We start from the raw sequence: 144,179 nt of genomic DNA on the forward strand, positions 1-144,179 counted from the left end.
CCTGTTCTTGATATATAACATCTTTGGTTTTAATGAGAAAATAAATAAACTATACACAGCGGATCTATGTATTTATTCACTAACATAAAGAATCACTGGACTACAAAATATTGTGTGATTATAGCAGATGTAAAGATGAAATCCCATTTCTGGACACACTCCTATCGCAGATTTTTTTTTTTTTTTTTATTGACCTGAGGGAGGGGTTCTGGCAGACTAATCACAGCGCTTGCGGTCCGCGTAGAATTAACGCGTTGTTACATTTTTGGAGATGCACGTCAGGGTACGTCATGGGCTACGCGTGCAAAACACTGCCTACGACGTAGCTACAGCGTACACTCGACGCAGAAGTATAAATATGGCTTTATATTACCCAGTACTTTCTAAGTACAATGTAAGTTCATGTCCTGTAAAATAAAGTGCAAACTGCAATACATATGATTGTTTCTGCATTTTTAAATGTGTCTTGTTAAAGGGGTACTTCACCGCTGGGAAGATGAATCTGTATTTAAACTGGGTCATTTATGTAGTAGAAATGTGAAATTATTTTTGAATTTGGTGCCTTCTAGACTGAGGTAGATGAAAGACAACAACTCCCAGAATGCACTTGCTTCGCTGCCCTACGAGGCCACTCCCAAGCCACGGCTACCGGTTCTAACGTTAGTTGACTAGAAACTAAAAAGATGCTGTTATATCATTAGTCTCCGTGACGAGCTAGTTCCTAAAATAACTTGAACAGTAGTGTATTTTCCATCCAAATGGTGCTAAGTTGCTTTGTACCGGGATGTACAGCCAAAAGGAGAAAAAGACAAGCAGTATGTTTTCATCATTTGCCGGTTAAAAATTTGGAGCGGTGCAAACAGTGGGGCTATCAACCACCCGAATTTTGGAGAGGACACTAATATGGAAAACCTTAAAATATGGAGGGTGTGCAGTCGCCATTTCAAGCAGGAAGACTACGAACCGAATGTGCTTGGAATGAAGAGAGCCACTCTGGAGGACACCGCAATTCCTTCGATATTCACCTTCCCAGATGACCAACAGCCTGGGCCATCTGGTACTAAACGCATTCGCCTAGAGGTAAGACTCTCGCTAATACTCGACTCGATTTCTGATCACACAGTAGCCTTTACATAGTGATATAGTTGTTAGCAGTAAAACAGCAAAGTAACGAGCAAATTTACTTGTCGTGTTATGCTAACGTTACCACGCATATGCGCTGAGGAACTCTCCACTCTTGTCAATTATCTGAACGTGCTCCTCCCGAGCTTTGTTGATGATAACATTATTTAACGTACAGATCCCACCCCCTGTGGGCGGGTTTAAAACATGCGGAACTAGCTCCTACTACTGGCTGTAGTCTCTAGCCTCTGGCCAAAAAAGCCTCCGATGACGCAAAATGACGATAATTTTGCGTCATCGGAGGATTTTTTTCCAGAAATAAAATGCATAATTCTCTCGTCTCAGGGGGACATGAGGGGGGAAAGTACGATAATTTGAATATACTCCCGAGTTTCTACTGATCCAAAGCTTAAAGGGATAGTTCACCCAAAAATGAAATTAGCCCATAATTTACTCTCACTCAAGTCATCCTAGGTGTACATTAAATTATTTTTTCAGACGAATAAAATCGGAGTTATATTACAAAAGTCCAGGCTAATCCAAGCATTAGAATTTGATTCGTAGTTGCTCTGTTTTTGAAGTCCATAAAAAGTGCATCTGTCCGTCATATAACTGCTCCACACGGCTCTGGGGTGTTAATAAAGGCCTTCTGAAGTGAATCGATGCGTTTGTGTGAGAAAAATATCCATATTTAAAACTTTATCAAGTAAACTTTGGCCCACCGCCTTCCATGGAAAAGTGTTGAATGTTGAAAGTGAAACTCTAAGATGCGTACGTGACGTCATGACGAGCCGACCTGGTCGCGTTAGTCTTTCGATCGACTGAGGCACTTTCAACACTTTTTCCATAAATTGAACAGGGAAGTCGGTCGGTCAGCCGAAAGTTTACTTGATAAAGTTTTAAATATGGATATTTTTCTTACACAAACACATTGATTCACTTCAGAAGGCCTTTATTAACACACCGGAGCCGCGTGGAGCAGTTATATGATGGGCAGATGCACTTTTTATGGACTTCAAAAACAGAGCAACTATGAATCCAATTCTAATGCTTGGATTAGCCTGGCCCTGGATTTTTGTAATATAACTCAGATTTTATTCGTCTGAAAGAAGAATGTCACATACACCTAGGATGACTTGAGGGAGAGTAAATGATGGGCTAATTTTCATTTTTGGGTGAATTATCCCTTTAATGCTAATCGCTGAAGTAACCCTTTAAGAGTAAAGGCTGGAATACTCTTCATGACTTTTAAAATATGAGCAGATTTTAAAACACGTGGCGTCATACAAATGTCACAGAGAAAAACTGGGCATCCCACAACTCACACAGAAACATTTGACAAATGAAAACAACGCGTGTTCTAAAATAAGCTTGAAATATAAAAAAATTCATATTGACAACAAATCGGAGCCCATCATACACTGGTTTTCAGGGAAATTTGACTCCATACTGTCAATCAGAGCAAAAGTCTGGGCAAAAGTAGTGTAGAGTATTCCTGCCTTAACAAATATTGAATATAACAGAAGGGTTGTTTTCATGTTGTGCAACAGTAAATCACATGACCAAGTGTCTTCACAGGAAACTGCTTAATGGGGTTGATGAACTAAACTAATTAGGGCATTATCAAATTGTAAAGTCTACTCAGGTGCTGTTACGTTCATGTGGTTAGAAGGGTGGGAATCTTGCAATGCAATCTAACTCGATAATTGAATTTAAAATCGTACAAAAAGGGACACAATATGGCAGAAGTTCTAGATGTTTTTGGTTGACGCAATATATCGTGGCATTGAGCTGTCAGGATATTTCTAGACGGCAGGACAATTGTGAAACATTTTCCAAAATGCAAGCTGTCAAGACAGTCCGAAGTTATCTGAAAGTTGTCACTTTGATTAAAGGTAGTACAACTGGCCAAAATCAAAAGCACTCTGTGATGTTTGATGTAGATAGGTGGGGAAAATGAGTAAATGGGAACTGCGTCACTGGAAACAATTGTCAATGAAACATCAACAGTGTTATTGAAAAGAGGAAGGAGTTTTGAGTGTGATCAAAGAAGCCATCTCATGTGACGATGCCTCTTCTCATCATCGTTCTGAAACTCTCCCATATGTGGCTGTATGACCTCATTCCAGATTTGCCGTTGACCGTGCGCAAAATCCATCCTTGCATTAGGGAAGGTGGTCAGATCCTGTCTGTTTTTCCTCTCCTCTTTTTCCAGGCCCTTACAACACTAAGCTGAGCTTAAAAGTCAGCTGACATGATCAAAGATACCAAGTCATATTCCAGCTAACGAGACCGGAGTGTTCCCGATGCATGGAGGAGACCTCCCAGAGGACGGGAACCTGCTCCGTGCACTCCGACATGGGAAAGGACCGACTTTTGTGGCTTGAGCCCCATTACCGTTCCCATAATTGCTTTTTCCATTGTCGTCGCCCACTGTTCCTCCTTTTGCCTTTATTGTACGCGTACAGCTAAGGGAAGCCTCTTGAATTCATCCCACTGAGATAGAGAGATCTTTTCTTTCGCCCCCCTTCCATAATGTACATTTGGAGGGTTCGTGTTGAGCGCGCTTCTGAAGACGTCAGAGTGCACTCAACGGCAGCGACATCTAGAAAGGAATGAGAACAACGGGGGTCCCTTTTATTTGGCTATGCACTTATCTTGGTCCGGATGGGCTCTTTGTTGAATTGCCTCTTCCACCTGACCGACAGAAAAACATCAGGCTGGAGTGGTGCCTATAGAAGGTTGTACTTAAGAGTTTCCACCTGGGCTGGAGGGAATGAAGAGAGCGAGAGTAGCCAACGTCAACATGCCCTTCAAGGGGGCCAAGCCCTGGGGCAGAGCAGCTGAGTTGGACGATGGAGTTTGAAAATGGGGATTAGAAGGGGAATGTGTTGGGCTAATCCACCATTATGCCGCGGCCCTCAGGTCTTTACTGACCTCAAAGAGTAGAAGGGCATTCTGCCGCCCGGAGAAAACCAGAATACTGTCTGAGCAATGCCTAAAGGTGCATCACATTTAGCAACCTGTAAAAAATGTCAATAATGTAGAGATGTGTGAAGCACTGCTCACACAGAAGTCACTTTCAAACCTATCGGCTTTCTTTTGCTTCTTTTTGAATTTGTTTGACCAACTTGAACATGAGTGAAATTTGCATGGGGAACTTTATCGCCCTTGCTTGAAACTCCCAATCATGCAAATTCTTATGCCCTGTCCCAAATAGCACACTTCATAGGTTGACCAGATTTCTAATGATGGAATAGAGTGGTGCAGGTATGACATCACTTTGTAGGCAGTTAGCATCAAACTGGTTTCTTCGACCAAAACCCAATAGGATTTTCCCATAGGCTATTGCAAAAAATAAGCTCTGTGATCAACAAAAGTTTATGATACATTTTGTCCATCAAGATAATTATCACAGATGAACACAACTGCCTCTGTCGTCCCATTTAGCCACTTGTTAAAAACGGCCTTTTTCAAGACACGTAACAGCTTTCTTATTTGTTTTTTAATACTGATGTATTTTATGTCGTAGAATAAAACGTGAAAGTGTCTTGAGCTTGTGTTTACCACATACCTTACTTCAGCCATTTAACCAAAATCCCATTCAAAAAGGCCATTGACTTTGAGACGAAGGAACCGCAAGTGCTAAAATGCTAACACACTTCTGTGTTTTGGCCTACAAAGTGATGTCATACCTGCACCACTCTATACGAGACGGGACGGACGGCCACACACCCCCGCCCCCCAGTTTTAACATGTTTACATTTATTTAACATCGTTTGTTGTTTGATTATATTAACTTTATTTATTTAATGATCTGCAAGGCTGGGGCTTTATTAATGCTGTTCATTGATTCGAGTAGATAATTTGACATTTGGGTATAAAGTGTTTTAATTCTATAATATATGGTGTAAAACCGTCTGAGTGCTGCCCTCTTAAGGTTGAACGGTGGCTACTGCAGTTGAATTTTCCTATTGGACGTTGTAGGTCATCGTGATGTATGATGGTTCTTCCAACGGCTCACTATCCGTGCCCCTGACACGAGCTCACCACACCCTCAGAAATGTTTTCCCCAATCACACGATGAGAACGGCATTACATGAAGTAGAAACATTATGAATGAAACTTACTTGACCCTTGCTTTAACATTGTAATGAAGAAAATGTGGTTAAATAATGCAGTTGTCAGCAGTGATGGGAATAACGGCGTTACAGATAAACGGCGTTACTAACGGAATTATTTGTTTCAGTAACGAGTAATCAAACGAATTACTGTTTCTCCCGTTACAACGCCGTTAGCGTTACTGAGGAAAAAAAATGCGGCGTTAGTCGCGTTACTATAATTGAGCTCACTGAAGCGCTTTTCATCCGAACAGGCTCTCTGTCAGTCGGACCTGCAACTTTTGTGTGTGTGCGCGCGCACTAGCCATGCGTGTTGGGGGTGGGTGCGGTGGTACACATAACTGATGATGATTGGTGGGTGGGAGACAAGGTTGAAGTTGATAGGTTGAGTTCACACCTATTTTTTTCACGGTCTTTGGTTCACAGACACACACACACACACACACACACACACACACACCAATGACGCACACGCATATGCACATTCAGCGATGGTCCAACGACTTCAAAGGTAGCGTTCGCAAATTGGAAGTATAAGCGCTACTTTTCCGTCGTTGAGGTGAAAGGTAAGAATATTTAAGTAACGTGCAACTTATGCCCAGGAAGAAAGAGTCTCTCCACGCCGGTGGCAAGTGATTCTGAAGCGCCTCACATCATCATATGCCACAAAATTAGTGGCTAAAAACCCAGGTGATAACGAGCTCCACTACCAAAGGAAAGTATAATACTGATAATATTTACACAATATTTACACTATAGTAGGCCTACTGATAATATTTACAATAATGCATTGAATTTGATAGGTGTCTCTCACATTGTCCCACAGTAACATTACAATAGTGTACATTAATGTACAATGTTTTATAATAATAATTTATTCTATTTAGTGTCCAATTCATTTAACATATCTAATATTGGGGGCATCCAAGTTATTTGACATATTTGAACATTTGGAGAGAAAAAAAAAAGTAACGCAGTAATTACTTTCCCTGGTAATTAGTTACTTTTATAATGATGTAACTCAGTTACTAACTCAGTTACTATTTGTAAGAAGTAACTAGTAACTATAACTAATTACTTTTTTTAAGTAACGTGCCCAACACTGGTTGTCAGTACACGTCAGGCTTTTTTTGCGATATGTACAGATAATTTTCATACATGCGAGGCACTTTCAAACCCTGACACGCAAGTGGTTGCCGTGGTAACGAACAACAATACCGTAACATGCTGGCCGTATATAGTCTGACTTTTATTTGAGGAAATCTGTTTATAATAGGCTATTAGGTTTGAACTTATTGGTCCTGCACTGCTTATTGATTCAGTTAATTTGAATGAAAATGCATTGTATGTATCTGATCTACTTTTAGTGGCATTCAGTGTAAGGATTTGACTGTTCATAGATTAGGTCAGTTCTCTTGCGCTGCTGCTTCGCTAGCATTGTCGGCATTGGGAGTTAACGAAGTTTGAGCCAGCGGCTCACATTGATGAGGCTCTCTCCCTGTGTCCACAGACAATTCACCCTCCTCCACTTCAGGTGAAGAGAATGACCGCTCTGTTGCAAAGCTACTGGCGTCACTCCAGTCATTCTCCTTCTTTGCAACTCACGAGTCAGACAGCTGTCAATCAATCCATCACCGCGGGTCTCAGGTGCACGCCCTCCGCTCAGTCCCGCCCTCGGTTCATCCCCTCTGTCTCCGCTGGGCTCTGCCCACTTTTCCAGCATTTTTCAAATATTGCCAGTGGGTGGAGTTAAGCGCTGAGCTGGGGTTTAGTTACCCTGAAATGATACAGACCGGTATTTTAGGCTGCTGTCACTTTAAGACTGAATGCTAGGATCTAATATACTGACATATCCAGTTTTCACCGAGCTGCATATGTTCACCATAACATCGTTGGCCATAATCGACTGTATTTACGTGATATACTCCATATCTGGCGCAAAGAGAACTGAATTCGGGATTGCGTGCTGTCTGTGAGAGGGCTTCTGGTGTGTGTCATTCATTGCAATACCACATTGTTATTATTTCACAACCTGCTGCGCAAACTCTTTTTGAAGATCCTCGTTAAATGTACGCTTCTTTGACACTAAAAATAGAGCTGAAATACAGGAGTGTCCCGGGAATAATCGGGATGTCTGGTTACCCTATTCATATGCACTTAAGGTTTTGTGGACTCACAATGGCTGGCGCATGCATGTGCCCATAGGTTAGGGTGTCCCGTTTGTAATTCATTTAAGGTTTCAGAAGGGTGTTAATGAGCGTCCCCTTTGCAGCTGATATCACCCTCGATGCACTGAGCAAGCTCTGCAGACTTCTACCCGACAGTCAAAGCGGCATTAAGGAAGGTGCAGACTTGGAGGAAGATTGCAAGGGCTTACACTGCATTCACACAAGCTTGGTGCTGACGTGACCGTCTTAGTGACAACAGCCAATCACATTACTTACAGCTTGGACTGCAACTAGAGCAGGGGTCTCAAACTCAATTTACCTGGGGGCCTGTGGAAGTAGACCCAGGGTCAGACTGGGCCGCATCAAGTATTCCACAAAAATCTTCTCAATCTTTATTATTAACAGTTCTTAAACATGAATATTTCTTCTGAACATGAACTGTTCCTCTGAATTAGAAACTTTCCTTCTGAACATGAATGGTTCTTCATGAAGGCTTCTCTTGCCTACTCTATTTTCTTTTAATATAGCCTATAGAAATTATGTAATGATGAATGATTTTAATTTTATTTAAAATAATAGACTAATTCAAAGCAAGGCCGTACCCAGGTCAAACAGAACAGTGAACGAAATTCTAGGTCTAATTCTAGTTGGGAAATAATCTATTTGGGACTATTTTGCAAACAATATTTGCGTCAAATATATTATTAGTCCCGAGATTCTTCACATGAGTGATTAAATACATAGATTTGCTACAGATATTTAAGTTCCCAGGTGGTTTAGTGGTAGAATTTTAGTAAACCGTCTCAAAGGTTCCGAGTTCTAATCCGCTCTCATATAGTTTTTCTTCTTAACTAAAATCAAAGATGTTCATCAATGATTGTATATTAAGAGCATGGACATGTTGCATTTTGTGTGTGTGCATTTTGTTTTTTGATTTCACCGGAAAGAATATAGTCTCTCCGATACGGCATGAAGCGATAGATTGACGCGCTCGTCTGTGTGTGTGTGTGTGTGTGTGTGTGAAGATTGTGCACGAACCCCGCCTACTTTGATTTGATTGGCCATCTGAGCGCTGTTAGACCACATTGGTTTCGACTGTCGGATCTCAAATTCTGTTCCTGTCAATCACGGGGTGTCAACCAATTATACTGCACGAGGAACGGCCGAGCTAACTCTCTCTCACACACACACACACACGAAGTGAGGCGGCAAGCACGGCACGCAACGACTCAACAAAAAGGTGCTTTTCAGAACAACGCGCGGGCCGCACTAACACTAAACTTTGATGTCAAGTAGGGGGCCACAAAATATCATCTCGTGGGCCACGAGTTTGAGACCCCTGCGCTAGAGTATTTGCATAGGCGATCTGATTGGCTGACGCCTGCATTGGCATTTGAAAAGTTTAAAATGTTACGTCAGTGACGCAACACAAAGGAAACCCACAATTCAGTTCGGCAACGTATGATGTCACCATAGACTGTAAAAAAAGATGGAAGACACTCCTTCACTATCTTCCATTGGAGAAAAGTGAAGCCGCCAATGTCCGAATATGGCGCTGAGATCTTACGCTGATTTGGGATCTGCGTCTGCGCAGTAGTAGTATCAAAACCCCGCCCACACTCCCGCAGTTTCTGTTAGTACAGTTTACCGCAGAACAACTCATGTCGGTGTGAAATAAACAGTTATGGAAGTGTAGAAATTAAAGCTAAAGCTCAAATCTCCTCTCGAAAATCCCGAAAAAAGTCAGTTGGTGCTCGGACTCAGAGAAGCTGTCAATCATGACGTCATATCCCCGTTTATAGCATCAAATAACTAACTAAAACCAGCATTATTTTAAAAAACGAACACTTGAACTTACATCAGCATGATAAAAACTATCTACAATGACAGAAGCCATCTCTGGAAAAAATTAATTTGAAGTGTAATTAGATTTTTTAGTTTTTCTCGCGTCCCATTAGAATACATGGATGGGGGCGGGGTTTATGAGCTATACTGGGACCATCCACCTGGGGGCGATCAAGGTGTTTTGGCTTCACTTTTCAGGACTCGTGTACGGCACGCTTGGATGTCACCCATTCAAAGTAAATGAAAAGCTTTAACATCAGGTGTGAATGCACCATTAGTTTTCCATTTGGGACAGGGCCTTAGTGGAATGAAGGGATTTTGCAGAGCAACAGTGAACGTGACAGCACCATAATTCAGTGATAGAATTTCATTTCTTCTTAATTTTTGTCTCTATCACAAGACAAGTGATGCTACAACCTTGCTTTGTCCTGTTGTATCAATGACAATACAACATCTTGATTTGACAGATCATCATCCAACAAAGACGACTCCTTCATGGAAATGTTAAGGTATTTTGACTGAAGTGGCAAGTTTTTGCATTACCTAAATTACCAAGTTTCCAAGCAAGGGCACCCGCATGATTCTCATCTCCTCCACTTCAATGAACTGCGTCTTGTGTTTTCAAAAGCAAAACAAGCGTTCTGTGTGAACTGACCTATAAATGCTAAATCTACCACAGCCACTGCTTTCACAGGCAGATGGACTATCATTGCTAAATCACCAAAGGTTATTACATTCTCATCAAATCTCTGGAAAAGCAACCATGGCAAAGGGAAAAGTCACCCTCAGTTTAAAAATGTGTATTGCTATACATGATTACTGACATCCTTCCTCTTATCGCAGGTCGCTTCCTCTCATATACCTGCCCCTCCTACCGTTTGAAGTCATCCCCTCCTCCAGCCAGTAAGGATGAGCTTCATGCTTCCCCCAAGCACAATCGCACTCACTTGGAGCCTGTCCCAGCCCGGCACCGGAATGATCCAAGTCTTAGGGGAAATAAGACGACAGTTCATAGCAGCAACAACTGAAGTCATCATTCAGGCATCCATCAAAATATACCAACAATGGCACCCTTTGTCTCTGTTTAGACAATATTTGGTTAGGATTTTAAGCAACTTGGTTAAAAAATATGAGAATACATTTATGTGGATTTATGGTTTTAGAGAATGTGAGCTGTCAAGGGTTTAGGCAAAAGTTTGGGGCCTTTGCAGTTGAGTATTTCAGCTGTTGTTAACTACAGAAGCCCTATAGGTCATCCATTATCTTTTTTTTCTGATTTGTTTTGTCATGATCTTGACTTAATTTTCTTGTGATTACTAAATAACAAATGTTGCGTTCTCGTTCCTGACTTGACTTGTCGACATAAGATTGTTCATTTGACCTTATCTATTGTTTTTTTCTTGTTCTGAAGATCACAAAACTATCATGTACTGCAGCATCATGCATGAGTGAAATGGTTTTTACTTGCCAATTAAAGCCACAATATGTAATTTTTCGCCGATAGAGGACGCTTATTCAAAACAAAGGCATAGCTTTTTTGTTTTTTCTGAGCTTTTATTAAGCTGCAGTCACCACTTCTTCTGCTTTTGTGTATGTGAGGTAACGCAGAGCTGTTTTATCATATTAGATACATTTGAGTGTGTTGAAAGTTATGTTATAATGCTACTCTGTGCGTTTGCGTGGCGGCATTCACACTGCAGTGAGCTTGATGGATATTAGTCATGGTAAAACATGGTACTCACAGTAAATCAAGAAAACCAGATTTAAACAATAAGACTAACTGTGTTGAGCTGTATAACAATGATTAGTTTTCTGTCCATGAATGTATCCAAACAGTTGCTCACCTGTCTAATAAAACACATAATATATTAAAGTAGCTTTGGTGTTTCCATGGTTACTACAAAATAAAACCAGAAATCGAGGGTAACGCGGGTGTGATGTCATTGATAGGCGACGCACAGACACGGTCTGTGTCCTGGTTAAAATTACTTATTTCTCTGGATTTAAACATTCTTGGAAACATTTGGGATAATGCAAGTACACAAGTCAACAACTTATACAACTGTTCTAGTGTTTTTTGGATATTTGAATAACAAAATCTTACATATTGTGCCTATGATTTGTGAGAAATAGCAAGTGGCGCACATTTTTTTTTCCCTTCTCAAGATTGCCAGAAAGCAACTTTATGTAAAGACCACAAGAAAACAATTTGGGAACACTTACTGCAAGACCTCTTTGGGCTTCCGTAGTTTTGGCCAAAATTATCAATGTTATTGGCACTGTTTGAATAGGAATAAATTGGAAGTATTATTTTCTTATTAGGTTTTAAAAAGGTGCTGCCCTTTTACAGAATTGTATAATATTTTCACATTTTCCATAAATTCAAGACTACAGCATTAGTGTGAATGCAAATTATAAAAAAAAAAACCACACACTTAGCAATATAAATGTATAATACCCCATCTATATTGAACATTCACATTCATATAGAATTTTACTTATGCCAATAACAGCCAAGTGTAAAGTTTGGTGGAGGGGGGATTATGGTGTGGGGTTGTTTTTCAGGGGTTGGGCTTGGTCCCTTTAGTTCCAGTGAAAGGAACTCTTAATGCTTCAGCACACCAAGACATTTTGGACAATTTCATGCTCCCAACTTTGTGGGAATGACACAATTTGTCGGTCCATAAAGACATGGATGAGCGAGTTTGGTGTGGAGGAACTTGACTGGCCTGCACAGAGTCCTGACCTCAACCTGATAGAACACCTTTGGGATGAATTAGAGCGGAGACTGAGAGCCAGGCCTTCTCGTCCAACTTCAGTGCCTGACCTCACAAATGTGCTTCTAGAAGAATGGTCAAAAATTCCCATAAACACACTCCTAAACCTTGTGGAAAGCCTTCCCAGAAGAGTTGAAGCGGTTATTTCTGCAAAGGGTGGGCCAACTCCATATTAAACCCTACGGATTAAGAATGGGATGACATTAAAGTTCATGTGCATGTAAAGACAGACGTCCCAAAACTTTTTGGCAATATGCTGTATTTTGAAGATAATTTGATGGACCCCATTGACTTCTATAGTATGAGGAAAAAAATACTATGGGAGTCAATGGGTCCCATCAATTGTTGAAGCAGAAGAGAAACTTGAGGGTGAGTATGATGACAGAACTATCCCTTTAAAGCTTCCCAGTGTTCAGAGTCGATGCATTGCAACTGATTACGGCTTTCAATAGAAATATTAGGAAAGTGATGTGATTATAATGAAACGGATCAAACTTTTGTCCTGTTGCTCAAGCTTCAAACATTGGCCGATTCCATGTCAGATCTGGTTAAGTCTGCTGTTTTTCATCTCCCGGCCACCTTTTCAAGCCGTAGAGTTGGAATTAATTTTGTCAGGACGTGTCCTGCTGCGTCTGGCTAAATCCTGCCCTGGGAGAGACGTGCTGAGTCTGTCTCCGGGGAAACAACCACTAATGGATACTTTCAACCTCTTCACTTTCTGCAGTTTCTTCTGTGAAGAGAAAACAAAAGAAACATGGCCTATTTAGTCTCAACTGACACTTCTTTCAAAGGCCACATCATTGACTTCTCAGAATTGGTTGTGTTTCTTTCACTTTTACTTCTCTCTTTACAGGAAGGAGCAATTGTCAGCAGATTACCGAATGAGCCCTGGTACTGCAGTGCCCTGTACCTCACCTTACAGTAAAAAAGTAAGATGCCAACATTGAACTAATCATATTTCCTGTGATTTCACCCACTGATATCGTTGTTTATTTGCACTTATGAGTCACTAATATAAATATGCAAATCAGGTAACTGCAACATATGCGCTTAACGTAATACTACACTCTAAAAAATGCTGAGTTAAAAATAACCCAAGTTGGGTTGCAATTGGGTTGTTTTAACCCAGCGGTTGGGTTAAATGTTTGCTTAAAACAACCAATTGCTGGGTTAGTCCATTTTCAACCCAACTTGGGTTATTTTTAACTCAGCATTTTTTAGAGTGTAGTGTTGCAGTTGTTTATTGTGCTAGGCGAATAGCGCTGACTTTTGTGTGTAAGGCACAATCATTAATAAGCCTGCAGAGAAACTTAAATATTTAATTTAAATGTAATGATGCAATTCTATTTCAGTTCATTTAGTGCTTGCTTAAGATTAATTGAAGGTGGTTATCGAATAGGGATAGAGAATGCAGAGTTACGTCACAATGTTTTCCCTCCGCGTTGCATTTCGGGAAGGCGCCGCCATATTGGCAGGATACGCTATCCGTTGTCATGGTTACTTAGACAGTGAGATCGAGAAACCAGCTTGAGATTTGCTTGCATTTATGCGATACGGTAGACTGGGTAAACCCAGCCTGATCTGCCGGCGATTTGATTTCGCCCTGCAGCTCAGTCTGGAAACCTGTGCATTAATTTCTACTGCGTCTGTTACACTTTTGCGGGAACCAATCACAGACTGGCTTACCCACCTGGTGCGCTATTGGTGGGTTTAACACGATGACGGATAGAGAAGCGATGGGTCGTTGCCCGTTGATCACGCCTCTTGTGGTCTGATTGGTTGAAGGACTATCCAATTGCGTACAGAGTCATTTAATTTATGCTCGTTTATCACGCCTCTTGTGCAGTAGAAAATACAGAGCAGACTCCCCAGACCAATGTTCAATATTAAATTGAGCTTGGTCTGGTGATAGCCAGGCAAGCAATATGGCACAGTTTCGTGGAAAGAAATTGAGAAAGAGGAAGCGAAAGGAACGGTGCTCTATCGAGAGAGACTAAATAACCCACACCATAACCGCCAAACAGCGTTGTTTAGAGAAATTGCTTGACATCAACAACATCGACCCGTACGTCCTGCAACTACACAATGGACGAAAAACCCAGAAGCGCTACCACCTCACACACACCCTGACAAATCAGTGCCTACACAATGCAAGAGTTCAGAAGCTTTAAAGGGTTAGTTCACCCAAAAAGAAAATTCTGTCATTATTGACTGACCCTCATGTCGTTCGACACCCGTAAGACCTCCGTTCATCTTCGGAACAGAAATGAAGATATTTTAGTTGAAATCCGATGGCTCTGAAAGGCCTCCATTGGCACAATGCACTTTACACTCTCAAGACCCATAAAAGGTACAAAAGACGTCATTACAAAGTCCATCTCACTACAGTGGTTCTACAATAACTTTATAAAGCGACGTGAATAGTTTTTGTGCGCAAAAAAAACTAAAGAACAACTTATATAGTGATGACCGATTTCAAAACACAGCATCATGAAGCTTCGAAGTCGAATCATGATTCGGATCGCGTGTCAAACCGCCAAACTGCTGAAATCACGTGACTTTGGCGATCCAAACCGCTGAATCGACTCACTGATTCATAACGCTTTGAAGCTTCATGATGCCTTGTTTTGAAATCGGTCATCACTATATAAGTCGTTATTTAGGGGGGGGTTTGCGCACAAAAACTATTCTCGTCGCTTCATAGAGTTATTGTAGAACCACTGTAGTGAGATGGACTTTGTAACGACGTCTTTAGTACCAATGGAGGCCTTTCTGAGCCATCGGATTTCAACTAAAATATCTTCATTTGTGTTCCGAAGATGAACGGAGGTCGAACGACATGAGGGTAAGTAATTAATGAGAGAATTTTCATTTTTGGGTGAACTAACCCTTTAAGTCATTAGAGGTCATACCATGACCTGTTACAAAACAAAAGTACATGCATTTCATCTAGAAGCTCCCATCACCAAACATACTAACCAGTCTATGACCCAGCAGTACCAGTCTAATCATACAGGGTTTCCTAAAGACCAATCAATCATTAAGACTGATCGGTCAGGCAACCCAGTGACTAATCAATGCTAAGAATATGTTGTTCTGTACATCCCTTTTAGTGAATAAGACGTTGTTAAGTGAATTCACCCCTCTGTATCCCATAAGGCTCAGGGGCGATTGCCATTATAAACGTCTCATACTCACATACTCCAAGACAAAAGAGCTTGTATATGAACACAACAGAACAAGTTTCATACCGCTTAGCACACACCACAGATTACTTCTGAGTGAAAAAGCGTAAATCCATGCAGTACTGTATTGTATGCCAGTCACAGTGTTAAGGCTTTGCATTTCTATTCTGTCCGAACAATAGCTAGCCACATACACCACAATCTCTGAAGCAGACAATGTGGTCTGTGTCTGCCAGAGTTTGTATGACACGGCGGGCAGCCCCACACAAAGACGGCATACAGCGGAGACACACGCCCGAGAACAGGACTGTAAATGCACTTGGGCCGCCATCAAACATGTCAGAATGCGAACACTTTCTCTACATAAGTCATGCATTTTAGCGTAAAGTGACATGCGTCACAGTTTGAACTGTCCAACAACAATGCTAATTGACCCCAGCCCTTATGCACACAAAGTCAAGATTCAAGATTCAAGATTCAAGAGTTTTATTTGTCACATACACAGTTATATACACAATATACAACTGGCAGTGAAATGTAAACAGGTCCGCTCCATGGACAGTGCAAATAACAGTTACAAGAAATTAAATAGAAATAGAATAAAATTAGAATAAAAAGTATTAACATAAGTAGAATTATAAATAAATCAAGTTAAGATAAAAATAGGAAATAAGATAAAAATAAAAATATAAAAAATATGTGGATATGATAAGTGAGATAAACTGTAGACTTAAAAATAAGTGGTTAACATAAAATATATAATATGTATATATAAAGAAGTATAATGTGCAAGGTTTATTACAGGTTGTTACGCAGTAACAATAGGGACGTAAAGTGCAGTGCAATTGCAGTATGTGGATGTTAATGTTAAAAGACTGGATGTTTATGTGTGTGCGGGGGTGAAGTGAGTCACGTGACTGAGTTCAGGAGTCTGATGGCCTGGGGGAAGAAACTCCTCCTGAGTCTTTCAGTCTTTGCCATCAGGCTACGGAAGCGTTTACCAGATGGCAGCAGGGTGAAGTGAGAGTTTGCAGGGTGATTAATGTCTCTGATGATTTTAGTAGCTCTACCTCTGCAGCGTTTGGTGTAGATGTCCTGCAGAGACGGGAGAGCTGAGCCTGAGATGCGCTCGGATAAGCGCACCACTCTTTGCAGGGCTTTGCAGTCGTGACTGGTGCTGTTCCCGTACCACGCTGTGATGCACTGAGTCAGGACACTTTCTATCGCCCCTCGATAGAAAGTTTTCAGGATGGCTGGTGAAACCCTGAATTTCCTCAGCTGGCGCAGGTGGTACAGTCTTTGCCTGGTGGTACAGTCTTTGCCTGGCAATGTCCTCATGTTAAGGTCAGATGGACACGTGTGGGGTGTGTAAATGACAAAAGAAAAGAGGCAAGACTACAGAAAGTGCTTTTAATGCCATTACCATGGAACTCTGAATTATTTTGCATTTGTTTTACATCTCATCAGCTCAAACAAAAGACAATGGATGTGTGGTAACAGTAAAGGTCTGCACCAAGCATCCGAACGCCTAGCAATCACAGTACTGTAAACTCCTAAGGTATGTAGAAACTAAACGTATTTCAAAACTTGAATGCATGAGAGTGTGTATGGCTTTTCGCCAATTTCATCTTCAGTCGCTGCCAATAAACGCTGTTACACAAGACTACCAACAATATCCTATGCGCAAGTGGTAATGCAATGTCTGTTATTTTTATTTCAGTTTTAGTTATTTTAATACATCAATATAAAGTAGATGAGTAATGTTTGATGTTTGACGTTGGCTTGAAAAGGCCAGGCCAGAAAGTTTGACAAAGTTTTAAAAGCTTGAAGTTTGAAAGTTTGAAGACGTTTAAATTAGTTTAGTTTTAGTTTTGAAGACAATAAAGTCTATCACAAAACCAGATTAGCATGTTGCTAGCATGATGTTACATGTTATTAGCATGATTTAACATGTTTTTAACATGATTTAGCATGTTCGCAAACATGTTGCTTGATTTAATACATTGTCAGCATGTTGTTAGCATGATTTTACATGTTGTTAACACGATTTAACATGTTCGCTAACATGTTGCTTGATTTAATACATTGTCAGCATGTTGTTAAATAAAGCATGTTGTTACATGATTTTACATGTTGCTAACATTTTTTACATGAATTAGTATGCTGCTAGCATTAAAAAACATGTTGCTAGCATGATTTAACATGTTATTAGCATGATTTAGCACATTGCTTGCATGATTTAACATATTGTCAACATGATTTAGCATGTTTGCTAACATGTTGCTTGATTTAATACATTTGCCAGCATGTTTTTAGCATGATTTAACATGTTATACACCAGCTCGGCTGATGAGGCTTGAAGATCTTCCTTGGGGGCGGAGCGAAGGCCCAGCATAACCCATGGAAGGCAGTCAACCCAGTTGTTGTCCGTAAGGCTAGCCCTGAGCGCAGCCTTCATGTCCCGATGAAACCGCTCGCAAAGTCCGTTACTCTGCCGGTTGTAGGCTGTGGTACGGTGGAGCTTCACCCCCAGAACCTTGGCGACCGCCGTCCAAAGCTCTGATGTGAACTGCGGACCCCGGTCCGAAGAGAGGTCGGACGGTGTGCCGAAACGGGCCACCCAAGCCATAATGAATGCCCGGGCTACTTCAGCTGATGTAATGGAGGACAGGGGAACCACCTCTGGCCACCTACTTGTCCTGTCCACCATAGTGAGGAGGTAAGTATAACCACGGGAGGGGGGAAGTGGGCCCACCAGGTCCACATTCACATGATCAAAACGTCTCTCTGGCACTTTGAAGGGTGCCAAAGGTGCCTTGGTATGACGAGTCACCTTTGCGCGCTGGCACGCCACACAGGCAGCAGCCCAGGCCCTAACGTCCCTCCGCAGGCCTGGCCAGACGAACTTGGCCCCCACCAGCTTGGTAGCTTGGTAAAAATCTTTCGCCTCCAGCCAGCAGGTACCATGGGGCGCGGTTGGCCAGTGGAGACATCGCAGAGGAGTGTAGCGTTGGCCGTGTCAAACGTCACATCCTTCATGAGCAGTGGGGCCGTCCTGTAGGCTTGTACCTCCGGGTCCGCAGACTGATTCTCAGCCATGGCTGCGTAATCGAGACCCAAGTGGACGGATCCAGTGCCTGCCCGGGAAAGGCAGTCAGCGACTAAATTATCTTTGCCGGCCACATGCTGAATGTCAGTGGTGTACTCGGAGATGGCAGAGATTGCGCTGCTGTCGACCAGACCATGGCTCTGAAGACTTGGCCATGGCGAACGTCAGCGGCTTGTGGTCAACGAAAGCCGTGAACCGCCGGCCCTCCAACAGAAAACGGAAATGACGGGTAGCGAGGAAAAGACCCAGGAGCTCCCTGTCAAAGGTGCTGTACTTCCTCTCATTGTCACGGAGCTTCCTGCTGAAAAGGCCAGCGGCTGCCAGGCTCCTCCTACCCACTGTTCACACACAGCTCCCACGGCATAATCAGAGGCGTCCGTGGTAAGAGCAACTGGGGCGGTCGGAGACGGGTGCGCCAGCAGAGCAGCGTTGGCCAGCGCGGTTTTGGCAGCCTCCAGGGCCCCATTCATCTCCGGGGACCAATCCAACACCTCCGCCGGTTTTCCACCCTGCAAGGCGTTGTACAAGGGTCGCATGAGTTGGGCCGCATGGGGGAGGAAACGGTTGTGGAAGTTTACCATGCCCAGAAACTCCTGCAGGGACTTCACGGTGCGTGGGAGTGGAAAACTGGCTAAGGCATCCACCTTGGCAGGGAGGGGGACAGCCCCCTGCGGGGTGACGTGGTGGCCGAGGAAAGTGATGGACGACCGGCCAAACTCGCACTTGGCCGGGTTAATGATGAGACCATGCTCACTGAGCCGGCCAAACTTTGGTCACCATGTGTAGGGGGGAAGCCCACGGGCTGTTGGAGCATCGCACAATGCCGAGGTGCTCCATGGTGGCGAACTCCTCCCTGGCGATCGTGAGCTTGGCAGAGTCGAGGCGCCGTGCATGTGCATAGACTGGGGGGCCCACTGTGGTAATGTAGTGCTCTACGCCATGCTTAGCCACCGCCGATGAGAACGTGGCCGTGGTGATGTCAGGGAACTCAGCCAGTAGGCGGTGATACCGGTCTCCAGTGGCAAGCGTGTTTGACAGACAAAGTGCCCCCGCCCCTCCAAGCGTGCAGGGGTATGAAGCAAAAGAAAGGGCGTCCATCAAGCGGCAGTTTGATGGTGGCAACTTGATGGTGGCAGCGTAGATCACGCCGATGTGGAGTGTTATAAGTGAGGAGACGGGAGACAGAGATGCGTCGAGTCAGCTTTACTCTCCACTTCAATAATTCACAAAACTGTACAGCGAGATGTAAACAACAGTCACACAACATTAACCCGGAAGCGCTTAACTAGAAACCCCGCTCCCTTAAAGGTACAGTCTCTGGGTGAATGTCTCTCTCAGTTTACTTATGGGTCACCACAATAGTACGGTTCAAAAACACTATAGTATTTACTAGAGTCATTTTACTATAATGTACTATAGTATTTTTTCACGTGGGGTAACATGTTGCTAGCATGATTTAACGCGTTGTTAGCATGATTTAGCACATTGCTAGCATGATTTAACGTGTTGTTAACATGATTTAGCATGTTTGCTAGCATGATGCTTGATTTAATACATTGCCAGCGTGTTGTTAGCATGATTTAACGTGTTGCTAACATTTTTTACATGAATTAGTATGTTGCTAGCATGAAGTAACATGTTGCTAGCATGGTTTAACGTGTTGCTAACATCTTTAAAAATAATTGTCAACATGCTTTTAGCTTTCACTTTCAAAACTGAATGTAAAAAAAAAATCAAAAGCGTCTCTTTTTTGGGGGGTTGGGGGGGTTATTACAGCTTAGACAACATATACTTACATGTTTATCACTTTTAGCAGTGGTTTATGAAACTTCAAAGGGTTTCCTGTAAAATGACACCAACATTTTGAATTTAGAGACCACTGTATGTGTGTATGGGAAGCTTTTCAATTTGGGTAGACCAAATCCAGGCGGAAATCCCCCAAAATGGGCCCAGAGCTAAAGAGGCTAAAGTGAAATTGGACCTTGTTTTTGTTGATTATTTGGTTTTAGAACACTCTTGGTTAATGTTAGAATATATAAAACTCAAGGGGTAATTGATGCTGTGCTTAAATATTCTTTTCACCCAGAGTAACGGCCCTTCGAGTAACATTTTCACTGTAAGAGTCATTGTCTCCATCAGTCCCTGGCATTCTGCTCATGGCTAGTTCTGCCCACTCCTCAGCAGTGGGAGGTACACAAGAGGAACTGTTTGTACCGCTAACAAGGGGAGGTAAAGGGACATAAGGGGACTCATTGCAGCTGCCACAGGTCACCTTTCACATTCACCTCCACTATTCAACTGCCAGCACGCTCCAGGTGGACTATTCAATGCCTCTTTGCAAGCTGTGGCCTAATATGTTAGAGCAAACCACATTAGAATGAATTGAAACAGTTGCACTTATGCTGTAAAACTTTGTGCAGTGTGCATTATATAAAAACGTAGGTTTACCCGTAGCTGGTTTAAGACGTTTGGTCAAGCTGGTCTTGTCTTCCAGCTAGAGAAGTGATCAAACCAGCCTGCTAAACCAGCTATATGACCAGTCCAGCTAAGACCCATTTTAGCATTTGTTTAGCGTGGATGATTTAGAGGCAAATGACTGTGGTGATCTGCAAGAACATGGTGTAAAAGCTTATCATTTCCTCAAGAGATTGTGAGTGAACCACCAAAACAATGGGGTTTGGTTTGCTAGCCAATTCCTTACCACAACCTAACTATATTGTTTACTGGTTAGCAGGAAAATGCTAAGCATGCTAAATAGCCTTTTCTAAATATGTGCAAAACAAGTATGTAATATCCTAGAAAGATTTGTTAAGCTATATGAGCCATGATTTAAAGGTGAACTATGTAAGATATTTGCAGTAAAATATCCAGAAACCACTAGGCCAGTGTTATATATTTTGTTCAGTTGAGTACTTAGAATATCCCAAATGTTTCCAACTATTTGTAAATCGTGAGAAATTGCTATTTTAACCAAGGAACCGGGACGTGTGAGCTATGCGTTTGAGGGATTGCTATTGCTATTTAGGTGGATATTTAAATATTTTTAATTGTTTTCTTCAAAGAAAACGGCTATACATTTGAAATGCTAAAAGGACATTTTGTTAACTTTGAAGAGATGACCTCAAAGCTACCAGACACTAAAGATATCACATAAATAATTGACTGACCACTCCAACTCCATGATCGACTCTCTCGATTCATATGGAAAAACCTTATTGGTAATATCGCTTATAGCTTTTTGTGATCTTGGTAGTTATTTTCCTCAGTTGTTCTGCAGTAGGTGTCAATATTATGGGTACAATGGGGCTAAAAGGCACCTTTAATTTCATTCTCCTCTAAACCACTAGATGGCACACAAACTTGCCTCGGCACTTTTCAAAACATCCGCTTTTCAAGATGCTCGAGGAAATGTGTCTTTGACAAGAGGGTAATCGAGCACCCGGAAAGCGTACCTTCCATAGGGGCAGCCATTGCTAACCAAGCCATCACCTGCTGTTAGCATCCCATTGACTCCCATTCATTTTGGCGTCACTTTGACAGCGAATAACTTTACATCTGAGGCGTTTACAGACTGCATTTGACCACGACAATGTATAAAAGGTTCCATTACCATGTATCTTACACTATCGCCCCGTAGAAGCCGTTTTTGTAAAAATATGCTAACGATTGCGTCATAACCATGCGACTCTGTCGCGCAGTAGAGAAATTACCGTATAGACCCGTAGAGACAGGAGGAGATGCTTGCAGGCAATCTTTTACTGTCTATGAGGCAATTTATTAAAATAAATAAATACTATGCAAAATGACTAATTAATCAGAATACTTGCCAAAAGTTGCTCCTGCTCACGCTCTCCATTTCTGCAAGATTCTGTGATTCAGATTTCACTTTGCACAACTGCTAGAAGACTTACAACTGTCAGACAGGTTGCTCACGTCACATCTACGTCGTCAAGCTCAGTCTGAGGCTGCGCAGTACATCAGCCATCAGGAAGTGAGGGCTTCTATGGCCCTGTCCCAAATGGCACCCTAAACCCTCACGGTCTTCCTTTGAGTCCGCACTTTCACAATGTAATGCCGCTTTGACTCTCGGGAAGAAGTCCGCTGCGTAACCCGCACCAGTGCAAGGCACATCGAGGGCGCATATCGACCTCAAAGAGGGCGCTCGCGAGCTCCCTTCTGAGACCTAAAATGACAAATGGGACACCTTGCGGTCTCGTGGACTTAACGGACAACGGCCATTGTAAGTCTACAAGACCGAAAGTGCACATGAAGTGTGCCGTTTGGGACAGGGCCTAATTGACTTCCCTTTTCTGCGTTGAAGTCTATGGGGTCACTGTGTCCATTTCTTTTACTGTCTATGGTCTTTGACGCAATCGCGGGCAGCAGCGCAAAGCTGATTATGTGCTAATTTGAGCTAATTTTTGATGTTTTTGAAAATGTTGTAGATTTAAGTAGCAAATAAGAATCACTACAATTATTGAATAGGGGAGCGCGGGGCACAACCTAACGCGGGGTTAGTTGTAACACGCATGTTTTAATGCCAGAATGACGAAACTTAGTGTATTTACTAGTTGCCATATCAACAATATTTAGAGAAAAAATTGCAGCAAAATAAAAAAATCTCTGGAAGATATCACTGAACATGTATTTAACCATAGCAAAAGTAAATTTCTTACTTAAGTTTAGTTTTCATCTCTGTTTTTTGTGTTTATTTAAAATAAGACAAATCCGATATTATTTTAATCTTATATCTGTTATTTAACAGTTGAGATGTTCTTTAATGCTGATCTAACAGCAGAAGACATGACTGGTTAAATCCCAGTTGTGCAGATGAGGTGTGTGTTAACACTGCGTTACAATGAGCCCCTATTAGAACTACTCTATTATATTCTATACTTTTATGAATTCTTTTGAGAAACCATGAGAAAAGGGTGAATAATGTCTGAGAGTTGATGTTCAGAAATGATTAATTATTATTATGTTTTGAACTATGCTGTATAGCTGTATTTAGTGATGTGTTTGTAGTCAAACTCAAAAATGCTTATATTTTTAATGATAAAAAAAATGCCATTATTTTATTTTAAAAAGTTAATAATTGTATTTTGTCGACAAACTATTTGAATTTGTCTTGGATTTTTTATATTTTTTTATATCAGGGAATATTTTAAGCTGTCATTTGGTCATTTTGCAATGTACTCCACCTATGGGGCATGTTGTCACATTTCACTTCCATTCTTTCGGGGTAAATCAAGAAAAAAGTATACACTGTATTAATGAAACAAAACCACATAATTGTACTAGACATGTGTGCAATTAATGTGAGAAAAAATAAATACTCTGAACCCCAAGTGGATTTACACAAACTGAGAAAGTAAAAAAACGTTAGGTTGTGCCCCGCTCTCCCCTATATTTTGATACAACAGTTTTGTTCAAGGAAATGTAAACAACTGTTTTTCAATAACGGAAGAATATCTAAAAGTATGGTATTCGGGGTAAAATGAGCCACTATGTTGGGGCTAAAGGCACAATAATTAACATGATAATAAACAGCCGGCTGACTTTAACATTTGATGACATGCCATGGTTAGATTCAGATCATTAGGTACATATCATATATTAACTTGGGTTTCCACCTTAGAGATAATCACCATATTTATAAAATGATCATATAATAAAATAGAATTTATTGTTACGACTGTTAATCTATATTAAATTATTCTAATTATACTATATTACAAGGGATCTCCTTTAATGATTGTACTTTTTTAAATAATTGTTTCTAAAAAAATAAAAATATTAACATATTTTAATTACCGCATATTCATTGAACAAAAATGAATTCTTTTATTTGTCAAAATAAACAGAAAATAGTACAAACTTTGCTAAAGTGATTGTTTTGAACAAGTATTAACTTCGACATTATAAAAACCTATTATTTTAGCTAAAGAATTTGTATCAATACTGTGTGTCTTTTGCCCCATGCTGGTTTTTACCCCGTGTGTGGGGTAAAAGGCCCTCCTTTTAAACAAAATAAACCACTTTTATGATTTATTTTCACACAAAGTCTGTTGCTCCATAAATATTCAATACAAACATATATATTTTTTCAGCAATATGGGAGTAATGAAAAGCACATTTTTATAAAAGGGTGCCCCATTGTACCCTAACCCTATTAATATTATTAATGTACCGGTAGTCTTTGTTAGATATAATTTTTTTTTTGATGTCTGATAATGATGCAGTTAAGTCATTAGCCTGAAGATATTTGGGTGAGCGAGTAGTTGCCTTTCTTTACGTCCTGATATGTCTACGTCCGGATCGATTCACATGCAAAATCCAAATGGCACGATAACTGCATCCAGGGACTATTTTTTCAGTCAGTTAAAAGGAATCAGATGCTTCATTCTAATCTTTTTGCAGCAGTAAATGACTTTGTCAAGCAGATGGAAGAGGAGACTCTTTGTTAAAGAGTAAATGTAGGTGTCCTAAAGACAGCTTTGAATATAATGGCCAATGCACTTGTCCAGAAAATTGCTTTTGGGTGGACCAGGCATGCAGAAGAAAAAACAAAATACTTTAAATAGTCAAGAAAAGAGGGAACGAATAAGTATTGCGAAATAGCCTTTGTGCCATTTCAGGATTACTGTTTTATATAGAAATGCCTCAAACCAGTACAAACAGCCTTGTGTTGTTGAGGGAACAACGTACTGGGATAATCATTACGGGAAAAAACATGGAATGGTCCCTCAGTGCCACCTAGTGCATGCAGTGTTGGTGCATATTCAAAAAATCACTTTAATATCCCATGAAGAAAACTGAATTTATGGCTGGGTAATAGCTGAAATTGTGTGCTTTTTTGGGAGAGTTTTGCTTGGCAGATGATAAAACAGTTAACTGTGTAATTACATTAAAGAAGTAATCTGGGGAATATTTGTACCTGTCAACATCCAACATTGTGCCTGTGAGTTTTGCATAGTCAAACAATGTTTTGCACTGACATAATTTAAAAAAACATGTTGCTTTTATTCAGGAATTATTACGAGTGCAAAGTGGCAAATGTACTCTCTGAAAGCTGCCATACTCTTACGAGGAGTATGAAACATCACTGTATTTCGGTTCCTGAGACAAGGATAGATTTAAATACAATTCAGGCAAAACAGAAAATACAACACTCAACTTGATTGTCACCCACAAGTCCCCCACAATGCACGTTTTAGAAAAATGTACAAAAACAGATCCATCAGCACTGATTAAAAACCAGAGAATAAACTCATAACTCATCATTGTGTTTTTCAGCTGTCGAGTCTTTATGTTCTGTGATCTTTGGCTCTGTTTTCTCGTCATTTGCAGTATTTTTGTCTGTTTTCTTGCCTGGTGGTTTCTCTTTTTCATCTGACTTAACAGGTTTTGTCTTGTTGGCTGTTTTTGATTTCTTTTTTCCCGCTGTTGTGGTTTTTGTCTTGTCTGCCTTTTTGCTCTTTGTTTTGTCTGCTTTAGCTTTTGTTTGGGTTTCTATTTTGGTTGGCTTTTTTGATGCTTTGGCCTTTGGTTTTTCGCTTTTCTTGACCACTTTGCCGTCCGGTTTCTCGTCTTCAGTAGCTTTGCTGGGTTGTTCTGCAGGCGTGCTCGTCTTTACTGTGTCTTTCTCTGTCGTTTGAGCAGGAATTGTTCCGTCAGGTTCGGAGGGTTTCTCTTCACTGTCCGTTCCTGTTTTCTGGACGTCGGCTTCGACTGGGCCGGAAAGCTTTTTCAGAAGTTCTTCAGCCTGTAAACGCTCCTGTGGACCCAACAAAATGCTAGGTTAGAAAATAAAGAAACTTTTAACTTTAATTATGACCTGTTAGTTTTATTTATATACAGTGTATTCCGGTATATAAACTCAGGCCAAAGGGATTTATGTCTACGGTTAGCAGGTTAAGTCTTCTGCATTTCATTAAGCATTGTTTCACCTTCTTTAGTCTCTAAATTTGCGTTCTGCTTTGTATGATGTACAATAGTCAGTTTAAACTTAACTCTGTACCTTTTTCTGTTTTTTTTGTAGACTGCATTTTATTATGATGAGGAGGCTGTGATGTCAGATTAGCAATGCTAGAACTGATTTGGTTTTCGTGTGTACCACACATGTGTATATGTTTGTGTGTGCACACTGCACTACCGCACACACACACACACACACACACACACACACACACACACACACACATGTATATGTGTGTATATATATACACACACACACACACACACACACACACACACACATGTATATGTGTGTGTGTGTGTGTGTGTGTGTGTATATATATACTGTATATATATATATATATATATATATATATATATATATATATATATATATATATATATATATATATATATATATGTATATGTGTGTGTGTGTGCAGAATATATATATATTAAATACAAAATAAATGCAAATTAATCATGATTAAATCGCATCCAAAATAAAAGTTTGTTTTAATATATGTGTGTGTGTAATGTGTATAATTATTATGTATATATAAATACACACACATGCATGTATATTTAAGAAAAATATGTTATTATTAATTTATATATACATAATAATTATATACAGTACACACACATATATTATGTAAACACAATCTTTTATTTTGGATGCGATTAATCACAATTCATTTTTCCTCAGCACTAAAAAATACAAAATATAATTAACATATATTTTATTAAAATAAAATAAAAAAATATATATAGAATTTACTTAAATTTTTCATAGATATATTATTTATTATTTTTATATATAAAAATAATAAGTAAAAAAATACATATTTATATAAATATATACAATTAAATTTACATTTATTTTATAAATAATATACATGTACTTATATATGTACAGCATACTATAAAAGTGTAGTATGTTACATTTATAGTGGACCATATAAAATATATATGAGATTAAAATTGTATTTCAATTTGAGTCATTTTGTTATGCACTTTCATCACTTTTAATATTTCTATTTAGCTTTAATTTATTTTAGTTAAATTTTTCATCTGTTTTAGCGTTTTATTTTTCAATTAACAAAAATGATTTTAATAGTTTTGCAATATCAACACTGGAACAGACCCCATGTAATGTTTTTCTTTCCTGTTTTGGTCTACAGTATTTCCTATTTTTACTACTTTATTTTACCATTTACAAAAGTGCACTGAAAGTTATACTTGCCTTCTCATTGTGATGAGGATCCAGAGTGAACCGAAGCACTAGAGCACACCTCTGGCCTTTAGTTACTGCCGTGACTCCATGAAGGTTCTCCTGTCCGGCTCTGAATCCCACGACTCTACCACACTGAGGCTTCACCGCTGCCTGAAGAGATGAAGAGTGAAATAATATCTGTTTTAGAAAATCCATGCCACAACAGCAAAATTTATAGACATGTAGAGCATTTTGTAGAGCATGCTGCCATATAGATTGAGTCTACTAACTCTAAAATGACTCACTAATCATTGCTGGGGAAGCTACTTTGTCAGGCTATAATATACTCATAATACTTATAATAGAAAGTACATGAAACTTTTCATAAAGGAATAGTGATAAATAGCAGTATTTAATTTACTAAATGAACCACTTGAACAAAATGATTTGCTAAAATGAATCAGACTTCCCAATGCTATTTGAGTGGACCAGGATATTCCAATGTTTGATTAGAATTAGTATTAATATTATTAAAGTACTAATTTGAGTAGCTGAGCTAGTATCACGCTACTGAAAAATATAGATATGTTAGTAGTGTCACATCTTTTATGATGTGTTCACACTTGGCATGTTTGGTTTGATTAAAACGAACCCTGGTGTGATTGCTCGGTTAGTGCGAGAACGCTGAAAAGATGGGTCTCGATCCGCTTCCACATAAACTCGGTTCAAATTAAATATGAACGCAACGTTTTTATGTGTCATTTCATAGTCGTGATTGTCCATCATAGTTCGGTACAGGCGTCAGAAGCGCGTCTCCTCGCAGCAGATCTTGGTTTGTGTGTGACGGAAGGATTCCTGCTGCTGTTTGAGTCCTTTACACATTTTATAAGCTCTTGACGAGTTGTCATCTCCATCAGGTGTATGCACATAGAGAGAGCGCATTTAGCGCATTTTTTATCTTCAGTTTCAGTGTTAAAAATAAACAGTGTGAACGCTAAGCAAACCAGGATGTATTATGTTCATTTTTGGTTCGGACCAAAAGAACCAAGAGAAGCGAACTACGAACTAGTGTGAACACACCCTTTGTTACATACCCCTATACACAGCTCACTGGCTTAAATGAAAATTATGCAAAACATTTAGAAATCTTACGGAGACAGTTTTGCCGTCCGGCTCAGAGAAGATAAAATCTCCCCCTTCAAAGTCATCATTGAGGTACAAAATGGCACTACAAAGGAAAACAGAATATATCAGTGAAGACACTGTAAGCAAAATAACCATAATGCTTCACTAGTTCCTCAAGTGGCAAACCTGTAGCCTTGATCGTTGTATGCTGAAGGCTCTCTGATACACTCGTTGAGCTCGGAGACGAGCAGACAGTCTGTCTGGTCTTCCCGTTTCTCTGGATAGAAAGAGAGACAAACACGTGCTTGCTTAAAGGATTAGTTCACTATCAAATAAACTTTTGCTTATAATTTACTCACCCCCTTGTCATCCAAGATATCCATGTCTTTCTGTCTTCAGTCGAAAATTTCATCAGATTTTTGATGAAAAGATTTCAGGATATTTCTCCAAATAATGGAAGTCAATAGACCCCAAACGGTTCAAGGTCCAAATGAGAGGTTCAGTACAGCTTCAAAAGGGCTTTAAAGGGTAACTAAACCCTAAACCAACTTTTTTTAGTTAATGATCTGTAATACTGGGGCTTTATTAATGCTGTTCATTGATTCGAGTAAATGTTTTGACATTTGAGTATAAAGTGTTTTAATTCTATAAAATATGGTGTAAAACCGCCAAAGTGCTGCCCTCTTAAGGTTGAACGGTGGCTACTGCAGTTGAATTTTCCTATTGGACGTTGTGGTACATCGTGATGTATGATGGTTCTTCCAAAGGCTCACTATCCGCCCCTGGCACGAGCTCACCACGCCCTCAGAAATGTTTCCCCCTATCACATGATGAGAACGGCTTCACTCCAGTATGAACTGTCATATTACTGGAAGTAGAAACATTATGAATGAAACTGACTTGACACTTGTTTTAACATTGTATTGAAGAAAATACGGTTAAATAATGCAGTTGTCAGTACACGTCAGGCTTTTCTTGCGATATTATTGGCGCCCGTCATGTGTACAGATAATTTTCATACATGAGACGCGCTTTCAAACTCTGACACGCAAGTGGTTGCCGCGGACGCAGATAGATTAGGTCAGTTCTCTTGCGCTGCTGCTTCACTAGCATCGTCTGCATTGGGAGTTAACGCAGTTTGAGCGGCTCGCATTGATAAGGCTCTGGGTTTGTGTCTACAGACAATCCACCCTCCTCCACTTCAGGTGAAGGTAGGAGAATGACCGCTCTGTTGCAGAGCTGGCGTCACTCCAGTCATTCTCCATCTTTGCGACTCGCGAGTCTGACAGCTGTCAATCAATCCGTCACTGCGGGTCTCAGGTGCACGCCCTCCGCTCAGCCCCGCCCTCGGTTCGTCCCCTCTCTGTCTCCGCTGGGCTATGCCCACTTTTCCAGCATTTTTCAAAATTTGCCAGTGGGGGGAGTTACAGTCTGAGCAAGGGTCTAGTTACCCTTTAAACCACATCAAACGGTACCAGACGATCAATAAGGGTCTTATCTAGCGAAACGATCGCTCATTTTTTTTTTAATAAATAAAGTTTAAGTTTTATAAGCACAAATGCTCGCCTTGCTCTGTTCAGTGATGCGCGCTCGTGACGTCACGTTAAACGCAATTACGTTGAAAAGGTCACGCTAGACGCAGGCGCAAAGATGTTTGAATATGTGGATACGGAACTTTATTTATTAAAAAAAAAATTATAGATCATTTCGTCTGGTACCATTTGATGTGGTTTAAAGCCCTTTTGAAGCTGTACTGAACCTCTCATTTGGACCTTGAACCGTTTGGGGTCTATTGACTTCCATTATATGGAGAAATATCCTGAAATCTTTTCATCAAAAATCTTCATTTCTTTTCGACTGAAGACAGAAAGACATGGATATCTTGGATGACAAGGGGGTGAGTAAATTATAAGCAAAAGTTTATTTGAAAGTGAACTAATCCTTTAAGAACTAAATAGCTCTGTGTTCAAGATGCAAAAATAATGTATATCTTTCTTTAAAAGTCATTTTACCAATGGTGGCTCGGCAAACCAGGTTCGAGCTGGAGAAATAAAGGGGCGATTCCAGACCAAAGTTGGTTTCCAGAACCTTATGGACCTTCTCATTGAGATCGAAAAACAAATGAGCACTCTTCAATGGGAGCAGATCCTCCTGGACAAGGTATGAGAAAAAAAAATGAACTGATGAATTAAAATCAAATACAAACTCTGCATAATCTAAATCAGCTCTATACCTCAAGCTATTTTTTTAAATGACACTAATGTTCAAATTTAAAAGAAATTAATACATTTTTTATTCAGAGAGGATGCATTAAAGGGTTAGTGAAAATGAAAATTCTGTCATTAATTACACCCGTAAGACCTCCGTTCATCTTCGGAACACAAATGAAGATATTTTTGTTGAAAGCTGATGCTGAGAAAGGCTTCAGATAGGCCTCCATTGACATTCAGTACATTTACACTCACAAGACCCATAAAAGGCACTTAAAACGTCGTTACAAAGTCCATCTCACCACAGTGACTCTACAATAATTTTACGATGCGACGACAATAGTTTTTGTACGCAAAAAAAAATCAAAATAACACCTTTATCCAACTTGTTCTTATCTTCCGTGTGTGCCTCCACGACGCATGCGCGAGAATATGACGCAGATCCGGCGTTCGGACACATGACCCAGAAGCAATTTGTTTACAAGCAGAGGAAGACGCGCGTATCTAAGCTGTTGAGTTCTACATTGATCGTGCTTTAGGTCTCGGCGTAGTGCTCAAAATGGGGCTTAAGTGTGCATTTCATGGATTCCCGAACCCCGGCGCTACGTCATATTCTCACGCATGCGTCGTGGAGGCACACACGGAAGACAAGAAGAGGTTGAATAAAGTCGTTATTTAGATTTTTTTTTGCGCACAAAAACTATTGTCGTCGCATCGTAAAATTATTGTAGAGCCACTGTGGTGAGATGGACTTTGTAACGACGTTTTAAGTGCCTTTTATGGATCTTGGGAGTGTAAATGTACTGAATGCCAATGGAGGCCTATCTGAAGCCTTTCTCAGCCATCAGCTTTCAACTAAAATATCTTCATTTGTGTTCCGAATATGAACGGAGGTCTTACGGGTGTCGAACGACATGAAGGTGAGTAATTAATGACAGAATTTTCATTTTTGGGTGAACTAACCCTTTAAATTGAAGTGACAGTAAAGACTTTTATAAAGCAACAAACGATTTCAATTTTAAAAAAAATTATTCTATTGAACTTTTTATTCATCAAAGGATCCTGAAGAAAATGTTGTGCAGTTTCCACAAATTAAGCAGCACAATTGTTTTCCACATTGATAATTATCATATTATCAAATCATCATATTAGAATGATTTCTGAAGGATCATGTGACACTGAAGACTGAACTAATGATGCTGAACATTCAGCAACATTTTAAAATATATTGAATTAGAAAACAGCTCATTTGAATTGTAATAATATTTCACAATATTTCTGTTTTTACTGTATTTTGATCAAATAAATGCAGCCTTGTTGAGCATAACAAACTTGCTTTATAATTAATTAATAATTTGTTACATTTATATAGCGCTTTTCTAGGCACTCAAAGCGTTTTACATAGAAGGGGGGAATCTCCTCAACCACCACCAATGTGCAGCACCACCTGGATGATGCGACAGCAGCCATTTTGCGCCAGAACACCCACCACACACCAGTGTATTGGTGGAGAGGAGACTGAGTGATGAAGCCAATCAGTATATGGGGATGATTAGGAGGCCATGATGGACAGGGGCCAATGGGCAAATTTGGCCAGAATGCCGGGGTTACACCCCTACTCTTTATTCGAAGGACATGCTGGGATTTTTAATGACCACAGAGAGTCAGGACCTCGGTTTAACGTCCCATCCAAAGAACGGTGCTTGTTACAGTATAGTGTCCCCATCACTATACTGGGGTGTTTGGACCCACACAGACCACAGGATGAGCGCCCCCTGCTGGCCTCACTAACACCTCTACCAGCAGAAACCTAGTTTTCCCAGTTGGTCTCCCATCCAGGTACTGACCAGGCTCAGCCCTGCTTAGCTTCAGTGGGAAACCAGTCTTGGACTACAGGGTGATATGACTGCAGGCTTAATCGCATTTATTTATTTATTTATTTATCACAGAGTAAATATTATTTTCATGTAAATTCAAGATGATTTTTTAACTCTGTATGTCTCACCTGCAGAGCTTTGAGAACGCTGATGTCCTGAAACATCTCAGTCGCTGAATGAGGCGAGGGTGTTGCTTTAAAACCATCTTGAAGAGCTGCTGCCTGCAAGATTTCATTCAAGCAATATAAAAAGAGAGAAATATTTGGTTGATTGCAGTAAACAGACATTTTGGGAAATCACAAGAAAAGTGGAAACGTACACCGGCGAGCCGATGAAGTTCCTGACACTCATCAGACGTGGTTACGCCATCCAGGACGACTCGCTGTGAGCCGTTCAGAGCCGTGGATGTCATGGTTATCCTGATGTCATCAAACGGGAGTTTGTTGCCAGTTTCAGGAGGAGGTGCTGGTTTGATATCTGAAATAGCACCAGTTTTGCATCACTGAATTAAGATGTGCGTGGAGGATTTGGTCATGTGACTTGTTTATCCCTACATCTTACCGTCTTTTACTATGATGGGAAGGTCTGATGATTCTTTAGTCTTCTCTACCACGAGTGTCTCGATCTCTTTCATCAGGTTCCCAATCTCCTCTGTAATCCTTGCGGCTGTTTCCCTGTCCGCCCTGAGAGCACGAGAGGAAAACAACGTCAGGTCAGTTGAACTTTAATGCAACAGCAAAGATATTCTTACTTTCGTCTCAAATGTAGATTATTTTGAACTTTCTATTCGTCAAAGAATCCTGAATAAAATGTATCATGGTTTCCACAAAATTATTAAAGGGATAGTTCACCCAAAAATGAAAATGCTGTCATCATTTACTCACCCTCAAGTTGTTCCAAACCTGTATGAGTTTCTTTGTTCTGCTGAACACAAAATAAGATATTTAGAAGAATGTTTGTAACCAAGCAGATAGAGCAACCATTGACTACCATAGTAGGGGAAAAAATACTATGGTAGTCAATGGTTGCTCTATCTGCTTATTCTTCAAAATATATTATTTTGTGTTCAGCAGAACAAAGAAACTCATACAGGTTTGGAACAACTTGAGGGTGAGTAAATGATGACAGAATTTTCATTTTTGGGTGAACTATCCCTTTAAGCACAGCTGTTTTCAACAATGATAATAATGAGAAATGTTCCTTAAGCAGCAAATCAGCATATTAGAATGATTTCTGAAGGATCATGTGACACCGAAGACTTAAGTAATGTCATTTTGACCCAGAACCATGGGCGTAGATTACGCGGGGGACGGGGGGGACGTGTCCCCCGCACCTTTAATAAAACGTACATTCGTCCCCCGCACTTTACCGAGTCTCACCGGTCCAAGTCGACCCGCTCCATGGGGGATTCGAACCGGCGTCTAGTCGCACCGCTTTTACTGGCCTACGTCTGTTACACAAGCAAGTTTGTTTACGTAGAAGCCAATGTGAATAAATCTAGATATACATGATCTGTCATTTTATTCGTATCCAAAAACAAGGCGCTCTGAACACCATGGAGTGCTAACACTCTCGTGCAACACTCCAATTCATACTCGAAGCCGGAGGGCGCGCTCTCACAGAAAGTCCAAAACGGATTCGTAGAAGTAATCACGTTGCAAAGGCATTCACAGTGACAGCGCTGAACCAGCAGCTAAATAAAGAGAATTATGACTGATGAAACGCGACGACAAACACATGATTTCGACATCATATGGTTCATGTGTGTTTTTCAAGCCATCTAAAAGTATATAAATAATGCAGTGCTAACTGACATCCTTTTTAATGTTTAGTATCTTCTGCTCACCAAGGCTGCATTTATTATATAAAACAGCTGTTTACTATGTGAATATATAGGCTAGTAAACGTGTAATTTATTCCTGTGATCAAAGCTGAATTTTCAGCATCATTACACCAGTCTTCGGTGTCATATGATCCTTCAGAAATCCTTCTAATATGAGGATTTGCTGCTCAAGAAACATTTATTATTATTATAAATGTGTTGAAAACAAGTTGTCCTGTTTAAAAATGTTGTGGAAACCATGATGCATTTTATTTTTCAGGATTCTTTGATGAATAGAAAGTTAAATTAACTGCATTTATTTGCATTAAATAAAGCACTTAATCTTTATTTATATTATAAATGTCACTTGTGATCAATTTAATGCATGTTTAATTAATAAAAGTATTAATTTCTCTCTTTTTTAATCTTACCACAAAAGTTTGAATACTATCATGGTTTCCACAAAAATGAAGCAGCAGCACAACTGTTTTCATCATTGATAATAATCATGAATGTTTCTTGAGCAGCAAATCATCATATCAGAATGATTTCTGAAGGATCATGTGACACTGAAGACTGGAGTAATGATGCTGAAAATTCAGCTTTACATCACAGGAATAAATTACTTAATTTCTTTATATAATCACATAGATAACAGCTGCTTTACATTAGCATAATGTTTCACTGTATTAATTTTTTACTGCATTTTTTTATTAAATAAATGCAGCCTTGGTGAGCAGAAGTCTTCTTTCAAAAACATTGAACAATTGTAATTTTTTAACTTTAAACTGTCTTGTTCAGTGATATTTTTTTAACATTGCATACAATCCATGGGTACTTAATGCACAAGTGTTTGTAGTGCATAAACCAATCATATTGTTCAGCAGTGTATTTGATATCTTACTGAATTAAAAACAATAGATCAATTAAATCTGTCAATTAGACAGAAGTCAGAAAAAAACAGGTATTACACCTGACATTTCTGTCCCCTTCACTTATGAAAAGACGCCCCGCCCCTGCCAGAACTCATGTTCATCGGGGTGGTCCAAGACCCTAGAACTTTTGTCGTACTTGAACCACGAATACACACACAAAAAATTGACTAGATTCGAGGAGTGTGGCTGAAATTGAAAAAAGTAACAAATCCTTCCCTTGCGGGTCAATTTGACCCCCTTAGGAACGAATGGAATGCTTCAGTACACACAGAAAACCTAACAAATGCCCAAAATGCTAAAAGTGCTCAAACTTTACCAAAAAAAGATTGTATAATGTCTACTACATGTGTATCTGAATGCATACTGAAGAGAAATGTACGGTGGCCCAGTAGTGCACAACACAACGAAATTTAAAAGGCAAACATAAATTCAGAACACAACAAAATCTAAATCAAGCACAACACAACGGAAATGTTCCCGACCACTAGGGGGCACTCGGAGCACGGTAAGGTTAGTTTCTCTTGAAGCCAATACAGAAGTGACTTAAACTGCAATTAATTGACTGGCCACTAGAGACAGACTCCAGAAGGAGCAGAATCTCATTGAGCTCATGTTAAAATGCCCAACTTTACAGCAGAAAAAAAACATGTTTACAACCTGACACAAATTGTAGTTTTGGTCTGTACAGCTAATTGTTCCCTTCATGACAACTGTGAGGGGGGTGAATATTTGTATAACTCATTGGTTTACATTATATAACGCCTTAAAGTTCTGCATAATTGAGGGTGTGGCCACTTTGAGTGACAGGTGGATTGCCGTTTGTCTGCTGTCTGTTAGCCATCACGTCAACTCAGCTCCGCCCACGTCCCGCCTCTTTGCCCATTTTCTGTTATCCGGGAGTGACGCACTGCCAAGATGGCAACGGCCAGCTCAACCCTACTTTACGCTTCAAAACTGCTCTTCAGAATCCTATGGGCTACATCACGGACACTACGTCCATATTTTTTTACAGTCTATGGGTACCACGGCACATGATGCTTAAGGGAACGTCTGCCAATTCCACCATGTGGTTGAAACATATAATTTGTAATTATTATTACCAATACAATCAAGCTTTAAAATTTGAACATGTCTGTTTTTAAAGCTACACTATGTAACTTTTCCGTCCACTAGAGGTCGCCTGTTCAAAACAAAGGCATAGTTTGATGACGCCACGTTTGAGCGCAGAATCTTGGGACATGTGGTCTTCACCTCACAGCCGGTGGGAAAGAGTCAGGATAGGACTCGGGCAGAAATCATGTTCATGGATGCGATTATTAACGTTACTGTAGTCTGAAGCAGAGCAGGACCCAGTGTTGTGGAGCTGAGCAAGGCCGCAGGAGCGATTGAAGAGCGGGACTGTTATTATGGCATAGTCGCTGGCGGCACTTTTATTCTGACACGGTCGCCGCTGGCGCCACTTCCTCTTTTCCAGTCATGAGTATGAGGTAACGCAGCTCTGTTTATCGTATTCGATATATCCGAGTGTGTTGAAAAGGAAGTTATGACGTTCGCTCGGCGGCTGCCATGACACTTGTTCACACTGCAGTGAGAGTAAAGCGTTTCTGCTAAATAAAACCGGAAACCGAGGGTGACGCAGATATGACGCAATCGACGCAATCGATTGACGCAATCGACAGGCGACTCCCTCAACCGCATAGCTCACACGTCCCGGTTCCTTGGTTAAAATAGCAATTTCTCACGATTTACAAACAGTTGGAAACATCTGGGATATTCTAAGTACTCAACTGAAAAAAATATATAACACTGGCCTAGTGGTTTTTGGATATTTTACTGCAAAAATCTTACATAGTTCACCTTTAAATGCGAAAATTTGTTTAAAAAGTTAATTAATACAAATTATATGTTTCAACCACATGGTGGAATTGGCAGACGTTCCCTTAGGTATCATGCCCTGTAGTAGCGGGTCAAAGCATTCGCGAATATAAATATGCAGCTATAATGCATGTAGGTGGTTTTGAATTAATATTTCATGTCGATATACAATGGTTACATACTGTTAAAATTGGTATTGGTATCTTTGTGTTGTGGCTTTTGTGGCTTAATTTCGTTGTGTTGTGGCTTAATTTCGTTGTGTTGTGGCTTTTGTGGCTTAATTTCGTTGTGTTGTGGCTTTTGTGGCTTAATTTCGCTGTGTTGTGTCTGAATTTCATGTGTGGTGGCTTTTGTGGCTTAATTTCATGTGTGGTGGCTTTTGTGGCTTAATTTCGTTGTGTTGTGGCTTTTGTGGCTTAATTTCGTTGTGTTGTGGCTTTTGTGGCTTAATTTCGCTGTGTTGTGTCTGAATTTCATGTGTGGTGGCTTTTGTGGCTTAATTTCATGTGTGGTGGCTTTTGTGGCTTAATTTCATGTGTGGTGGCTTTTGTGGCTTAATTTCATGTGTGGTGGCTTTTGTGGCTTAATTTCGTTGTGTTGTGGCTTTTGTGGCTTAATTTCGCTGTGTTGTGGCTTTTGTGGCTTAAATTCGTTGTGTTGTGGCTTAATTTCGTTGTGTTGTGGCTTATGTTTGTGAACTTATGTTTGCTTTTTAAATTTCGTTGTGTTGTGCACTACTGGGCCACCATAGAAATGACATTAGGACCCAGCAGAACAGCTCATTTGCTCCATTTAGAGCTATAAGGCCATCTTGTGGCAAGAGTCATGAAATATCATGTTATATAATTATTTTTTCCGACAGAGACACCCAATGTAAGATATTTTGAGCTAAATTAAAAGGGCTATGCATGAAATTGTGAGTAGAAAGAATGTGAAGAATGTGCTTAAATTATTATTTATTTATTGATAAAATCTAGTAATTTAAAGGGAAAAAAATCTACAAAAGAATTGCATTAAAAAATTGACAAAAAAAAAATGTAAGTATAATTTTAGGGCTTCGGGTCATTTTGACCCTGGTGGGAAGGATTTGTTACAAAGTGCGAGGGAGGGATGAGGATTAAATAAATACATTCAAACAGCTATTTTAAATTGTAATAACATTTCAAAGATATATACTTACTTTTGTTTGTCTCTTAGTTTCTTTGGCATGACATCCTCAGGGGTCCATGTGTCCTGAGACGAAATGAGATCCAGATGTTATCATAACTTGTAACTGAACACAAATAAATGAGTACAGCATCGTGTGCATGTTAACACTTACTGGATCAACAAACGTTTTACCAAACATCTCATAGCCGAAGTAAAGGAGCTCTTTTTCCAGCAGAGACCGCTTAATATGCTGCTGAACAACCTGCAAAACACGATGATGTTTTGTTCAAAATGAGTGAAGTCTGCAAAAATTATGTTTTTATTAATCGACATGACAAATCGACATGCTGTCGATAAAAAAGGGATGCTTGTGCATCATTGCCTCGTGCAGACGATACCTCTCTGGCTGTAATGTTGACGGCTTTCTCGTCTCCCAGCATGGCGGAGTAGAACGCCAAGTTCTGAGCCATGACTGCATCCTCAGGGTGGAAGAGCAGGAATGTTTTGGCACACTCAATGGCTTCCTCGTATTTCTCACCTGAGAGAGAAAGCTTTAAAATTAACTCAAACATAAATAATACATGATGACATGATTACTCCAGTGCATCTAACTGCCATGCAAACGTTGGTGCACTTAAATATATATTCTAAAAACATTAATATTTATGCTAAATCTGTTATTTTTGCTATATATTGTTATAACTATTATATAGTATTTATTAATATTTGAATTAGCTTTTTTATTTTAATTTTAGTACTTTTGTTGTGCTTTTGTCATGATATTTTATTTTTATATTTATATATAACTTTAATAAATTTTTATTTAATTTTAGTCATTTTGGTTCAACTTCTTTATATTTTAGTTAGTTGCAAGATTTCTAATTTTCCATTATTTATTTATATTATTTCAGTTGCTGAAAACTATTTTTGGTAACACCAAAAATTAAAGCATTCATATATAATTATAAAAGTATTTTTAATGCCTTAAAAGGATAGTTCACCATTTCCTCATACTCAAGTTGTTCCAAATGTATTAAAAATACTTTCATTTTGAATTTAAATTTAAAATTATTATTTATTTATTATTTGTTGAAAAAATCTAGTAATTTAAAGGTAAATCAAATAAAACAACACAAAATCTTCAAAATAATTGCATTAAAATAGTTTTTAAATATTATTAAAATGAAATAAAATAAGCTATAAAAAAAGGGGTATAATTTTAGGGCTTCTGGTCATTTTGATCCGCAAGGGAAGGATTTGTTACAAAAAATGTTTTATAAGCATTTATATATAATTATAAAAGTATTTATAATGCCTTAAAGGGACAGTACACCCAAAAATTAAAATTCTGTCATCATTTACTCCAAATGGAAGTCAATGGGGTCCATCAACTGTTTGGTTACAAAATATCTCCTTCAGCAGGTTTGGAACAACATGAGGGTGAAGTAAATGATGAGAATTTAATTTTTTGGGTGCGCTATCCCTTTAATTATGCTTTGAAATGAATGATGCACTGTATGATCTCATGAACAATTGTAACCATAGTTATAATGCATTATAATACTTATCTATTAGTTGAACACATCTTTAAAAAGTATAATGCATTAAAACACCTGACAAACATCTAATTTCAGATGTAACAAGGAATCTGAAAATAAGGCTAGTAGGCTACAATTATTTATGAAAAGATATAATGCATTATAAAGGCTTTAAGTAATGTTACCCAATCTTTAATAGTTTTGCACTGGAATATGAATATGAATATGCTGAATAAGAGTGTATCGTACTGTTATAGTATGAGAACTGAAGGTAGTTGAAGTGCGAGGGGAGGAAGTCTTCAAACGGCTTCTCTCTTCCAGTGGTGGATGCCAGCTCCACGGCACAGTTCTGTTTACAGCTCAAAACGTGAAGGTAATGATCTGTGATCAAAGCCAATTTAGACATGAATGCTTCAAAAATCCACATTTATGAAACATTTAGTGTAACAGAAATTCATTCAAGGAAAATAAATCTCAAATAAGACATCAAACATCATGAGATTTCAAAATGACATCAATTATTCAATCAAAGAGAATCATCTCCAAGAGAAGCACAATCTGGTGTTCACCCAAAATCAGAAGCATCAGAGTGCCACATGCCTGTCATAGACTGAAAGAGGTCGGCGTTGTACTCCATGTAGTTGTAACCGTCATAGTCGAACGCTCCTTCACAGAGAACTCTGCATTCTTCATAAGCAGTGAAGTATTCTTCAACAGCCGCCTCAAAGTGCTCGATGGCTGGGGCAAAATATTCTGCACTGTAATGCATCTTTCCTTCTAAAAACTCAGCCTGAAAACAATTACAGTGACAGTCAGTTATACTCTAGCATTATAAACTATCCATCCATCCACCTACCTACCTGTCCATCCATCCATCCATCCATCCACCTATTCATCCATCCATTCACCTATCAATCCATTCACCTATCAATCCATCCATCCATCCATCCACCTACCTATTCATCCATCCATCCACTTACTTATTCAACCATCCATCCACCTACCTATTCATCCACCCATCTACCTATCCAGCCATCCATCCATCCACCTACCTATTCATCCATCCATCCATCCACCTACCTATTCATTCATCCATCCATCCACCTACTTATTCATCCATCCATCATCCACCCATCCACCCACCTACCTATTCATCCATCCATATATCTATCCACCAACCTATCCATCCATCCACCTACCTATTCATTAGGGGTGTAACGATTCGTTTTAACAACGATTCGATTCGTATCACGATTTGAGGTTTTCGATACGATTCAAGGACGATATTGGTTCATTTAGAACGATACGATCCGAAATGATTCAGTGGCTTGAAATCGATTCAGTAACTTTTTAGCCAAAAATTGTGTGACTGAAATAAATATCTGGATACTGGTCAGTGCAGGTGAAGTTTCCTAGATTCCTGTTGTTTCTTGTAAGGGAATCAGGTATCAAATAATTATGGATATAAACAAACAAGTAAACAACAATTAATGGAAAATGCATTCACATTTTATTTGAATAAAGTGCAACCAACAGTTTAGGTTGAATTAACAGGAAGTTAACCTTTTCTGCTCTCATTTTCAATATTCAATACATTTTCAATAAAAGCACAGTAAGTGCAACCAACATTTCAACAGTAGGTTAAACTGCTACTTCTGCTTTTGTTTTCCAACATAAAAATATTACAATATTAATATCAATAATAAAGTGCAACTAACTTCTCTTCAGGTTTAATTAATAGTAGGTTTACCTGCTACTTTTGCTGTTGTTTTTAACATTAAAATAATACAAATACAATATTAATATCAAAAATAAAGTGCAACCAACATTTCTTCAGGTTGAATAAACTGGCTGAACCTGCTACTACTCTCAGTTTAATAAACAAACAATATTTAACAAAAGATAAAACATAACTACTCTTCAATGACTCATCATCAACATGATCTGACCGCAGAACACTTCTCTGTGCGTTCACTATGTCGCCAGCAGTACTAAAAACTCGCTCTGCTGGCACACTGGTGCTAGGAATGCACAGGTAACATTTAGCCAGGGTTGAAAGTACAGGTGGCTCTTTCTCCTGGTGGCTTGATAATTTCTCGCTCGTTGGCTTCTCCTCTGCCATCCGCCATGCTATTGTTTTCTTAGCGCTGCTGCTGGTGCGTGGCGATGATGTCACAGATAGGCAGACTGAATCGAGTAACGTTTAACGCCTTTATCATTAAAAGTGCTAAGAAAAAACATCCATATAAAGTCTGACGTGCTTAAATCGATACAATCGATTGATTACCTTTTAAAACGATGTTAGATCGATATATGTTGTCCGGAAGGCCAAGTTGCCGAACACAGATTGATGTAGTTATATCATAGGAATATAAATCGATACATCGATGTAGTAGATTAATCGTTACACCCCTACTATTCATCCATCCATCCACCTACTTATTCATCCATCCATCCATCATCCACCCATCCACCTACCTATTCATCCATCCATATATCTATCCACCTACCTATTCATCCATCCACCTACCTATTCATCCATCCATATATCTATCCACCAACCTATCCATCCATCCACCTACCTATTCATCCATCCATCCATCCACCTACCTATTCATCCATCTATCCACCTACGTATTCATCCATCCATCCACCTATCCATCCATCCATCCATCCATTCACCTACCTATTCATCCATCCACCTACCTATTCATCCATCCACCTACCTATTCATCCATCCATCCACCTACTTATTCATCCATCCATCCACCTACCTATTCATCCATCCATCCATCCACCCACCTATCCATCCATCCACCTACCTATTCATCCATCCATCATCCACCCACCTACCTATCCATCCATATATCTATCCACCAACCTATCCATCCATCCATCCACCCATCTATCCACCTACCTATTCATCCATCTATCCACCTACCTATTCATCCATCTATCCACCTACCTATTCATTCCATGCATCCATCCATCATCATCCACCCATCTACCCACCTACCTATTCATCCATCCATCCATCCATCCATCCACCAACCTATTCATCCATCCATCCATCCACCTACCTACCTATTCATCCATCCATCCATCCATCCACCCACCAACCTATTCATCCATCCATCCACCTACCTACCTATTCATCCATCCATCCATCCATCCATCCATCCACCAACCTATTCATCCATCCATCCACCTACCTACCTATTCATCCATCCATCCACCTACCTATTCATCCATCCACCTACATATTCATTCATCCATCCATCCATCCGTACATCCAGATATATTCATATTAATAAACATTCCTTGTACCATGTGCGGTCTCTCCTCCAGGTCCTTGAAATCGGTCTCTTGCACCCCAGCCATCATCCTGTAGTACTCTAAATTCTGTTTCATCTCGGCATGTTCAGGATTTGCAATGAAAAATGTATTTGCTGCTGCCACTGCCTTGTCAAGCTTATTTATCTGTAGGTACAAAGAGAACAAAAAATATTCAGATATTGGTTAGAAAACACTCAAACTTTCCAAGTTATACTTTAGAGACAAAATTGGTCTTAGAATATAGGCAATCAAGCACGGCAAATAAAAATATTACAAATGTATATATATTTATATATTTATATATATGTATGAAAAAGATCATATCACCATAGATATTTAACTGTAAGTCTGAAGTCATCATTGTCTTTTCAGTTCAACAGCTCAATCTAATTGTTATGGTGATATGATTTTTTTAATGTAAAAACTATGCGTTTTCATATATACATATTAATAAAGTGTAATATATATATATGTATGAAGTACTTTTTGTTTGTCATGCTTAGCTATATTCTAGGAAGTATATAACTTGGAAAGCATGAATTTTAATGCAAAAACTATGCATTTTTACTCTGAGGCTCACAGGCCCGACTGTATATCTCATTCAAACAGTTTTAATAAGCAGTTGCATTTTAGAGCCTCTCATAGGAGTTCTGGAAGTATTTGAGACTGCAGGGCTCCACCTCAAGACGTGGCACAGAGTGCAATGAGTTGGGGGGGTTGGGAAAACGTGGATGAGCTTCTCAAACATTTAACCATTCAATGCTATCTGCGTTTTGCAGACAATTATGCACATCTGATGCACATTTATGCATTGATATGTATCTGATACACAGCTCGATGTCCTTTGTTTACAAAAAGCACGTCCAGTGAGATGCACTGATTGTGTCCCCATTCCTGTTTACTTTTTAAAAGCCTTTGCGTTTTTATAAAAAGTTATGTATGCATTTCATTCACTCTGGCCTCTTTTTGTTACCTTAAAGTACGCCACTTGCAGATAATTGTACGGCGTCCTCTTCTTGAACTCCTGCTCTATAGTTTCGCTAACTTTATGAAGTGTCGGCGGTCCCAGTTTCTCGCTTTCACATGCATTCACACAATCGGCCCGTTTGAGAATCGTCTGGAAAAACGCTAGATCCTCCACGGCCCCGGTTCCTGGGATCGGCACACCCAAACCGGGAAAAGAATCCCCGAAAGCGGTGTGATCCGCACAGGATAAGCGGCAGTGCGTCTGGATTTTACGCAGCGCTCCTTTATTCCGCAAAGCTCTTTCCATGTTCAGGATCACAGCCAGCCAGTCCTGCTTATAATACGCCTCCACCGCGTTGTCAAAAAGCAGATCGTATGGCTCAAATAATCCATTGATTTGGGTGTCAGACAAGGTGAAATGTACAGTGGAGAGGACTGAGACCAGGGACAGTGCGGTCCACATCTTGGAGACTGTAGGACTGTAGGCCTGTGAGGTAGAACTGTATTGGAGACTCTCCTAAAGTATTATGGAGAGGGTGGAGCTCCAGGACTGTGTGAAAGCCTATGTAAGAACCGAGACATTTAGGGCAACTGTGTGAATAATTATGGGTCTAGTCGCAGACTTGAGTGACAATTGAGGCATTTTGAACTAAGATTATAAAGTGTATACATAAACTGCGTGAATTGAGTTGGTGTATATACTTAAAAATGACAATTGAAGTTACTGGGGGGGAAAAGGTAATTAAAGGGATAGTTAAAAATGAAAATTAGCCCTTGGTTTACTCACCCTCAAGTCATCCTAGGTGTATATGACATTCTTCTTTCAGACGAGTACAATCTGAGTTATATTCAAAATATTCTGGCTCTTCCAAGCTTTATGGCCGTGAATGTCGGTTTCTGTTTTAAGTCCATAAAAGTGCATCTATCCATCATACAACTGCTTCACACGACTCCGGGAGAAGGTTCATAAAGGCCTTCTGAAGTGAAGCGATGCGTTTGTGTAAGAAAAATATCGGTAACACTTTACAATAAGGTTGTATTAGTTAACATTAGTTAATGCATTAGTTAACATGAACTAACCATGAACAACACCTCTGTTCAGCATTAGTTCATCTTTGTTAACGTTAGTTCATAAAAATCCAGATGTTCATGGTTTGTTCATGTCAGTTCACAGTACGTTTACTAATTTTAACAAGATTTTAATATTCATTAGTAAATGTTGAAATTAACATTAACATAGATAAATAAATGCTTTATAAGTGCAGTTCATTATTAGTTCATGTTAACTAATGATTAACCTTATTGTAAAGTGTTACCAAAATATCCATATTTAAAACTTGACGTTGGACGCAGGCTTCGCATAAGTTCTGGTGACGGACGTGGAAGCACAGAGGAAAGAGCAAAACAAAACTTGGTTCTCGTGAGAACTAGCACATTCTCACTGGAGTGTCCTACGTCATACGCTAGAACGCCAGTCTCTCGTGAAAGCGCGTACGACAGTTAGCGGAAGTTAGCGATTACAGTTTATAAAGTTTAAAATATGGATACTGTGGAGCTGTGGAGCAGTTATATGATGGATAGATGCACTTTTATGAACAAAACAGAAACAGACATTCACATAAATCTTGGAAGAGCCAGGACATTTTTTAATATAACTCTGATTGTATTCGTTTGAATAAAGAATGTCATATACACTGATGACTTGATGGGTGAGTAAATCATGGGCTTATTTTCATTTTTCGGTGAACTATCCCTTTAATTTCTTACTAATTACATCTTCAATAGTGTAATTAGATTACTGTACAAATTAGTCTCTCCAAAAAGTATTTAATTACTTATTACTAATTACTTACTAAATCCTATATCAACCTTGACTGACTCAAGGATAGACATGAAATGGCTCTTTTTAATTCATTCAAATAAATCATATAAAACTACATACATTATTCTTATTAACTGACCAAAGTATTACAAATGTGAGAAGGATACATTAAAACATGCATTTAAAGTTGGGATTTTGTAAAATAAAGTAACTCATTAAAAAACAGAAAAAAAGAGTAATTCCTTACATTGTCAAGGGAAAGTAATTAAATTACAGTAACTAATTACTTAGTAACTAGTTACACCAAACACTGCTTATCAGAGTTAATTAATTAATAATAATTAATAATAAAATAGCTAATTTGAAGCTAATCAAGCTAATTCTCATATGAATAGCCGACGTAATGCAATATTATTGATATTGTAAGCATACTTTGTCATTTTTAAGTTAAACTTTTAACAAATGTTACATTTCACGAAAATAGTGTATAGTCACAGACCACCTGGATTTTTAAAACCTCGATCATCAAAATTGGCACGTTTTTATTTTATAAACTTATTTTAAAGTTTTAATACAATTAAAATTGAACAGCCTTTATCTGGTAAAAAAAATTATAATGTAGTCAGGTTTTTTTTTTTGTTTTGTTGTTGTTGCAATGTATTGATTTTTATTGTTGTTGTGAGAAAACCATAGGCTACGACAATCAGCCTGAAATGGTTTAAATTAACTTTGTAAAAAATAAAATAAAAACAGCTTGCATAATTCAGATAACATGAGGGAAACGTCCAAACGTGTCAAAACAAATGATAAACTTGTACAGACTTGCAATTTTTGGTTTTATAATTTCAAAACTCAGATCTTTCATAACTGCAGAAAACTCACGTTACAACATTATCTTACAGTCTACGTAACACGAGACGCGAAGGCTGCCTCTGAACATGCATAATCGCTTTGTATTTGAATTATCGAAATAATATATAATAATGTGTCTTATAATATTCAAAATTATTATCATATAGACAGGTGCTATAGTTTAACCCCTCATTAAATATGTGTGGATTATTAGATGACAAAAATAGAGGTTTCTTTATACAGGCAACTATCACGGCTACTACTCGAGGCAACAAACACACAGTAGGACCCCAGAAACGCCTCCTCCTGCATGTTGGTATTGTGCCAGACTTTATTTGGTGACACCGGCGAGAAGTCTCGTGTTCATTTGCTGAGAGTTGAGGAATAGTTTATTACAGAATGGATAAAACTGTCAGTCTGCCACACCAACCAAACAAAACCACCACGGGTAAGACAAATGCTTTTAGTGTTCAATTCAGAAACTATAGGTTACAAGTCAAACTAGGTTGTTGTTTTGTCACACAGTGAATGATTTAATTGATTGAGTTAATCATTCCACCTCACCATATTGATTCTTATAAGTTGAAAACAGAGGTTGAATGTCTTTGCTTAAAAGTATTTTCATTGACAAACAAAATTGTTATAATTCGACAATTGTGTAATGTTGTCAAATGTCCCATTATTGGATCACTGTAAACACAACATAAATACTGTACATATGAGTCAGTGATACTAAGCTAACTTTATTTTCAGAAGTTAAAATTGTTTATTTCATTCACACAGGCTTTTTGGTAACATTTAACAATGTAGTCAATGTGGAATTTGGCAGGTAACAGTAAAATATTAATAAATAAAATCATAACATTTGCAGATTTTTTTTATAAATGGATTCCCCAAATGTATTGTGGAGAAGTATTTTTTTGTTGTAAATTTTTAAGATGTTAAACACCCCGAGTCTCAGCTCTGCACCAGAGGTGTTTGCTTTTACTCTTGAGAGCTTATCTAACCGGTTATATAATTCCCGTACAAAATTCACCATAATAGTTTCTTGTTTAAAGGCACAATATGTAAGATTTTTGGATGAAGGTATCCAAAAACCACTAGAACAATGTTATATATTTTGTTCACTTGTGTACTTACATTATCCCACATGTTTCCAAGAATGTTTTAATCCAGAGAAATAAGCGATTTTAACCAGGACACAGACTGCGCATCGCTACCCTCAATTTCCGGTTTAATTTTGTAGAAATCATGGAAACACCAAAGACGCTTTTATATATTATGTGTTTTATTAGACAGGTGTGCGACTGTTTGGATACATTCATTGTATGAATGTACAGTAGGCTTGCTGCGATAGTCGGTGTTGTTCATGCGAAACACCGGTTACATCACTTGCCCACTGAGGCACGGCCTCCACCGTCATTTAGATTTTTATAGTAATAAACTGATTTTGTTCAGGTGGAGAACAAAGACTACAATTAAAAACTGAACGTGTCTGTTTAATACAGTGTGAGCCGAACGAGAGTCGCAGCAAACGCAGCAGGAGTCAGATTTCATTCATCACAAGAGCTGACAGACAAGATGATCGCGGAAGATTTGGTTCAAAGTGAAATGTAAAAGCGCCTATTTACGTGATCATTGTACTGTTTTGTTGTTGTGTTTTTCATAAAAAATAATAGGCTAATGAAATCACGGTTCAAGCAACCGCTAATTCTAAACCTAAACTAAAATGAGCACAGCCGCACTCTCATTCATTCATTCACAGCCGCACAGTCATTCACGGTGCGTGTCCAGTTTTGCGTGTTTTCAGTTCATGCCTATGGAAGCTTAACTTTCATAGGAATTCATTGAGAACACTGGCTTTGCCCCGCACCGCTCAGTTATGAATGCCCGAGCCGCTGTGCGCATTTTACTCTCGTTTTAAAATGAGCGATTTGAAAAGACCCCGTCGGTGATACCGGTTTTATCGGTGTTGTCACACGTCGATTAACCAGTGGGAAAATTTCCTCACCGTCACATCCCTAAACGACAGAAAACTAATCATTGTTATACAGCTCAACACAGTCTTATTGTTTAAATCTGGTTTTCTTGATTTACCGTGAGTACCATGTTTTACCATGACTAATATGATCTAGCTCACTGCAGTGTGGACAAGTGTCTCATAGCAGCCGCAGAGCGAACGCACTATATGTTATAGTAGCATTATAACATAACTTTCAACACACTCAAATGTATCTAATATGATAAACAGCTCTGTGTTACCTAGGGTTGGGCATCGTTTTGATTTGAACGATTCTGATTCCGATTCCGATTCTTAGTTTCGATTACGGTTCTTTTCGATTCTCGATTCCGATTCTTTGAGGGGTGGAGTCACAACATGTCACAGGCTCATTTCACAGAGGAAAATTGTATTTTGATTCAATAATGAGTTTTAGTTTTGGGACTTTCTCCGCTGGCATTTTCACTTGCTTTGCTGCAAAGGTGAATGGAGTTTCACACCGAGTCCCGGTTTAACAATAGCATTAACAGCAGTCATATTAGGACTGCTACTAGCGTGGGCAATTTGCGTATATAGCTACATTTATCTACGAGGGGGAAAAATAATTTCAGTAACATTGTTGTTCACCACAATTCGCAATTTGGTCAAGGGCTTTGTTATTACACTACAATCACTTACCTGATTATGACGAGGTGGGATAATGCTAGTTCACCCTGAAATGAAAATAAAGCCATCTTTTACTCACCCAGCTGTTGTTCAAATGCGCGTGTTCCTGTGTGTGCGCACTCCAAGCCGCAGTAGCCTCGTGCAATATTGTCATGACAACCGGTACACAATATTCACTTAAGGAGGTTATATTATTAGTATTATTTCTTATCATATACGTTATAGAAAAGACGAGAATCACGTTTTTTTCTATTGAGCTTGATTTCTCAAAATGGTGCATGTGTGTGTGTGTGTGCTTATCCTGGGTGCAATAACAACAGTGCGAGTTATTATAGTAGGCATGAGCGCCGGCGGCTGCTGACGGCTTACAGTGTACACCGAGGAGCGCGCTCAGAGTAACGGCCGAGCTCAGTGTTTTGACTGAATAATACGGTTTCTTTCTCGCAAAACCTTATAGTGTGCCCCCTGAACACTTTCCATATGGCGCGCGTCTCCCTGTATCGTTGCGTGATACATTTGTTTATTTTTTGTAATGTTTTAGCTGATCGCCATTCACTGCCATAATAGGAAGGAGCGCGTGCAGGAACAGTATTTTAAATGTCATAGGACATAGGGCACTGGGACAACATCAGGGTAAGTAAAAGAAGGCTTTATTTTCATTTCAGGGTGAACTATCCCTTAAATAACGTTGGTTAGCGCAGGGTTGCCTGAGGAGGACAGACCTGCGCAGCATTTCAAACACGCTACACTCGTTAATTTATACACCACATATTTGTAGTGCATCCTCCCGTGCAAGAAATAAGTTTGTCATATGTGTTGCACTGTGCCGACCCAGGCTTTTTTTTTTTAAAGTGAAATAAAGCCACACTTTTGAGCGGCGCTTACCGTGCTCCATGTCTGCAACAGAACAAACGGGCGCGGCAAGCACTTCCGAAAACTTGCACATTTGGAACCGATGATCGGAATCGAAAACAACATTTCTAAACGATTCCAATGGCATCGTTATTTTTTAAACGGTTCCAAGTTGGAACCGGTTCTCGATGCCCAACCCTAGTGTTACCCCACATACACATGAGCGGAAGAAGCAGAAGCGCTCGTCTGCGGCAGAATAAAAGCTCTGCGAAATCAAGGCGTCATCAAGCGACTCCTTTGTTTTGTGTAAGCGACCTCTAGCGGCGAAAAATTACATATTGTGGCTTTAATTACTGTAGTATCTCAGATCAGATCAGTGCAGGAAGCTTTTAAAGTCTTTCTGGCATTTTAATTTTTTTTTATGGAAGTGGTGGCTACATACAGATATAATATAGTTATAGAAAGGGATAGTTAAAATGTTAAAGTTTTTTCATTTCCAAAAATGAAAAATTCTGTCATAATTTATTTACCCTCAAGTTATTCCAAACCTTGTATGAGTTTCTTTATTCTGTTGAACACAAAAGAAGATATTTTGAATAATGTTGGTAACCAGTCAGTTGACAGTAGCCATTGACTTTCACAGTAGGAAAAACATACCATAGAAGTCAATGTCTACCGTCAACTGACTGGTTACCAACATTATTCAAAATATCTTCTTTTGTGTTATACTCATACAGGTTTGTAACAACTTGTCTTGAGGGTAATTAAATAACAGAATTGACATTTTTGGGTGATTGACATCTCTTTATTGTCGCAACTATTATAGTTTTGCTAATATATGGTTACCATACTACAGGTTTTTAAGATTATCCTTTGGATTTTATGCATAATTTTTACTCTAGATGCAAAAACAGGATTTTATATGTGGATATTAATATGTTTCTATTACAGTAACTTTGGTGGAAACCATTAGTAACCCAAGTGGAATAATGCTGGTGAGTCCCTACCAGACCAACCGGGTTGGGGATCCCATGGATCTAGTTTGTCTGGCACAGCAAGTACAGAAGGTAAACAATGCTTTAGGTCACACTTCTGATATAAGTGTTTTTATCATATTTTAATGATATTTTTGTGTCTGTGTGTGGGGTTTTAGGGAGATGAATTTATCAGAGCCAATGCTTGCAACAAACTTACAGTCATTGCTGATCAGATAAGATACCTTCAGGAGCAAGCAAGAAAGGTGAGATTGAACTGTCAATCAAATTACCATTTTTATTATAAAGCAGTCTGATAAATGTCCCTGGAGTTGTATTGGGAACAGCACTGGAATATGTGTCTTTGTTTAAAGGGGTCATTAACTGGCTCTTTTTATTTTTTCATACTGTTGTCTGAGGTCAACTTATGACATTTGCGTGGTTTTTACATTCAAAAACATCATAATGAATAAGTAATAGGCTATTTTCTACCCTGGTTTTGAGCCTCTCATATGGAACGCTTTTTATGTGCGTGCCGCACTGAAGACTTGGAAGTAAACACCTACTGCTATGATTGGATAAGCTTCGCATATTTAATGAGCTTTGGCTCCCCCATGAGTACACATGGGGAATTGTTTTGAAAGCTTGTGGGAAAACGGCAACCGGAATTATTCGCCCACAGGGCTCGCAAAATATCTTTATCAAACAAAAACAATGATTTATCTCTCATTCACCCGCAATTAATTGGAATGTAATTTTTTATTACTTGTCCCGCCCGATCGGTGGATATAACAGCGAACCGTGCATCTATAACACACACACGCACAAGTCTCAGACAAATCAGCATGATCAAAACTTCTGCAATTGTATGTTTTCCTTCAAATATCAAGTCAAGAGAGTGAACAACGCACATCAAGAAAGGAATGTTATTTTACTATTTAAGATGGCTCATTGCGCAGGCCGGTGATATGTTTTGGTAGCCCGTCTGGAAAACACATAGCCCTGGGATGTTGGGCTTTGCAAGCCCTGGCCCACACATGTCTGAGTCTGATCACGAATCGCAGCACAATGAACCAACAACACCACAAATAAAGGATTCTCCAGCCTGTGACAGCGGGCTAAGTTATGTTCAGTTAGACATGTACACATACTCAATAGATATCAAACGATCTGTAACAATGCAATACGATTACATATAAAAATCATGCACTTAAGTGTGTTGCTTCATTCATTCATGTAATCTCATCCTGTCTGCAAATACAGTCTCTTGTTAACAAACGAATCCGTGGTGAAGGTACAAATGCGCAATGTTCCCTTTAATTTATTTTCTCGCTGAGCAAAACTTTTCTCTATTGGGCGGACATTTTGGTCACCTGAGCAAAAATATTCTTTATACCAGACCTGTACAGCATACGCAAAGTGTACCATAATGATTCAGGGTAAGACAAAAACACGATTTGGAAAATGGATTCATGTTGTACATTCTCTTCATATAATTTTTCTAAATCTTGAACACAAAAAAAGTTACGGACAGCAGCTTTAATGTGCCATTTCTATTTTATTTAACCCTTGATGTAACTTAGTGATATATTAAATCATTTCTTTTACAGCAGTTAATTCAGAAGTCACTAAATTAAGCACATTTTAATTCGACAGATTTTTTTTTTACAATGCTGTATTCTTTACCAAGAAATATTTACTTAAAAATCTCCACCAAAACAGTTAAATTCTTTATTATAATATAATATAATATAATATAATATAATATGAAAAAAATTAAGCAGTTACACTGAGATTGTTTTAAATGGCGACATGCAGCATTAAACCATCAAACTTATGTTTGTCTATTGCTTATGAATTTCCAAGATTTTCTATATCATTTCTATATATTTTTTTTTACTTTTTAATGGCAAGGATCCCTAAACAATCCCCTTGTGAGATCAATTCTTTATTAGGCTTACAATAAAATATAATTATAACAGCCTATAATATAATATACAAACTAATTGAAGTATTTAAACTGATATATTATACATATATATAAAAAACTGAAGTAATTAAATAGATCTAATAGCTAAATATGTTCAAGGTGAACTCTTATCTAAACATCCCTGAAACCCAAACCACACACACATCTATTTAAACTGACGTGTGTTACTGAGGTGTTTTGAGTTTGCACGCTACACTTGTGGTGGGTAAATGTGACTGTAAATGTCTGTTTTGTTACCGTGCTGTGTCCATCATCTGTTATTTCCACCACTTAAAGCGTTACTTCAGTGATTTCGCATTAGGCTTTGTATCAGTAGAAACCTGATAGTATATTCAAATTATTGTACTTTCCCCCTCATATCCCCCTGAGACGAGAGAATTATGCATTTTATTTCTGGAAAAATTCCTCCCGATGACGCAAATATCGTCATTTTGCATCATCTGAGGATTTTTTGGCCAGAGGCTAGAGACTACAGCCACTAGATGGAGCTGTTCCCCGTGTTATCAACCCGCCCATAGGGGAGTGATCTGAAAACGTGCCAGACTGGCGCTTAAAGTTACCTCCGCTCTGCTCAGCTCTTCTCTCGTGATGAATGAAATCTGACTCCTGCTGCGTCTGTGCCGTGACTTTTGTTCGGCTCACTCACACTTTATTGAAAAGACACGTTCAGTTTTTAATTGAAGTGTTTATTCTCTAACTGAACGAAATGATTGTATTACTATGAAGATCAAAACGACGGTGTACGGAGTGGCCTCGTAGGGCAGCGAAGCAAGTGCATTCTGGGAGTTGTTGTCTTTCATCCACATGAGACAAAAATACATTTTCTGTCTTTTCTCAATCTAGAAGGCACCAAATTCAAAAAATAATTTCACATTTCTACTGCATAAATGACCCAGTTTAAATACAAAGCTTAATGCTAAATCACTGAAGTTACCCTTTAATAAAGCCACTCTTCTTTAAAGCATGATGACGTCATGTCTTTGCGTTTCTAGTTGCCTCTCATAATGAGAATTGGACCGCAAACATGACTCGCGACATAATTCTCTCAATGAAACCTGTAAACCACATTCACCTGTTCTAACACTATAGCGATTCTAACTCTATAGCGTTTGAACAGAGCACTGCAATTATTTCTCATTTAAACTACGATCTAATGGATTTCTTCCCTCATTTTGCGTCTGCGCTGCGTGCATTCTTTCTGCGCGGTCCCGGCATCACAAGTGCGCGGCCGCGCACGCGCGCAGCTTAGAGGGAACATTGCACGTGAGCTGGATATTCATAAAAAATAAAGTTCATCCATGCATTCATAATATTTGAATCCAAATGAAGCTTATGCAGCATGTTTATTGCTCGGTAGCTCGATCCGTTTAGCTCCACGTAGGCCGATATTTTATTTATGTTACACTTCTTGCACGAGTCGGTGGGCGGGGCTACAGAATCAGGCGTTGTTCTTCTTCTGTTGAGGCGGTGTTTCACCACACTCTGACGTCACAGCTTGGCACATTCTGAGATCTCGCGTTTGCTGGGCCTGGTGTCAATAAAATTTTAAAGACGTGGCGCGGCGCTGAGCTTCACGTCCGGTGTGCGACCCCCTTAACTCTACCACTAACGTGTGATGTGAATGTGTGTCACGTTGTTCAGTATTGGGATGGAGGCAAATGATAGAATGTGTAGAAAAATAATTATTTAAATGCAAAATTGGTTCAATATTATATTGAGAATTGTGGCATCCCTAGTAAACAGTACAGTGCTTCAGTTTTGCATCAGAACGGCAGCTCACCATTGGCCGACGCATGCGTGTGATGCTGACGCAGGAACTGGCCAATGGTGAGCTGCCGTTCTGCTGTAGAACTCAGAAATTGCTGAATAAAGTTATTCATCTTAGTTTTTTGGGCATAAATAGTATTCTCGTCACTTCATAACATCAAGGTTGAACCACTGTAGTCACATGGACTATTTTAGTGATGTCTTTCCTAACTTTATGGGCCTTGAATGTGTTAAATAAATAGCTGTCTATGGAGAGGTCAGAGAGCTTAGGTCTTATGGGTTTGTAACGACATGAGGGTGAGGAATAAATGACAGAATTTTTTTTTTGGGTGAACTACTACTTCTATTATTAATTGCCATCAGGATGTGAAGAGTTTCAACCAGAATAACAAAGTGTTTATGAAAAAAAATTGCCTAACCTACCTTTATATAATAATCTGAATTGTGGCAAATAAATAATGAATAAAACAATCCATTCCTGTTTATACTTCAGGTTTTGGAAGATGCCAGGAAAGACGCTGAGCTTCACCACGCCGCCTGCAATGTTGTAAAGAAACCAGGAAACATGTATTATCTTTACATGCGTGAATCCGGACAGCGATACTTCTCGATTCTGTCTCCGCGGGTGAGTCGATTCCCACATTATGTGGGTCTTTTCAGTTGTTAAGAGTTATGGTGACAACTAGCAATGATAGTGAAACAAAATGTTTAGTATGCATTACTGTAATTCTACCATAACCTCGTAAATGAGGAATTCTGCTGTCAGTAAAGTAGAAAGATTTAACAAAAGTCACAAGAAAACAATAAATAATTGTGCTAAAGCAAAGTACAATATTTAAGAGCTAATTTAATATAATGTGGTTTCAAACTCTTACAGGAATGGGGTGCTAGTTGCCCTCACAAGTTCCTTGGCGGATACAAACTCCAACACGACATGTCTTGGACACCACAAGAGGAGGTTGAAAAGCGGGATGCTGAAATTGGCCTCATGGACAAACTGTTGAACAGACAAATTGCTCTACCAGCCTGCACAGAGCCCAACTTTGAGGGTATTCCACAGTGAAAGGGCACAGCTCACTCATGGACAGTCTTATCTGGTCATGGATCGCCAACTGGTCTTAAAACATACTAATTGTTTGTTAATATAAATTGAATTAAGATTCAGTTTTGCAGACTATATTGCCTTGTCATTATTGCTGAAGCTTTATGGTCAATTTTCTATTTTAAATGCTGCTTTCTCAAATGTATCTTAATTTAAGAACTGTATCTTTTTGCCTTTTGGTTTTCATTAAATCATTCAATTATTCTGTGCCTTGAATTGATTTTGTATAAAGCAGCAACAAAGCACTGCTTACTGTACAAGAAACAGCACGACATGTGTTTATATATGCTTTATTAAACACATTACTCAAGGATTTTATATACAAAAACAAATGGTGTTATATCAATTTAAAGAAGTTATAAAATAAACGTAATTTGTTAAAATCAACTGCAAAGCATCCGTTTAGCCATTCGTTACTGTTGTGCAACAATGATCCGTAATGTTTTGGAGGTAAGAGTTCACAAAGGGTAATAGCTCCCAGTTGTCCGTTGCAATGCTGACCTGAACTGCGTCCTCAGCCTGTGCAATCATCAAAAGGACATGGCACATTGGCGGAAGAAAGAACAAGACTTTCCATGATCTTTCGCTCTGCTCATCTGTAATCAAATAACCCTGAAAATGTGTCTTGATCAGATCAGCTAGACTTTCATCTCCAGTTTTGAAGCAGAACAGACTAATGGCAGATTTGTCAGGACTCCCAGAGGCCGCGGCCTCCCAGATGCGGTCGAACACTTCCTCTTTGCATGCACGTGATGTATTTAGCGGTAAAGGCAGAGGAAGGAATATCTCGGGGAATGAAACGCTCACGTCAGGTAGTTGGCTGTGCCAAGAGCGTCCATCTTGGGTGGTAAACATGGCACTGACGCTTAAAGTAGTGGGGTAGGGTTGGACAGGTTTGAGCTTTACGTTGACCTCAGGTGGCTTTCGGTCTCTGAACACGCATGGCACATGTATGTCACTTACCTTTGCATAGTTTGAATCTTTCAGCTCGAAATGCAGACAGATTGTAAAGACTCTATCGAATAACGAATCGGTTTCCTCTGCATGAGTCAGGTTGTACCTCAAAGTGACCTCCGACCCAAAGCCTGGCATCTGAAACTGTTCTTGATAAACCTCCAGCCATTTCTTAGTCTCTCCTGTTGCCTCCAATGACTCTGAAGAGCTTTGCGAGGATTTTTCTTGCACCTTGACGAGCCGCAAAACGTGCCGCTCGGTTTTGTGTACAGTCAGGTTACTGGCGATCCCCTCGTTCTCAGCCATAATGGCTGAATGCGACCGCTCTTTGGCACGTCCTCCATCAGGACCTTTGGCGAGAACGCCCATCAGCTTTTCCCATGAAAGGTTGGTTAGCAATGTGTAGTAGAAGCGAGCGTGATCCTTAATGTCCGTGTCCTCATAATGAACCGATATGTACTGCAGAAGATCAGCCAACTCGATAAACACTTGATCGATGGAAGGGTGCTCCAAAAGATTGCGGCAGACGGCAAGAACTGCGTTTCCAACCTGCCAGTTGCCTCTTTCACACAAGTTGGAGTTGATGAGAACATTGAGAAGAAGGTAAATGGTGTTCCTCTGGGTAATATGACCCTCTTTAGCCACTCTTTTTAAGACTTTCAAGTGCCAGCTCAAATTATGAATCGTCAACTGCAATGGAGGCATTTCCATGATGCGTTTCTGAAGCCCTCTCAACAACTTGACAGACCAGATGTGGTCATCCAGACGCTCCTGGATGCGATCCGCGAGGCCAATCAAATTTGGAGCTAGTCGGCTATGTCGGGAATACATGTTGCATAGTTTGTCGATCAGCTTCTCAGAGAGTTCCTCCATGCCGCTGAAGTGCATGAGAAAAATATACACAGCCCTGAAAGAGGTCACCACCACTTCTCTGCTACCATCGCTGTCTACGATTTTCAAAAGGGCCATTATGTGATCAAACAGGTAGTTGATCCCTTTGCCGTCTACGCCCTCGTCTGCTTCTACGTGCACCAGACAAAGAAGGTTTAGTCTGCAGAGCATAGTAGCACTATCGTTAAAAACCGTTGGAAGAAGAGAAGCTGCCAGACGTGGCGTAACCAGCACAGGTAAACTCTCTTCTCCGCTGCTGGATATGGGCCGGTTCTCGGGGAAGTGCAGAATGCAGTCCATGTAGAAGAGCTTCTCAGGAATCCCTAGGAGCGGATGCTGGGCGGTGCTCACAAGACGCTTTAGCAGGAAGTTCTCATCCTCAGCGGTGAAAAGGCTGTCTGTGAACGTGTCTTTCATGAAGAGTGTGGCATGCATGAGCTCGACTTCTGAGGTTCCGAAGAGTCGCAGAAGTTGCGATTTGAATAACGTTGGAGAAAGTCCCGGCACCATTGCGACGACTTCCACGAGCTCCCTGAGCAGGGCAGACTGGGAAATGGGCGTTAGCAGGTAAGACTCCTCCAAGAGGGAAGACATTATAGATTTGAGTTCCTTACAATCCAGTCCGGGTGGCAAACGTGGGACTTGGACCATCATGTTCATTGGCAAGAAGGTCAAGCCTAACGGATTACTTTTCCATGCAAACCCTTCATTTCCTCCTAAGACGCTTTTAAACTCTAGGTCAGTAACATCTTTTTGGTTCGTCAAGATGCGTATGGCGTTCTTCAGCACTAGTGAATACAGCACACAGTAGGACTGATGCAGAACTGTAGTTTCTTGCTGTTTTAGAAGATACAGGGCCTCCAACTTTTGAGAAAGAAGACCGGGGCTGCAGGTTTCCATTTCTCGAAGGCAGTCGCAGGCGGTGACCCTTATAGGCTGCTGGGAAAGTCCACATCTGTAGTCATTGGTGTCCTGAATTGTCTGAAATAGGAGGTCCAGCCAGTCTTCAGCAGTCTTTGTGTGGGCGGCCAAGCAGGATGTGCATATTATCACGTTGGTGATGGCCAGCATGATGTTGCACTTGAGGCTGATGGATTTCTGTGGCATGTGAGAGAAGACTGACAGCAGTTCGAGGGCCGTTTCTTCTCCCACAGAAGTAGAAGGGCAGAGAATGGTTGGATGCTCCAGTAGCACAGACGCAAGGAGTATCTTATAATAAAGAAGAGAAATAACAACATTAAGCAAAAGTAAGTAAATGATAGGGGAAATGCACAACATTTCAACAAAGCCATACTGAGAAATGTCGAATGAAGAAAATGTGATGGTAGCATGTTTGTTCATTTGCAAGAATAGTGATTTGAGCCTCTGGCTGATAAACAGACATTCACCATAATAGAACGTTCAACGTTTTGCATGAAATAATATTTATTATACATTTTACACCGATATAGTGGTTAATTTTTAGTGTTATCATTATCTGCCCGATAAGAAAATTTGGCAGATATATTAAAGCCGATAAATAATATATTATTATTTCCTTCAGCTGAGACACGTCAGATGCAAACTGTTTGCCATGATGGTTTTGAATTGCTTGAAATATGATTGAAATCATTTCAAAAAGGAAAATACGGTTCAGAGCAACATGTGCAGCTCAAGTCTAGGGTTGCCAACCATTCCGTATAATACCCGTATTTAAGGCATCAATGCAGTTTGTCCTGTATTCAGGCATACGCCCTAAATTGAGAATGAATCATTCTTTTGAGACAAATCATTGTTTGATTTGCGAACATAACCGTTCGTGGAAGGCTTTAAGACCCAGCAGAATCCTATGCCGGAGCCGGCTGGTCGCTCCCATCCCTTTTACTGTTCGCAGTTTGATTTCGGCAAATCAGTTTTGGAGGATGCAAACTACGTTTATTGTTTATTGTAACATTCAGCCATGCCAGAAAACATGCACTCTCCCTGAGGGAAAACGTGATCAAAAAGGGAAGTCGTCTTTCACTATTGTAAGTTAATTTTGTTAAATAGAGATTTTTTTTGTTTTTTTTTTAAGTAACTTGTAGCGTACTCTTAACCTCATTATTCAAACACAAAATGACCAATAAAGTCTCAAGCACCAAAAGCAATCCTCTGTTTTCTTTAATTGGAAAATTTGCATTTTCATTTATTCTTACATGGTTGCAACAACATTTGGTTACATTTTTTTAGTGCCATTGTTTTAAAAAAATGTTTTATTGGCTGCAATTTCAAAGACGTTCAGAAATTGTGCTTTTGAATTGTATGCCATCTTTGCATCTTCCTGACAAATTAAAAATCCCTTTTATCATTTTAATAGAGGTTGGTGATATTTAATATCCCTTGGTGTAGAAAATAAATATTAAATAATTTGTGCATGGAGCCACATCATATATATGGGACTGAACCATATATAGGGCCTTTAAAATTAAGGTTACAAAAGAAAAGTTTATTAAGAATGAGAATATAGAAGGATATTGAGATATATTTAAGAATTTTAGAGTTACAGGCACAATATGGGAAAAATAGTATTGATGGCACTCAGACAGGAATGTTCAATTGTGTTGATAGAAAAAAAAGAGATACATTGCTGGTTTCAACATTATTTGTTGTTCTGAAAATGTGTACCAATTTACTCACGGAGCCACACTAAGATCCCTATATGTCTGGAAATGATTGGGCTTTAAAAATTAAGAAACCAAAAGTAAAAAGTGTTTTAAGAATTAGAATCTATTAAGTTATCTTTAAATGAGTTACAGGCGTGCAACCTTTGATCAAAAAACACAAGTGCTTTTTCCCATTTTTGACCTGTCACCGTTTGCATAAGTCAATAAAGTGTAAAAATAAAATAATGATGCTGCCATCTTTCTAAAGTCATTTAACACCCCTGTGAAATTGAATATGGAATAAGTCAGTAAATATACATCCATCACATTTAATATTTTGTCTTTTTTTCTTCATTTATGTTTGTTTTTCTTCAGAAACAAAATCTTGGAAAACTTCAGAAATTTGGTTGATTTTGACACGGAATGACCCAAATGTGTTTGTCTGAGAACCTTTTATACACACACTTAACTGCAGATATTGAAATGACATACACTGTGTGGTACAGTACAAATATTTTGAGTGTCCCTTATTTTCCTATAAAGAACCACGATTGTCCCTTATTTTGTTTTCCATAAGTTGGCAACCCTACTCAAGGCTGTCATATAGGCTACATAAAATAATAATGAGAACATTATAATTGTGTGCTTGGGATATGGCTTTTATTTTTGTAATCAGGCTGTCAAAAATTATAGAAAAACCTGGATTTAGATTTATCGGCCAATATATCGGTAATCGGCTTTCAAATATAAAGAATTATCTGTTAACGGCCAAGATATTAGTGCATCCCTAGTCACTTTATTAAGAAACATTATGACAGAACATTAATATATTATACTATTTTTTTAAAATATATATTAATATGTTTAATTTTGAAATATACATGCACATATATGTGGTTGTCTGCTTGCTTTCATTACCTTGAGTTGATCATTGGCTTTATCATTCCGCAGTTCGTGTAGAAGTTCAGCCAAGAAACTCTCAGAAGTGGTGGTGGCCAAAAACTGAGATGGACTCAGTAGAAAGGCAGGTATTCTCTGATCCCAGAGATCCGCAATAGTCATTCTGGAGATAAACTGTGACTTAAGAGCAGAACAGAAGCATTTATGCTCATGGCAATGTACACAAACATTACAATAAAAAGTGCATTCTTTCAGTTTAACGACTCACCTATCAGATCACACTTTAAAAACATAAAAAAGCACTTCACTGTGTAACGTCCATCTATTGACGTCTCTGAAAATCATGTGTTCTCAAGCTGTCATATGATAAACCGGGTAGTGACAGGGTTCTGTATATTTTAAAATAAAAGCCAAATTAATAAATATCGCCAAATTATTAAATATTCCATAATAACTATGTCAGGTTGTTTTAATTATCTAATTGGATAGTAATTATATATACAAAATAAATAGCTTTTTGTTACATTTTCTATTAATTTTACACTCATATTATTTACGCTTACATGACTGAGATTAAACAGGGGACTTTTATTTTGACACGGTGAAGTGATCTTGTTTTTTGTTTGACCGCCATCGTGTGGTGTTTTAAGTATTTAGAGAAGTGGGTCAAAAAGCAACCTGAATTAGAAAATGTAATCAATAATTAGAAATAATGTCCTGATTTTTAAGATATCTTATCTTGAAAATTAGGAATTTTTTGCTGTCATTACATATTAACACTCATTTGCTCTCATTGCAAATTGTACATTTTAGGTAAAAATTACTGTATAGAGTAGAAAACATTGTATAGTACAGCATCAATATGTGCAAAACAATATAAGGATATATGTAATCTATAGATGGCAGCAGCATATAATGTATATGAAAAGAAATGTAGGCCATATTAGTGATTGATACTTAAATGTAAATTATTATATACACAGATTCAAAGGAAAATATATTCAAAGACATTATTTTACATGCCTATCTTATGTTGTATATCATTTTTTTTAATTAATAATAATTTTTATATGCATGTTTGTCACTATATGTTTTTGTGTAAAACAACTCGGCAGATAAATAAAGTATCTTTTCTCCCTCCTTTTTATTGAATATTAATTGAATCTTAAGTCAAATAATTTAAATAAAACGATGTGCATAGTTGGCATAATGTACATATAAAAAGGAAGTGATGCAACGTTACATATATTATGTTAGATTTGCATTTATTTGTATTGTGCAAGGGAAAAATATAATAAATAATAATATTTTATATACATGATTATCACTATATTTTGTGTGTTTAAAACAACTCGTAAATGACACATTCATTTGTTTCTTTCCCCTGTATGGATACAATCCACATTTATCTTTTTCCTTCCTTTTATATGAAATATTAATTAAATCTTAAGTCAAATAATTCAAATAAAACTATGTGCATAAGTGGTACACTGACTGAACATATAAAAAGGAAGTGATAAAACGTTACATACATTATGTTAGCGTTGCATTTATTTGTATCTTGCAAGGGAAAAAATATAATAAATAATAATATTTTATATACATGATTATCACTATATTTTGTGTGTGTAAAACAACTCGTAAATGACACATTCATTTGTTTCTTTCCCCTGTATGGATACAATCCACATTTATCTTTTTCCTTCCTTTTATATGAAATATTAATTAAATCTTAAGTCAAATAATTCTAATAAAACTATGTGCATAAGTGGTATACTGACTGAACATATAAAAAGGAAGTGATAAAACGTTACATATATTATGTTAGCGTTGCATTTATTTGTATCTTGCAAGGGAAAAAATATAATAAATAATAATATTTTATATACATGATTATCACTATATTTTGTGTGTGTAAAACAACTCGTAAATGACACATTCATTTGTTTCTTTCCCCTGTATGGATACAATACACATTTATCTTTTTCCCCTCCTTTATATGAAATATTAATTGAATCTTAAGTCAAATAATTCTAATAAAACTATGTGCATAAGTGGTATACTGACTGGACATATAAAAAGGAAGTGATAAAACGTTACATATATTATGTTAGCGTTGCATTTATTCGTATCTTGCAAGGGGAAAAAATATGATAAATAATAATAATATTTTATATACATGTTTATCACTATATTATGTGTGTAAAACAACTCGTAAATGACACATTCATTTGTTTCTTTCCCCTGTATGGATACAATACACATTTATCTTTTTTCCCTCTTTTATATGAAATATTAATTTAATCTTAAGTCAAATAATTAAAATAAAACCATGTGCATAAGTGGTATACTGACTGGACATATAAAAAGGAAGTGATAAAACGTTACATATATTATGTTAGCGTTGCATTTATTTGTATCTTGCCAGATTTTTTTTGTTTAATAAATAATAGTAATATTTTCTCCGTTCTAATGAAGTGTGGTCGAGAGTGACGCAGCGCGCGACTCGCCCCTGCTCTTCAGTTCTGGAAACCCCGAGCGCGCGGACCTGCCAACGCCCGGCGCAGAGAAACAAACAGAAAGGATACGGTGAGTGCCAATGACGCTCAAAATATTAACCATATTTAGCTTCCTTCAACCAATATTGGCGTTTGACCTAGTGGAATATCGAGTTATGAATATGTACAGTATGAATAGATAGATTTCGAAGGGGTATTTAACGAATTAAACGTGTTAAAAGGCACAGGAGGGCAGTTAGCACAGGCGGCTAAACGAGGTTGAGCAGAACCGGTCAGATTTTTACTATAGGCGGTTTTACAATCTTTATCGTGTTATTGAATAACATATTTAGTGTCTGTTTTAATATAATAATTAATTTTTATCATGTCAGTATTAAATATAAGGGATCTTTCTGGCTTTCAATCTGTCATCCGTTGCAGTCGCCTGTTGACGACGGATGGATGTCATAATTTATTTATGTTTTCATATTTGCGTGTTATTGCTTATTAATCGTAATTTATACAGATTGATTTATTCTGGTTGATATAAAGGATTTGTCCAGTGCATGTTTGCTCAGTTGACATTTTGTGTTTTGGTGGCCTTCAGTTGTACAGCATCATTGGAAATGGAAATATGCTGCATTTATCTATTTTTAATTATTCTGCATTGAATCTGAGTTTGTTTGTTTTAACATGTATGATATTGTCTGAATTGTAGTATTGAACTCAGCAACATTTTGCAAACTTCTCCGCCAGTCAAACTACACCAACCTCGATAGATAGATTGATATTAATAGTTTGAGTGGTTAATCAGATGTATGTTTCTGTTGAGGTTGAAGGTAACTTACTAGTTGACCATTGTTTCCTTAAGCCAAACATCATTTGTATCAGGGATGTCTCTCTCTAACACATGCATTATATAGTTCATGTGGTTTTTTTTTAGCATTAGTATTGACTTGTCTGCAGGTTCTGGGTCATGAAAACTAAAAGAGAAGCGCTCAGCATTAATGATGGATATTTGCATCCTCAGTACTGTTTTTGACTTATTTCTCCTTGTAGACTGAATGATGTGAAGTACCAAAGCATTACTCCCTCTCAGATTCATTTCTCATTTAGGGGAGGACACAGCATACATTTGACTTGTGTCAGTGTGTATTTTGCAACAAGTTCTCTTTCTCTTCTTGTCATTGAGGAAATGCTTTTCCTGCCACAAATGAATCGTTAAACTATCACAGGAAGAAGGCAGGACTTGAACGTGAAGAATGGACAAATCCAGCAGCTAGAACTGATCTAGCCTTGTGCTTTAAATTATGAAATTGATGATAATTCAAATACTTTTTAACTGGTATTCTCACTGTATTGGTTCAATTATGTTCTACTGATAAATGACACTGTGGTGCATTTAAAGTAACATAGTTTAATATGTAGTGTTGATCATTATTAGGGCTGCCCCCTAATAGTCAACAAACCGTTAGTTGACTAGAAGAGGCTTGGCCGACTTGAATTGTATTAGTCGGTTTGTCGCGCTCAAAAAAAAAACTCTACAGGAAGTGTCAAATTCACGCAGGCTTTGATGAGAGATTGTTAATGGCAGGAAATCCAATTCATCCACCTCAAATATGGCTTATCACTTGAAACATGCTAGTAATAGCAACTTTACAAGTCTGTTCGCACTAATGTTAGCCTAGATAAATGTGTGCTATTATTAGCCGCATGTCCAAGTGTTTGAGCGGAGGCGCTGCTGCGCAGAGTTGGGTACCCAAATTTCGGTACCTGAGAACGCATTGTTGACTAGTGTCTGTAAATATTAAACCGCAAAAAGACTATTTAAATACGAATCCTGCGTGACTCCGTGCGAATGAATGCCGTAGTTGCACGGTTTACCTCACACACACTCAGAATCGTGCGTGACAGACGCGTTTCCATCTCTGCCGTCTCATATGAGGACATGAACACACGAAGTCACTTTATGAGCATTTCACTGTTTCATTTGAGAAAAACTATCGTCATGTCATAAACACACACAAACTCAAAAGGTCTTCACAGCAACCCGTCAAAATAAAAGTTCAGCTAACTTGACAAATATATTCCTGTTGTACAGTAGAATTAGATACTCTCAATGTAATAATAATACTAACACTATTGTAATAACAATACATTACCATTTTTCTTCTTAATTTTAACCGTATAAAGCTCAGTTGTGCTGCACTTTGTTTGACAAAAAATTTAAGTTTAATTAAATTAAAAGACAAGTTAAATGAATGTCTTTTGTCTTCATTAGATTACCAGAAAACGCACAATACATAATTTGTGGGAAATCTTTTCATAGAAAAGAAATTAAAAAGAAAAAATTATAATATGGTTGTTTTTATGAATGATATTAAGTAGCTAGTGGCCTACTATTTACTAGTAAATATTACAGTATACAAACATCACAGACAATGGCAGACAGAGAGCAGGGCAGCTAATGTCAATAACACTTCTATAAACGACTTACAGGTTCTTTACAGTTATTGATGTAAACATCCCTAAAGTACTGTAAAAAGGTATGGAAAAAACGATACCGGTTAAAATGTGAACGGTACCCAACCCTACTACTTGCATTTAACTTAAAATACTGCATGATTTTTGGTCATACAGTTAAGAGTAATGCAAACTGTAAAGGGTCTACTTTTATCTCTGTAAACGCACAATAACAGCAAAACGTTGTGCTTTTGTAAAATAATGAAAACAATCAGGATGTGCTTTCTGCTGTCTCAGTCAACTTGTGCGTCACAAAAACGAAACTCAGTAGGCGTTTCTCAATGTCAAGGAAGGATCCTCGGAAGCCAGAATTCCAAGGATGCTACGTCATCGACGTCCGTCGAAGGACTGTTCCAATGTCGAGGATCCTCGGAATTTCAACCAAGGTCTGAGTCCTTCGTTCGAAAAATATGCCATATACAGGAAAGGATGCATACGAGTAGACTTCGCGCACTTAGCGCTCTCAAATCACCCACAATCCTATGCGCGCAGCTTTGCTATCTTGTTCAAAAAATACAAATTATCGGACGTTGGCAGAGTCGGAGCGTTAACGGGGCAATATGCTTTCAAGTTTAAGTATTTACGTTACCAAACATTTGTTATAACCGTAGTAAATATAAGTAAAGTTTAACTTGTAAATGCCAGTACAAATTACAACCGTATACAAATGACGTTATTGATGGCTAACGGACCTTTTCACTGACGTAATGAGGCTGACGCGCACTTGCTAGCCTGTTCCATTTACTTGTTCTCCGAATGCTTAAGAGGAGCCTCGCCTCGCCTCTGAAGGAAGTGACTTGGAAGGATCAGTCCTGCAGAGGAAGGATCCTTGACATTGAGAAACACCTAGTGTATACTTATACGTATATATCTATGGAAAGCATGATATGTCTACTTTTAAATGAATCAATTCAAGTGGAAACATTCTCAGAGTATGTAATCCACATCAGACGTTCATATAGGTGCTAGATGACGAGTCGGCATCGACTTAATCTCTGCAGCAGAAAACATTATCAATAAATTATTCAAATGTTCCAACAGTCTCCTGCTTTTTCACGACACACTCATCATTATTATTATTATGTGACAAGCTTTATGTATTTGAGCGCATGCATTTGAGCGCTGATTAGGCTATGTATTAAATATAAGCAATTAAAGGCTCATTATTATGATTTATGGCTTATTAATATAAACGTGCGTTTAGTCGACAAATCGCTTAAATTAACAATTAAGTCTTAAGTCGAGGGCAGCCCTAATCATTATTACTTGTGTATTTTACATGACTGCCATTCATTTTCAAGTGACAACTTTTTAGCTAAACAACTAGGCTGGATAGCAAAATGGCATGGCTCAAATATTATTGTTAAATTATTATTGCTAATAACTAGGACTGCACCAATGTATTGGGCGATAAACGGTATTGGTCGATTGTTTAAAAACAGCTGATGATCAGGGCCAATTATATCCTGTCAATCAAAAGGGGGTGGAAAAATGTGTTGAGACTGTAACTCAAGAAATGTGTGAAGAAATTGACTCTTGAATTTAGGGATGCTGAACGTTTTCAGCAGAGCTCCCAGCATTTTCAGATGGGTAAATCAGATTGGTTTTGGTTGACATGCAGCTTAACAGTTCAAGCCAAGGTTGCCGGGTCCGCGTTTTTTCCAAAACATTTTACCAAACATCTCCCATCCAATAATCGTGAAGAGCTTTGTGCTTTCATTTAGTCTCATCTTTCAAATTCCGTCCATTTTATCACAAAATTCAAACAAATGCTGTTTTGCTGCTCTTAAATGTGACACTGTAGTGCCACAGTTCAAGCGGCAGTGTGGAATGTGAACCTTTTCTTCCACTTTAATACAAATTATAGCACAAAAACATGCAAGGACATCAAAAGGGATGTTGAAGGATGCAGTACAACTAACTGTATCATGTCTCATGTAATCACTCAATCCGTGTTTCAACTGTGGAAGGATGTCAATGAAACAGCTTGTGAACAATGTCTCTTAACCTTGCATTTACCTCAGGAAAGTTATCCAATGTTCACATCTGTTAGTTAGCTATACGAAAAACACTACAGAGTAGCTTATTTACTGTTAAATATATATGTATGTTTGAATAAATTTGAGTAAGATGAGAGAACTACCTTGTATACAACATTATCAGGGTTTTTCCTGGGTCAAAAATGGTCTTCGGTGGTGGTTGACACACACACACACACACACACACACACACACACACACACACACACAGACACACACACACACACACACACACACACACACACACACACACACACACACACACACACACACACACCCTACCCACGTAATCTGCGAGCGCAATACTACTGACAATACACTTAAAAAATGCTAGTAATTTTGATCATCTTATTTTGATATATCATATTATGTATGATCTCTTACATCGATGTTTTTCTTTTGTTGAATTTAGGGATGCTGAACGTTTTCAGCAGAGCTCCCAGCATTTTCAGATGGGTAAATCAGATTGGTTTTGGTTGACGTGCAGCTTAACAGTTCAACAGTTCATCTTATTTTGATATATCATATTATGTATGATCTCTTACATCGATGTTTTTCTTTTGTTGCTCATTTTTTTACACTATTTACAGATATATTGGATACTATTGGTATATAATCATATCAATATTAAAAAGTAGCATTAAAAATGAACAAACAGCCTAATTTTTTGCCATATGCAATTTAATAAAAATTATCAGCGAGCTAATAACAACTTTGTTCTGGTTTCACCTCACTCCAGTCTAAATGATTGTAGGCTATTTATTTTACTACACATTGTCAACAGAAATAAGCTGAAATACTGTTGATAATTAAAAATAATTCTTACTATCCACTCTTGCTAAATTGGGTAAGCACACTTGTGTTCTCATTTCAGATGTGTTCTGAGTAAATTAATAAACTGATTCGTGAGTTCAGTGTTGGACAGTTCAGTTGTTCTAACCAGTCGTTAAAATGATTCGGTTCAAAGGAGTCATTAGGTCACGAATCGGACATTAGCAGACGCGTTGTGTGTGAATCCCGTCTGTTAGAACATCGTGAAAGATGTCAACACACAGAAAACACTTCATAACTGAATATAATTTGTTTCCTGTTTATTGAAAGTATGCTTTGTCAGCTGGTCAGAGAAGAGTCAACGTTTTTTGAGCGCAATTCACACCCAGCGGTAATTCTAGGAAAAAATTGTCAGAATGTGCCACGTGCAACATGGTTTCGGTCTTCCGACCTTTTGATTCGGATTAATATGTGAAATATGAGAGAGAGCTAACAGCTAACGCTGATCGTTCTCTCTGTCACTCAGTCACAAGCGCAGCATCTATTCTACATCATTCATCAATCAATAACTCATCAAATTAGGTTTTGGCGGGACACAATTTTCAATGCCGGAAAAACCCTGCGTTATTATATCTGAAAATAAATAGCAGTTAAATATAACAGTTGGACTCTTGTTAATTTTTCCTCTGATTTTATAGTAATGTACCAAATGAGAGGGGTTGCTCTATAGTTTACAGCATTAGTTGGGAGAGATTTTTTAAGAAAATCAAACTATCAGTATCGGCAGAAATCATTCCAAATTATCGGCTGAGAAATGTATTATCGGTGTGTATATATATTAGGGATGTAACGGTATATGTATTCGTACCGAACTGAACGGTTTCCGAGTGCAATCTTTAAAAGTTAACAGTCGGCTTGTTTTAAGCGCGGAACACACTTCAATCCGAGTTCCCACACGAACATAAGTATTCAGTCCATTTTATCACGAAATTCAAACGATAAATACCGTTTTGACGCTATGTGGCGTGACTGATTACAGTTGAAGCGGCTGCGCAATACTCACACGCGTGAACGCGATCATCTGTGAAGGCGATCGATCATCTCTTCCTAAAGAATAAACATGAATGAACATCTGAAGGTATGCTGAGGATACATTACAACTTACTGTCACGTATCATATGTGGTGTAATCGCTAAATCAGTGTTTCAACGGCGGAAAGACGTCAATATAACTGCTTGTAAACTAATGTCACATTTACCTCAGGCAGTCATTCAGTGTCCACAGAATTTTATTCACTAGAAAAATCAACTCTTCCACTAAATATATGCACTATATTAGCCTATATATTCATTATATTCTACTTAACCTGTTAGGGATGTCTTGATTATTTCATGCATGTTAAATAAACCTGTCATGAAAATGACAGACACTGTGTATAAATGATTATTTCAACAACGAATTGGAGAAAAAAATATTTTATAATTAGATTTAGAAGTTAATGCAAAAACTGCCTTATGTGAAGTTTACATGTTTGCACACAATGTGTTATTGGAGTGTTGATTATTAGACCTAAAAATAAATAGCAACTGAATTTAGGCTAATAGTTTGGGCTCTGTTGTTAACCTTTAATATTAATGTGCAAGTAAGGTCTCCCTATATAATTTACAGAAATATCTTCAATAAACTTTTAGTTCTAATTTAATTCATTCAATGACAGACACTTTTTTTCTTCTTCAGTAAACCACTGTTTAATAAAAAAAAAAAAAAAAATAAAAAAAAAATCTATTTTGTAAAACTGCTGTACCGAACCGTGACTTCAAAACCGAGGTATGTACCGAACCATCAGTTTTGTGTACCGTTACACCCCTAATATATATTATCTCTATTAATACGTATATATTAGTATGCAAGTGCGTTTCTATTGCAAAACAATTCAAAATTGCTTCTGTATTTCATTATAAGGCTGTTCATTAGACTTGTCAAAAATAGTGTGTAGTAGTATCATCCATAAAAAATAAATACAAATCGGTCATTCACTTATCTATACCCAGTAATTTTATGTGTGTATAGTCTTATAATAGTGCTTAGTAGTCAAATATTTTCCATCTTAAAAAATAAGGGTGAAAAGGGAAAAAAGAAGAATTAGAGGTGAGCTTGTTTCAAAGCATAGGCTTGTCCAAATGTACCCTGGTTTTAAAGAGTGGGGATTTACTGTCTGGGTATGCACATGGGTCTGGATTATATTGCTTTACAAAGTCTATCGCTCGAGGTGAGCTGAAGTTTGGCCTTAATACAGTTATTTCCAGTACAAAACTTGCCACTCGCATTTCTTTCGGTATGATTGCTCAGGATGTCGGCGGTATTTTAAAATAAATCGATGTATATTTACAGTTTTGAGCATGTGAGTTTTGTAGTTTAATCCATGGTAACTGTATGTAAACGCACTATAACTGCAATCTATGCACATTTTTGATAAGAATTTGTGTTGGACAGGTGACCGAACCATCAGATCCCTGTGCTTTGATTGTGGGTTTTCCACGGTAGATTGAGGTCAGGCCTTGCTTCCGCTGATTGCGGTGTGCGAGGGGAAGGAAACACAGCCGGGATGGGCTTCCATCTCCTCGTCCTGACCATCTGTGAGCTTGAAGGCTCGCCTGCTTACTGCTGCAGAGGCTTAGCTGCTGCTCAGGCGCAGCACAAACAGCAGGAAGTGCTTCTCTCAGTCTCACTCCAAAGGAAAGGGATATTGCCGTACTACTCTATTTTGCCCCAGTGTCTCCTCTCCACAGGCTCAGGGTCTGTGTTGTGTGAATAGTGGTTTAGCATACTGACCCGCTGTAAGCGATGTGCTAAGACCGATGACGTTATGCTCGAGTTTAAAGCTGCAGTGACCCACAATCAGAACAGGGGAGGGGCCGTCAGAGACGGGGAACAAACCCCATGTTTGTCTAAATACTAGGGATGAAACGGTATGGAAATTTAACATCACGATTACAGTGACCCAAATGATCACGGTTATCAATATTATCACGGTTTTGTTCAAAAAGAACTGATGCACACACTTAAAACATTTCAACAAGTTTTATATTTGAAATTCAACAAACAACAAATAACTAAAGCAGCTCTAAGCACTTTTTTAGCTAGATTCTGTGGGATTTCCTTCCTTAATGGCCGTCCTCAATAGCAACGCATAAATAATATGTTGCTAATATTATCTCTGTAAATATATTCTCAAGCAATACTCTCATCAGTGTTCAGCAATGATGCATTTAAATCTAGCATATTTTGTGTAAGAGCCCAAACAGTATCCTAGTGAAATAATGCATATCCATATTTCCATATGATTTGACAGTTTATTTTATTAAATATCAAAATGTGTGCATCATACCTGACACCTAAATGATCACTTTACAGTCAGTTTTATGACTGTCATTCTCTTTAAATGCTATTGAAGTTTGAAACATGTATAACGTTACCAATGTTGTGTTGTAACTTAAGAGACGGTCCCTAAATTCGCCAGCGTTATGCCAGTCATATCAGATGCGCTGTGGTTCTGCTGTGTTTTTTTAAAACCATTTTCGCTGCTGAAATAGAACAAAAACAGTCGACCACTGTATGATGAGTGAATCTCCTGCATACATTGCATGTTTATCTCTGCTTTGAGTGTAGATTTCTGAACAAAACTCTGGCTAGTCTGAACGCCTCTGATTATGAGACATTGCATTCATAAACTCTATTGAAACACGTGTGAGTGGTTATAATGCTCAACGCGGTTATAACAGATGGCTTTTGAGAAGACTATAATAAGTTCTACAGCCAGAGTGGCTAGTGTGCAGCCGAAATAACGTTACACCTGCAAATGGCGTTTGTGCATGTCAAGCCCTGATTATTATCCCTTAAATGTCGCCCTAGTCTTGTCTGAATTTGTTCGGTCGCTTCACGTTATAATTTGCCAGACGTAGTTTTGGTATTGAGGTCAAAGTCCTCTTGCCTTGCGTTCGTATTTTTGAAGTGTTTTCCCCATTACAGTGACTTTCTTCTAGCATGTTCTGCAGACAGGGTGACCATCTTAGATTAAGTTTCCCTCAGGACTTTTGTAAAAGCCAAAATATGACCCCACCTCAGATTTGGTCCTTTTAGAAGCTGAACAATCCCCAGAGTGCTGTCACTGCCATTTATTCTCATTCAAAAAACAGCGGTGCGCTGAGCCAGACTGACGCTGACTGGACAAGATTTACCGCGAGTTTTCACAATCGTGATAATCACACACGGTTTTAATGATAATACAATTTTATACGATATTACTAACCGTCACTAAATTTTATCGTGAAACCGGTAATCGTTTCATTCCTACTAAATACAGTTGAGCAAATTGAGGTTGGATTTAGTAATTTACACTTTAGTATGCAAGTAAAATAGGGCTACTTGAATGCAGTATTTACAGTTTGCAATAATCCAAGTTTAAAGATGATGCTGTCAAATTACGCTGTGTGTCTAGGGATGCACTGAAATGAAAATTCTTGGCCGAATAATAATAAAACACTGTTATTGTGTACCAAACGCGGTTTTTCTATTTTTTCATATTTATTTTGCCAATTTTTTCATCATTGCATAAATGTGCTTTTTTTTTTACTATTGTCTTGCTTTTTAAATAAATTTTACTTTATTTTTTTCTACAAAACTACAATTTAAAATATTTATTTAACACTAACCATTTTAGCATTCCAGCAGACATTATACAAACAAAGCACAATATAACTAAATAAATAAAAAAATATTTTTACTTGACCATCTCATCTTATCTTTGGCCTATTATGCCTACAGGTATCATAATCAAATCATAATCAAATGTTTGTTTGTTCATGAGAGGTTTTGCGAGCCTGTATAACTCGGCACTGAATAAAAACAATGGCGGTTTGAGCAGTGAGTCTGACTAACTTAAAACACACTGGCCATTGCGTACAAGAGATCAACAACTATGTCACCGCTGCAGAAACGCGTTGTAAATGGAGACATTTGACGTTCTACAGTAACAAATATGCACTGGAGCTAGGGATGGGCGATATGGACTTAAAAATGAATCCCGATATTTTCTAGTATTTATTGCGATAACGATATCAATGACGATAAATGTAGTATCATTCCCCATGTTTTTGGATACAAGTGAGAGCTGCATGCATTCTTGAGAGACTCGAGACTCAGAAAAACAAACAATGATCTAGTAAAACGTACCTGTCATCAAATAGGCTCCTATAATATAGTATATATACACATAATATATATATATATATATATATATATATATATATATATATATATATATATATATATTAATAATAATAATAATAATTATTATTATTATATATTTTTTTTAATGTAAAATTCCACACCAGCCTTTTCAGAAATGGAAAAGTTGCAGATATAATTGTCTTCTGTAGAAGTGCAGGTAATGTTTAAATAGTGCAACTGTGCTGAAAAACGTCACACAATACAAACAATAATAATTAAAGTTTTAAATGTAAACCGATTCTGTATTTATTCATACACTCATGGTGCAAACAGTGGTAAAAATAGCAGAAACAGCAAAAGTAATTATCCCCAAAATGTCTTCAGAATACAAAAAAGTTGAAAATAAAGATTTAATGATAGAACTTCAGTCAATCAATTTGAGTTAATAATACCACAAATTCTTCTACTGATAAAAATAAAATGGACTAAGGAATAATGAGCTTCTGGGTTCATGAATATTAATCACGTTGTCAGCAGTCATTCAAACTGATTTGCTGAAATCAAAACACAGTAATAGGTGCACGCCAGCCAATGAGATTCCCGTTTGTGCATTCGTTTCTTCCTGTTCATGAAAGGCTGAATAATTCCAAATAAACGCCATTATTTTACAGGAAAATACAACAAAGGATATTGTTTACATGTAGCTCATCAATTCTGTGTGGTATAAGACTCTGTCGCTCTCTCTTTGAGTGTGTGTGAAACACTGAGCGCTCTGTCGCGCGCCTCACACTAGTGTTTAATGTGCGTCAAATACACTGCGCATTCATTGAGTTGAACAGAAATAGTATGCTTTACCGATCGATTGAGAAAAAGCGAATATCTTAAGCGCTCAGTCCAATTGCTCAGCGAGTGAAAACACATCTGTATGGTTCAGATTGCCCTCAGGTAGCCCCTCGTAGGACACCAAGTGCTGCGGGGGGCACCACAAGAAAATTCTCTCTCCAACCCCAAAACATGACATTAAAGACCTTTTATGTTATTATGATAAGTTTAAATATATTTTTGGGCCGCCACAGACTAGTTAATGTAGCTATGGGAAGCGTGGTAGACAAAGTTGATGTTGTGGGCCACCACAAATAAATCAGTGTAGGGCAAACACTGGAAGTATGATGCACGGAATGAGCTGTTCTTGTTGAATATCATGTACTTTTACTGTCAATTAGATTTTCCCCCTTGCATTCATCGTATGTGAAGTGGTTCGAGACAACGTTGTACCGCCAGTCCTTGCTTCGGACTCGATTCCCTTGTTGTGGGCGTGGGAAGGGGCGTTTTTACTGCTTGATAAATGCAAGCAGCACGGCATAAAGCTTCATCATGTGCTCGTCATCTCCTATTTAAGACCCAATTGGATAAATATAAAGTCTGCTTCTTCCAAATGAGAAATCATTGGAGGATGGTTAGTATGTGCCAACAGTGGGAAACTGTATAGTTGTGCAGTTTGCACGTCAAACGATCAAATCTGATTTGAAGCTTGTAACACATAAACGTCACGTGTTACACATCAACCTGATCACTTTATTTAGTGTTCATGTAAACACTGTTCAGATTCGTCATTCAGAGTGACTTCATTCCGATTTAAACAAAAGGTGTCCGTGTAAATGTATCTATTGTTAAACAAAAGGGTGCGCAATTTTCAGTCTGCTAGTATAGCTTGGTAATATAAAAGCCACAATGCATTTAAGCAAAACTTCTTGGTTATTGCACAAACCATTTGCATGGATGCATGTAATGTGAGCCCATCACCAGTAACATGTCAGACTAATTAAAGAAAATGTATTACTGTGCAAATGTATCTGTCTGCGAGACATTGATTTGAATATGACATTCTGTCTTCTGCAGCAGAAAGCGGGGACTGATTAATTTCTCACATTTTGAGTTGATTGCAGCCAAGCCTGTCACAGTTTCTAATGTGGGTGTTTTATACTTGCAGACCAACAACACCTTTTAGTATCTAACAGCATGAGAGATTCAGAGAGAGTCATTCTTCCAGTCTGTTTGGGTAATATACTGACTCATTTAGTTGATGTGATCATAAAAAGGGATTTCTGCACCGCCGCCACTGCAAAATGTGTTATCATAATATGATTTATTACAAAAACAACTGTTGCATTTATGAATACACTTTGTCGTATGAACAACAGTAAGTGAGTCTGATGTTGATTTAGTAACCAGTGTGCTGGATTCATTGCAATTCAATGAAAGTACTGGCTCGTTTGGTCGTGATTCAGTCAACACTGCTTGCGCTGTTTGTTTTGTGGTGAAGGAAACACTGATTTAAATCATATGGTCAGTTCAGATCATACAGAATAGGAGGCTTAATCCCTGCTAAATGCATTTGACGCTGACTTCTAAAAGCTATAAATGTGGTAAAATCCAAGAAAGATTAGATAAAAAAAAAAGGTCTTGGCTGTTTCTATGGTGACCACATTCTATGATGTGAGCTTTTATTTATTTTTTTAATCTGCATTAAGCAATTCATGATTTAAAATATAGATACATGCTTATTGCTTACGGCCATCATTTATGGGTGATGTTTTCTGTTGCCTGTACAGGGGCATGATAGTAGTGGACATGGAGGTGTTGTGTAATGCTCGTGTGCTAATAGTGTCTCCATTTACACCTTTTGAACTTGAGAATGACAAACCATGACTGAATATAGTGCAACGTGTCTCATGTGAACGCTTTTGTCTTTCATTGCAGATCTTGAATGAGAACAGTGGACTTGTAAAAGCACAGCTATGCAGACGATCAAGTGCGTCGTTGTTGGTGATGGTGCAGTGGGTAAAACCTGTCTATTAATCTCCTATACAACTAATAAATTCCCCTCCGAATACGTACCAACGGTGAGTAGCAGTTCATTTCACATTCACTTACATAAAGTCAAATTATGCTGGATTTCAGTGGCTGCGTTTGTACATCTGTGTGAATGTACAATGGACACTTTCTTTGCTTGCTTACAGGTCTTTGATAACTATGCAGTTACGGTTATGATTGGTGGTGAGCCGTACACCCTTGGGCTGTTTGACACTGCAGGTACAGTACAAATAATCTCACACTGTCATTTATAGCCTTTTGATTAACATTAATTATCTGGCTTTTAGATTGTCTGTATGTGAGGGTGGAGCTCATAGGAAAAAAACATTCATGATCGTCATTGTTATAAAAATTCGACCTCGGGAGCTTTGGAGAATTCCACACATTCCTGTGGAGGGTGGTTGGGCTTGAAATGGCTTTTTTTGGGTATTGTGGGACCAGTCTTTTGCTGTGCTTGTGTTCAAATGCACCATTGGCCGCATGACTGAATGACGCCCGTCGGCTGCTCAGGATCACAACTGCATTCTTCGCTTTAATATTTCCTGTTATTTCCATCTCTCTGCAGGTCAGGAAGATTACGATAGATTACGACCCCTGAGCTACCCTCAGACAGATGTCTTCTTAGTCTGTTTCTCAGTTGTTTCACCTTCTTCGTTTGAAAACGTCAAAGAAAAGGTGAGCTTGAATCATTCAGACCAGACATTTTGTTGGTTGCATTGAAGGGCCGGACGATTAATCGAATAGTAATCAAAACCAAAATTCAGAACCTCTAACGTAATTTTTTCGACGTAATTTTCCAATGTTGTTTTTTTATTTTATTATCCTGTTGATACTTTCCCTTTAAAATCATACTAACGTGCGTTTAGTCACGTGACTCCGCCCCGTCCAGTCAGCATCATGGAAGCAACATTGAGGAGAACTCAACACAAGAGTCATCAGCACAATTATAGACATCCAAAGCGAGATCACTTTCGCTTGCATCCTCACGAAAGTTTGTCAATTGTATGCGTTTTAAGGCTTGCCAGTTTGAACATTCAAATTTTCAGACCACTAATGCGCTGATATATTGTGGCACACACAAACACTCATACATACCCCTTTTCCACCAAGGCAGTGCTAGAGCTAGTTCAGAGCCAGAGCTAGTCCCAGTTCATAGTTGGTTCGACTGAGGAGCCTTCTAAGAACCGTTTGCTTTTCCACGGGCTGAGAGCCACAACAGAGCCATGTCTTACGTCACTGTATACGTCTCCTCTTTCTCAGCAACGCTAGCTAGGCAGCGGCAGTGTTGCCAGGTCCGCAGTTTTGCCACGGGCAGTTTTTCATGTCCGCGGGTTGAGGCGACCCCAATTATGGGATATTTAGCCCCGGGAATGCGAATTTTAGTAGGCAACCATGCCAAAAAACAACACATATTTTACCCCCAAATGTGATTTTTACCGGGGAAGCCCCCCTGAAACGCGATTGGGCTTGTTTTGAGCAGCAATTGGGCGGGTTTTGTTGTGAACCTGGCAACCCTGGGCAAACACAAAAACGCACCAGGCTTGTTCGAGATGCATCGGCGCTGCGCAGACCGATCCACGTATGATATATACACATATAAAAAAAAACGCATGAGTGAATCAAAAGCATAAGGAGTCATATGCTCTCGCTGGACTCGTTATCATACAGCGATCGTTCTGCACAGCACCGCTGCGAACAAGCCTTCCATCAACAATGCAAACGTTGCATTACTATTGATTGACATGGCTTTACGATCCTACATCGGCATCAAAACACAACGAAAACACAGCGAATCCAACGCATTCATGCAGTTCGCCGTAATTTGTATAGACGGAGATTACAAACGATCAGCAGCTGTTAGCTCCATTAGCTGCTGTTTCAAAAATGGCGGATCTCAAGTTTGTGTTGGTCTTGTTGACCCCGCCCCCAGCGCCTGACGTAATCTGTTCTTACTTCTAGTCCTGTTCTAGCCCAGCAATGGTTTGGTGCTACTTAAGAACCACTTTTCCTGGCTCGGAGCTGGGGCTTTGGGTGTGGAAACACAAAGAACCGATTTGAAACAAGGTCTTGTTTCCGAACTAGCTCTAGCACTGCCTTGGTGGAAAAGAGGTAACAGACAGTAGCTCGCACATCACATGAACATCACGTGCACAGAGAAACATTCAGGAGCGCAGAAACTCATTGTCAAAGCTGTCCTGAGATTTATCACCTACAACCCACAGCTTCACAATTAATAGACGGTATAACTAATTCACACACGCAATCGCTCTCTCATTAATGCGTTTAAATAAATATACCTGCACTGTGCTAAATTATTTGTATCTGATTTAGAACGAGCGGAAATCTGTAAGAAATGTTACGACCCAAAGATAAAATAACTGCTGAAAGTGAGCCGTTATGTCGGAGCAATATGACATTTGTCATAGCTCTACACAAGGAGTCCCGGTTCAAGACTCGGGCTTTCTCAAGCCAACATCAAAGTTAGTTTCCTTCAGTTAGTTTAAAATTACAAAGATAAGAAATTCACTTTTTCCTTAGAAATGCACTCTTTAATAGTTGAGCATATTTACAGTACAAACCTTGTCAGTGAACTATGAGGGCAATTTGTGGTCATATCGCCCAGCCCTATTGCATTGTCTATTTTTTTTGTCTTGCAGTCTGTCTCTGCCAATAGTCCAAAATGATTGCTTGCAATTTTGTCGTTAAGTATTGAGTCAGGGCTATTTTCTATCTATCAGTTGAGTTAAGTGGATCTTCGAGACTATTGGTTTCAATGGTTCTACGATCTACTTAGGCTTTTGATAAATGCAGCCCTGGTACGAATATTAATCAATTACTAGATATAGACCTATTACACACGTTAATTAGAAAAAATGTGACCTGATCCTTTGTGCTTTGTCCTTCAGTGGGTACCTGAGATCACCCACCACTGTCCAAAGACCCCCTTCCTGCTGGTGGGGACGCAGATTGATCTGAGAGATGATCCTTCTACCATCGAGAAGCTTGCCAAGAACAAACAGAAACCCATCACTCCGGAGACGGCAGAGAAGCTGGCCCGCGATCTGAAGGCTGTCAAATATGTGGAGTGCTCTGCTCTGACACAGGTAAAGGGGTCTTGTATACGGCACACATCATGTGTTCATGAACGTATATCATCTACATTACAAACAGAAACTGCCTCTTTAGTTGGTCGTTTAACATACTAAAATATCCTCTGTTAGATTTCAGTGTCTAAAGAACAGTGTCTTTTCATTCTCATTGGTTTGAAGTTTACTGATGATATAGTGGTAGTATTTTACATTTGATTGTTGAATCAAAGCTTCCAGATGTATTTTGTATTTATATACAAGAAAGTGGAAGCTTTATAGCATTTGGTCAGAGGCTCAGAGACATTGGTGAATTTTTGTTTTTCCAAAAAGAGGATTAAGGATTGACCTTTGGTTTGGTTGGTGATCAGGGGTTAATCTGTCATTTGCAAGCTATTCTCTGCCTTTTGATGCATGCATGTTAGAATATAATTCAATATGCGATTCTTATCTGATGGGAATATTCATATTGATTAGTATTATTTTGTATCCATGTGGCCTTGTGTATGACAGCAGAAAATGTATGTTAGGTGGTTAAAGTTAATGCATTTTTCGTTCCCATTTAGTGTAACGTGGATTGAGTTTTGCACAAGGCCAATAATATATATTAAAGTATTAGTTCACTTTAAAAAGAAAATTTCCTGATATTTACTCACCCCCCAATCTCATCCAAGATGTTTGTGTCTTTAGTGGAAAAGAAATTCAGTTTTTTGAGAAAAACATTTCAGGATTTTTCTCCACATAATGGACTTCAATGGGAACCAACGGTTGAAGGTCCAAATCAATACAGTTTCAAAGGAAGTGCTTCAGAGGCTCTGCACGATCCCAGACGATGAATAGGGTCTTATCTAGCCAAACCATCGGTCATTTTCCAGAAAAAAACCCAAAAACATTTATATACTTTTAACGTAAATTGCTCATCTTGTGCTGCTCTGCGACATGCCACATGCCACGGATTGCACAATCACGTCGGAAAGGTCACACTAGACGTAGACAGAAGTACCGCCCCAAGCGAACTTGCGAAGACTAATACAAACGGCCTTTACAAAAAAAAACTCCAACTGCAAAATCGTCCGACATCGTTGTTTTACCTTTTTTTACTAAAGGATGTTTGTATTATGCTGCGTTCACACCAAACGCAAATAGAGCGCCAAAATTGCGTCTACCACGTCTAGTTTGACGCTTGAACATTTTGAATCCATTCGCGCGTCCACAGTGAATTGGATGCTCGTATAAATCGAGTGTTTGAAGCGAAATAGATGCACGCGCGTTCAAGGCGCTCCAGGAGAAATATGTAATAAAACACCACTCTTGCCTCTTTTCATTTTCATTAAAAAAATATATATTAAACATTAATAGCCACACAAATGTGGTCCAGGCAACTCTTACATTATCTTCACTGCATGTATATTTAAATATCCTTAAAAAATAAAGTTATGAAACTTAACTTTGCCTTTAGTCAAAACGATTTGGCAGACAACAAATTGTAGATTCATGACACCAAAGATCGGCTGTTAGATCCACACAAGACAAACCACTACAGGCCATCAGAGCCAGCGGCAGACGGCAGAAGGACTGGCCGAGGAAAGGCTGCTCTCGCCGGGGTTAATGAGCGCTGAGCGCCCGGTGATCGCCTGGAGCTCACAACTCCAAAAACACAAGATAATTTTTTTTAAATAGGCGCTCTCTTTATAAACAAACCACAGATTTGAGCTTCAAACAACTACATTCCCACCTGAAAAAGTCTTAAAACTACGTTTTGTGACACAATAGAAGTATTTTTAAATTATGCAGGGTTTCTCATCGCGTCACTTTACCACGTGACCGCAGCGAGCAGGCTCCTGATTGGTTAACGCGGCGGGAATTGACACCAAAGTTCAAATTTTTCAACTCGGGCATCAGATGCGATTTCGCTTAACGCGTGAATGCACAAAAAGCACCACTCGCGCAAGACGCTCAATTCGAGTCCAATTCGCGCGAACTGGAAGTGCGAATGAGGCGGAATCGCGTCGCGCGAGACGTGTCCATTGCGCTGCAGGACCTCCAGACAGGCGTCACCGCGCCTTTCCATTGACTTAACATGGAAATCACTTGCGCCAGACGCTCTATTCGCGTTCGGTGTGAACGCAGCATTAGGCTTCGCACAAGCGCTTTGTAAAGACGGGGGCGGTACTTCTGCCTATGTCTAGCGTGACCTATCTGACGTGATTGTGCAATCCGTGGTGTGTCGCAGAGCAGCCTTCAACATTTTGGACCTTAAACATTTTGGTTGCCATTGAAGTCCGTTGTGTGGAGAAAAATCCTGGAATATTTTCCTGAAAAAAATTAATTTCTTTTCGACTGAAGAAAGAAAGACATCTTGGATGGTATGGGGGTGTGTAAAATATCAGGGAACTAATCCTTTAAAGTAATTAGTATGATTTCATGTTGTCTTCTGTTTGGCAGGATTGTTTTTCTTTTTAGGAAACAGATTTATAGACTTAATAAATGTCTGCATGCAGTCGGTTTAGAAAAGGGCAATGGCGAAAACAATATTAAATGGAATTGGCATCCTACATTTTTGGAAGTTTTTTTAATCTGCTTTTTTGTTTTTCAATCTCCCACACCAATGCATCCATTTTCCATAATTGTTAGTGTCCTGCATGGCATCTGCACCTGTAGAATGACTTGGTTTCACTGCAACGTACTCTTCTACAAGCAGCTTCTCTTCCTCACTAGCTGCTGTGCTCTTTTGAAATGTGCTAGTTCCTCTTTTATATCTCACCTCTTCTTCTCTCTTTCTCCTCTGTTTTCTGTAACTGCTAACATTGGTGCTTTATTCTGTTTCCCTTCCCTTCTGTGTTCGTAGCGAGGTCTGAAGAATGTATTTGATGAAGCTATCCTAGCTGCCCTCGAACCTCCTGAAACGCAGCGAAAACGGAAGTGCTGTATATTTTAAAGCTCTCTTCTCTTTCTAACGCCCTACTCTTCCCCAGATGTTTGCTGCTTCCTTTAGTTACCTCTTGCTCCACAGAAAAGACAAGTATCCCAATCTCTTAAGTGACGTCATAAATATGTATCTTCTTTCAACAATACTAAAGGATTTGCTTTTGCTGTTTTCCTTTTCTACCTTTTGTTGTCCTTGGAGACTGCTAAAGTTAGACCCAGTTCTTGGGAGTGACATTTGTCTCCTTCCTACAGTTCTTTTTTTTTGTATTACTATTATAATTTGCACTTTCAGTTTCAAAATAAAAATGTGGAAGTTTACAATGAAGGGTTGCATATATAGTTTTTTTTGCTTAAAAAAACTGATATGTTGCTTTAAACATTGGATCTTTTGAAGTTCATAGTCTTTATTTGATTGTTACTGTTATTTAAGTGCAGACAAAGCTAAAATAATTCAGTACTTTGCTGCTCAGTTAATTTGCATTTCTAAGAATCATTCCTTTTGTCAGTGTATTTATTTTGTACTGCAACAATTGTATGATATAAAGTTAATTCTAATCTTATTGACGTATGGCTACGGTTTGCAGTTTGGTGCCATTCTTATCCATACAACGTCTTGAGAGTTTAAATGGCTTAATATAATCCTGTGAAATATGTGCCATTAATAAAGGACAGCTGCAATTGCCATTACTCAATGCGTCTCTCTCGTTAATTATGCATTAATGCTGTTTTAACGGTAAATGTGTCTTTAAACCAGAGTTGGGGGTTTTAAATGGCCATGGTCAACTTTGATGCCAATGTATATGTGACTGGCAGTTTAATTGCATCAATTTCTACTTAATGGATGCATATAGCACACTAGTAAACATTACCCACACTGTCTTTTTGCACAAAGCGTAATCCACATCTACCTTCCACCAGTTGTTTGCAGATAAATGCTTCTCACTATGGCTCACACAGTGTGGCCTTGTCACAGCCTTTATTTGAGACTAGACAATAACTTCTCAGACTTCTCTTCTGAGGACGTTTTTCTCGGACAATGTCATAGTTATTGTTTCCAAGCGCCCAGCACTTCCTCCTTGCCCCTAATCTGGGCATTTGCACAGAAAAGCGCATTGTACGTACTCTCCCTTGCTTTAGCTGTCACCTGACTTGTGGACAAACAAAAGTGATCTGAAATTTCACCAAAGTGTTGTTCTTGCTCTTTGCACCCAGATGAGGCCAGTCTTGTAACACTTCCACCCTGCAGGTTGCATTCTCTCCGATCATTTGTCTGTGTTTATTTCACCCAGAGGCTTGAGTTTCTGTTTGACCAGCCCTTCACCTCACCAACCCTTCAGTCTCTGAGCCTGTGTTTGCTTGCACTTCCACTTTCTTGTTTGACACCTTGCGTCTGAATGACTGCTCCGCATGGCTGATTCAGTTTATTTTCAGTTCACTGGGTCTGAACTTGGTTGCAGCTAAGATATAGAGATGTGTAAAGTTTTGGTTGGATGTGTAAAGCAAACCAAATTTAGCTTTAGGTAATTTTTAGGCCCTTATGGAAACGACCGGAGAATATTTGACACATCCCACATATTGAGTAGTTTGGCTGACGTTATAATGCTTTTAGGTACCAATTTGCTCAATTTGAAAATGCATTTTTACCATTTTAAAATCAATTTTAAAAATAAACCGAAAATGCACAAATTCTGTGGCCCTAAGTGATGACTTAGGAACTTCCTAATTGATTCTTTTGCTGACTTAGTTGCTTGGTTCCACTGTAAATATTACTTTATGGCACATTGAAATTTATTTTATGCTTCTTATCCATTATTTCTCTGATGCTATTTTGCGTTTTATGATGTCCGAAGTCATCCAATCATGTTGCGTCTGTGAAAGAACTGAGTTTGTTTCCAACCCACCCATTGATTTACTTTTCTTCTTTTTGTCTGCGTGTTGACCCATGTTGAGTGTCCATCTCTCCCTTGCTTTGTGTTCACAGAAAGGCCTAAAGAACGTATTTGATGAGGCGATTTTGGCAGCCCTGGAGCCCCCAGAGCCCAAGAAGAAGCGTAAATGTGTGCTGCTATGAGCGCCCTGTTTCCCATCTCCCCCTCCCTTCTTTGCTCTGCTAAGGCTGGTCCACAGCTTTACACTCTAAAAAGCAATGTGTAAAAGAAGTGAGTTTCAATATTTGCTCTGCAATAAAGATATAAAGAGTACCCACCATACACATGCACATAAACATATACACACACACATGAAAAACACACAACCCACATGCCCATTAATATAAAAACCTAGAGGGCCTTTTCTAGTTTTGATTCCAGGAGTCTTACTTCTGTACTTCATGGTGAGATTTAGAGATGCTGCCTTGGTTTGCCAGCTGAATTTTGACATTTTTTAAGTGGGTTCATGTAACGCATACAGTAGTAATGCTTCGCAGGCACTCTGTTGCTAAAGTCTTAAGTAGATTCAGGTTGTATCCGTTTCCATTGTGCCGTGCAAACATTTTGTGCAGCGTTCAAAATGGCGACTGAATCACTCTGACCTGATCCGAAACGTTCACTAGCCCAAGAAATGAAACTGTATAATTATTGTGTTTGGAGAATCCCTCTTCCACCCGTGAACAACATCACCTGAAGTGCTTAGAAATAGCTCCTTATTCTTTGCCAATATTCCCATTTAATAGGCATTCGAGACAAAAGCCCTGTAAATGGGTCAGTTGTTTTCCGTGGATAACTTTGACTCCTCATAAAAAGGAAATTGCTCCTTCTCAAGCAGGGAACTTTCTAACAGTGTTAGCAGAACAAGTGGCGTTGCTAGGGACCATGGAAGCGTTTTCCAGAACTTGTGATGCATGTGGGTAAGCCTCCAGGTTCCTTTGGATAGGTTAACATTAATAATAATGTAAGCTGACAAAAGTTGTTGTAGGCTCCAGTTGTTTTTATTTTACCAAATGATCTCCCGCCCCCCTCCTTTTTTTTATTTTTTTTGTTTTATCCTATTTGTTTTCCTCAAAGGTTCATTTCACTCCTTTTGTTCAGGGGCTGGATCCCAGCAATTCTCTGATCCACCTGCGTTTTTTTTTTTTTTTTAAGGAAGAAAGCAACAGTTTGAACATTTATGTGGTCATGCAAGATAACCACTCGTTAAACTCTCAACTGAACCAAGATTAATAGTGCAACGCGGGTGGATCAGAGTTGGTTTGATATCCGGTCTTTCCCCCCTCCCTAGTTATGTTCGTTTTGTTTTTGATTTGGTGGAAACCAAATGCTCTGTATGAAGTCTCTCCTTTGTACTGTATATGCATTCTTTTGAGAAAAAAAAATATTAAACTTATACCTTAATTGCCTTTATCATGTTCCAATCCCTTTCTTAAGGTGAACTCCGCTATGAATCTCTACCCAAAGAAACTTCTGTCCTAGAATGCCATTGTATTTTTCACTTGTTGAATAGCAATTTCTTCAGCCTCAGCGGTTGTTGGACTCAACAGGACTGTGTTGGTCAGTGGGATTTAACACTTTTCTGCCAGCAGGGTGTGCTGAATGACCAGATACAGCCTCTTTGTCAGGGATCTGTAGCAGTGAACGTTTACAGTCTTTGTATGTGAAAATGCATGCACGTAGGAAAAGGACTTTTTTTTGCACCCTAGAAGAGGAATGCATAACTTCCAAGATCCATTCAAATTTGCCTCATAATAGCAGTATTTAAGCTAGAATTATGTATTTCAGTATAACTTTTTAACCATTTTCATTTAAATTCTGTCATTTACTCGCCCTCATGCTATTCCAAACCCATAAGACTTTCGTTCATCTTCAGAACACAAATTCAAATCTTTTGGATGAAATCTGAGAGCTTTCTGTCCCTCCATTGACAGCTACGCAACTACCACTTTGATGCTTCAAAAAGTTCATAAAGAGATCGTAAAACTAATCCATATGAGCTGAGCGGTTTAGTCCAAATTTTCTGAAGACAATAGATCACTTTAGATGATGAACAGATTGAATTTAGGCTTTTATTCACATACAAACATTCATCAACTCACATCAGTTGTGGTAAACGGAAGCTCAAGCATGTTTACTTCATTCTTGTGTTACGCAGCACGTTTGAGCTTCAGCAAGAACCAATGAGGTTTGTTCTCGCGCGTCAATCTGGTTTGGTTGAAGCTTGTTTGTTCGCTGAGCAATGTTCAAATGTGAATAAAAGACTAAATTAAATCTGTTTATCATATTTTAAGTTTTACGATCTCTGTACACTGTAAAACGTAATAAGTTGACTTTACTTAGAAAAAGTGAGGAAACCGATTGCCTTAAAATTTTCAAGTAAAGCAGCCTATTATTTTTTTGTCGGCAAAACTTAACAAAATTTGTACAGAAAACTTGTTAATGAAGTATACTTAACTCAAAATTGTTAGTTATGTTAACTTGTTATTAGTGCTCACATTACTAGGAAAATATTAGGAAACCGATTGCCTTAATTCTCAAGTAAGCTGAACTTAAAAAAATAAGTGAAGACAAAAAGCAACAACTGAACTCCATTCAACACTTATTTATTACTTATCAATAGTCAAATAGTCTACTATTTGGATGAAAATGTGACACCGAGTACATCGAGTACTTAATTGGTTCACATTCACCCCAAATAATTGAATCTAGTAGATTGCACATTTTAGAGAATTACATTAATCGAAAGCAATGAAATCATGTTTAGAAGATAAACACAAATTTGTTGCGTAGATCACAAATAATATGATTAAGTAAATTGGACAACATGTGTGTTCCTGTTTTTTCAGTGTAGTTTATAATACTTCTCTATACTGTACTGATAACCAATTGTAATTTAAGAAGTGCAGGTTTGATTTTTGTCAGGGGAAATTCTTAACCTCATTGCTGAATAAGCATAAAAATTGCACTGATTGCATTTGGAGAAATCTGGGCTTTCTTTTCATGTTAATATATATTATTCGTACATTCATACAAAGTTTTGGATTAAATAGTCAGTAAATTCTCACTTTTTAGCAGAAACCTTATGAGTCGTCCACTCAAGATTTACAAATGAATTTAGGGTGGATGAGTTAACACATTCTTTGAGTGTTTTAGGTGATGGCTGTCAGCGTACACTTGTGTTAAACGGCATGAATTATGAAGTGTGGAATGTGGTGTTGGTGGGGGTGTCCACCTGCAGGACTTCACTCATTATCAGTGCAGGTTGGCCCTCCTGACAGCTGTGCCAGAACTGATGCAGATGATGATTGTTATGAAAACATCCCCAGCTGTGCTGCCGTCATCGGGTGAACCTCACGAGAAGCTGCCCAGGTCCTATTTCACTCCAGAAATCAAGGCGAAGAATTAAGGTTTCATTATTTCTACTACTACTATTATTTTATTTATTCAAAAAAAAATTAAGTCTACGGGGTCAGTTAAGGGTGTTTTTTTTTTTTGTGTGCATTTTCTAGTTTTCATTACCGTTATGGTGATGATGATGATAATAAATTCTCTATAATGTGAACAAAAAATGTACTAGTAATGTACATTACAGTATGTGTTGTACTGCCTTTGCTTGTTTTAGATCAAAAATCTGTCATTGTTTTTAATGACGGTTAAACCATCAAAATATGAGGACATGAACAAAACATTAAACTTGGTATTGATCTGACCAATTATTTGGCAAATTACAGCTGAAATGATTTACTATGCAAACAAAGAGAAAAAAGTACACATTGACTTCATAATCAGTTATGTTTTTTGCTGGCTCTTGTCTTTTTTTCATGTGTTCAAAATGTCTTCATATGACAGCCTGGACTAAAATCATGGCATGTTTTATTGGCTTTTATTTTATTGTAATTAGAAATTAAACGGTTCACTCCAAGCACAACAAGCAATATGCTTACAAAATCTTTAATCAGGGTTTCCACGGGTCTTAAAAAGTCTTCATTTGACTTACGATTTAAGGCCTTAAAATGGAGCAGAATATATTAAATTCAATAAATTAGGGCCCTATGATTTCTGCAATGCTGAAAATGAGTACAGGATCGCAGAATCCATTCATAAAAATGTAATTTTCTGTATACTGTAAAATGTCACTGAATTTGTCAACTTTTGGATGAATAAATCAGAAGTTTTCATTTAAAAAAAAAAACAGATTTTGGTAAAAATAAAATGTATTTCATAGGGCCCTACATTTAATTTTTTTGTTAAACGTTTAATAATTGTTGAATTGTATATTTCATGATTTCATTTAATTATACATGCTTTTTGACTAATACATTTTAATTTAACCATATAAAATGATTATTTATTTTATATATATATATATATATATATATATATATATATATATATATATATATATATATATATATATATATATATATATATATATATATATATATATATATATATATATATATATATATATATATATATATATATATAAATATAAATAAATATAAAATACCAATTTCTTAGGGCTCTAAATTAAATTAAAACAATTCCCTAAAACGAATTCCAAAATTACTTTTTCATTTGAATTAAGATTTTTAAATCTGAAAGCTGAATAAATAAGCTTTCCATTGATGTATGGTTTGTTAGGATAGGACAATATTTGGCGAGATAAAACTATTTAAAAATGTGAAAAACAGTTTAAATATTGAGTTGCATATTACTACTAATAACAAAGTTTTGAAAAATTAAGGTAGGAAATGTAGCCTACTTAATGTCTTCATGGAGCATAATCTTTACTTAATATTCTAATGATTTTTGGCATAAAAGAAAAATGGATAATTTTGACCCATACAATGTATTGCTGGCTATTGCCACAAATAAACCCGAGAGACTTATGACTTGTTTTGTGCCCCAGGGTCAAACATTTGTTCTTGTTTTAATCATTAAAATAACTTTCACAAGAATCTTTTATTTGCACTTCAAAACAAGACAAAACTACTGAAAAAGAACATGGCTTATTTTTGCAGTGTGATCAGAAGGTACAGTAAAAGTTATTTCCATATGCTAGTGTTTGGGAGCAGAGCCAGTCAATTATTTAAGCTATTTTATTGTAAAATGTAATGGAAATCTGTTGGAAATCATATTTTCAAACTTAATGTTGTTAATGCAACTCATTGTGCGTCTCCCTAGACATTTAAAGAACATATTACACTCAAAAAAGCAATTGGGTTGTTTTAACCCAGCGATTGGGTTGTTTTAAGCAAACATTTAACCTAACCGCTGGGTTAAAACAACCCATTCACTGAGTTAAAACAACCCAATTGCTGGGTTAGTCCATTTTCAATGCAACTTGGGTTGTTTTTATTTTTTTAGAGTGTATGTTTCCTTCAGTTTATTTTTTATTTTTTTTTATATATATATCCTTTATTTTACCAGGAAATAATCCCATTGAGATTCAAAATCTCTTTTTCAAGGGAGTCCTGGCCAAGACGGCAGAAAAATAAAATACATATACACACAAATAACCGAAAGAAGACATTTAACACTTTAACATCATCTCAACAAAATCACCAGCAGCACTCAATAACATCACATGTGCATTTAGTACTCAAATAGTCCTTTATCCTAGTTTTAAACTGTGTCATTGTCGGTAGATACTCAAATTTGAGCTGTTTCTGCAATGTATACCAGGAAAAAGGTGCAAAAACTTTAAAAGCACTTTCACCGAAAACAGTTCGCGTTCGTGGGATATCATACATGATTTGCCCATATGATCTAAGATTACAATTCCTCGCAGTGACTTTTGGAGTCAGAAGAGTACATAAGTAAGAAGGCAATTTACAAAGTATGGCCTTAAAAAGAAAAGTATACCAGTGCTCCAGCCTGCGATTGTGCAAAGATGGCCAACCCACACTCTCATACAAGCTACAGTGATGAGTACGGAAATTTGAATCAGTTACAAATCTCAGTGCTGCATGATATACTGAATCCAACATTTTCAAAGAAGATTGATTTGCATGCATGTATAAAATATCACCATAATCCAGCATTGTCAAAAATGTTGTTTGTATAAGTGTTTTTCTCGTACTAAAAGAGAAACAGCCTTTGTTTCTATAATAGAACCCCAACTTTACTCTAAGTTTTTTTGTTAAACACTCTATATGCTGTTTGAAAGACAAATTTTCTTCTAAAAGGAAACCAAGATATTTATATACTGATACTCGTTCAATTACTTTCTCATCTAGTGTAACAATTTGACAAGCATCTTCTATTTTCCTTGATTTATAAAAGTTTATTCCTTACATTTTCTTTAATTGGTCTTAAATTTACCTTCATAAACGCTGCAGAAACCCTAATCCATTTTTTTTTTATTAAAGTTTGAAGACATTACTTTTGTTTTGGCCACTACTGTGTATAACATTTACACACCTGGAGCCCCTTCAGTTACTTATTATGACGCCTATTCAAATTTTACAGGTCTATCCTTTCACCTTTTCTTTACTTGGTCTTTTGAGTTCTAGTCATCTCGTGTCTTTTAAGAAGGTAGATCGGTGTGTTTCTTGAGGGCAAGCGTTTGTACTCAGTGACTTGTACACGCGTTTCCTCAGAGGTGTGATTTGAGGATCGTTGTGATCCCATGCAGATCTACCCCATCCCTTCATGCTCTGCACTCGCAATTTCCAGGTGGACGATTCTGAAATGTTCAACTTTTATCTGAGAATAGGGGTGATTTGTCATCAGGGCAGGACTTAAACAGATTGTCCAAGCTGTCTAGTGCTCTTGGATCTCTCCTGTCCCAAATGCTGATTCTCATCCAAAGCAAACACTAGGTTTGACGTTGGTTTCATTGCTCTGCCATGCTCTTCTTGGAGAGCGCTGTGATGTCTCCCGCAGGATGGCATTTCTCTTCATCATGCTTGAAGGGCCAATTAGAGCCAAAGGCTAAACCTGGAAGGCCGCAAGAATCACGTAAGCCTCCAAAGACCCATAAATATTAGCGGTGGAGGTGACAAATGCATCTCCATGTCTTTCAGCGATGGTGTTGTCACTGAGGTGTCAAGCTTAAGTCCGCATGTCGAGCGATGAAGCCGCAGATAAGCCAGGAGAGGGCTGGGTTGAAGCCTCAGATGCGCCAGTCAAAGCCAAACACGTTTGGGATGTGTTGAAAGGTTAGGCCGTGGACTGCGACAGCTATGAGCGTTGAAATATTACCGAGTCTTAAATCATAACCCACATCCCCTGCTCCCGCCACCCTTTGGCCATCTGTAACGTGGCAACAAGCAGAGCTTAAACTCAAGTCTTGCACACATACCACGTCTGCACTGTAAGAAAACGCAGGCTTTCTTTATGTTGGATCGTCTTTGGGAACATGTTAGTCTCTCGCACTTTTTTCCCCCCTCGAAAAAGTGAAATGCAGCTAATATTGGTCTTTACTACTACTTTTTTGGTTTAGATGGTGAGATTTATATATGAATAAAATGAGCGTGTTTATTTTACTCAACTGCACTGCAACTGAAAAACAATAAATTTAAGATTTGAATGGGCAGCTAATAAATCTTTAAGTGTATTTAAAAACTGAATGCGTTTTAAACACACAACCAGGTTTATATATGTATTTATCAAGCAATATACTGTAAATACATATATTTTTGAGTGTGTGTTTCTCCACCGACTTCGGAAATGTCTTCATTTGTTAATGACGTCACAACATTTGCCAACTTTTATTTAATGAGTTACATTTAAAGGAACAATATGTAAGATTTTTGGTTGAAAATATCCAAAAACCACTAGAGCAATGTTATATATTTTGTGGACTTGTGTACTTGCGTTATCTCAAATGTTTCCAAGAATGTTTAAATTCAGAGAAATTAACAATTTTAACCAGGACACAGGTCCATGCATCGCCTATCAATGACATCATAACCCCGTTATCCTCGATTTCTGGAAATCATGGAAACACCAAAGACAGTTTAATATATGTGTTTTATTTGACAGGTGAGCAACTGTTTGGATACATTCATGGACAGAAACTAATCATTGTTATACACTCACCTAAAGGATTATTAGGAACACCTGTTCAATTTCTCATTAATGCAATTATCTAATCAACCAATCACATGGTAGTTGCTTCAATGCATTTAGGGGTGTGGTCCTGGTCAAGACAATCTCCTGAACTCCAAACTGAATGTCAGAATGGGAAAGAAAGGTGATTTAAGCAATTTTGAGCGTGGCATGGTTGTTGGTGCCAGACGGGCCGGTCTGAGTATTTCACAATCTGCTCAGTTACTGGGATTTTCACGCACAAACATTTCTAGGGTTTACAAAGAATGGTGTGAAAAGGGAAAAACATCCAGTATGCGGCAGTCCTTTGGGAGAAAATGCCTTGTTGATGCTAGAGGTCAGAGGAGAATGGGCCGACTGATTCAAGCTGATAGAAGAGCAACTTTGACTGAAATAACCACTCGTTACAACCGAGGTATGCAGCAAAGCATTTGTGAAGCCACAACACACACAACCTTGAGGCGGATGGGCTACAACAGCAGAAGACCCCACCGGGTACCACTCATCTCCACTACAAATAGGAAAAAGAGGCTACAATTTGCACAAGCTCACCAAAATTGGACAGTTGAAGACTGGAAAAATGTTACCTGGTCTGATGAGTCTCGATTTCTGTTGAGACATTCAGATGGTAGAGTCAGAATTTGGCGTAAACTGAATGAGAACATGGATCCATCATGCCTTGTTACCACTGTGCAGGCTGGTGGTGGTGGTGTAATGGTGTGGGGGATGTTTTCTTGGCACACTTTAGGCCCCTGAGTGCCAATTGGGCATCGTTTAAATGCCACGGCCTACCTGAGCATTGTTTCTGACCATGTCCATCCCTTTATGACCACCATGTACCCATCCTCTGATGGCTACTTCCAGCAGGATAATGCACCGTCACAAAGCTCGAATCATTTCAAATTGGTTTCTTGAACATGACAATGAGTTCACCGAACTAAAATGGCCCCAACAGTCACCAGATCTCAACCCAATAGAGCATCTTTGGGATGTGGTGGAACGGGAGCTTCGTGCCCTGGATGTGCATCCCACAAATCTCCATCAACTGCAAGATGCTATCCTATCAATATGGGCCAACATTTCTAAAGAATGCTTTCAGCACCTTGTTGAATCAATGCCACGTAGAATTAAGGCAGTTCTGAAGGCGAAAGGGGGTCAAACACAGTATTAGTATGTGTTCCTAATAATCCTTTAGGTGAGTGTAGGCATGTGCCAGTATCAAATTTTCATGTTGCGATTAATTGCTGAAGCTTTTATCACGGTATACGGTATTATCACGATATTGAAATAAGTTGCAAAAAAAGTGTTGTCATACTATAACAGGTTAAATCACTTTCTTATAACAAAAGAACCAAACATTTAAATACAATAAACCAATACACAAAAATTTATAAAGTAAACAAATATTTAAAACAGATTAAAGTGCAAAAGAATTATAAAGAACAATAGGTATGCTGAAATGTACATTTAACTAAGATTAATAAATGCTTTAGAAGTATTTTTCATTGTCAGTTTGTTAATGAAGGAACTAATGTTAAATACTGGAGCCTTGTAGAGTGTGTGATTAAACAACAGTCAGAACATATTCAAACAATATCTAGGGCATGTAATTTAGTCCAGATTAAAATATAAAATGCAAGTTTAAAAATGAATAGCCTTAAAGTCCCTGTAAAGTCAAAACTAAACATGTGTTCTGAATTTCTCACACCACAGATAAATGTGTTATTAACCACCCAGCCAAATTTGAATTATTAAAAAATCCGCCAAGTACATAAAATAGCTTATCAAAAACGTGAAAAAATGAGCAGCATTCTCTGCTCTCAAACGCTGGGGGTGTGTCCGCTGGCGGCGCCGAAACCACGCCCACTCGTGGGAAAGCTGGCGTAGCAAAACAAGACAACACTCACTGATCACGACCGTCTATGATCACGACGCACCAGATGTCGGCGGGACGGGAAGACTAAGGCCGGGGCAGGGGATAGTCGGTTCTGCAGCGGATTATCAGTGAACCCCAGTTGTCTCCGGTGAAAGTTTGTAAAACGATCAGGTGTATTGTCACTGCAGACTCAGAGGATGGCGTCGGTGGTTATCCTCAGCTCTCCATCAAGATGGCTGTTCACAAAATTAATCCACCTCTTCTTGATCATCGTGTTTGTTTTGTAAGTTGTAGACTATAGTAACTAACAGTACTGACAGTAACTCGCGATCGAGCGGGCAAACTAATGCGAATGTGCTCTAGTTATGATCGTGTTACGGGAGGAGCCAGACTCGGTGGCTCCAGTGCGTCATCAAGCCACCGTTTTAGCCCCGCCCAGAAAATCCTGAACACAGCAACGGTGAAAAACTGTTTAACGGTCTAACTTCTGAATTCAGTACTACATAGTTCACAGTCTTTTTAATTTGTTTCAGCAATACATTTCTAACATTTATAATATGTTTAGAAAAAAATCTCAGAATTGCCTTTACAGGGACTTTAAGTCTATTAGTATTATGTATTAGGTTATGTGATTACTGGGGAAACGGCTGCATTTCTGCTGTTCCGTCAGCGTCCTCTGCTGTCAAAGAATGAATGTGCACTTCAGCGTCTCCTCATTCTGCCATGTGCTCGGCTCATGCACGGTCTATTTACATCAGTGCACGTTCCTCTTTGATGTGTTTTTCATTTTAAACGGTTGATGGGTAAAGTATTCTTAAAATTCATTCTAAAAATCTGAATAATTCGTAATAAATAATTATTCACGGTATTTTGAAGTGCCCACGATAACAATATTGTGCATGTTCATTATTGCGGTATATCGTATTACCGTTTACCGGCACATGTCTAGTTGAGTGTATAGCTCAATACAGTCTTATTGTTTAAATCTGGTTTTCTTGATTTACCGTGAGTACCATGTTTTACCATGACTAACATGATCTAGCTCACTGCAGTGTGAACAAGTGTCTCATAGTAGCCGCTGAGTGAACGCACAGAGTAGCATTATAACATAACTTTCAACACACTCAAATGTATCTAATATGATAAACAGCACTGCGTTACCTCACATACACATGAGCGGAAGAAGCGGAAGCCGCGATTGTGACAGAATAAAAGCTCCGCTGCCCTTAAGCCATGTGTCGCACTCGTCTCTCATTAGCAATCGCTCCAGACCCTGCTTCATACTACAGTAACGTTAATCAATCTTTAATACATTAGCTCATCCATGAACATGATTTCTGCCCGAGTCCAGTCGGATTCTTTTCCACCAGCTGTAGAGGGGAAGACAACAACTCCCATGATTCTGTAAAAATTAGTTTTGAATAAGCGACCTTTAGCATATTGTGCCTTTTAATGTTAGTCAATAAAAATACAGTTGTTCGTGTAAGTTAGTTTTAGTTAATTTAATTAACCAAGATTAATACATGCTGTTGAAGTATCTTTCATTGTTATGGTGCGTTCAAGTCCTCCTGGGATGTTCGTATTTACGAGGTGAGAAGTCGTGTTTACGACATCATGTGCGTTCAAGTCTCTTTGGTCGGAGCATGATGGCAGTGTACCTTCTTTTAATGAATCTCACGAAAATACAGCAAGGTTTGTTAAGGGTTAGTTCATCCAAAAATGAAAATGTAATTTATTATTCACCCCCATGCCGTTCCACACCCGTAAGACCTTTGTTCATCTTTGGAACACAAATGAAGATATTTGTGTTGAAATCTGACGGCTCAATGAGGCCTGCATAGGGATCAAAGCAATTTATACTCTCAAGATCCATTAATGTACTAAAAACATATTTAAAACAGTCCATGTGTGTACAGTTGTTCAATATTAATATTATAAAGCGACGATGATATTTTTGGTGCGCCAAAAAAAACTAAATAACGACTTCTATAGGGATAACCGATTTTCAAAACACTGATTGATGAAGATTTGAAATGTTATGAATCAGTGGTTTGGAGCGGAAAAGTCACGTGATTTCAGCAGTTTGACACGCGATCCGAATCAGGATTCAACCTGCCGATTCATAACGGTTCGAATCTTCATGAATCAGTGTTTTGACAAATATCTTTAATTTGTGTTCAGAAGATGAACAGAGGTCTTATGGGTGTGAAACGGCATGAGGGTGAGTAATTAATTACATTATTTTTATTTTTGGGTGAACTGTCCCTTTAACTCTGCTTAAAGAACAAAGAATGTGCATCATGAGTTATAATATTTTACGTTTTTAATTGCTCTATGAAGATGTATATTAGGCTAATTGTTATATTACAATGCTAACTTACTTTGTTGTGAATGACAAAGCCTGACAGTGTCACTGCTAAATACCGGTTATATTCAACTACAGACGTTGCATCCATTGATTCCGCCATGTTTCCCACTGACACGCCCCCAACTCGTACAGATCAGGGCTTAAAGAAAATCCCGAACTTCCCACTGGTATGTACGACTTCGTGGTGGCGTTCATATGCTTTCAACTCGTAAATACGATGTTAACGACATGACTTGAACACACCATTAGCTCTCGTTATGTAGGTAATGTTAACAAATGGAGCCTTATTTGTAAAGTCTCCACAAGGAAGTATGTTTTGAGTGCAGAGAATCCAGCAGTGACTCCTCTAATCCCGCAGTTTAGTTTATTATGTCACGCCAGTTCTCTCGTGGTGTTCATATACATGTGTCGCGTCCATGGGCCGTCTCCTTCGGTCACCGCACGAATGAATAAGTACCCCTCAGGTGTGTTAGATTGTCCCATCTATCCATAAAGCCTTAGCTTATCTGTTGACAGCCTGTCCCGCCTGCCAAGCGGCTCAGCTCTCTGACCATGCTTCCATATCATGGATGCAGGACAACCATGTCCAAACTCGAGATACCAGCATGCAGTGCAGGTGTTTGGGAGATCTCAGTTGGTAAGACGGCATTGGCTGCGGTTGATGGATTAAGTGTAAGGCCTGTTTACAGCCATATCCTCTTTTTTATTTTGGTATTCGTGATCTCAGTCCCTACACCTGTGTCCGATCACATGGTCTGATATCTGGCCACATGGAAAGCACCTCCATGGATTTAGTAATTGCGTCAGCACTGAGATATGTGGATACAAATTTAGATTCCTAACTGGCAGGCAGAGAGGGGCTTGCATCGGGCTAGAAGGCCTTATAGATCACTACATGATGGATGAGCCAGTACTGAGGAATTCCCTATGGTTCATGCTAAAACAATACTTTGTATTGAGCCGCTTCCCAACTTGAACCTTAATGTCATCCATGCTGTTCACAACCATTAGTGTTTAACTCAAAATGGGGGTTGTTGAGTGTAAAGGTGCACTAATTGTTTTTTAGGGTGTTCACACCAAGTGGCAACCTCCCGCAGTTTCTCTTGAGGCCAATACGGAAGTGACTTAAACTGCAATTCATCGACCAGGGCTCCTGAAGGAGCAGAATCTCATTGAGCCCCATGTTAAAATGCCCAACTTTACAGCAGAAAAAAACATGTGTACAGTTTGCTATAAATTGTGATTTTGGTCTATACGGCTAATTTTGCTCTTCATGACAACTGAGAGGGGTACATTTTTCATAACTCATTCTTTACATTATATAAAGCCTTAAAGTTCTGCATAATTAAAGCGTTAGTTCACCCAAAAACGAAAATGTTATGTTTTTCTGCTTACCTCCAGGGCATCCAAGATGTAGGTGTCTTTGTTTCTTCAGTAGAACACAAATTAAATTTTTTTTTAACTCCAACCGTTGCAGTGTGCCAGTCGTATAATGCATGTGAATGGGGTCTAATTCTATTAGATTAAAAAAAACATGCACAGACAACTTCAAATTAAACCCTGCGGCTCGTGGGCGACACATTGATGTCTTAAGACACGAAACGATCTGTTTCTGCGAGAAACCGAACGATATTTATGCTATTATTTCACCTCATATCAGACGAATGTCATCAGCTCTTCAGACCGCCATAACTTCCTGTGAATAAGGTCAAAATACCGTCCGGGTCATAGATATATACATAGATGCCTCATTAGTGCCTGCGCGGATCTGTCGAATGAGGAATCTACGTATATATTAGGGCTGGGTAAAAGATATTGATTTCTCGAATTTAATCGATTCTCACTTTTACAAAACAATATCGATTCTTAAATCCCAAGAATCGTTTAGTCTATTTTATTTACAAAATTCAAAAACATAAATACCGTTGGCGCTGTGGTGTGAGATCGCTCTGCCGCAGCTCAGCTCAAGAGAAGCAGCAGCGCGGAGCAAACATGAACGGATCTTCTCTTCCGCCTTAATACCAGTAACAGCGCGAAATAAACACGAATGAGCTTCTGAAAGTGTGTTAAAAGATACAGGACAACTTACCGAAATCCGTATCACGTCACATAGAATCGCTCAATCAGTGTTTCAACCGCAGAAAGATGCAAGTAAAACGGCTTACAAGTAAACAATGTCACGTAACGTCACAGTTACCTCAGAAAAACCATATCCAGTGTCCATAAACTCGTTAGTCAGCTAGAAAAATTAACTCTAGAGACGAGCATTTTCCTAATTATATGCCCCACATTAAATAGGATATTCATTGTCAATGTTTGTCAATATTTAATAAATCTGGCAAGTTTTTATGACAGCCACCCTTTAAATGTTTATATTTCAAAAAAAATTATTGGAGTAGAATTATGACTATGTAATTGTAAAGTTAATATTATAACATTATTATATAAAAGAAAAAACATAATTTAGGGTAATTTAAGTGTTTGTATACAAATCAGTTAATTTTTACCTTCAATATTAGTAGGCTAATGTAGTATCAACTGACTCCCATAGTTTACAACATTAGTTCAGAAATTAATTTTCCTTGAGAAAATTTTCCATGTATTATACTTGATACATATCCAAAATAATCGATTTTGAATTGAATCGAAAATCGAATCGAAAGCTTGTGAATCGAAATCGAATCGAATTGTGAAATTTGTGTCAATACCCAGCCCTAGTATATATATCTATATATTTTGACCTATATATTTTGACGGTATTTTGACCTTACTCACAGGAAGTTATGGCGGTATGAAGAGCTTAATTTTGTCATTTCTATTAAAGATGGTGAAGAGCTGATATGAGGTGAAAAAATAGCATAAATACCGTTCGGTTTCTCGCAGAAACCGATCGTTTCGTGTCTTAAGACATCAATGTGTCGCCACGAGCCGCAGGGTTTAATTTGAAGTTGTCTGTGCATGTTTTTTTTACTCTAATAGAATTGGACCCCATTGACATGCATTATACGACTGACAGACTGCAACGGTTGGAGTTAAAAATCTTCATTTGTGTTCTACTGAAGAAACAAAGACACCTACATCTTGGATGCCCTGGGGGTAAGCAGAAAAACATAAATTTTTTGTTTTCCAGCCACGTCCCGCCTCTTTGCCCATTTTCATTTATCCTGGATTGCGAGCTGCAAAGATGGCAACTGCTGACTTTACGCTTAAAAAAAACTCTTCACAAACCTACGAGTGACATCACGGACACTATGTCCATATTTCTTTACAGTCTATGATGTGTAGTTGTAGTTTGGTTGGTCCAGATCAAAAATAAATAAATTTAGTTCTGCTCCGCTTGGCGTTCACATTGGTATTTTAACACCAAACCTAAAGGCATACGGATATGTTCACAGCCTGATTGGTTGGCTATTATTGCGTATATTTTGTGATGGAACTTACAAACGTCCAAAACAAGGCGGTGTCCTGGGAAAATGCGCTTGTATGTGCGTAGCCTACATATGATGATATTTTGACCAGCTGGGAAAATGTATAAAAGAGTCAAAACAGCGGCAGGAATCCCTCCGTCATACACAAACCAAGATCTGCTGCGTGGCAACATGGCATCATGACTTTGCGTAAACATACACGCCACTTTCTAAAGACAAATGGCGTGTTATCTGTACGCATTTTGAGCTATCCACATGTATGTCTACGCTGTGTGATTCCGCGTGAATGTAAATGGATTTATAAACATACTAAATTATGTTTTTTTGAAAATGTAAAAATGCAGAATGTTTCTTGTGATGGGTAGGTTTAGGGGCAGTGTGTGTGTGTGTGTATATGTGTGTGATGGGTTGGTGTAGGGGCAGTGTAGGGGGATAGAATGAAACGGCATTGGTAAACACGCTAAAAAGCGATTATGCGTATTGATAGCACGCCAAAATGGCATAGCGAATTGGCGTGTCATACATACGGCATTTCATGAGATCAGTCTGTGCGAGGAGATGCAGTTCTGACGCCTGTACCGAACTGTGATGGGCAACATCACGACTATGTCAAGAAAAAACGCATGCTAGAGCATTCTGTCCTTTTTATGGTCGCATCTTGTGACTTTGTCCTGTTTTTGGTTCATTTACATGTCTTTGGTCCGTGTTGCATTCATATATTATTCAAAACGTACCAGAGTTTGTTTTTAAGCGGTCAGAGACCCATCTTTTCAGCGTTCTCTGTCCGCTTGTTTGGCAGCGTTCACACTTATTCAGATGAACCGCACTAACAGAGCAATCACACCAGGGTTTGTTTTAATCGAACCAAACATGCCAAGTGTGAACACACCCTTAGTCTTAAATGCACGTGAAACCTGTCTGCATGGATGCAGTCTACATTTTTAGTTTCTTATGTCATAGTAAAGGTTCCCACAATATACTGCTCATAGTGAGGCTCATTATGGTCATATCATGAGTATTTGTAAAATCATTTTGGGGAGGATTTAAATTTTTCTGTTAGGTACTAATTGTTATTAATTTAAATTATATTAATGCTTGTGCTGTTGAAAATCCTTTACCCAATTTGGTGTTCCCAGCCTTTTAATCTGTAAATCTCTCATTATGCTATATTATTACCAAATATTGGATTCAATGGTTTTGTCAATGTGTTCTATTTTAAATTAGACCAGGTTTTGTATTTTTTTGGGGGAACTGATTGATCATATGCCTTGTTGATCTGTGCGTATGAACCTGTGTTTTAATTTTTTAATTTTATTGAGTGTATTTTTTCCCACTGCTAATTGAAAGAAAACAAATTGATCCAATATTTAGGGATTAATATAGCGTAACGAGATTTATAAGCGTGTACCTGGTCAAAAATGACTGTGTAAAAAGGTAAACAAAAAAATTATTAGCACAAACATTATCAGTTTTTTTGGGGGGGAAGATATAGTCTGTGTGAGTAAAGTCAGTAGTTTTAGGCGATAACATTAACTAGCATTTTTGTGGAAAAGAGCAAACAAAAGTGAAATTATAATAAATGAATATAGTGCTTTAGTTACTGCTTTGTGTCTATTTTATAGCTTGACTGGCCAACATTCTTCAAATCAACTATTTATTATTATTCCATTGAAGATAGTAAGTCATATGAGATTCAAGAGACATAAAGATGAGTAAATGAGTGTTTTAATTTTTGAATGAACTATTACTTTACATCCTCTGTAAACTACTTAGTTCTCAGGATCGTCTCTTCTAAAGGCAATTGATATTGTGTTTGTTACTTGGCACAAGTTGGAAGTAATGGGTGAGTTTACAGCACAACAGTGATAGAGAAAATGCAGTGTCAAATTAGATTTAAGAAAGATACATAAAATAAACTTTAGTGTGTAAGTTACTGCTAGGGTGAGCTGAGATGAACTGAGATGAGTATAGCCAATATGATTCCTGCTAAAATGTGAAAATGCACAAGGAATGCTAAGTGATTCTGCACCAGAATTTGGTATCTATAAGATGATGGCTTCATGAGGGCCCTGGGTCATTTCACAACCTGATGCTTTACAACAACAACAAAAAAAAGAGGGAGGAGGAGGAGGGAGGAGTATGGCAACTGTCATCACAAACAAGAAACATCTGTCTCATTTGTGTAACTTGTTTTCTTTTAATATGAGAAGTATGTTGGTAGAGATCTGTGAGTTTTGAGGAAGGCCTGGGTGGAGAGAGGAGCGCTTGTTTCACTCCTGGAATCATTCTTCCAGACCTTTGGTGAACTTATGCCTGTCTCTGCACACTCACCCCCACTCATGTCCTCCGAGTTTATGTACCGCAGTGTGAAATGTAAGTGGATAAATTAGCACTCAAGTCAAACTGTGAAGTTTGATTCTTAGCAGATGAGTTTGATTTTAATTTTGTAATTTCTATTAAAGATGGTAAATGTGGACAATATTTGAATTCCAAAGTTTGTTTATACACGTTTTGTAATAAGTAACATAATGTATTCAGATATACACTATATTGCCAAAAGTTTTGGGACACCTGCCTTTACATGCACATGAACTTTAATGTCATCCCATTCTCAATCTGTAGGGTTTAATATGGAGTTGGCCCACCCTTTGCAGCTATAACAGCTTCAACTCTTCTGGGAAGGCTTTCCACAAGGTTTAGGAGTGTGTTTATGGCCATTCTTCTAGAAGCGCATTTGTGAGGTCAGGCACTGATGTTGGACGAGAAGGCCTGGCTCTCAGTCTCCGCTCTAATTCATCCCAAAGGTGTTCTATCAGGTTGAGGTCAGGACTCTGTGCAGGCCAGTCAAGTTCCTCCACACCAAACTCGCTCATCCATGTCTTTATGGACCGACGCTTTGTGCACTGGTGCAGTCATGTTGGAACAGGAAGGGGCCGTCCCTAAACTGTTCCCACAAAGTTGGGGGGATGAAATTGTCCAAAATGTCTTGGTCTGCTGAAGCATTAAGAGTTCCTTTCACTGGAACTTAAGGGCCAAGCTCAACCCCTGAAAAACAACCCCCATACCATAATCCCCCCTCCACCAAACTTTACACATGGTAAAATGCAGTCAGGCAAATACCGTTCTCCTATTTATATATTTATTTATTTATATATTTATTTATTTTAATATTTTTTTAATAAAATGTTAATTATATTTTATTATATAATTTAACTTATTTTATTACTTTGTTATGTTCAGGTTTACATTTACTTTTATAAAAAATATAAAAGTAAATTCAATATATATATATATAATTATATTTTTGGGAAAATTAATTATATTTTATATTATTTTATATTTTATTATATATAAATATAAAAAACTTATTTTGTTATATATTTGTTTACTTTTATTTTTATGAAAAATTATAAAAGTAAATTCTATATATATTTTTTTATTATAAAATGTTAATTTTATTTTATTAAATATAAATATAATTTTTGTAACTTATTTTATTTTGTTATATTTGTTTACATTTATTTTTATGAAAAATTATAAAAGTAAATTCCATATGTATTTTTTTTATTATAAATATATACACATAAATATGATATACACACACACACACACACATATGAAAAATAAATATTAGTAAAATAAAAATATATTTAAATTATATATACAGTAAACTTATTTTGTTGTTTTATTTATAAGGGCCATACTGTATGAATGTTTGTATATATATATATAATAATTACTTCTTTTTTTTAATTAATGTACAAATACATATTTATGGCCACAAATGGCATATTTGCCATTGACTTTCATGGCTTGGCTAATCAAACAAATGTTCCTGTGATGACTTCAGAGCCTAAAGTCATATTAAAAGTAGCTGAAAGGCTAAAGCCCCTGATCTTTGAGTTCCTTTATTGAATTGTAGGTTGATAATTATGTTATGTCCCTGGAAAAGCCTTTCCAAATATTAAATTACTGTGTGGTATTTTCCATCAAAGAGGCGGTGACAGCGCCATTCTGTTGACGGGATTAGATTTCTCATAGTGAAATCTCCCTCAAGCACATTTTGCATCTATTCTCATACACACTGATTTTTTTCACATTCAGGCCCACATATTTGTCCCAAAATAGCCATAGGAGAAATCTCTCACCCCTCATAGAGATTGTCTTGTTTTAGGTGTTCAAAAAATCACCCTGAAACGTCCATGTCAGTAAAAGCATGTCTGCATGTTACAGTCAGAATTTCAAAACTATGCAGCAAAGAAGCGCAGTGTTTTCAGCCCCAATATCTCTACTTCCACAAACACAGGATGTGCTGGATATTATGAGGATTTCGCCATGATTTCTCCAGCCTGCGTCCAAAGAAATGCCCCCTGCTTTAATATCCCAGTACAATAAAAGACAAACCCTCCTCTCTTTAAACCACGTCTTCCTGTTCTTCAAAGCAGTTTATTAGTAACAGACATCGGTATGACCCAGGAATATGGAAGCAGACTTTAAAATGTGCATATGAAAGGACATGGTTGGATTGGTTTGTGCTACGTTCATGCGCACGCTCTCACGGTTTTCCAACAACTGAAAAAAGCCAGAGGTGGTTTGATGACATATGCGACGTCAATTAGAGGTAAAATGCATCGGCTCATTTGAAAAGAAACCGGAGGGTGTAATCTACCCGTCAGACAGTTGGGCCCTTGATAGGTGGTAACCTACAGCAAGGGTGGAGTGGAGTAGCCTGAACATTAGATGTGGCAGTCATGCTTTATTTACCATGTTTTCTATGTATTTAAAGGTGAAGTCCATTATTTCTGCGCCAAATGGACCCGCAATCCGGTTGTTTGAGTCGTGGCCTTACTGGGATGGACACAACAACATTCGCTCAGCCAATAGTGTGAGTTCTGGCTGGGAATATCTGTTTGTCTTAACAATGGAGGACTCACAGTTGATGAGAGTCTCTTTTTGATGCCCAGAAATATATCTATTTTTCATATTCATGCAGCAAAGTCAGTATTTCTGAATGCTTTACAGGTTCATTATATACAACAAATATTTCAGAGAATGCATTATTTTAATTTTATTAAATTATTGTATACTGTATATTATATACCGTTTGGGTCTGTCCGTTTTTTTTAGGGCTGTCAAAAGATTAATTGCGATTAATCGCATCCAAAATAAAAGTTTGTGTTTACATAATATATGTGTATGTACTCTGTTAATTATTATTTATATATAAATACACACACAAGCATGTATATATTTAAGAAAAAATATTATTTTTATATATAAAACATTTATATTTATATATATTATAGATTATATATTACAGTATATACATGCAAATATTTCTTAAATATATACATGAATGTGTGTGTATTTATATATAAATAATAATTAACAGAGTACACACACATATATTATGTAAACACAAACTTTTATTTTGGATGCGATTAATCGCGATTAATCTTTTGACAGCCCTAGTTTTTTTATATTAATATTTAATTACACTCTAAAAAATGCTGGGTTAAAAATAACCCAAGTTGGGTTGAAAATGGACTAACCCAGCAATTGGGTTGTTTTAAGCAAACATTTAACCCAACCGCTGGGTTAAAACAACCCAATTGCTGGGTTAGTCCATTTTCAACCCAACTTGGGTTATTTTTAACCCAGCATTTTTTAGAGTGTAGTTTACACATTAATCAAGAGTGACAGTAAATACATTTATAATGTAACAAACAATTTCTTTTTCAAATAAATGGCTGCTTTTGAACTTTATATTGATCAAAGAATCCTAAAAAAAAAATCTAGCATGGTTTCCACAAAAATAATAAGCAGCACAGCTGTTTTTTAACATTGAAAATATTAATCAGAAATGTTTCTTGAGCATTGAATCATCATATTAGAATGATTTCTGAAGGATCATGTGACCAAAGACTGGAATAATGATGCTGGAAAATTATATTTTAAAATGTTAAAGTTATTTAAAATTGTACAGTATTTTTGATCAAATAAAAGCAGTCTTGTTTCAAAAGCATAAATCTTACAGACCCCAACATTTTGAATGCTAGTGTATTCCATGATATAGTTTTTTTTTTTTGGTACTTAATGCAAGCTGTTGGGCAACAGCTCAGTAAAGTGGTTCTTATGAAAGTCATCTCTGGGGCCGCTTTGTTGCAGCACCAAACCACATTTATGCATGTCCAACAACCTTCATTCCTGTCATTATTCCATGAATAGTTTCTATAAATATTTATTGTTCTTGGCGTGATGGCATGACTGTGAGTTCAGCCTAGACCGTGTCACTGGGCAGCTGCCGGACTGGCACTGCCCTGATGCCTAAACCATTACATGGGTCTGTAAAGCAGAATAGAGAAGGAAGATGCCATTGGGAATGTTACTGAGAATCTCTGTCATAGTAGGTGTGGTTAACCTGGTGATTTCATAGAAGGTTCAAAAGAACAGCATGGTATTCTTTCCCAAGATTATAAATGTCTTTACTGTCACTGAATTTAATGTGTCCTTGATGAATAAAAGTATTCATTTCTTCTGTAGATTTTACAGTCCTGTTCTCCATGTACATTCGATGTACTTATTACAGTAATTAGAATAACTGGGTAATAACTAGGTATTAACCCTGAACCTACTCCTAAACCTAAACTTAACCCATGGAGTTATCTTATATTACCCTGTACTTTCTAAGGTAAGTGCATGTACTGTAAAATAAAGTGCAATTTGGATGATTTGAAAGAAATTAAGTATATTATTTTATAACAAATATTATCACTTGCATTAATTCCTGAATAAATTGTGTATTGTTTAAGCTGTATAGCTGTTGAAAACAAAATGTATGCAGTTGTTTTATGGTTTATGGCATTACCTTGTCATGGCAACAAAGTTCAATTGGATATGAATGAAGAAAAGGTTAGTAAACAATTTTTTTTTTCTCACACTTTGGCCTGGTTTCACAGACAGGGCTTAGATTAAGCCAGGATTAGGCATTAGTCCAATCAGGACATTTAAGAAGCTTTTATGAATGTAAATTAGAAAATTAAAAAAAACATCACTGATGTGCATCTTGAGACACTACAATAGCACTGACATATTTTTCATTCCTCCTGTAGTCATTCATTATGACATATTTAAATGAATTTTCCTGAGATTTTTTTTATTCCTGCTTAAAATATCTTGAATGTAACTTTACACCCTTGCTTCATTTAGTATATGTGAATCTATGAATATGCAAATGAGCCCCGTCTCCACTCACTCATACAGGCTCGTCTACAAGTCGATGTTTCAAAATGATAATGAGTTTTATGTATCATTCTCTACAGCGATGGACACATAATGATAATTAATATGATTAGCCTTTGGCTTGACTGTTATCAAACTGCTAATAATGTGTTGCTAATGTTACACAAACCATGTTTCCGTTCGCCATCTCAGTCTGCGTCTAAAAATCAGCATCCACGTCAGTGGAGAAGGGCATATAGTTTATCAGGACCCACTTTATATTAGGTGGCCTTAACTACTATATGTACTAACATTTAAATTCATAATTTGATAAAATGCACTTATTGTGTACATGTTTTTACATTGTACTTACATTTAAAAAATACCTCAATGTAATTACATCTGTAATTAATTTCTGTAATTACATTTATAATTACACTGTTGACACTTCCCTTACACCTAACCCTACCCTTAAACTTACCCACACCACCACACCTGTCCCTAAACTTACCCATACCACCACACCTGTCCCTAACTTTACCCTTAAACTTACCCATACCACCACACCTGTCTCTAACTTTACCCTTAAACTTACCCACACCACACCTGTCTCTAACTTTACCCTTAAACTTACCCACACCACCACACCTGTCTCTAACTTTACCCTTCAACTTACCCTCACCACCACACCTGTCCCTAACTTTACCCTTAAACTTACCCACACCACCACACCTGTCCCTAACTTTACCCTTAAACTTACCCACACTACCACACCTGTCTCTAACTTTACCCTTCAACTTACCCTCACCACCACACCTGTCCCTAACTTTACCCTTAATCTTACCCACACCACCACACCTGTCCCTAACTTTACCCTTAAACTTACCCACACTACCACACCTGTCTCTAACTTTACCCTTAAACTTACCCACACCACCACACCTGTCTCTAACTTTACCCTTCAACTTACCCACACCACCACACCTGTCCCTAACTTTACCCCTAATCTTACCCATACCACCACACCTGTCCCTAACTTTACCCCTAATCTTACCCACACCACCACACCTGTCTCTAACTTTACCCTTAAACTTACCCACACTACCACACCTGTCCCTAACTTTACCCTTAAACTTACCCACACCACCACACCTGTCTCTAACTTTACCCTTAAACTTACCCTCACGACCACACCTGTCCCTAACTTTACCCTTAAACTTACCCACACCACCACACCTGTCCCTAACTTTACCCTTAAACTTACCCTCACCACCACACCTGTCTCTAACTTTACCCTTAAACTTACCCATACCACCACACCTGTCCCAAACTTTACCCTTAAACTTACCCTCACCACCACACCTGTCCCAAACTTTACCCTTAAACTTACCCTCACCACTACACCTGTCCCTAACTTTACCCTTAAACTTACCCACACCACCACACCTGTCTCTAACTTTACCCTTAAACTTACCCACACCACCACACCTGTCTCTAACTTTACCCTTAAACTTACCCACACCACCACACCTGTCTCTAACTTTACCCTTAAACTTACCCTCACCACCACACCTGTCCCTAACTTTACCCTTAAACTTACCCACACCACCACACCTGTCTCTAACTTTACCCTTAAACTTACCCACACCACCACACCTGTCCCTAACTTTACCCTTAAACTTACCCTCACCACCACACCTGTCCCTAACTTTACCCTTAAACTTACCCACACCACCACACCTGTCCCTAACTTTACCCTTAAACTTACCCATACCACCACACCTGTCCCTAACTTTACCCTTAAACTTACCCACACCACCACACCTGTCCCTAACTTTACCCTTAAACTTACCCACACCACCACACCTGTCCCTAACTTTACCCTTTACACCTGTCTCTAACTAAAAAAATACTGAGCAAAGGTTTTGACTTATGAATTTGGTCTTAAAGCGTATTAAAAACACCACATATAGACTTTTGGGTGAAGCTAGTTAACTAAGGATAAGCAATAAGCACAAGCACAAGGATGTCAGTCTTTGACACAGCATATATTTCAATTTAACATACATTCATATGAAATATAGTCCTCTTCAGTGTATAAGTCTTTACAAACCTATGTTTCTTTTAAAAGCATACTGGATAGCAAGTTGTACTATAGAGAAGCTTGGAGTTATGGTATCGTACATAAATAATTCAGTCACTCTGTCTGACTAATGGAGCGGGGAATGCTGGGGGATGTGTTTATTTGTGATATGTGCGTCTGGAGAGGAAAAGTGCTAGAGTCATCGTGCACAGAATCCATGGTCCAAGCATCCCAAGCGGGTAAACAATTTATGTTTGTCAGTTTTTGCGCCAGATGCATGGTTACAGCTCATCACCAGTGATCTGTCTGCGTCACTAGCTACGACTTTTTAATTTTCAAAGCGCTCCTTTTGAACAGCTTGTTAACACTTTTAATGTTTCCACTCCGTCTTGTTCGGAGTTGGTTCGCATCCCTTCTAAAGCAGGGCTCACTTTAACACTCCGCTGTATACGCTATCGGCGAGTGATTCTTGAATTCAAGCAGCATCACAGGAACGAGTATGGAAAGTACATGTACGCCTGGACTGCATCTCAGCACGTAGTGTTCGGTTAGTCCATCTTTCAAGATGAAACCCTAAAGCAGCATTAATGATGACCTTTCTCCATATCCATGTGCCCCTGATCCCGCCGGGTCAATGTCTGTCGGTAACCCCGTTCCCAATCACATTAAAAATTCACTCTCTATTCGATTGCAATAAGTTAAAAAATATACATATATATATATATATATAAAAATAAGAGCAACCGCAATTACAAACAGAACGAGGAGAGAGAAAAATACTCTCAATTGGGCCGTCAGATATATAAGTCTCATGTATGACATGTTCCTCTATCGTTGCCTGGGAATGTCTCTGTCCTCCCTTGTGTGTATTTGCCTAGTTTCCCTGTGCATGTAGGGAAGTGCTGAGGGAACGTCCTGCCATCTGGATCACCGGCACGTGTGCATCTCCACCATCTTGCGACACTGTTTGCACTTGACGTAGCAGCACCAGTGGAACTTGCAGCTGCATCGGTCGACCACCTCCACCTCCTCCGTGTGGAATCCGCGACCGCAGCACATGAGCTCGCAGCCGTCGATGGCCTTCGAGGTCTTGTTGCAGAAGCGCCCCGCGGTTCCCAGGATGCCCGGCGTTCTGGGGTCGTGCTCACAGAAGTCTGGGCTCGGGTCCAGGTACACCAGATCCTCGTCTGTGTGCGGCTTGAACTGTGAGTTTCGTGGGACCAGGACCTTGGTGGTGCCCACTTTACGCAGCTCCACTTCTGTGGCGCCGTCGAATTTCTCCTTGATGACGTTGCCCACTTTGCGGAACGGTGGCATTGCTTTCCAGCAGGTCTTCACCTCGCAGGAGCCGGAAACGCCGTGGCACTTGCATTCCACTCGCATGTGGTTGAGAATCGCCTTCGAATGGTAAAAGAAATGTCATTAATGGGGTGGTTGCATGCGATTTCACTTTTTTAACTTTAGTTAGTGTGTAATGTTGCTGCTTGAGCATAAACAGTATCTGCAAAGTTACAGCGCTGAAAGTTCAATGCAAACGGAGATATTGTCTTTTAAAGTTATGGCAGTTTATTGCCTACAAAAACGGCCGGTTTGAACTACAACAAGCTTCTTCCCGGGTTGGTGACATCATAAACACCTGCTATTAACATAAACACTGCCCCCGCGAACACGCAACAAAGTGGGCGAGGCCACGTCGCAGTCATTACGAAAGAGAGAGAGCTGTTGCACAACTACAAACTACATATGGCCATCTAACCAATCTAAGACCATTGCTTTTTTCGGAGGGATGGGCTTCACAGAAGCAGGAAGCAAACGAGCCGTTCAAAGGACAGTGGAGACAGCGGTGTGGAATAAAGGTAAAATATACACTCTAAAAAAATGCTGGGTTAAAAATAACTCAGGTTGGGTTGAAAATGGACTAACCCAGCAATTGGGTTGTTTTAACCCAGCGTTTGGGTTAAATGTTTGCTTAAAACAACCCAATTGTTGGGTTAAAATAACCCAATCGCTGAGTTAAAACAACCCAATTGCTGGGTTAGTCCATTTTCAACCCAACTTGGGTTATTTTTAACCCAGCATTTTTTAGAGTGTAAGAAAAAAAAAAGTATTAAGACATGTTATACTGCGCCCCATAAACACAACCAAGCCTAGAAAAAAAACCACGGAACCACCCCTTTAATAACAAACAATGAGTGTTAAAACCTTTCAGCGGTGATGTTTGTGAAGCCTCTTACCTTCCTCCCTGCCTCGTTATTATGAAGGTTCATTAGGGCTCTGTTGGAGGACTGTCCTTTACTTCGTTCCCTGATGTCCACAAACGACTGGGAAAAAGCAACCCCATATGCAATATTATCTGAGCATCCGGACCACTGGAAACCTGTTGAGATCAAGACGGTCAATGATGGAATAATAAGAGAAATCTGGAGTTTTATCAGTCCATCACTACAGGTTAGTAAAATCAAATCTTTGAATGTCATTTATAATTTAGTTTGAGCCACTTATTAACAACTAGATATCCATGAGAAGAACTGTATATTTAGCTGGGTTTTATTTAGTTTTAGTTAAGAATATGAAATAGTCTGTATTAGACTGTACTTTACTGCAGAGGATTTCAAACATTATATATATATATATTGTTTTCTTTTTGTCTTAGTTAAACTCTTAGTTAAAGTAACTAGGGTTGACAATAGAATATAATAATAATATTTATTATTATTAATATTAAATACTAATTACTTCTGCCCAGTTCTGTTTCATCCATCCGTCCATCCATCCATCCATCCGCATATATCTGCATCCATCTGTATATCTCCATCCATCCATCTGTATATCTCCATCCATCCATCCATCCATCCATCCATCCATCCATCCATCCATCCATCCATCATCTATCTGTATATCTATCTGTGTATCTCCATCCATCCATCCATTAATCCACCCATCTATCTGTATCCATCCATCCATCCATCCATCCATCCATCCATCCATCCATCCATCCATCCATCCATCCATCTGTATATATATCTGTGTATCTCCATCCATCCACCCATCTATCTGTATATCTATCTGTGTATCATCATCCATCCATCCATCCATCCATCCATCATCCATCCATCTGTATATCTATCTGTGTATCTCCATCCGTCCGTCCGTCCATCCATCCATCCACCCATCTATCCATCCATCCATCTATCTGTATATCTATCTGTATATCTCCATCCATCCATCCATTCATCCATCCATCTATCTGTATATATATCTGTGTATCTCCATCCATCCATCCATCCATCCATCCATCCATCCATCCATCCATCCATCCATCCATCCATCCATCCATCCATCCATCCATCCATCCATCCATCCATCCATCCATCCATCCATCCATCCATCCATCCATCCATCCATCCATCCATCCATCCATCCATCCATCCATCCATCCATCCATCCATCCATCCATCCATCCATCCATCCATCCATCCATCTATCTGTATATATATCTGTATATCTCCATCCATCCATTCATCCATCCATCTATCTATCTGTATATCTATCTGTATATCTCCATCCATCCATCCATTCATCTATCTGTATATCTATCTGTATATCTCCATCCATCCATCCATCCATCCATCCATCCATCCATCCATCCATCCATCCATCCATCCATCCATCCATCCATCCATCCATCCATCCATCCATCCATCCATCCATCCATCCATCCATCCATCCATCCATCCATCCATCCATCCATCCATCCATCCATCCATCCATCCATCCATCCATCCATCCATCCATCCATCCATCCATCCATCCATCCATCCATCCATCCATCCATCCATCCATCCATCCATCCATCCATCCATCCATCCATCCATCCATCCATCCATCCATCCATCCATCCATCCATCCATCCATCCATCCATCCATCCATCCATCCATCCATCCATCCATCCATCCATCCATCCATCCATCCATCCATCCATCCATCCATCCATCCATCCATCCATCCATATCTGTGTATCTCAATCCACCCATCCATCCATATCTGTGTATCTCAATCCACCCATCCATCCATATCTGTGTATCTCAATCCACCCATCCATCCATCCATCTATCTGTATATCTATCTGTATATCTATCTGTGTATCATCATCCATCCATCCATCCATCTGTATATCTATCTGTGTATCTCCGTCCGTCCGTCCATCCATCCATCCATCCATCCATCCATCCATCCGCATGCTATATTGAAGTCTCAACCCATTTGTTTGTTTACAGGGGCTGTGCACATTAATAAACACGAATGTAAATGTGCCAGAATGAACCCAACGGTCTATGTCATCTGTCATTCATTTCTTGTGTGTGTTTGTTTCAATCATCTGTAGAGAGTTATTATTGTATTACAATCTGTTTCAGATCCTGCTCATAAACAGCATCTGTGAATAACCTGAATCGTGACTGATCACTTCACATGTCAGTCAGGCAACTCTTCCTATCGAAGCGGGCATTTCTTGGTCAGGATAAGCTGCTTTAATGACCAGGACTTTCCCTGTTCAGTCCGGGTATGCAAGAGTAATAATTGTGGCATCATAATTATTATTCAAAGAAAGCACACAAACCTTCTGGACTGACACCGTGCACATTGCGGTCGCAGCCACACTTGTCCAGCTCTCCACTGCTGCAGGCTCTGGTCACTGCAAAGGCTACGCTGGCAGCAGATATGGCGTACACAAATGCAGCTTCTCTGGTACCTGTGTGACCGAAACAAGCTAACGTTAAGCACCCCCGTGGATTTCAGCAGAGCTGCTTCATGTCCATTTAAATGTGACGCTACTTACCTTGTGTGACCACTTTGCCGAACACAGGAACGCTCTCCAGCGTGGAGCAGTTCCAGCGCCGGTTGCGGAACTGAAACTGGCACTCGTCGATGGCGAGCTGGGCGCCCCGGCGGACCGCGTCCATCACCTCCACGTTACGCTTGCAGATCTGAACCTGCCTCTGGATGAGTCCTCTGAGCTTCTCACAGGTTTCTTCATCAGAGATGCTCCCCACTGATGACAGCTTGGCCAGGTATCTGAGGACAAACCAACAGACTGTCATTAACCCTCTGGTGCTCTTCGTTTAGGGGTCTTCCCGGTCATAAGTGACCGGACACCTACAAATTAAACTTCCTCCACCCCAGTAAAACCAATGCAATTTATTTTTCTTCAATAATATTTTTTCTTTTTAATTTTGTATTTTGAGATGATTTGATGGTATTTTTTTATATTTATGCAATAATAATGGTCTATTTTTGTCAAACTTTTAAAAAAAAATTTTTTTTTGTTATTTTATTTATTTTTTAATTATTGCAGTATTTCAGGTTAAAATAGAGACTAGGCCTTCAAAATATTTTTTTTTGAAGGCAGATTAGCGCCCTCTTTTGGAATTATTTAAGAAATCATGCAACCATGTTTGTAACCACTAGAGGTCTCTATGGAGAATTCCCTAGTTCTGTTTTGAACACATTAAATTATTATTATTTTTTTGATGGATTTGAATATACATTTAAAAAATCTCAAAAACTATTTATTATAAAGTTTTATATATTATTTTTGTTTGTTAGAAATATAGATTTTTTTCTGTAAATTTGTGTTTTTTACGACCACTTAGCATGCTCGAATCATGCCCTCAATTTTTTTGTGTTAACATACCTAATGTTAGAAAAGTCACCAAGTTTCATATTTTTCCGATGAAGCTGTGATTTAAAAAAATTCAAAATGGGGTTCATAGGCTCAGTTTTTCATAGGTGTGAGTGTGTGTGTGTGTGTGTGTGAGTGGATGTGTCAGTATCACACTCTTGATGTTTTAGAGTGTCACCCCTTTACTGCTGTGTACTGTTTTTCAGCATTGTGGCCGTTTTGTAGATTGTACACACAAATATTCAGTGAATTTTTGCCGATTCATTTTCCTATGGTCGTTCATTTATGACCGAAGACAATGAACGCTACTTTTTTTTTTTTATGACCAATTAGCATGCTCGAATCATGTAAAGTCAAGTCAAGTCAACTTTATTTATATAGCGCTTTTAACAATGCAGATTGTTTCAAAGCAGCTTTACAGTGTTAAACAGGAAGATAATGCAACATAATTTTATTCAGCCGTATAGCCATTCTGGAGAAAAAATGTCATCAGTTCATTTCAATTATCATACAGGGACAGTGTGGGCTTTAGATCAGTAATTAGAGCAGTAATTTAGTTTATATGGTTAATTTAGTGTAATAATTAGATTTATTTCGATATTTAGTTGAAAAATTTTGAAAAATGCAGTGTCCCCAACTGAGCACGCCAAGCCAGAGGCAACACTTTTTTAGTGTGTTTACAAACCTAATGCAAGAAAAGTCACCAAGTTTCATATCATTCCGATGAAGCTGTGATTTTTAAAATTTAAAAACAGAAAATGTTCCGGTCAGAAATGACCAAAGAGCACCAGAGGGTTAATACACACACATGAAAACATGTTTGACTTTGTATCTAGAAGCTGGAGGTTTCTGGAAATGGAAGAAAAAAAGCACACAGGCTATTACCATGCTGGGTGAATCAAGTGATCTATGCCAGGGATATTGTAGAATAAATATTTATTTATTAGTTTAGCTGTCATTACATTTTCATGTTTTTACAGCGTTTTGAAGTTGAATGCCTTCATTTAGTTGTTGTTATAGTTTCCGTTAACAATAACACTGCATTGTCGCACTAACAGGTTTTTCCATTGACTCTCTAAAGCACAAACAGCATTAATATAAACGCCGTGGCCCTCCTGTGACGTTCCTGGAAAGCTGTGCTCGGCGGATGAGGTAAGGGTGATGTTGAGAGAGGCGGATAGAGACTATCTTCACCCATCACCTCCAGGGCAAGGGGGTCGGGGCAACACCTTGGCTTTAATGGGTCTGCTGAGCTCCATCTCTTTAAGGCACCTTATAAAAATAGTCCTATACTACAACGCAGCGCGCAGATTTAATCCGTACACACCAAGCTTGGTCTCATTATCATCAAGAACCGGTGGAGATCAAAGTCTGGACTGTTTAAGTTCTGCACAGATGCATTATGTGGGTTGCGTGCAGGTGATGTTTGCAAGAGTTGCTCACGGACGGGTTTGTTTGGTGTTATTTGTCTCTAAAGGTCTTTTGGTGTGGGACTGAGTAATTCGAAAGAACTGCTAAATGTATTGCGGATGAAAGTCTCAGAGTGGCTTTGAAGGTTCTGTGCTGTAAATACGCATTAAAGTTGCAAGATCTCGTGGTTTACTGATTCAGGTTCTAGCCCTCAAAATCAGTGCAAATAGAACTTGCCTCAAGAAATGAGTCTTTCACAGCTATGGAGCAAGCGTTTGTGGTTCCCCAAAGAACATATAAATGATCAGTTCTTAAAATAATTTTTTTTAAAGAAAAAAGTTTTCACTATAAAAAAAAAACCTTCTGTACTCCTCTTTACAATAAGGATTTTGTTAACATTAGTTTACTAGTTAACATCAACTAACAATAAGAAATAGTTCTAAATTGTTTATTCATGTTAATTTAAACATTTACTAATACGTTATTAAAATCCAAAGTTGTATCTGTTAAAGGGTTAGTTCACCCAAACATTTTAATTATCCCATAATTATTCACCCTAAAGTCATCCTAGGTATATAAACCCAAAAAAGTCTGTCCATCCATCCATCCACCCATCCATCCATCCATCCATCCATCCCAATCCATCCATCATCCCATCCATCATCCCATCCATCCATCCATCCATCCATCCATCCATCCTCCCATCCCATCCATCCATCCATCCATCCATCCATCCATCCGTCCGTCCGTCCGTCCGTCCGTCCGTCCATCCATCCATCCATCCTCCCGTCCCTCCGTCCATCCGTCCCATCCCATCCATCGTCCGTCCATCCCATCTATCCGTCCCATCCATCCATCCATCCACCCCCCCCTCCCCCTGGTGGGTTAATGAGGGCCTTCTGAAGTGAAGCTAACTTTATAAACTATAATCACTGGTTTCCGTTAACGACAGAAGAGTGACATCTGACCCAAAGTATGACATATTGATGTATGCAGAAGCGCAGAGGATAGAGCAAAACACCAGTCATGAATTAAAGTCTAAAACAAGAATTTTTAAAGAGAAATGTCAGAATTTATATATAAGAGAAGAGGAGCTTGAGTTTGTTACCCAGCTCTTTGTTTGAACAGCAAGAAGTGTCTACTCTCACCTAAGCTTACGCTAGTCCTCCTGGTCACTCTTCCGCTGGAACTCGATAGGAGCCATAGGGAGTACTTTTATAATTGATGGATGCGCGTTTTTGCGCTTAAGATTCTAGTGTACCATTTACTCCCATTATAAAGCTTGGAAGAGCCAGGGTACTTTTAATATAAAGGCCGCTACACACTCCGCAAGAACAGAGGAAAAGGTTCTCGCTCCCAGGGCTGCCCTGGTTTGGGAGTTCTCGCAGCTCGTTCTCGACACATCGTCTGAGCAGAACTTTTAGAGAACTATTGTGTGATTGGTCAGAATTTTAAAGTGGGCGGGGTTAATGCAGAGAAACTGAGATGTTCGGCACCTACTTTTCTCGTGAAGTATGGAATGTACTGGCCAGAACGAACTTTGTTCGAGAAAATTAACAAATTTCTTTGTTCTTACAGAGTATGTACCAAGTGTAACTCTGATTGTATGTGTCTGAAAGAAGAATGTCATATACACCTAGGATGGCCTGAGGATGAATAAATGATGGGATAATTTGCATTTTTGGGTGAACTAACCCTTTAACATTATTTAATGGACCTCAGCTAACATTAACAATGAACAGCTGTATTTTTATTGACACATTTTTATCAAAGATTAATATATAAACTAACGATAACTAATGGGACTTTATTGTAAAGTGAAGTGTTATCCCTTTTGTGGAATTGAACGTTTCTATGAATGCGGAACCATATTTGCTTTCCAATGTCTTTAGATTAGGGTCCAATTCTCACTATTAACAACAACTTTTGCCTCAATAAACTCCTAATTACGGCTTATTAATAGTTAGTGATGTAGTTGTTAAGTCTAGGTATTGGGTAGGATTAAGGGATGTAGGATATGATCATGCAGAATAAGGCATTAATATGTGCTTTATACACTCTAAAAAATGCTGGGTTAAAAACAACCCATTCACTGGGTTAAAACAACCAAAATGCTGGGTTAGTCCATTTTCAACCCAACTTGGGTTGTTTTTAACCAAGCATTTTTTAGAGTGTAAGTGCTAATAAACTTCCAATATCCTAGTAATATGCATGCTAATAAGCAACTAGTTAATAGTGAGAATTGGACCCTAAATGAAAGTGTTACCCCGTTATACCCTTGCACTCACATCTTGCTTTTTATGACACAGCCGCTGGTCCAAAACTGCATACTGTAGGTAATAAATTTGGTTTGAAACGTACTTTGCGACTGTTAAAAAAACGCATTTTCTGTATAGAATGAATGTATGTAGTATGAATGAGATTCGGACGCACTACATCCACAATGTTGTCACCGTCATGTGACCTACCAGCGCCAGTTGCGTTGCTTCACTGCCAAGTTGAAGGCAAATCTACTCCTGTGGCCTCATGGGATAGTAAAGTGGCCATTTGTATGCACATTTCAGAATCTCAACGGCATTAGTAGGTCATCCGGGTACTTTTCGTCTACTGTTTTATCAATACTATGATGCTATTTGGACAAACCACTTGGCTCACATACTGGTTTTACACCTACTATATAGTATGGAAGCATATTCGGATGCAGCGATCTCTAGACCTTCCTTTTTTTTCATTTCACTGACTGGAGTCTCATGCGTTTCACACCAAAAACATGTTCTGTGTGAATGGCCCCTAAGAGTGTATTATGGTCTGCTTTGTTTCAGACAAGTTAAAAACAGCACATCTAGATCCCAGCGCCTGGCAGCGGGGCATCTCACCCTCTCTGCTGTTGACAAGAGCTGATTTTGAAGGCCAAGGCTGGGGCAGATAAGAACCAAACACCTCCTTGTTCATGAGACCGCATCTCTGCTCTCACAAGCTTTGATAACACACTCCTGTCCGGCCAGAAGATGATGCATGACATCAGCGGCCAGATGCAGACTGCATTCTGCATGGCGGGTGACTAAGTTTCTTTTTTATCGTGTGTAGCATCTGTTGACGATTGCATGTTCTTGCATGTGTGTTTACAGCTTTTGTTTGTTACACCAGTAAATTAGTCCTGTGATCCTGACCTGATAATGAATCTGGCAGCCAAATGGCAGCGCAGGCCCGTCCGTTGCGGCGGGATAAGCGCTGGAATATAATATATCAGTGCCAGATGCTCTCATAAGACTTGCGCTCGTATCAAGCTCGGGATTTTCGACAAACAAAACACCTGAAGAGCGGCCCGCTGCATATTTGTCTGGGAAAAAGATTGCCTGAGACCTTGAGAGAATCTTGTTTTCATTGCTCCCCATTTCTAGCGTTCTCTCCTACTTTGTTTTCAAAGAACGTACTCTCTAATCGCAACGCTAAGTTTGGGAAAACAGGGCGAGCCGACGCGACTGTGGGATTTTGTGAAAGAATGGGAGATGCCTTCCTCTGTGTTCCTGGGAGGTTTTTGCAGAGCATTGCACCTGGAGCACGGTGCCTTCTTCCTTTTGTGTCATGTTTGTGTTGAATTACACAACCCCGGCCTCCGAGCGCTGTTGGCTCCAGATGGCTTAGCCAAGCGCGACTTAGCACGCAACCATGCTGTTTGAGAGAGTTTCAAAGAGAATGAGAGAAAAAACATAAATCGCCAACTCGGACACAGACCAGGCTGCATATATCCAATCGCCTCTTACTACTGGCCATGAATAAACAAACTTAAAGTTATATAATATACACTTCCATTCAAGAGTCTGGGGTCGGTAAGGTCATTTGTTGCATTTTTTTAAATCAAAAATACAGTAAAAGCAGTAATATTGTGAAATAATATTTCAAAATAGCTGTTTTCTATTTAAAGCTGCATTTTCAGCATCATTACTCCAGTCTTCAGTGGCACACGATCCTTCCGAAATCATAATATGATGATTTGCTGCTCAAGAAACATTTCTGATTATTATCAATGTTGAAAATAGTTAATATTTTTGTGATTTCAAGTTTCTTTTGATGAATAGAAAGTACAAAAGAACAGAATTTATTTTAAAATCATAGAAATGAAAGATCTTGCATCTTTAGAAAGCTTTCGTAAAATTATAATTTGTCTTTACTGTCAAATTTTGTTTTTCACAAAAACAAAACATACAAACAAAAACGTACTGCGTATATACATATACATACCTTTAAAAAGTTTGGGGTCATATATATATATTATTCAAACACACACACAACTAAAATTGCAACTAAAAAAAGCTTCACTCAGTTTATTGAATAATCATACGATGGCTGTGGACATTTCCTGTCTCTCTGTGGTAAATCGGGGTAGGTAAATATCAGACCTGAACAAGCTACCGACAACAAGTAAACATGCGTGCCGAGCCGGCCAAGGGCCACAATTTCATGTTGTTTGCAAAAATATTTGATATTTACATATTTGTCAGCTGTGCGTCACAGGGCGACACTTCTGTATTAAAAGCCGTTTGTCTGACATAAATTCAGCGTTGGGTGCGTTTAAGAAAACTGATGCATTTCATTACTTCGTATTTCCTCCACGTATTTACATTTTTATTATTATTATTAAACCACCTTAACAACATTTAATGTCTCTCAGCAATACCCAGGAGTTAGTTTTGAACAGAAACACCATTGCTGTTACTATAATGTACGACTATTGGCATTGCTCAAACTTTTCCAAAAACTTTGTGGGTGACTTATCCTGCACCTCTTGTGACAGACAGAAATGATACACCGCCCAACCAAAAAAGAGTTGAATTGGCAAATGCTTAAGTGGCTATGATTTGATCATTATTGCAGTGATTATAATGTTTCTAGCATGGTATATGTTTGGCAACAGTTCTTCCAACCCTGATTGATGGAGTGTGTAGCTTTTCATTTCTTAAAGGGATAGTTCACCCAAAAATGAAAATTAGCCCATGATTTACTCACCCTCAAGTCATCCGGGGTGTATATGACATTCTTCTTTAAGGTTATATTAAAAATGTTCTGGCTAATCCAAGCATTATAATAGCAGTAATAGTTGCTCTGTTTTTGAAGTCCATAAAAAATGCATCTGTCCGTCATATAACGCAGCTCCAGGGTGTAAATAAAGGCCTTTTGAAGCGAATCGACGCGTTTGTGTAAGAAAAATATCCATATTTAAAAATGTATTACATTTTTTTCAATGGCTCTGCATCAGCCGTCCCCGCGCCATCACTTCTGGCGAATAAGGTCAAAATACATGCAAAATACCGGCGCGATCATAGGTATATACATAGATTCCTCATTAGTGCCTGCGCGGATCGGTCAAATGAGGCATCTATGTATATATTTCTATGATCGCGCCAGTATTTTGACCTTATTCGCCGGAAGTTATGGCGCTGGGAATACTAGATGACATTCGTATGATAAGAAAAATAACATAAGGTAAAAATAAAATAAGGTAAAAAAAATAACATAAGACACCAAACGATCGGTTTCTGTGAGAAACCGAACAGTATTTAAGACATCAATGTGTCGCCACGAGCCGCATGGTTTAATATGGATTCGTATGTCTGTGTTCTTACTCTCATTGCTCTCATACTCTAAAATATCCCCATTGACATGCATTATACGACTATCACACTGCAACGGTTGGAGTTAAAAATCTTCATTTGTGTTCTACTGAAGAAACAAAGACACCTACATCTTGGATGCCCTGGGGGTAAGCAGATAAACATAAAAAAATTCGTTTTTGGGTGAACTATCCCTTTAAACAACCATGTAGGAAGACACATCATGGCTATATTTCAAGATAAGGCTACAAATTATGAAAGAATGGTTGGGAGGGAGCCAAACATATAACATGCTAGAAACATAATAATCACTGCAATAAATCCAAACAGCGAATTTTTAATTTATTTTAAAAAAAAATTTTTTGGCCTGGCAGTGTATATGAAGTATGCAACTTGACCATAATTTTCCTATTACTTCTCTATATCAGATTTGATTTTCAGCTGGAAGATGATGAATTGCATAACGTATGTAACCAGCCACGGGCCAGTTGCATAAAGCCACTAACACTGCTTCTTAAGAACTTCCAACAGCATTTATTCTAAATAAAAATGTTTTGTAGTACTATAAATGTCTTTACTGTTGCCTTTTGATCAATTTAATGTACCCTTGTATTAATTTTGAAACTTAATTTTGAAAGATGTCCTACAGAAAGGACCCAAAATGTGAGTCAAACATCCATCACGGAATGCGACATGTTTTCAGAAACAGATGTGTCATTCTTGCACAACTGTGTTTCTCTAATAAACAGCTCTAGTTTCCTCAATACCTCGGTGACTCATTGGTATTTCTAACTCTTGCAGACACTTAAAAGCACATGTACCAAAAAGTCATTTGCTTTTAGTTATGAACGTTTGCCTGGAGCAACAAGACAGTCTTTAGAGTTGCATTTATGCTTATCTGCAGGTCTAGTGGCTCTGTCTTTAACTCTAGAGGGCAGTGTTATCTCATTTATTACCAGTATATCCTAAAAGATTAGCACTACAATTAACTGAACATGTTAATTCCAATCAATCATGTGGATCTCATTCGGCGTCCAAGAAAATATCACACGTCATTACTAATGCCATTTTGTTTCATGGGTTGTTCATATTTATTTCAGCGTGTTTATCTCTCTTCTAACAGAGAGTTAAGATACTTCAGAGCACCAAATGTCTTTCAGAGACGTATGAAAGTAAACTAAATCTAAGCTATACAGATTCATTCAGCTTTGCTAACATCCGTCTATGAATATCTGCTTATGCACGGCAGGACCTTTTGAATCATACCCAGCTAACAACAAATATCGAAGAACATTTAGCTTACGTTTAGCAATTAGCTTATGAAAATGTTATTTCTGATGTTTCAAACATCCAGTTTCTTAAACATTTTATAAATGTGAAAATGAATGGAACATTCCATTGTATCATTTTTCAAACATAATGGGAATGTTACATTTGAATGTTCTCACATTTAAGAAATGTTAGATGAACATCCAACTAATATGTTTCAGACAAAAACGTTCCATGAACGATGTATAAATACAGTTTTTTTGTACATGTTAAGAACATTAGATAACCAGATAACTCTGAATAAAGGTTCTGTTAACGTTACTGGAAGAGTATTTGCTCATAACTTTGAGAGAACCTTGCCAGAACGTTAGCCAAAGTTCTGGGAACGTTCCCTGTGTGCTGGGTATAGGGGAGAGTGGGGCATAACCTAACCTTTTTTTGTCTCAGTTTTTGTAAATCCACTTGGGGTTCAGAGTATTTATTTTTTTCCCACATTAATTTCCTGCATGTCTAGTATAATTATGTGGTTTTGTTTCATTAATACAGTGTATACTTTTTTCTTGATTTACCCTTTACCCATACTTTCCTGTAGCTCAAAAAGTAGAGCATGGCGCTAGCAACGCCATGGTCCTGGGTTTGATACCCAGGGAAAGCAAGAACTGACAAAATGCAAAATGTGTAGCAATGTAAGTCGCTTTGGATAAAAGCGTCTGCCAAATGCATAAATGTAAATGTGAAATGTGACAACATGCCCCATAGGTGGAGTACATTGTAACATGACCAAATGACAGTTTAAAATGTTACCTGATATAATCAAAAAAATGTTCAAGACAAACTAAAATATTTTGTCAATAAAGTACAATTATTAACTTTTTAAAATAAAATAATGGCATTTTTTAAGCATTAAAAATATACTGATTTTTGAGTCGACAACAGACACATCACTAAATACAGCTATACAGCATAGTTAAAAACATAATGATAATGAATCATTTCTGAACATTATCTCTCAGACATTATTCACCCTTTTCTCGTGGTTTCTCAAAATAATTAATAAAAGTATAGAATAAAATAGCGTAGTTCTAATAGGGGCTCATTGTAATGCATTGTAACACACACCCCATCTGCGCAACTGGGATTTAAACCGCGGCTCATGTCTTCTGCTGTTAGATCAGCATTAAAGAACATCTCAACTGTTAAATAACAGATATAAGATTCAAATAATATCAGATTTGTCTGATTTTAAATAAGCAAAAAAAAAACAGGGATGAAAAATAGACTTACTGTAAGTAAGAAATTTACTTTTGTTATGGTTAAATAAATGCTCAGTAATATCTTCCAAAGATTTTTTAATTTTGGCGCAATTTTTTCTCTAAATAATGTTGATATGGCAACTAGTAAATACACTACGTTTCGTCATCTTTAACCCCGCGTTAGGTTGTGCCCGCGCTCCCCTATGCCTTAAAGGAACACGCCGACTTTTTGGGTCTTTAGCTTATTCGCCGTGTCCCCCAGAGTTAGATAAGTCCATACATACCATTCTTATCTCCGTGCCATAACTCTGTCTGACGCACACACCGCTAGCCTAGCTTAGCACAAAGACTGGAGGTAAACGGCTCCAGCTAGCCTCCTGCTCAATAAGTGACAAAATAACACCAACATTTTCCTATTTACATGTTGTGATGTGTATAGTTACATCGTGTACTAAGACCGACGGAAAATGGAAAGTTGTGATTTTCTAGACCGATATGGCTAGGAACTATACTCTCATTCCTGCGTAATAATCAAGAACTTTGAGCCGTACCATGAGTGCAGTGGCGCAATGATATTACACAGCGCCTGAAAATAGACTAACTTCCATCAACATAACCAACCTGACAACCATTTTCGGGCGCTGTGTGTCCAGAACATCAGGACGCAGATCTGTAAAAGTGAAGGCGGACAGACAGGAGACTGGAGGACATACACCCAGGTACAGATTGACTCAATTACTTTTTTCTGTTTAGGTGTTGACAGGCCCCAATGGGAGTTTTGCAGTTTTATTTTTAAGATGAAAGTTGTCTGATGATGAGACAAATACAAGAGCAAACGCAAAATAATAAGTTAAATTGAGCATAAGGCCTCTCATAAGGGTCGATGTGGTTCTCAATCTCATTTGTGAAAAGCATTATTACGGCATCCTGATTAATGGGCTGTCAATAAGAGATTGCTCATTAATCTTTTCAATTTCTCTTTTACTATAATTTGTCCATCACCTGTTTTCTACATGTAGTGTGTAATATAGATGTTTGTGAAAGTAAAAGGTCAGCAAGGATCAAAGTGCAGATAAATACAGTCATTGTCTCCCAAAAGAAAGAACAGATTCTGAACGGCCAGCGAGTCGGCAGTAATTCTAGTCTCAGTTCCTACACGAACCACGTAGGTTTGTTACACATTTGCATAATGCCAGCCTATGGTCTTCATTGGCTGCCCGAGAACAACATCTAATTTGACACCTCAAACACTGTAGTTGTAGTGGAAGAGTTTGGTTTGTGTTGTTGAGAAAATGCGGTTTTCTGTGTTGTGAAAGCAAATCCTCTGCATGCACTTCCAAAGGAAGAGTACTCAGACTCGAATTGATAGAGTAAAACTGACGCCATCCTTACCGTTTTTATGCTGAGGAAGATCTAGGGTTGAACGTTTCTAATGCACCCTGTAAGCTGTTGACCAATCACAACAGACTGTGCCATCTGACCAATCAGAGCAAGGCTGGCTCTCAGGATGGAGGGGTTTAAAGAGATCGAATCCTTTATCAAACCCTTTCAGACACTCTGAGAAACAAGGTGAAGCTGTAATGTATATTACGAGAAAATGTAAGTTTTTTCGGTAACACTTTAGAATAATGGTCATTAGCTAACATTAGTTAACTACATTAGTTAACATCAACTAATTATGAACTGCACTTATAAAGCGTTTATTTATCTTTGTTAATGTTAATTTCAACATTTACTAATGCATTATTAAAATCTTGTTAACATTAGTTAATGCACTGTGAACTAACATGAACAAACCATGGACAGCTGGATTTATATTAACTAACGTTAACAAAGATGAACAAATACAGTAACAAATGTACTGCTCATGGTTAGTTCATGTTAGTTAATACATTAACAAATGTTAACTAATGACCATTATTCTAAAGTGTTACCGTTTTTTCTATTTTTTTTTTGTTTTTTTTTTACCTTGGATACATACAAACCTACTGTAGGAGACTCCAAAACAACACTAGGAACCTTTCTGAGGTTTCAGGGCCTTCTGACCAATCAGAGCAAGGCTGGCTCTCAGAAAGAAGGGGTTTGGAGAGACCAAATCCCTATCAAACCATTTCAGACAGTGTGAGAAAAGAGGTGATGCTGAAATGTATATTACGAGAATACGTGTAAACCTATAGGAGACTCCATAAAACAAAATGAAGAACCTTTACTTTACTTTAATGAGGATATTCTCAAGAGGAAACATATCAAAGTTTCCTGTTTTATCAAATGAACGTTTTAATATGCTGTTGTATGAGTGGAGGTATGTGACAACAGGTTTTACAGCTTCATTACCCTGTTGTCACTGGTGTTATTTGTGTTATCAGCCCTCGGCGCCAGGATGTATTTCACATTAGAGGTTTCTCTCTTCTCATGTTGCTCATCAGCTGTGAACTATTTATTGACCGTCCATGTGCAAACGTCTCCACCATTGTTCTTTCCATCCCATGCGGAGAGCAACACAGTGTCACATCCTAAACAAACACAACTGCATGCTTTTGTATTGTTTTATATTCATAATCATAGAGGCGATTTAGTGAACCTTCTGTGACCTCGGCATCTCAAAAACCGTGCAACTCTTTCTTTAGTTCTGAAATGATTGCATCATGGAACTAGAAAAGGAAAGTTCATCAAGGCAAACTTTAAAGTTTAAAAACCATTGGATTGTGAAGGTTGCCTAGGCTGTGTATGTTGGAGACTCAAAGTTTGGATGGACTGAGAGAGTTGGGATTTTTCAATAGAAGTCTATGGATATTTTGGGAGGATATTTGTTCATCTGAAAGAGGGAAATTGTTCAAACAGTTAGAAAAGATGCCGAGTTCAGACTACACTGTATCAGCCTGATTTTGGCACAATTTGAATGTCGTAGTGATTAGTGACGATGTGTGTCAATCGCTATATCTTGTGTAGTGTGTCATAGTGAATGACAACTGACGCCACGCCTGAGATGCTTCACGACGTCCCGACAGACACTAGCATGTTTCATTTTTTCCAGCACATCTGTGACGTTGACCAATAGGAGCAAACATGCCTTCTGGATGACATCACGCATGTTGTTATAAACGACAAGCGATGATTGGTCAAGAAAGCAACATGTAGTCTCTCGTGTTTCTTGTTCACAAGTCAAAATCGCACACAGTGACTATCGTAACAGACAAAATATTGTGCAGTCTGAACCCGGCATAAGTTGGAGCAGACTGCAAGTCTGGTGGATTTAATTTGAAAGCTCTAGGAGTTTCAGTCAGAAATGTTGGTCCCAGCTTAAAGGGACAGTTCACCTAAAAATGAAAATTCTCATCATTTACTCTCTCATGCCAGATGTTCAGAAGACATTGATTCATCCACTGGGGTCGTACTGATTACCTTTATGCTGCGTTCACACCAAACGGGAATAGAACATCAAAATCGTGTCTACTGTGAATTGGATGCGAGCGTTGGAAGCGAAATAGACGCACGTTCAAGGCGCTCCAGGAGAAATATGTCATAAAACACCACTCTGCCTCTTTTCATTTTCATTAAAAAAAATATTAAGCATTAACAGCCACACAAATGTGGTTCAGCCAATGCACTACCTGGATTATCTTCACTGCATGTATATTTACATATCCTTAAAAATTTTATAAAGTTATGAAACTTCACTTTGCCCTCAGTCAAAACGATTTGGCAGGCAACAATAGATTCATTAGACCAAATATCGCAATATTAGATCTACACAAGACGAATTCTGTCATGTTTAACCACTACAGAGACATCCGAGCCAGCGGCAAACGCCAGAAGAACTGGCCGAGGAAAGGCTGCTCTTGTGGGGGTAAACGAGCGCTGAACGCCCGGTGATCGCCTGGATCTTTTTTTTTTTTAAATAGGTGCTCTCTTTATAAACAAACCACAGATTTGAGCTTTAAACAACTACATTCCCACCTGAAAAAGTCTTAAAACGACCTTTTGTGACACAATAGTAGTAAGTAGTAAATTATGCAGGGTTTCTCATCACGTCACTTTACCACGTGACAGCAGCGAGCAGGCTCCTGATTGGTTAACGCGGCGCGAATTGACGGCAAAGTTCAGATTTTTCAACTCGGGCGTCAGACGCGAATTTGTTTCAAACGCGTGAATGCACAAAAAGCACCACTCGTGCATATCGCGCAAGACGCTCAATTCGCGTCCAAATTTGCGACCTTCGCGCAAACTGGACGTGCGAATGAGGCGGAATCGCGTTGCGCGAAACGTGTCTATCGCGCCGCAGGACCTCCAGACGCTCGTCAACGTGCCTTTCCATTGACTTAACATGGAAATCACTCGCGCCAGACGCTCTATTCGCGCTCGGTGTGAACGCAGCATTACGATCGCTGAGTGTGTTTTTTCAAGCGTCAAACAAGTGGCAGCCATTCATATGGACTCGCAGAGATTGAATTTTTCCCCCTAAAATCTTTGTTTGTGTTTATCTGAAGAAATAAAGTCGATGACATGAGGTTGAGTAAATGATTTTTGGGTGAACTGTCCCTTTAAGGATTTTGAAGTTTGATCAATAACAGCATGCTGGCTCTGCCAAGCCAAGATAAAAGCAAGAGTCGCTGCTTGTCCAAATACATTAGAATAAGTATCGACTGTCTATTTGCAGTATTTATTTAGAAAAGAGTTTGTTCAATAACATTTACCATCTGTTATTTATGCTCTCCAATTAGTGATTCATTCCAGGCATTTTAACACACAAATTCATACAGCGATGTAAGCTTATATTTGCATGAACAAGCACGAGGTTTGAAGATGTGCAGGTGCAGTACAACTGCTCTCGTGAGCCGCACCTGCACCTCCACACAGGTGCGGATGGATGTGCTCAAGAAAATTACATTCACACCTCCCATAAATGAAAAGCTTTCAGCTGTACTTCAAAACATTTAATTATGACTGTCGACTAAAGAGTTGACTTTTATGCCACGAGTTCTGTTCTATTCTAAGTTTGTATTCAATGTACAAGAACATGCGGCTTTACAGAACTACAAGTGGCTTTACAGCTTGATACATTTTAAGCACCACAAAAACCTTCATTCTTTAGTTCTTTAGAAAGAGGTGTGGTGTTTTAAAAAGCCCAGAAGCCAAAACACTGATCTAAAGAACTTATAATGAAACATAAACGTCTTTTTTAATCTCCAAAGAGGTTTGTGCCGAACCTTTAACCTACCACAGAAAAACCATTGATCCTTTATTTTTAAGAGTGTGTGCAGGTGATATTGAACACAGGCTTCTTGCATGCAACAAATACGAAACGTAACAGAATGAGTTTGGTTGCTCAATCTTATCAACGAGCGAGACAAAACATAAACAGTGTGTTTTCTTAATCTTACCTTACATCTTTATCTGATTTTGAGACATAGCGTGCAGCATGTTTGTATAAGACGAGGTCACTGTTCATTTCATTTAAAGAGTGCTAAGGAGATTTATACATCTTGTCAGTTGTCATACCGATTCCATTGATTGAACAATGTATTTTTCTACTTTCTTTTAGGAATTACAATGAATGCAACCTTAGAATACTATGACCTATGCCCTTTCCTTGATCAAATTCATATCAACTTAACCTCTCAGTTCTTATCAAACGTTTCACTTCAGGACTAGTCAGATATTTATGACATGAATTCACTGTTTTCCCATAAAGCAAGTTTCTAGTGTTTCCACTACGGCTTCATGCCCACGTGTTGCTCATATAACTTGAAGCATTCACATTTCATGTTTGCAAAAGAACTTGTCTAATGTCTATTTGGCTACTTGCTAATACCTGTCCTGGGATGGGGTTGGAATAGAGTACAGGCTCCTGTCAGAATGATCATATTTTGTAGACAGGTAGGAGGTTTTCCTTTAGTGTGAAGCGTGTCTGTACATGCCCCAAACCTGTCACCGCGCCTTTAGTTTAAAACACTCTTCCATCGAAAACTCAACTGCATCTGGATAGATTAAATGATGTGTTATTCTGCCCTGAGGATACAGATAAATAATCTTAAAACAGCCAGAAATGCAAACACGGATTATACATGTTGATACGGCCTCAGCCAAGCCTGTGTACTGCTACTTAGCTATATAAATGTCTAAATCAGATCACAGGTTCTTTGCTATAATCGTAAACTATTAGACGTGATTCATTTCTACAGCTCTCTCCAGCACTGTAAGTATGAAGAAGAGTGCTGTTACTGCTGTCACATTCACGCGTTGCTCTCCAGGCTGCGCGCAACCAGCGCCAAGCGCGGCTGTGCCAAATGCACATGAACTGAAAGTCTCCAAATAACCCGTTTCATTTCCTTATATTTTGTGATCTTCATACAATGCATGCTTTTGTTTAAACTGAATTGCTTTTCTATTATGGGCAACGTTGCACTTATTAAAGTTTACTATGTCTTCTGCGCGTACGTGCTAGAGCTATATTCTCATTTACAAGTTGGCTAGTTTCCTAATGTCATCAGATTTGGGATTGCCATGGCTCATAAGTCGCGGTGCACTCGTTTGCCTTTTGGGAATCTGAATGACGTTAGTCATAACAGAAAACATAGACGTCAAAACATCACATAAATGAGGAAAGTGATATTCACTTACAGCCAGTTGCTCGCATTGGCGGAGAAGAGCGCTAGAAAGAGCATAAGCAGTGACCTTATCAAATACTCCGATGACATCTTGAGAGGAAGAGAGGATACAAGCAGGTAAAGGTTGCTGGGATAAAATCCTCAGGAGGAGTTCGTCTGGGGCACTGCGCTGAAAAGCGATTAATCCATCATTGCGCATCCATTTGGATGAAAATCAGCAGGTCTGTCCGGATCAACAGTTCTTGCCTCCGCGTATAAACAAGCGCAAGTGCTCAATATAGCTTGTATAGTGGCAGCACAATCACACTTAGCGGTATCCTCTGATGCGATTTCTTCAGAGCGCGTGCAGCGGTTTCCACGGTCCACTTTTACGCAGCATCAGGTAAAGATGAACCACGCGCGGTCCCCCCGGTAAAGTGAGTCTAAATGACAGTCCTGGTCCCGCGCATGCAGTTCATTCATCTAAACGTGAAGTTCAGCTCGGTTTGATGACCCCTGTAGATGCCACTCTGAATTCAGTCTGAGAGTGAATGCTGAATTTACTGACTCCTGAAGGGTTTGGTAGGGGCGGCGCGTCATTTGGGGGAGGTTTTGATGTGTGAGAAAGCAGATAAAGGCGGGTTTACTGCATGCATATATGTTTTCTCTTGCGCTTGGCTGCCAAGTTTTTTTTTTTAGAGTTCTCCAGAGGGACTCAGCGCGGCAGCCATTCGCCGTGCTCGAGGTATAACCTCTTATACGTTTGGCAAGGTGTATTTTCCCTGGCCTCAGTGCCCCTAAACGCAAGCACTTTGTGGTTAAGATGCTATTTATAGACTCTCGTATTTTGACAGCTTTGTATGAAAATAGACGTTATGCGTATTAGTAATGCTGTAATAGCCTATAGCTGTCATTTGAATGAAAATGAAGATTTGTGAATTTTGTGAACCACAGCATCTCCGAAGATTTGATTTATTAGGTTTACACTAACAAATAAAGCATGTTTTGTATTGAACATTGGGCTGGTTTCACTTCGGGTTGTTTCCTCCCAGCACACTCAGCAACGGTTCATCATGTGTGTGCATATGCAATAGGAAACCACAACACATCTTTCTATGCTGGTAAATATTACGTGTAATTGTTTTTTTCTGCCTAGTACTGGACTGACAGACAAGTGTTTGACTGGGTCACCCAAAATCCTTGTTGACCAACAGAGGGAGAAAGTGAGTAACAATAACTGATGCTTGTGTCAAGCCTGGCGTTTTCTGGATTGAAGGATTTCTAGGGTTCAATCTGTGAGATTATGATATGCTGTCTTTTTTTTTTTTGGCCTTTTAATGTTGCAAAATATAAACTTTTGTTGCCCAGGTGAGCATCACAGTTTGTATCAGATAATTTCTCTTTCCAAACATGCGTTCGTTAAGGACCTCTTTTTTAGCTTGAAACTGTGAGATTTTATCTTCATTAAAAGCTAAATTTAGGTAGGTTTTTTTTCATTTTCTATATAACTACTTCAATAAAAAAAAACTATTTTGTGTTTGAATATATTAAAAAAAAATTGTTTTCCTGTGATGACAATGCATAATTTTCATTACTCTAGTCTTCAGTGTCACATGATGATTTGCTGCTCAAGAAACATTTCTGATTATTATCAATGTTGAAAACAGCTGTGCTGCTTAATATTGTTGTGGAAACTGGGATAGTTTCATGATTCTTTGAGTAAAAGTTCAGCATGATGAATAGAAATAAAAAGCATTTATAGGAAATCGTCTTTACTGTTGATCAATTTAAAGCACCCTTGCTGAATAATAATAATTCAAATAAATTATAACTGCTTTGAATTATAGTCTGGCACATTCTAATCCATAAATATAATAAAGTAAATCTCTCATCACGGCACCTGTTAATGGGTGGGATTTATTAGGCAGCAAGTGAACATTTTGTCCACAAAGTTGATGTGTTAGAAGCAGGAAAAATGGACAAGCGCCAAGAGTGGCATGTGAGCATCAGAACTGGACCACGGAGCAATGGAAGAAGGTGGCCTGGTCTGATGAATCACGTGGATGGCCGGGTGTGTGTGCGTGGCTTACCTGGGGAACACATGGCACCAGGTGCACAATGGGAAGAAGGCAAGCCGGCGGAAGCAGTTGAAGCATTGTTGCAGACCATGTACACCCTGGAAACAGTATTCCCTGGTGGCTGTGGCTCTTCCAGAAGATAATGCGCCTGCCACAAAGCAAAAATGGATTAGGAATGGTTTGAGGAGCGCGAGTTTGAGGTGTTGACATGGCCTACAAATTCCCCAGATCTCAATCCAATCGAGCATCTGTGGGATGTGCTTAACCAACAAGTCCGATCCATGGAGACCCCACCTCACAGGACTTAAAGGATCTGCTGCTAACCTCTTGGTGCCAGATACCACAGCACACCTTCAGGGGTCTGGTGGAGACCATGCCTCGACGGGTCAGGGCTGTTTCGGCAGCAAAAGGGTTATGTTATGCCTGATCGGTGTGTATTAATGTAAACACAAATAGGGCACACATGGTGCAATTTCTTTACAATAAGACAATTTATGACATTCCAAAAAATTGCCAAAAAGTTGCAGTTGGGTTTAGACTAAATACATTCTAATTCTTGTATAATTTCTCTCCCATCAGGCCCTTTCAATACTGTTGTTGCCTCAGACTCAGTGTCTGGACTCATGAGTGACCAGAAAACACTTGTTGCCGGTTCTGTCCAGTTCTGCACCTCACCGGTGCTGATTTACTGAGCCTTGGCCCGTGTGCAATCCCACACTCACAAAAGAGGTGTCCTCTGTTATCCCCACAGACCGACGCCACCGATGATACTGGAGCAAAGAGAGCAAGACTGGATGGAGCCAAGGAGACGAGGTTTGGACAGTGGACAACCTACATGACGCTATTTTTTTCACAGTTGTTGTAAACTCTCTCTTTCCCATTGAGCAAACCAGCAGCCTTAAAACCGCAATCAATGAAGGCAGATTGCTCAGGGTAAGTGCCGAATTCTGGAACGCCGTCACCCTCTTTTTCTGCCTTACATTGATCTAAAGAGACTTATGTGTTTGTCAATCCAAACCATCTTCCACAGATTTCCAAACTCTCATTTGTAACTGCTAAACAGGTTTGTTCGATAACTGCAGTGTCTTTCATGCAATTTAATACAATGCATTTCCCCCCAGCCACTTAATTATGTTAATTTTGTTTTAAGATGAATTGACATGGGCTCTTGTGTTCATCATGTAAATGTGCCAGATTTAATTATACAGGCTATCCATCTGCAGTCTGTGGCAGGTTGATGGCAAGAAGAAGAAGAAAAGAAGCACAACAACATAAATGATATAAACAATAGTACAACAATGATCCTAGTACATTAAAATTAAAGAATCATGCAAAAGCACATGCATTTAAACAGAAACATATTGGCACAAAAACACCAAAAATTAGCCACTACTCCAATAACCAGTGTTTTACATATTTAGAAATTTAGAATTTACCCTGCTGATTTTGTGTCTTTTTTTCCAGAGAAGTTCAGCAACAAGACCGCTCTAGACTTGTGTGTGTGTGTGTGGATAAACATGCACTCAAAGATGCTGATTTACAACCGAGAAATTATAGACATGTGCCACCAGTGAATGAATCCATTCTTGTGGTGCGAGCTCTGCAGACGTCTGGATAGGCTCTTCACAGCATGCGCTGAACATTCAAGTGCATAGCAGTCATTGTACAGCAGACTGCAGTGCCTTCAGTGCCTAGCAACCTCTGCATGACTCCAGCATAGAGTTTGCTCTTCCTATATATATATATATATATATATATATATATATACACTCACCTAAAGGATTATTAGGAACACCTGTTCAATTTCTCATTAATGCAATTATCTAATCAACCAATCACATGGCAGTTGCTTCAATGCATTTAGGGGTGTGGTTCTGGTCAAGACAATCTCCTGAACTCCAAACTGAATGTCAGAATGGGAAAGAAAGGTGATTTAAGCAATTTTGAGCGTGGCATGGTTGTTGGTGACAGACGGGCCGGTCTGAGTATTTCACAATCTGATCAGTTACTGGGATTTTCACGCACAACCATTTCTAGGGTTTACAAAGAATGGTGTGAAAAGGGAAAAACATCCAGTATGCGGCAGTCCTGTGGGCGAAAATGCCTTGTTGATGCTAGAGGTCAGAGGAGAATGGGCCGAATGGGCCGAATGGGCCAAAGCATTTGTGAAGCCACAACACGCACAACCTTGAGGCGAATGGGCTAAACAGCAGAAGACCCCAATACATTTTTTTCAAAAATGTCATGGCCCCCAGAATATTCTATTGTATTAATATCTGAACATGCAATATTTCAAAAGAAAGAACAGACCCTCTACTTTTAAACAACAACAACAAAACATTTTATTCTAGCTTCATGCATCCTTTTTTTATCAATACTTGAATGTGGGTTGGTTTTATATATATATATATATAAAAAAGCAACATTTTGATCAAAAAGCTGAGAAAAGCGCATTTTGTCTGGATGGGATGATCAAAACACAGATGGAGTAGATCGAGTCCATCAACATTCCCAAATCTATAGCTCGCCCTGGGTCAACATTAGGTTATTTTACATATGATTAAATATGATATCGCTTGTTTCTGCATCTTCTTCGCATGAAAGAAAAAATAATACTACTAATAATAATAAAAAAAAAATAAAAAAAATAAAAACATCATATTAAATCAGCCAAATTTGTTACATAAACGAAGTGCCACAGGCACAAAAGTAAATTTATAACGATTTGTGGAAAATCTAATTTTCCTTAAACGCCGCCCCAAGGGCAATTACATTATAAATATTATTTATATTATATTACTAATATTCTAAAATAAAATGACAAAATAATTTATATTATTTATTGTATTTATCTATTCATAATAATTGTTTTGCAGTTTTTATTTATGCATTTATTTATTTTTAACCTTATCATTTAAGCAGTATTTATCAAAGTCATCAAAATTGTGACTGTCAACAAATTCATGTTTTTATCCAGTTGCTGTGATTTATTTTTAAACAGGAGTTTTTGACTGATGAAGTTTTACATTGAAATGAACATGGATAGAGTTATGGGGGCAGTTGCGTTTTACTGTGCACATACTTTCGAAAGATCCAGGAAATGACATCAGTATCTGTGGCCCATCTGCTGCTGGGATTGTGTGGAGTTCAAGAAAGGACTTGGAGCCCAGATTAAAATCAGATCGAAGGGTGCTGATCAGATCTGCTTTCTTTGTCATGAATACATATATTGTTGTCTTTTCAGACCAAAGCAAGCTGGCTATATGGTCAGAAGTGAGCAGAGAGGTGCAGAGGTTAGGCAACAGAAGGTTGATCTGATCATCCCTGTCTGTGATAAATTAAATCCAGAATGAATGACTCCTGGGAAAGGGGAAGAAAAGGGCTTAGTCATGAAAAGGCGTTCCTGAGCTGTCCTGCCCTCCATGGCAACATGGATCGGCACATATATCTAATCACAATGGCATTCCGAACCCAAACAGATTTTATACAGCTTGTGCTTGCAGAGATGTCGCCATGGAAACGGCTTCCCAATGGCATGTTAATGGTGGTGCACCGGACCCCTTTAACATTTACACTGAGCGCTGGGTACCATAAACATTTCCTCTTTGCGTTCACTTGACTGTGAGTTATGGTGTATTATGGTCAAGGGTCTTTTCCGGCCTCTTACAATCACACCTGCTATCACTAAGATTAGAAAAAAAATATAAAAAAAATAACTGTTAGAAAGCATTTAGATAAGATATATTCATTTTCGAGATGTCCCATTGCTCCCCCTAGCAATCCGATGGACGAGTCTGGGTTTGCCGGTTGCCAGGAGAACGGGACTTGCCTGACTGCATTGTGCCAAGTGTAAAGTTTGGTGGAGGGGGGATTATGGTGTGGGGGTTGTTTTTCAGGGGTTGGGCTTGGCCCGTTAGTTCCAGTGTAAGGAACTCTTAATGCTTCAGCAGACCAAGACATTTTGGACAATTTCATGCTCCCAACTTTGTGGGAACAGTTTGGGGACGGCCCTTTTCTGTTCCAACATGACTACACCAGTGCACAAAGCATCGGGTGTGGAGGAACTTGACTGGCCTTCACACAGTCCTGACCTCAACCCGATTTAACACCTTTGGGATGAATTAGAGCGGAGACTGAGAGCCAGGCCTTCTCGTCCAACATCAGTGCCTGACCTTACAAACGCGCTTCTAGAAGAATTCCCATTAACACAATCCTAAACCTTGTGGAAAGCCTTCCCAGAAGAGTTGAAGCTGTTATAGCTGCAAAGGGTGGGGCAACTCCATATTAAACCCTACAGATTAAGAATGGGATGTCATTAAAGTTCATGTGCATGTAAAGGCAGGTGTCCCAAAACTTGTGGCAATATAGTGTACTTTCAAAGGTGCAAGAAAATTAGTTTCACTCATGATTATGCAGCTCTCTGGAATACTTGAATTTTAGAGAGCTGAAATTCAAGCTCTCTTGGTTTGTCCTGGCACTTAATGCTGCATTCACGGCATGTCATAATTATCATAATTACAAGATGACAACCTGTGATGTTCTGCTCTGAGCTGTTCGGAATTATGCGTTTCTTTGGCAACAATATCAATGCCATAATAAATCTACAGTGGTTAGATGGTACAGCGGTCATGTGGTACAAGTGTGGCAGTACAAGCTCGCAGTAGAATTTTGTCTTTTTATTGTGGCAGCTCTGAGGCACATCTGGTTCATGTGGATTCAATGCGTACCAGATGTGGGCCGGATCTGGGCCGACACTATGTTGCTGTCAAGGACGTGATTGCTTTTTACAAGAAAGAAACTCGTAATTACTGTAATTAAACTCAAATTACCATGCTAAGCCTGTTTATTTATGCAAGTAACTGGTTAATAACTGAATGTGTTATTGTTATACTTGAACGTTTTAGTTTGTTTTATTATTTTGTGTGTCTGTGTTTGCTCCTAGCATCGATCATGGCCAGCCCTCTGATGAGCACAACACGGGTGTCATCTGAGTGAAAGTGTTTACGGGTTCCTCTATCTCAGATCACAACAGGTTAAGTTTGTTCTCCTTTCCCCTCTGCCTTTAAACATAAACGCAGATCTTCAGTCAATACTGCACAAATATTGACCAGATCGTTTTTGTAATACTGGAAAACTGGACTCCAAAATTCACATGGTACAAATGACCACAACAAGCCAACTAGAAGAATACGGAAAATAACCATATAATAACAAAAGAAATTGCAAATTAGATTATTAAATATCAAAATGATTTCTCCTAGACAGTGATGAGTCTGCGATCAAAAGTTAGTGATCTGATGTTTCTTATTAAAGTTTTTGAAAGTGGTTTCTAATCCTCAACAAGAAATTCATTTGATCACAAATACAGTAAAATTGTAAAATAATGCCATTTAAAATAACTTTTCTATTTGAATATATTTTAAAATGTAATTTATTCCTGTAATTCAAAGCTGAATTTTCAGCATCATTACTCCAGCCTCAGTGTCACATGATCCTTCAGAAATCATTCTAATATGATGATTTGATGCTCAAGAAACATTTCTTTCAGGATTCTTTGATGAATATAGTTTATCATTTATTGGAAATCTGTAAATTTGTAACTTTATAAATTATTTTTACTGAACCCAGATTTTGTAAAGTTTTATAATGCTTATTGTATGTAAGCAATGTTTTTCTTAAGATACTTGAACAATTTTTTAGTATATATATATATATATATATATATATATATGGGGATTCTTGAGTAGGTTAAATGGTTCTTTGGAGAATATAAACTATATTTTTTTATTATAGGTTCTTTCGATCAATGTTTTACTTTCTAGGTTCTTCAATACACCAAAACTGGAGAAGAATAAGTTCTTTGTGATTTATCAAGTTATCTTATCAAATGTATCTATTCTTTTCACCATAAACACTGATATGGGCACGTCTTCCTTGATATTAAGATTAGTGGCTGATCGATAGGGTTTTATATTTAGCTTTGGTTAAATTTCCGTCTTTTGGCACAATTACAAAATGTGCATTTCATATACAAGGACTTTCTGTTTCATATGAACCTGTAATTTTAAAAGTAATGCATTACAATATTGTGTTACTCCCTAAAAAGTAACTAATTGTGTTACTTAGTTACTTTTTATGGGAAGTACTTTTATCACCTGGTCGAGGCTTGGGCTATTCCAGGAGTTTTTTTACTGGGAAGTTCAAATACAAAAGATCTCTTAATATTATGGTTTATGTTGCCTTCTGTACAACTCATACAGTAGTTGAAAGTAAAGTGTTTTGTTACTTTTTGTCGGTTCCCGGAGGTTCACGAGAGCTCCACGACATATGCGTGTTGTGTTGACGGGAGAGCAGATGTTGCGTGAACACGTTAGAGATTAATATTTTGTAAATAATAGGGTAAATTATTAGCCTGTCTCCGCCCTCCTACATACTTCAGCTCAATTTTAATTTCCCTTCAGTACTCCGTCTGGGTTTGCGGTATATTTTCACTGGTTTTCTCCAGTCAAAGTTTAACCGGTCCAATCAGCGAACAGAGGCAGTGGCTGAGAACGATTACGTTGATGTCGTGCATTAGTTTGAGTTGTAGTTCAGTAATGGCGGAGGAGAAAGATGCGAGGGAAGCCATTCGGTTCGTTGTGGCACCGCTACCGAATATCCAGAAGTTATAGCCGAATGAAGAACAATATTTGCTGAGTTTTGTTGCCCCCACGGGGTTCGGGAAAGGTTTGAGCTCGCTCCGTTAGTGGTGAAGGAGTTGGCGAACGCTAGCGATGCTAAGCTGATAGTTGTTGTCGTCTCCCCTCATACGTCACGACCAAACATTAGCGATTGGTTATGGCAGATCCAGAGTAGCTCTGGGCAGATCCAGTAGTTTTAACCTTCAAAAGAGTACCCGCCTTCAAGGAAGTAAACGCTTGTCAATGGAGAGTGGCCAGACTCTCTGTACAAATGAAATGTATGAGAGTCTGGTAGGATGTCGTTTCATAAAATTGAGGTTAAACCACTGGAATCACATGGATTACTTTAATGATGTCTTTATACCTTCCTGGGGCTTGAATGTGGTAGTTGCGTAGACTATCAATGGAGGGACAGAAAGCTCTCAGATTTGATTAAAAAGATCTACATTTATGTTACGAAGATGAACGAAAGCCTTATGTGGCGTTCACACCGGACGCGATTCTCGCGAATAATTCGCGCTAATCGTGCGAAGGTGGACGCTTGAACATTTTGAGTTTACTCGCTTCAATCGCGCGTGACATTCACTGCACAACAGACGCAAATTCGCGTCATGGGCGGGGCTTCTGCCAGCGGCTCGTCTCGTTGAGAAATGGCTGACATGGGCTGTGTTTACATGTCTTTTTTTTGTTAAAATCTACTGTTAATGTGTGACAAAACGTAGTTTTAAGAGTTTTTCAGTCGATAATGTAGTTGTTTAAAGCTCAAATCTGTGGTTTATTTATATAAAGAGTGCCTATTTGAACATTTTATCTGCCGTTTTCGGAGTTGTGAGCTCCAGCGGACAGCGGCGGTCAGTGCTCGTCAAACCCGGCGAGGGCAGCCTTTCCTCGGCCAGTCCTTCTGCCGTCTGCCGCTGGCTCTGATGTCTCTGTGTGTGTCTCGAGCTATAATTCGTCTTTCGTATTTTCATTACTTTATATTTTTAGGCTATAACTGTACGTTGCAGTTGTAACGTTAGCCTACTAGCACTGACTTTGAATGTTTGACTGAATTGTTTGCTTTATTTCATGTAAGTTATAGCTTGTTATACATTACTTATACTTTTGTATTATTGATCATACATAAACTTGCATTTAACAAAAAGAGACTGGGTTGTGTTTCATGTCATTTAATGTTATCACAGTGATAATCATATTGTCTGAACCAGATATTAATATACAGATTTTCTCCTCATTGTTGTCACTACTAGAGCAAGCTCCTGAATGGTTAACGCGGTGCGAAATATCCGCCAAAGTTCAGATTTTTCAACTTGAGCGATTTGCGCATTCAAAACGCTCAATTCGCGCCCTTCGCGCCACCTCATTCACACGAATCGCGCTGCAGAATGCCATTTTACGTCTCTGCATTGACTTAACATGTAAATCACTCACGCGAATCGCGTCCGGTGTGAACGCACCATTACGGGTTTACGAGTCACAAGGGTGAATAATTAAAAAAATTGGGTGAACTAACCCTTTAATTCAATAGTTTAAAAGTAACTTGCTTTACTTTTCGCGCGGAAAAAAGTAACCCAAATATGAATGCGTAGATTTATTGAGTTACTCGTTACATCAAAAAAGTAATCTGATTATATAATGCATGTTATGTTACTTGTAATTGGTTACCCCCAACACTGCTTGTGAGAGTGAAAGAGGGGGATGTGACCTGTAAACTCGGGTTAGGGCACCCAGGGGTCAGTAGTAGAGATTGTAGGAGATGAGCAGTGAGCCGAGTTACTCAGTAACTCTTTCTCTCGCACAGCAGGGTTTTGGACCAGCGCAGGATTAGGTAGACGCATAAAAAGTCACTCCTGTTTCTAAGAAGATCTTATTTCGTAAAGCCGCTCTCACCACAGTCCATTCATATCATTCGGTTTTGGTTCTTTTTTATCTAACTTCTTCTTTTTAATCTCATCTCATCCTCTCTTTCACATGCAGATTGGCACACATTCATTTCACTTGCATGCCTACAAATGTGTATCATGTCATGTTTTCCCGTTATCTGTCTATGTGCACTCTCTCTCCCGTCAGGATGTTTTCTGTATTGACTCTCTGGTTAAGGCGGAAATCAGCAGGATGGATGATGTTGAGTAAATGTTAGTCCACAGTCAGCCTCAGTGTCAGGGTCAGGGATAGCAGTGTTTGAGCAGAGCCGTCCTCACACATTCACAGCCTCGGTGGGCCTGTTACCAGAGACCAGACGCTCAAACGCTGGAATGCTAATGGCGTAAAATGATAACTATAATCTGACAGTTGCGTCTGAGCATCGTGACAGCCACAGCAATGAGCCCAGAGCATATAGACATTAGGGATTGTGCATAATGCTTGTTACCTAACATTTTATATATTTCAGAGGTTGCTCTTTCATTGCTCAGGAGACTTAATTGGGAAGTATGAACGTTGTCTCAAATGTGAATATGGATAGTCAGATCATTTAGTCATCAAAGAATTTGATGAGAAATGTTTGATTTCATGTAGTAATCTCTGACTTTTCCGCCCAGCCTTTGATGCTGTGGTCTTTTTAGAGTCTCCATTTGATCTCATTGCTGTCTAAGAGAAGAGAATCAATTTTATCAGGATTTGTTGATGAATAGAAAGCTCATAAGAAAAGCACTTATTTTAAAAAGAGATCTTTTGTAACCACTTAACTTTTTACATAAACATATTATTAGATATTATGTATTAGAAACAGTATTATGGTAATTTGGAGTTGCAAGAAAACCTTATAATGTAAAAAATAATGCAACTAATCATACACTCTAAAAAATGCTGGGTTAAAAACAACACAAGTTGTGTTGAAAATGGACAAACCCAGCAATTGGGCTGTTTTATCCCAGTAAATGGGTTGTTTTAACCCAGCGGTTGGGTTAAATGTTTGCATGAAACAACCCAATTGCTGGGTTAAAACAACCCAATCTTTGAGTTAAAACAGCCCAAT

The 144,179-nt window shown here is 38.6% G+C and overlaps 5 protein-coding genes across 11 annotated transcripts; 2 read left to right on the forward strand and 3 right to left on the reverse strand.

The window, feature by feature from the left end:
• Window positions 1-24,939: 24,939 nt before the first annotated feature.
• p3h1 (prolyl 3-hydroxylase 1) lies at window positions 24,940-44,870 on the reverse strand. Its single transcript, XM_079843926.1, has 15 exons — window positions 44,340-44,870; window positions 43,358-43,510; window positions 40,631-40,820; window positions 40,280-40,411; window positions 38,891-39,030; window positions 38,665-38,754; window positions 38,524-38,576; window positions 33,273-33,394; window positions 33,031-33,188; window positions 32,840-32,932; window positions 30,637-30,775; window positions 28,811-28,901; window positions 28,652-28,727; window positions 27,530-27,670; window positions 24,940-26,104 (listed from the first exon to the last, which is right to left on the reverse strand). The coding sequence occupies exons 1-15, from the start codon at window positions 44,793-44,795 to the stop codon at window positions 25,598-25,600; spliced, it is 2,541 nt and encodes an 846-aa protein (XP_079700052.1). The 5' UTR covers window positions 44,796-44,870; the 3' UTR covers window positions 24,940-25,597.
• Window positions 44,871-47,307: 2,437 nt separating this feature from the next.
• Window positions 47,308-56,559, forward strand: cUnh1orf50 (chromosome Un C1orf50 homolog). 2 transcript variants are annotated; one of them, XM_079844274.1, is made up of 6 exons: window positions 47,333-47,454; window positions 48,515-48,619; window positions 51,475-51,590; window positions 51,677-51,763; window positions 55,748-55,879; window positions 56,132-56,559. In XM_079844274.1, the coding sequence occupies exons 3-6, from the start codon at window positions 51,513-51,515 to the stop codon at window positions 56,315-56,317; spliced, it is 483 nt and encodes a 160-aa protein (XP_079700400.1). In that variant the 5' UTR covers window positions 47,333-47,454; window positions 48,515-48,619; window positions 51,475-51,512; the 3' UTR covers window positions 56,318-56,559. The 2 variants fall into 2 exon arrangements, with proteins under 2 accessions (XP_079700399.1, XP_079700400.1); XM_079844273.1 differs by lacking the exon at window positions 48,515-48,619 and having other exon boundaries at window positions 47,308-47,454.
• ap5b1 (adaptor related protein complex 5 subunit beta 1) lies at window positions 56,541-62,075 on the reverse strand. 2 transcript variants are annotated; one of them, XM_079844271.1, is made up of 3 exons: window positions 61,991-62,075; window positions 61,741-61,902; window positions 56,541-59,410 (listed from the first exon to the last, which is right to left on the reverse strand). In XM_079844271.1, the coding sequence occupies exons 2-3, from the start codon at window positions 61,882-61,884 to the stop codon at window positions 56,759-56,761; spliced, it is 2,796 nt and encodes a 931-aa protein (XP_079700397.1). In that variant the 5' UTR covers window positions 61,885-61,902; window positions 61,991-62,075; the 3' UTR covers window positions 56,541-56,758. The 2 variants fall into 2 exon arrangements, with proteins under 2 accessions (XP_079700397.1, XP_079700398.1); XM_079844272.1 differs by having other exon boundaries at window positions 56,638-59,410; window positions 61,741-61,896.
• A 2,161-nt stretch (window positions 62,076-64,236) lies between these two features.
• On the forward strand, window positions 64,237-87,004 carry cdc42 (cell division cycle 42). 5 transcript variants are annotated; one of them, XR_013818586.1, is made up of 7 exons: window positions 64,240-64,311; window positions 77,543-77,685; window positions 77,803-77,875; window positions 78,222-78,331; window positions 80,563-80,760; window positions 85,652-86,709; window positions 86,851-87,004. XR_013818586.1 is itself a non-coding variant. In XM_079844723.1 (6 exons), the coding sequence occupies exons 2-6, from the start codon at window positions 77,581-77,583 to the stop codon at window positions 83,678-83,680; spliced, it is 576 nt and encodes a 191-aa protein (XP_079700849.1). In that variant the 5' UTR covers window positions 64,237-64,311; window positions 77,543-77,580; the 3' UTR covers window positions 83,681-87,004. The 5 variants fall into 5 exon arrangements, 2 of the variants coding, with proteins under 2 accessions (XP_079700849.1, XP_079700848.1); XR_013818587.1 differs by having other exon boundaries at window positions 85,652-86,698; XM_079844723.1 differs by having other exon boundaries at window positions 64,237-64,311; window positions 83,591-87,004.
• A 24,555-nt stretch (window positions 87,005-111,559) lies between these two features.
• Window positions 111,560-132,555, reverse strand: wnt4 (wingless-type MMTV integration site family, member 4; the record flags this gene model as incomplete). Its single annotated transcript, XM_079844258.1, has 5 exons — window positions 111,560-112,030; window positions 112,867-113,009; window positions 115,252-115,383; window positions 115,471-115,706; window positions 132,479-132,555. The coding sequence occupies 5 exons, from the start codon at window positions 132,553-132,555 to the stop codon at window positions 111,560-111,562; spliced, it is 1,059 nt and encodes a 352-aa protein (XP_079700384.1).
• Between the last annotated feature and the right edge of the window lie 11,624 nt (window positions 132,556-144,179).

The sequence above is a fragment of the Gobio gobio genome, assembly GCF_949357685.1.
Source record: "Gobio gobio genome assembly, chromosome: 19".
NCBI classification, from domain to species: domain Eukaryota; kingdom Metazoa; phylum Chordata; class Actinopteri; order Cypriniformes; family Gobionidae; genus Gobio; species Gobio gobio.

Coding starts and splice junctions, on each gene's coding strand:
- cdc42 (XM_079844723.1), top strand. CDS start 77,581: ATGCAGACGATCAAGTGCGTCGTTGTTGGTGATGGTGCAGTGGGTAAA. Junction 77,686..77,802: donor CCTCCGAATACGTACCAACG/GTGAGTAGCAGT, acceptor GCTTGCTTACAG/GTCTTTGATAACTATGCAGT. Junction 77,876..78,221: donor TGGGCTGTTTGACACTGCAG/GTACAGTACAAA, acceptor ATCTCTCTGCAG/GTCAGGAAGATTACGATAGA.
- p3h1 (XM_079843926.1), bottom strand. CDS start 44,795: ATGTGGACCGCACTGTCCCTGGTCTCAGTCCTCTCCACTGTACATTTC. Junction 39,031..40,279: donor TCAGTTCTCATACTATAACA/GTACGATACACT, acceptor TTTCTCTCTCAG/GTGAGAAATACGAGGAAGCC. Junction 27,671..28,651: donor CGGACGGCAAAACTGTCTCC/GTAAGATTTCTA, acceptor TCATCTCTTCAG/GCAGCGGTGAAGCCTCAGTG.
- cUnh1orf50 (XM_079844273.1), top strand. CDS start 47,406: ATGGATAAAACTGTCAGTCTGCCACACCAACCAAACAAAACCACCACG. Junction 47,455..51,474: donor ACCAAACAAAACCACCACGG/GTAAGACAAATG, acceptor TTTCTATTACAG/TAACTTTGGTGGAAACCATT. Junction 51,764..55,747: donor TTCAGGAGCAAGCAAGAAAG/GTGAGATTGAAC, acceptor TTTATACTTCAG/GTTTTGGAAGATGCCAGGAA.
- ap5b1 (XM_079844271.1), bottom strand. CDS start 61,884: ATGACTATTGCGGATCTCTGGGATCAGAGAATACCTGCCTTTCTACTG. Junction 59,411..61,740: donor AAGCCAATGATCAACTCAAG/GTAATGAAAGCA, acceptor CTTTATTATAAG/ATACTCCTTGCGTCTGTGCT.